This window comes from Cynocephalus volans, chromosome 3 (genome assembly GCF_027409185.1).
Source record: "Cynocephalus volans isolate mCynVol1 chromosome 3, mCynVol1.pri, whole genome shotgun sequence".
Lineage (NCBI taxonomy): Eukaryota > Metazoa > Chordata > Mammalia > Dermoptera > Cynocephalidae > Cynocephalus > Cynocephalus volans.
This window is the reverse complement of record NC_084462.1, coordinates 22,677,992-22,820,795: the sequence shown is the minus strand read 5'-3', so window position 1 is coordinate 22,820,795 and position 142,804 is coordinate 22,677,992. Positions and strand designations below refer to the sequence as shown.

Here is a 142,804-nt window from a genome sequence, read left to right as displayed (position 1 = left end):
ATTCACTCAGGGTAGGTAGCATTGTTTTGTACCCATTAGTCCATCCCTTTGCTTCTCTCTCTCCCTCTTCCCTCCTAGCCTCAGGTAACCATTATTCTACTCTCTATTGCTATGAAATTTAAAAAAATTTTTTTTAGATTCCACATGTGAGCCAGATCATGGAGTATTTGTCTTTCTGTGCTGATGATTTATTTCACTTAATGTGATGGTTTCCAATTCCATCTATGTTGCTGCAAATGATAGTATATCATTTCTTTTCATAGCTGAATTTCATTGTGTATCTATACCACAGTTTTTTTTTTGTCCATTCATCCATTGATGGACATTTCAGTTGATTCCATCTCTTAGCTACTGTGAATGGTGGTGTGATGAACATGGGAGTGCAATTGCCTTTTTGATATACTGATTTCATTTCCTTTAGGTATATACCCAGTAGTAGGATAGTTGGATCATAAGGTAGATCTATTTTAGTTTTCAGAGAAACCTCCATACTGTTTCCCACAATGGCTGTACCAATTTAGAAACTCACCAACAATGTAGGAGGATTCCCTTTTCTCCACATCCTCCCCAGCATTTATTTTTTTCTGTCTTGTTGATAGTAGCCATTCTTTTTTTTCTCTCTAAATATATATATTTAATTTTATTTTGTCAGTATACAATCTGGTTGATTATTGTGGCCCATTACCGAAATCTCCCTCCTCCTCCCTCTCCCCGCTCCCTCCTAACAACCTCATATCTGTTCACTTGTCATATCAACTTCAAGGAATTGTAATTGTTGTGTCTTCTTCCCCCCCCTCCAGTTTATTTATTAAGTATTTATATACTTTTAGCTCCCACGAATAAGTGAGAACATGTGATATTTCTCTTTCTGTGCCTTACTCGTTTCACTTAATATAATTCTCTCAAGGTCCATCCATGTTGTTGCAAATGGCAGTATTTCATTCTTTTTTATAGCAGAGTAGTGTTCCATTGTGTAGATATACCACATTTTCCGTATCCACTCATCTAATGATGGACATTTGGGATGGTTCCAACTCTTAGCTATTGTAAATAGTGCTGCAATGAACATTGGAGAACAGGTATACCTTTGACTTGATTTCCATTCCTCTGGGTAAATTCCCAACAGTGGAATAGCTGGGTCATATGGTAGATCTATCTGCAATTGTTTGAGGAACCTCCATACCATTTTCCATAGAGGCTGCACCATTTTGCAGTCCCACCAACAATGTATGAGAGTTCCTTTTTCTCTGCAACCTCACCAGCATTTATCATTTACAGTCTTTTGGATATTAGTCACCCAAACTGGGGTGAGATGGTATCTCAGTGTGGTTTTGATTTGCATTTCCTGAATGCTGAGGGATGTTGAGGGTTTTTTCATGTGTCTGTTGGCCATTTGTATATCTTCCTTTCAGAAATGCCTATTTAGCTCTTTTGCCCATTTTTTAATAGGGTTACCTGTTTTTTTGTTATAAAGTTGTTTCAGTTCCTTATATATTCTGGATGTTAATCCTTTGTCAGATGTATATTTTGCAAACATTTTCTCCCACTCTGTTGGTTGTCTTTTAACTCTGTTAATTGTTTCTTTGCTGTGCAGAAGCTTATTAGTTTGATATAATCCCATTTGTTTATTTTTCCTTGGGTTGCCTATGTTTTGGGGGTCGTATTCATGAAGTCTGTGCCCAGTCCTACTTCCTGAAGTATTTCTCCTACGTTTTCTTTAAGAAGTTTTATTGTTTCAGGGTGTATATTTAATTCTTTAATCCATTTTGAGTTGATTTTAGTATATGGTGAGAAGTATGGGTCTAGTTTCATTCTCCTGCATATGGATATCCATTTATTCCAGCACCGTTTGCTGAAGAGGTGGTCTCTTCCCCAGTGTATAGGCTTGGTGCTTTTGTCAATGATCAGATGGCTGTAGGTGTGTGGGTTGATTTCTGGATTCTCTATTCTATTCCATTGATCAATGTGTCTGTTTTTATGCCAGTACCATGCTGTTTTATTATAGCTTTGTATTATAGTTTAAAGTCAGGTAGCGTTACACCTCCAGCTTTAATTTTTCTGCTCAGAATTGCTTTGGCTATGCGTGGTCTTTTGTTATTCCATATAAATGTCTGGATAGTTTTTTCCATTTCTGAGAAAAATGTCATTGGAATTTTGATGGGGATTCCATTGAATTTGTATATCACTTTTGGTAGTATGGACATTTTTACAATGTTGATTCTTCCGACCCAAGAGCATGGGATATCATTCCATCTTCTTGTGTCCTCTTTAATTTCTCTCAGCAGTGGTTTGTAGTTCTCATTATAGAGATTTTTCACATCCTTGGTTAACTCAAATCCAAAGTTTTGTGGGTTTTTTTTTTTTTTTGGTGGCTATTGTAAATTGACAAGCTTTCTTGATTTCTCTTTCTGCATGTTCACTATTGGAGAATAGAAATGCTACTGATTTTTGTGTGTTGATTTTGTATCTTGCAACTTTGCTGAAATCATTTATCAACTTCAAGAGTTTTTTGGTAGAGGCTTTAGGCTGTTTGTTATATAGGATCATGTCATCTGCAAAGAGGGACTGTTTGACTTCATCTTTTCCAATCTGGATGCCCTTTATTTCCTTCTCTTCTCTGATTGCTCTGGCTAGTACTTCCAACACTATGTTGAAAAGGAGTGGTGAGAGTGGACATCCTTGTCTAGTTCCTGTTCTTAAAGGAAAAGCTTTCAGCTTTTCCCCATTCAGGATGATATTGGCAATGGGTTTATCATATATGGCTTTAATTATGTTGAGACACTTTCCATCTATACCTAACTGGCAGAGAGTCTTTATCATGAACGAGTGTTGAATTTTTATCAAATGCTTTTTCAGCATCTATGGAGATGATCATATGGTCTTTGTGTTTGATTTTATTGATATGGTCTATCACATTTATTGATTTATCCCACTTGATCATGGTGTATAATTCTGCACATGTGTTCCTGTATTCTGTTAGCTAGTATTTTATTGAGGATTTTTGCGCCTATATTCATCAAGGATATTGGCCTGTACTTTTCTTTTTTAGTTGTATCTTTACCTGGTTTTGGTATCAGGGTGATGTTTGCTTCATAGAATGAGTTTGGGAGAATGGCCTCTGTTTCAATCTTTTAAAATAGTTTCTAGAGAATTGGTGTCAATTCCTCTTTGAATGTTTGGTAGAATTCTGCTATGAATCCATCTGGTTCCAGGCTTTTCTTTGTTAGGAGCCTTCTGATAACAGCTTCAATCTCTTTTATTGTTATTGGTCTGTTCAGATTTTCTACATTGTCTTGGCTCAGTTTTGGTCGTTTGTGTGTGTCCAGAAATTTATCCATTTCCTCCAGATTTTCAAATTTGTTGGCATACAGTTGTTTATAGTAGTCTCGAATGATTTCTTGTATTTTAGAGGTATCAGCTATAATATCACCTTTTTCATTTCTAATTTTTGTTATTTGGGTCTTCTCTCTTTTTTTTAGTTAACTGTGCTTATGGTTTGTCAATTTTACTTATCTTTTCAAAAAGCCAAATTTTTGATTCATTTGTATCGTTTTTTGGGTTTCAATTTCATTAAGTTCTGCTCTGATCTTAATGATTTCTTTCCATCTGCTAACTTTGGGTTTGGATTGTTCTTGTTTTTCTAGTTCTTTAAGGTGAAGTATTAGTGTGTTTACTTGCCATCTTTCCATTGTTCTGAAGTAAGCATTTAATGTGATTAATTTCCCCTGTACTACTGCTTTTGCAGTATCCCACAGATTTTGGTATGATGTATCATTGTTTTCATTAGTTTCAGTAAATTTTTTGATTTCCTCTTTGATTTCTTCTTGGACCCATATGTCATTAAATAGAATGCTGTTTAATTTCCATGTGTTTGTATAGTTTCCAGAATTTCGTTTGTTATTGATTTCTAATTTTAATCCATTATGGTCTGAGAAAATACATGGGATAATTCCAATTTTTTTGAATTTGTTGAGACTTGATTTGTGACCTAACATGTGATCTATCCTGGAGAATGATCCATGTGCTGGTGAGGAGAATGAATATCTGAGGTTGTTGGATGGAATGTTCTGTAGACATCTGCCAAGTCCAATTGGTCTAGAGATTGTTTAGATCTTGTGTTTCTCTGCTGATTCTTTGCCTAGATGATCTGTCCAATATTGATAGTGGGGTGTTCAGGTGCCCTGCTATTATGGTATTAGTGTGTATTTCCTTCTTCAAGTCTAATAGAGTTTGCTTTATAAATCTGGCTGCTCCGAAATTGGGTGCATTTATATTTATGATATGTCTTCTTGATGGATCAATCCTTTTATCATTATGTAGTGGCCCTCATTATCTCTTCTTATGGTTTTTAGTTTAAAGTCTATTTTATCAGCTATAAGAATAGCTACTCCAGCTTGTTTTTCATTTCTGTTTGCATGGTAAATCTTTTTCCATCCTTTCATTCTTAGTCTATGTGAGTCTTTATAGGTGAGGTGGGTCTCTTGAAGGCAGCATATAGTTGGGCCCTCCTTTTTAATCCAGTTAGCCAGTCTGTGTCTTTTGATTGGGGAATTTAATCCTTTTACATTGAGTTGTTATTGAAAAAGTTGATTTACTCCTAGCATTTTATTGATTTTTATTTGGATGTCTTAAGTGTCTTTTGTTCCTTTCTTTCTGATTTATTGTTTGTCTTCTGTATTTGTTGGTTTCTTGGGTTGTGGATAAACTTTTTTTTCCTCTTCATTGTTGGCATTTTTATTTTCTAGTGGGTTTTGACTTTTCTTGAGTTTTTATGGCAGTGGTAGTTATTTTTCAGGTACCAAACCCAGTACTCCCTTGAGAATCTCTTGTAAGGGTGGTCGTGTGGTAGTGAACTCCCACAGTTTTTGTTTGTCTGAGAAATATACTATTTGCCCTTCATTTTGGAAGAATAGCCTTGCAGGGTAGAGTATTCTTGGCTGGCAATCTCTATCTTTTAGTATTTTGAATATACCATCCCATTCCTTTCTGGCTTTTAGGGTTTGTGATGAAAAGTCTGATGTTAGTCTGATTGGGGATCCTTTATAGGTGATTTGACTCTTTTCTCTTGAAGCTTTTAAGATTCTCTCTTTGTCTTTGAGTTTTGCCAACTTGACTATAACATGTCTTGGAGAAGGCCTTTTTGGGTTGAATACATTTGGGGATCTTTGAGCTTCCTGAATCTGAAGATCTGTGTCTTTTCCTATACCTGGGAAGTTTCTGCCACTATTTTGTTGAATATGTTTTCAATGCAATCTCCTTTTTCCTCCCCTTCTGGAATACCCAGGACTTTGATATTTGAGCGCTTAAGGTTGTCTGATATCTCTCTTAGATTTTCTTCAATGTTTTTAGTTCTTTTTTCTTTTTCTTTTTGTCTGCCTGTGTTATTTCAAACAGCCCATCTTAAAGGTCAGAAGTTCTCTCTTCTGCTTCTGCAAGCCTGCTGGTTAAACTCTCTGTTGTGTTTTTTATTTCATTGAATGAATTCTTCAGCTTGGCAAGCTCTGCTACATTCTTTTTCAGGGCATTGGTTTCCTTGTACATTTCTTCTTTCAGGTTCTGTATACTTTTCCTCATTTCATCGTGTTGTCTAGCTGAGTTTTCTTGTATCTCATTTAGTTTCCTTAGAATTATCACTCGAAATTCCTTGTCAGACATTTCAAGGGCTTCTTGTTCTATAGGATGTAGAGCTTGAGAGTTATTACCCTTTGGTGGTGTACTTTCTTGATTTTTCATATTTCTGGTATCTTTCCTTTGACGTTTAGTCATTGTGGCAAAGGATTTCATGGTCCACTGGTTTGACACTATTGTCTGGCTAGGATCCTGCTGGGGCTGCCAATTTGGCATGGCTGCCTCAGTGTCTGCTCGGTTGCCTGCTGGCGGCTTGGGTGCGTGGTCACCTTGGGTCTTGGGCCTCTTTGGGGAGGCACTTCTCTGGTCAGTGCGCACTGGGCCAGGCTGGGGATGGGGTCTGGCGGTGGCAAGGCCTTCCTCCTCTGTCATGTGCTGGCACTGCAGGGCCAATGGTAGCCATTCTAACTGGAGTGAGATGCTATTTCATTGTGACTTTAATTTGCATTTCTCTGATGATTAGTGATTTTGTCCATTTTTTCATGTGCTTGTTGGCCATTTGTATGTCTTCTATTGAGAAATGTCTGTTCAGGTCCTTCATCCATTTTTTAATTGGGTTATTTTGTTGTTACTGAGTTGGTTGAGTTCCTTATATATTCTGGATATTAGCCCTTTGTCTGATGTGTAGTTTGCTAGCATGTTCTCACATTCTGTAGGTTGTCTCTTCACTTTGTTGATAGTGTCCCTTGCTGTGCAGCTTTTTAGTTTGATGTAGTCCCATTTGTGTATTTTTCTTTTAATTGCCTGTGCCTTTGTGGTCTCACTCAAAAAAGTGCTGCCCACTCCCGTTTTGTGTAGCATTTCCCCTATGTTTCTTTCTAGCAGTTTCATACTTTTGGGTCTTAGATTTACATCTCTAATCCATATTGAGTTGATTTTTGTGTATGGTGAGGGGGCCTGGTTTCATCTTATGCATGTGGATATCCCGTTTTCTCAGCACCATGTGTTGAAGAGGCTGTCTTTCCCCCACTGTATATTCTTAGCACCTTTTGCAAAGATTGATTGGCTGTAAGTGTGTGGGTTTGTTTCTGGGTTCTCTATTCTGTTCCATTGGTCTCTTTGTCTATTTTTATGTGAGTACTGTGCTATAGCTTCATAGTATAGTTTGAAGTCAGGGAGTGTGATGCCTCCAACTTTGTTCTTTTTGTTCAAGATTGCTTTAGCTATACAGAGTCTTCTGTGGTTCCATACAAATTTTAAGATCACTTTTTATATTTCCGTAAAGAATGTCATTGGTATTTTGAAAGGGATTGCATTGAACATATAGATTGCTTTGGGTAAATAGGACGTTCTGATGGTGTTAATTCCTCCAACCCATGAACAGGAGATATCTTTCCATTTATTTGTGTCCTCTTCAATTTTTTTTTAAACCCATGTTTTATAGTTCTCATTGTAGAGGTCTTTCATCTCCTTGGCTAGACTTACACTTAGGTTTTTTTTTTTTTTTTTTTGGTAGCTATTGTAAATTGGATTACTTTCTTGATTTCTTCTAGGTTTTCCAGTTTGTTCACATATAGTTTTTCATAGTAGCCTCTTAGGATCTTTTGTATTTCTGTAGTGTCAGTTGTAATGTTTCTTTTTTTCATTTTGATTTTGAGTCTTCTCTCGTTTTCATTAGACTAGCTAAAGGTTTATTGATTTTATGTTTTTGAAAAACCAACTCTTTTTCCATCGATTTTTTTTTTTGTATTTAATTTCTAATTCATTTATTTCTGCTCTGGTCTTTATTTCCCTTCTACTAATTTTGGGTTTGGTTTGTTCTTGTTTTTCTAGTTCCTTGAGATGTAGTGTTAGATTATTTATTTGAAGTCTTTCTTCTTTTTTGATGTAGGCATTTATTGGTATACACTTCCCTCTTAGAACTGCTTTTGCTTTAGCTCATGGTATGCTGTATTTTCATTTCCATTTGTCTTTAGGAATTTTAAAATTTCCTTTTTGACTTCTTCTTTGACCCATTCATTGTTTAGGAGCATGTTATTTAATTTCTATATATTTGTACAGTTTCTAGTATCCCTTTTGTTGTCAAAGTCTAGTTTTCTTCCATTGTGGCCAGACAAGCTAGTGGATATGATTTCAACTTTTAAATTTTTTGAGGCTTGTTTTATGACCTAACATATGGTCTATTCTAGAGAATGTTCCATGTGCTGCTGAGAATAATGCATATTCTGCAGCCACTGGATAAAACATTATATATATATGTTCATTAGGTCCAATTGGAATAGAGATTAATTTTGATGTTTTCTGGTTAATTTTCTCTCTGGATGATCTGTCCTTTGGTAAAAGTGGAGTGTACAAGCCCCCAAATATTATTGTACTGGAGTCTATTTCTTCCATTAGGTCTAACAGTAATTGCTTTTTATAACTGGGTGCTCTGGAGTTGGGTGCAGATTTTATCCTCTTGTTGGATTGATTCCTTTATCATTATATAATGACCTTCCTTGTCTTTTTTTACTTTCCTTAATTGAGGTCTATTTTATACCATATAAGTATAGATATTCCTGCTCTTTTTTGGTTTCCATTTGCGTGCAATATCTTTTTCCATCCCTTCACTTTCAATCAGTGTGTGTCTTTATAGATGAAGTGAATTTCTTGTAGGCAACATATTCTTGGTTGTTGTTTTATAATCTATTTAGCCACTCTGTATCTTTTAATTAGAGCATTTAGTCCACTTATGTTTAAAGACATTATCGATATGCAGGGACTTGTTACTACCATTTTATTCCCTTTTCCTGGCTGTTTAGTTGATCCTTTTTTTTTTTTTTTTTTTCCTTTTTCTGATCTGTCTTCCTTTGTGATTGAGTGGCTTTCTCTAGCGGTGTATTTTGATTTCTCACTATTTATTTTTAGTATGTCTCATAAGTTTTTTTTTTTTTTTCTCAGAGGCTGGCTGGTATGGGAAACCAAACCATTAGACCTCAGTGTTACAAGGCCATGCTTTGACCAACCTAGCTAACCAGCCAGCCACTCTTATAAGTTTTTGTGTTCTGGTTACCATGAGGCGTACAAAACACATGTTATAGTTTAATGGGTGGCTGTGAAGCATCTGGGGTTAAACAGTCAGAGTGGTCCTCCCTTCTTTCTATCACTAAAACTTCTCCCACCTTCACAAATTCTGTGGGTCTCTCCTTCTCTTCCCCTGAGCTCCCATGGCCCAAGGTTGGCAGTCTTTGCTTTTTAATAGTTGTAAGTTGATTGGTTGTGGGACAGAATGATGCTGGGGACTGTTAATTCTGCCATCTTGATCTAATGATCCCATTTACATAGTTATAATGTAACTGTCTGGTAACAGATCTAGTAGTGCCTCTAGAATTAAACTTCCTTCTCTCTGGGTTCAGTGTTATGACTTTGGGATTGCTGGAAGGAGAATGTTCCCAGTCTCAAATTTAAATGTATTTCTTATGGTCCCCACTGGCTTAAATCATGTCATTTATATTTGGACCATGGCTTTCTTATATAACTTTGTTTTCATAATTTAAATGGACTTTGATACCACTTATACATACATGCTTTAAAATCTGCAGCTCTGTAAAATAGGAGAGCAATGCCTACCTTTTCCAGCCCCTGCTCCATGTTGCCCATCCCCAGAGGCCAGCACTTTCTACTCTTAGATCTATTTCTTCTAGAATATGCTTGTATACTTCTAAACAACATGCTCATGCTGCATTTAAAGATTTTTAAATTAACAGAAGAGATACCTGTTTTTATACCACCTCCCTGTTCTCCTATCATAGACAACTAATTTTTGTTAGCTTGATGTCAGGTGTTATCATGGTTATGTAAATTCTCTTCAGAACTGTGTTTTTCTTAGCATTAATTCACAGCTTCACTTGTATGCGTTGTTTTTCTTGGACTTACCTCATACCAAACTCTCTGCTACAAGTGTAAACCTCCTCTGGAATGTGCTTAAACACATCAGCAATCTATAAATGTTCTCATCATCCACATCCACTGTGGAGCCCTTGTCTTCCCGATCCAGCCTGGAGTAGTTGTCCCCTACCCCTGGCACACATCTGCCACCCTAGGATCTCTGTTTACCATTGTCCTGGAGGCTCCTCTCACTTCTCCTGGGTTGGCTTCCCTGTTTCCTGGATCCCATTCCTGCCTTGACTGGTTTTCTCTTTTTGGTAGTGTGTATGGGAGGTCAAGTTTCAGACACTGCTCATCTGAAAACATGTACTTTGCTTTGACTCTTGGTTGATAATCTAGCTGGATCTAGTTCTAGATTGGAAACTGTTACCTTCAGAAAGGTGTCTTCTAGTTGTCGGTGTTGGGCTCAAAGCATTCTTCTATTATCTATTTTGTATGTCTGACTCTCCTCCCTACACCAAACTCCACTGACAAAAGTTTGTAGAACTTGTCTCCAGTATTCTTTTTTTTTTTTTTTTTTTTGGCAGCTGGCTGGTACAGGGATCGAACCCTGTACTTTGGTGTTATCAGCACAACATTCTAACCAACTGAGCTAACTGGCCAGCCCTTGTCTCCAGTTTTTCTTACTGTGCTGTGGTGCACGTGTAGAAACCCATTTGCTATACATCCAAATACGGGCCTTGCAGCCTAGAATCATGTGCTTTGATACTTTTTTAAAAAGAGAGAATTTTCCCCTCCCCTCTCCCCTCCATTTCCTTTTCTGGAACTTCTGTTCAGTTTTTGGCCTTCCTGAAACTGATTCTTTAATTTTCTTGTTCCATTCTCTATTTTCTGTCTTTTACTTTCTATATATTCCACTTTACCTTATCTCTTTTTCCAGACTTTTCAATTTCTGCAGCCACTTAACTTGAGGAATTTTGTTTACACAGCCTTCTTTTTTAAAGCCTCCTTTTTCATTAATGCAAGATCCTATCTCTGAGGCTGTCCATTTTAGCTTTGTTCATGCATTGATTCTTTGAGGGGCAGTCTCTGCTTGTTTTTAGTTTAGTATGCCCATGGCAAAGGGCTCCATCAAATGTCTGGTGTCCTTGGCTCTCTGCTCATATTAGAAAAGTCCTCAGGCTGGTTGAAGGTGTGAATGGGGCTTGTCACTGGTGGCCATCTGTTGGGTGACCATGCAGGAACCCGGCCATTACAACAGGTGAACCCAACTATCAAATCTGCAGACCTTTTCTCATGGTTTTCCTGTGGAGGAATCCTTCAGCCTCTCATCTGTGAGATTTATACTTCCTTCCTTCCACCCTCTGAGCAGGGTACAGGAACAAAGTTGGGTTGTTCGTGTTCAGTAAGTAAAATATTCACTTACTCTTCATTTTCAGTGTTGTCCCTCAGTTGTGACTCTCACCAAGCCCAGAGAGACGATAGTCCACCCTTGCAGGGAACCTCTAAGCTTCCAGGCTGGAGGCTAAAAATTCAATAAAATTAAGTTTCAGATTACATTAACGGAGAGTTTGAGGATGGGAAGCAAACCGATGTCCAGTGCTAATTGTGCTTTAAAGTTCTTTAAAGTGGGTGATGGTATAAAACAAGTTCCAAAGGAGTGAAGATAAACACTGAGTAATGGCAGGGTCATGATTCGCCCCGCTAGTCTGACTGAAGCCCATGCCGTGCGTGCGTGCGTGTGTGTGTGTGTGTGGTGGTGGTGGTTGGGTCCACTCTGTGAGGGACACTAACACCCTATCACCATGTCCCTCAGTGCTGCCTGTGGCCACTTGCCTTTGAGAATTCCAGGAAAATGGCAAAAATGCAGAATTCTTGCACTTTAAATAAGACTCTATTGGACAGGACCTATCTATCAATATCTTTTTTCCTTTTTTTCTTTTTTTTTGTGTATCAATATTTTAAAAAAGATTCCCAGAGGTATTTGAGGTCTACATTTTGGAAGCAAATCTTAAAATAGATGAAGTTCCTACCATCAAGGGGTTTTATGAAGAAAAATAAAGCATGATAAGGGGAGAGGAAGTGATGGGCAGTTGTTTTATTTAGGTGCTAAGGGAGGGCCTGACATTGGAGCAGAGCCCTGAATGAAGTGAGGAAGGGTATCTTGCAGATATGGTGGGTTGGAAGGAGCGTTCCAGGAGAGCAAGGGCCAAAACCCCCAGGTAGGCAGGGTCTGGAGGTGTGTGAGAAGCAGCACGAGGCCTGAGAGGCTGCAGCAGAGTAAGGGGAGAGGCTGGGGGGTAGGGTAAGAGAGGGTGTCAGAGCAGGTGAGCTAAGGACTTTGAATTTCATTCTAAATATTGTGGGGAAACACTGAAGCATTCAAGGTCAGGGTGACATGTTCTGACAGTTTAGAAGAGTCTCTCTGCTGTGTGGAGGGTAGGCTGTGGGTGGCTGCACAGAGGCTGAGGGTGCAGTGAAGAGGCTCTTGCAGTCATCTAGGAGCGAGTGAGCACCTGAGGATCATGCTAGATGGAAGAGATGCAGGTGCTGCTCATGCACAAATATCCTGCAAAGAGTGTCTGGTTGTTTTCAGCTTCAAGGAGCCAGTTGCCATTGTCCTTGTCTTATCTCTTTCCTACAAGCCCCTGTCTAACCAAACTTCAAAGCAAAAGACTTCCTACATATCAGTGTCTTCTTACATATCAAATGGGTCCCTGACTTTTTTGACTTTAAGATAGTGAGTATAGTGGATTAAATTGTATCCCCCCAAAACTCCTTGGAGCTTGAATTGTGTCCCCCAAGTTATATGTATTAGAAACTTAGCTCCCACTGTGACTGTTAAGAGGGTGGGAAATCCTATTATGGTAATTGAAAGGTGGAGCCTTGAAGAGGTGATTGGATTGTAGGACGCTGCAGTAGTGAATGGATTAAAATAGTGGTCAGTGCGTGGTTCTGAGGGCTTTAAAAGAAGAGGAGAGTCTGTCTCTTGCTCTCTTTGCTCTCTCTGCTTCCGCCATCTTGCAAAGTGAGACCCTTGGGTCACAGTTAACACCACCAGATGGACTTTGGACTTCCTAGCCTCAGAAACTGTAAGCAATAAATTTCGTTTTTCTTTATAAATCACTCAGTCTCAGGTATTTTGTTATAAGCAACAAAATGGACTAATACAGTGAGAAAGTAATGCGCATTCAGTAGAACATCAATAAAGTACATGAGATATCCCACACTTTATAAAATAGGCTTTGTGTTAAATGACTTTGCCCAACTGTAGGCTAATGTGAATGTTATGAGCACATTTAAGGTATGCTAGGAGTTTGGTAGGTTAGGGGTATTAAAGGCATTTTTGACTTAATGGTATTTTCAGTTTACGATGTGTTTATCAGGATGTGACCCCATCATAAGTCGAGGAGCATCTGTACTGGAAGTGAAAGTCTTTGTGCCAGGATCATCGACAGCAACATTGCTCCAGGCTTGGTCAGACAAAGTGCTTTGCCCAGTATTTCCGTAATATATGTGACTTTGGTCCCCTTTCCTTTTTATTTGCACATAATGTTTATTAATGCAGAACATCTTCAGGACAAGCCACGTGGGTGGTGGTCAAAAGGAGAGTGGCTGGGCTGGAAAGAAACACGGTAGGTTCTAGGCATTGTGGTAATGGATATGGGATATGTTTAAAGAAGGATTGGATTTCATTTGTAGAATTTGAGTGTAGAGATTTGGTCAAGTTATATTTTGGCTTACTAGTGTCACACCAAAATATCATATCCAAAGTATGTCTTTGCTGGTCCTTGATAAGTGAGGAGGAAAGGAGTTTGTGTGTCCATCTAAAATACTGCTGGAAGACAGTTCACACTCTCTCAAACTTCTCATTTAGTGGTGAGAGCAAATCTGTGATTAGTGGACATTGGGCCCTTCAATCAGTATCTCCATCTCCTTCTGGGGTGATTCTCTGTCTGCTGAGGGCTGTGTTGGTGGGATCCTCCAGGGGTTCTGCCCTCCCATACAGAGATGGGGGATCCTGGGAGACTCCTTTCTTCTCCCTCTTTTGGTCATCAGCTCAGGACATCCTAGCTTGGCACATTTCTGGCCAAGCCAACTCTCATTCTCTGAGGTTAGAAGAAATAGTTGGCATGTGTTCACTTACTCCAATGGCAGAGCCTGGAGAGACGGTAGAGCTGGGCCCACTTGGACCTCCTCGGCTGCTGTCTGCTTCCTGCTTCTCCAAGCCTTCTTTTTGGTCCTATATGCTGTCCCACACTCTTCCAATAAATTCTTTTTGCTTAAGTAGCCAGAGTTAGTTCCTGTTATTTGTAACTGAAGAATCTTCTTTTCTTGTTTTTTGTCTTTTTTGGGGGGGGCAACTGGCTGGTGCGGGGAACCAAACCCTGAGACCTTGGTGTTATAAGGCTGCACTCTAACCACCTGAGCTAACTGGCCAGCCCCCTTACTGAAGAATCTTAACTGATAGCACATGAAGAGTGAAAAATTAAACCATAACTCTAATTATTATTTAAGTCCAAAAGTTCTATTAAATGCCATTCTGTCAAGATAGAAACATTATATAGAATCCTAGTTTTTAAATTAAAAATATAATGTAAAAATAATATAACATATAAAAAATATAATGTATATTAATATATGAGGTACTTCAAACAGTTCATGGAAGGATTTGCATTATCTTTTAATTCTATTTTTCCATGAACTGTTTGAAGTACCCTGGTATAGTATATATAGAAAATATGTATAATTAATGTATATAAATATATTAAAAATTAAAACAAAATTAATAGAAATGATCCTAATACTCCAATGCAATTATATTTATGTTTATCTTTCCCTTCTAGTTTGAGTCTATATACACATTGTATTAGTCCCTTTTGTGCTGCTTATAAAAAAAAATACTTGGAACTGATTTATAAAAAAAAAAAAAAATGACATTTATTGCTTACAGTTTCTGAGGCTAAGTCCAAAGTCCATCTGGTGGTGGTGACAGTGACCCAGGGGTCTCACATTACAAGATGATGGAAGCAGAGAGAGAGAAAAAAGACAGTATCTTCTCTTCTTTTAAAGCCCTCAGAACCACACCCCTGACTACCATTTTTAATCCATTCACTATGGCATGGTTCCACAATCTAATCACCTCTTCAAGGCTTCACCTTTCAATTACGATAATAGATTTCTCACCCTCTTAACAGTCACAGTGGGGGCTAAGTTTCTAATACATAAACTTGGGGGATACAATTCAGGCTTCAGGGAGTTTTGGTGGGACATAATTCAATCCACTACACACATATATTTTACATCTGATTGAGATCAGATTCTTTTTCAACATTTGAAAGCATCACTTTTTCCCCTATGTGTAGCCTGAAGTTAAGGGAAGGCAGAAGGTGAGGTGGTTTACAAAATACATCTTTGACAAAAAAAAAAAAGTTTGAAACCTGTTGAGCTTAGTTACTGTTGCCCAAGTGGCCTAACCTTGTTGGCTCAGCATATTTTAGCCTCTTTTTCCTCCTCTCTCAGTCAACTGTGCTTTACTAAAATTGCATAACAAAGGAGCATTTGTAGTTTGAAGATACGAATACCAACTTGTCTAGCAAGGTTTTAAAAAAAAAAAGTAATTTGCCTTTTATATGTGGTCTGGGTGCAAAGAGATGGTGTTAGTCACCTTCTGGTTGGGTGCCCACGTGCCTGGACTCAGTCTGTTGGGATGACTGGCAGAGCAACAAAGAGAGGAAGGAAGGAGTGACTGGGTGTAGGTCTGCTTACAGAGTGAAAGCTGAGCTGGAACAGCTCTGACCTTCTTGCATTTGCCCCAAAGTTGTCAAGTACAATAGAAGAAATGCAATTGTCTTGTTTAGCCATGTACAATACATAATTAATCTGCTGTCTGTTTTTCTGAAACATGGACTACGTTTAATGATAACAGCAAGCATTATAAGGCAGCATGTGATACATTAGGTGCAGTAGGGAAAATAATTGGACTTGGAGCCACAACCCCTGGGTCTTTATCTAGGTAGTTTAAGCCTGAACAAGTCATGGAATTCCTCTGCCCATTAAGAGACTCATCTTTCAACTCTCTTTCCTCCTTTGGGCTTCAGTTTTTTCATCTGTAAAAAAAGGGGGTCAAATTAGATAAACAAATAGTTGTGTACTGTTTTCACATATTTTATCTGATGTGAGACTCAGAACAAGCCTGAAAACTAGGTGAGGCAAAAATGGTTATCCTTAATTTCCAAGAAAAGAAATTGGAGCTCACAAGATTAGCCAACTTGCTCTGCATCTTTTAGTAAGTGGCAGAGCAGGGACTTGGGTGCAAAGCCCATGTATTAATTACCTGCTACATAATAAAATTTCCCCAAACTTAACAGCTTAAATAAAAATTATTGCACATGGTTTCTCTGGGCCAAGAACCTGGGGACAGCATCACAGGGGTGGTTCTGGCTCAAGGTCTTTGAAAAGCTGCACTCAAACTGTCAGCTGGAACTGAGTTCTCATCTGAAGGCTCAACTGGGAGAGAATCTGCTTATGTGGTAGTTAGTAGGCTTCAGTTCCTCACTGGCTGTTGTCTGGAGACTTCAGTTCCCTGCCACATGGTCCTCCCCACAAACCAATTGAATCTCTTGATGACAGGGCAGCTTGCTTCTCCCAAAGCAAGTGGTCTGAAAGAGAGGGCTCAAGACAGAAGCCGCAGTCCTTTATAACCTAATCTCAGAAGTGACATACTATCACTCTGTCTTAGGCTATTGGCTACATGGACTAACCCTGGTAGAATATGGGAGGGGCTACAGAAGGGTCTGAAGACCAGGAGACAGGGATCATTGGGAACCATCTCAGAGGCTGGCTACTGTACTCATCCACTCTACCATGTGTTCTCATTTGAAAAGACATCATGTAGGATCATTGAAATCTCAGTGAAGAAACAGAAGAGATAAAGAACAACCAAATGGAAATATTAGAACTGAAAAATACAATAACAAATTAAAATTTTACTGGATGGGTTCAACAGCACAATGGAAGAAACATTAAAGAATCAGTGAACTTGAAGACAGAATAACAGAAAAAAGCAATTAAACCTCTAGACCCAGCTACCAATTTATAGGAAATACAGAAGACAAAGAAAAATGCTAAACTACACTTCAGAGATGAAATCAGCAAAATCCAGAGTGAGAAACTCTGCAGCAAAAACAACCCAGTTTCTTAAAATTCCAACCAAAAAATTGCTTGTGGGGAAACCTGTAAGTTTGAAGAGACTTAAGACACATTGAGCAGCCAGAATGTGTAGACAGTATTTGTATTTGTATTCTAATTCCAAAAAACAAATGTAAAAAACACAGATGACATTTATGAGATGATTGGAAACTTGAACATTGAATGGAGGTTTGATATTAAAGAATTATTGGTTTTTGGTTTAATAATAGCATTGGGGTTATGGTAACTAAATATAAAGTTCTTATCCTTTAGAGATGTGTACTAAATGATTGTAGATGAAATGATGTTTGGAATTTGTTTCAAAGTAATATGGGATAAGAGAAGTGGAAAAGATGTGTGGGGTGGGATTGGCAATGTGATGATTGTTGGAGCTGGTAATGGGTCTATGGGGAGTTATTATACTATTCTGTTTCTGTGGATGTTTGAAGTTCTTCATTAAAAAAAAGAGAGAGGCAAGCTGGTTAGCTCACTTGGGAGAGTGTAGTGCTGGTAACATTAAGGTCAAAGGTTTGATCCCCATCCCAGCCAGCCACCAAAAAAAAACATGTTAAAGAGAAAAAATAAGCCATTATATCTTCCTACTCCACGAAGTCAATCAACTGTCCCTTCCCTGCCCTGGTAGTAAACTGGAAGTTTATTCTCTCAATTGGGTAAAGAAGGTCTCTGTACTAGAATACATTAGTCATGGCTGAAAACAGATGTATCATGCTGAATATAGGAGGATTAAGTAAATTATATAGGCAGTAGTGAGCCCCCCTCATCCCCACACTCCAGGCTGCTTCTCCCACTGGGTAAATGGAATGTGGCCAGCCAAGTGCATATCCTCGAGGCAGGAGACTGGAAGACCCTTCTCTGGGAAACCCAACTATCCTGAGAAGAAAGACCTAAGGACACTGACGTTGTGGGTTCCACAAGGAAACAACCTGTCTAGGTTACCCCAGGGTTTCAGGGCTTCTGATTAGCTTTTTAAGTACCTCTCTCTTAAATGAACACACCGAGAACCACCAGGAATCACCAGACATTTGAGGAAGGACTCTGACATAATAGGGACAAAAACAAATGGCAGGGGCAGGAGGACTAGATGAAAAGAAGCCTAGCAAGGAAAAGAAAATAAAACCTAATATCAGTAGCATACTCGAGAGATAAGAGAAAACAGTGCTTTCATGAAGCAAAAATAGAATGCTATTTTTTAAAAATTGCAAGAACAAAAAGGACTCCTAGAAATTAAAAACATGAAAGTAGAAGTTAAAAACTTAACAGTAAAGTTGGAGGATGATATTGAGATAATCTGATTAGAGGAGTTTTGTAAGAAGAGAATGAAAAAAAATAGAGGAAAGAAAATTATCAAAGAAATAATTCAAGAGCATGTCTCAAAACAGAAGAAAACTGACTTCCAAATTTAAAAGATCAAATGAGTGGCCAAGAAAAGTGGATGAAAGCTATGCTAAAGCACATCATGTGAAAGCTTATGCTAAAGCACATCATGTGAAAATTTAAAACTCTGATAAAAGATAAGATACTACAAATTTCCAGAGAGTAAAAACAGGTCAAGTACAAAAGATCAAGAATCAGAATGGCTTTTTTTTCTCACTTGCTAGTCAAGAAATCTTTTATCACATACATAAGGTGCCCAGTAAGCTAATTTATTCACGGAAGAGTCCTAATGGGAGCACATAGATGTGTGTATACGAGAAGAAATCTAAGTAAATTGTCAGAAAAATTAACCCAGGCTCTCATTCTTAAATATAAATGATCAGATGCAAAAAGAAAACAAGCATGATGAAAGAGAAAGTCCAAGGCAAATGAACAAAACAACTGTCCCCAGAAGAAACATCCATAATTCAGAGAAGCTAGGGAATTAAAACAAATAACCCTCTAATTTAAATTCTCACAGATTTGAGAAGATACTTCAGGCATAGAACAAGAAGATGTTATGAAAAAGGAACAATTTCAGAAGTTGAATGATTGCCAGAAAAAAAATTCAAGAGAAGGACTTGAAGGTAAAATAGTTGAGGTAATCTTTCAGAATATCAACCAGAAAGTTACAAAGTGATGAAAATATTGGGAGAAAAATAAGAATCAATGGGTCCCACCACTTGAGTAACTGGAGTTCCAGAAAAAGATAAAAGAGAAAATACAGGGAAAGACATTATCAAAGAAATCACAGAAGATGATTTATCAGAATTGAAGGAAATGAATGTCTAGGCTGAAAGGGCTCACTCAATACTAAGCAGAATAAATGAATAAAAAAAATCAATGCCTGGATTTAATGCTGTAGCATTTCAGAATACCAAGAATAAACAGAAGATCCTACAAATTTCCAGAGAAAAAAGTCACCTCCAAAAGAATGAGCACCAGACTGGCATCAGATTTCTCTTTGGGGACACTGAATGCTAGAAAATAATGGAACGATGCTTTCAAAGTTCTGAGGGAAATTTATTTAGAATCTAGAATTCTATAGCCACATAAGGAATAATAATCATATTTTCAGATATAACCTCAGAAAAACTACCTCTCACATAGGTTACTTGAGAATGTACCCCATCTAAAAGAGATGAAAACAATCTACCCCCTGCTATGGATTGAATTGTGTCCCCCAAAGTTTCATGTATTTGAAACAACCCCGACTGTGACAGTACTAAGGGGGTGGGAACTCCTATTATGGGAACTGAAAGGTGGGGCCTTGAAGAGATGATCAAATTGTGAGGATCATGACCTAGTGAATGGATTAATCCATTGATGGTTTAATGGTGGTAATGAGTGTGGTTCTCATAGCTTTAAAAGGAGAGCAACTGTGACTTCTGGTTGAGATGGCAGAATAGATGGTCCCTAGCATCACTCTCTCTCACAAATCAACTAATTTACAACTATTGAAAAGCAACAACAGCCAAACTGGGTCTGCTAGAGCTCAGGGGAAAAGGAGGAGAGACCTACAGAGTGCATGAAGGTGGGAGAAGCCACAATGAGAGAAAGAAAAAACCTCTCCAACTGTTTCAAGCCCTGGCCGCTTCCAGCTGGAGATGCTGAGTGTATGGAGCAGGAGCCAGCAAAAGCTGCAGCTGTACCCTTCAGATGAAGTTGCATGGAGGTGGCAGGGGAGAAGAGGGCCTTAGTGGCCTCCAGGTCAGCAAGACCACTAATAGGGTTTCCGTGGACCCACGCAGGAGCGAGGAGCCACAACAGCTGAAAAAAGGAGCCATTCAGAGGCTGGTGAGTCATCACAAGGGACTGGTACAGGGCCTGTCCCATAGGAAGTGTTTGGAGCACTGGTGGTGGGGGAGACGGGCCCACTGGGAGAACACTGGGACACAGGAAGGTCAGCCGATCCACCCCCCAATCAGCGCAGGACCACTCAGAGGAGACTGGTCAGGAATGCAGAATTGCATGGTATGTAGTTTGATGAAAAGACTCAGGCCCAGATCAGTTTCTACACAATCCAGGTGCACCAGGTCTCTGGAGAGCCAGAAGTACCTATAAGGTCAACCATTAAACCTGAGCTGCACAAAAAGCCTTCCTTAGGAAAACAGCAGCAAAGCAGCAATTTAGCTCAACCACACAGCTCGAGTACTGGTTCCCACAGAAAGTTCCCCCATTTTAGAAATAAGCAAAGTACAAAAAATCAGTTCCAGCCCAGGCACACCATCAGTACCTCGGGGTCCACCAGGGGACCTGAGGTATGGAGCCAGGGACTGGACCCCCCCCCCCCACAACCAGGCACACTGCCAGCACCATGGGGCCCGCCTATGGTCCTGAGGCATGGATCTGGAGACCAGACCCCCTGCCCACAACCAGGCACACTGCCATCGCCACCACCAACTAGGTAAGGAGCATGCCAAAAACATCACCTCTTTGTGAGTGGCCCACTACAGCCACCACAATAACTACAGCTACTGCGAAAGTGGCTAGATGCCATAACCACCATGCAGATAGTCCGTCAGCCACTGGAGTGCATAGACACAAGGAGAGTCACCAGCAGAGACCAAAGAAAAGAAGAGAATGTCTCTCTCCTCAGAGCCCATTCCAGGGTGACAAAAGAAGCATCTGCTCTACGGTAATATTGGGGGACCTGAACACACCTCTCAGCATTGGACAGATCATCTAGGCAACAAATCAACAGAGTAACCATTACTCTTTCACAAGGAGAGAAGAAATCTAAGGTAAGTAGAGCAGGGAGGGAGAGGGGGATGGGGAGAGATTGGACAAGGGGCATAAAGAATAAGTACAATTTGTAACAATATATATTAGTAATGATTGATCAACATATCTCAATGTTGAACCCCCAAATATGTATAATCAATTATGATTCAGTAAAAATTTTTAAAAAGCAACTGTGAAACTTAGCTCTTTTTTGCCAAGCCATCTGCTATGTGACACCCTGCATCACTGTACAGTCACCACCAAGAACAAGGCCCTCACCAGATGCATTCCCTGGACTTTGGACTTCCGGACCTCCTAACCTGTAAGGAATAAATTCTATTTCTTTCTAAAATACCCATTTTATTTTATGTATTATAAGCAACAGAAATGGACTAATATACCTTGCCCCCACCACCACCCAAAAAAGAGAAAGATATAAAATACAAGAAATGATGGAACCTACCCAGAAGTCCACTGAAAAGTAATCTCAGGGTAAGAGTTGTACAGCAAGCCTGGAAAGCTATTTATTCCATATTAGGGCAAATTGCAGGGAGCTCCAGGTAGAATGTCTTGAAGAAGAAGAATGAAATAGATTCCAAGTACTAAAAGACAGCATGGCTAAGAAGCTGGATGATATTAAAGATGTGATGAAGAAAGCATAAGTTTGCTTTTTCCATCAGCAAGAAGAAAGTAAGGCAATTAGGAACAAGAGGGCAAAAAATCTGTGTTAAGAAACTTGTGGTCCAAACATGAAGCAAACCGAAATGTAGTGTGATTTTGATCTTGATTCTAAAATAATCCACTCGGAATCAACAGACAAAACAGCAAGGTGAAGTAGGCATACAGAAGAGATGTGAATGTTGTCATCCATGACATTGTTGAAATTCAGCTAATAAAAGATGAAGGTGAGAGTGTAGAGAAGTGGAACAGAGTGTTGGGTACCAATGTCCTTATCTAACATGGAGAAGAAGATCACAAGTTACAAGCTGATAGAAAAAGAAACACAGGTTCAAAAAAAAAAAATCATTTAAAAGCACAAAATAAAAGAACTGAAAATAGTAACTACAAAAATGGAGGCAGGAGGAAGAAAGTGTGCCTAACTCCTCATCTCTCCTAATGGGAAGCCCACAGATAGTGTCATAAATTGGTGAATTAAGAAATAATAGTGTATACATATTTGTAAAAAAAAAAAATATGTATATATATATATATATATGTTATGTAGCATACATATAGAAAAATATTCTGGAAGACTGTTTACCGAACTGCTGCCTTCTAGCTGGGATGTAGAATTGAGAGAGGGACTCCATTTTGTCATCAGTAGTTTTTAAGTAATTAAAATTTTATTTAGATCTCAAATACATTAGAGTTACATAATCTCATAGTGTATTACATGAATATGAATTTAAGACCTAAATTCCTGAAGTGTAACTACACACAATGAAAATCTAAGTGCCATGGGAGTTATCTGTAATAAAAAGGCGTTTCAGCTTATGAGCTACTCTCCTTTAAAATAAACTCTTTCACTCACTTTGGGTGAATCATAAATGGGAAATATTTCACATCCCTGATTTGTTTTTGAGAAAAGTGATTATTTAGAAAATCTTTAAAGTATTCTTTGGGAGGAGGGAGACCATATCATTGAGCAATTATTAAAAATTATGGGAACTTTTATTATTTATAAAGTTCTGGTCACTATGCATTCAGTTGAGTAAATATTGAAGGAAACCAAAGCCTCTCTCTGGAAATTTGCAGGTTTAGGTACAAATACTCAGATCAAGAACTATCATTTTTGTGACACTTTTACAAAGTACTAGACCTCATCTTTTATACCAGTACTGCTTATAATAGCAATATGATGTTGGTGTTCTCTCTCTTTTATAAATGAGGAAATCAAAGCTCAGAGATGTAAGGGAATTGCCCAAGATGGCTGGCGAGTAGGAGATCATTTAAGCTCTTTATGTTGATGCCAAATCCATTCCAGATTATATCCCTAAAATAGAAAATGCCAGGGAATTAATTGCTCTGGGGTTTATGCTGGTTCTTTTAGTTCTCCATGCATTTTGAGGGAAGAAAATTCTGATGTTCGTTGGCTTTTCAGTGTGTGGTGTGCCTCTAGATTTACGGAAAAGTGGAGAAAGTAATGTTTGGTGATCAAGAAATCAGAATCAGAAGAAGGCACAAAAGCCAGATTTTTATGGGACTTCTCTCAAAGAATTTCTAAGGAATATACCCATCCTAATAATCCCGGTGTACTATAGAGATGGGCTTTCTCTTTCCCCCACGGCCATAAGTCTGGCTTCCTAACTACAGGCATATTCCTACTATAAAACTCTAGGAATCTTCTAATCTGAATTAGAAGGTAGCAACTTTTCTCTTGAACTTCCAGGCCAACTGTTCTTGAAACAATGTAGCGCTAACCAAGTATCATATTCTAGGCAACTGCTAGGTTCACAGCTTTCCTAAGTCATTCATCCTTGGTATCAATCTCCCACACCTCCTTTCTCCTCCAATTTACATAAAAATTACTCTGCAGGGAGCGGAAACTCCTCCAGGGGAAGGATGCATTAGCCCAAAAGGTTCCATGAAACATCCCTAATGGATACTCAGCCCCACACTCTTTCCAAGGTAAGCATTCTCCTAAGTCCAGCCCATAATTATTAAATATTCTGTTCAGCCTGGCCAATTAGCTCAGTGGATGAGACCATGGTGCTGATAACACCAAGATCCAGGATTCCATCCCTGTACTGGCCAGCCACCATGAAACAAAACAATCAATCAAAATATTCCCTTCAGATGCATGGTGGCTTGTAACCACAGTCAAGCCTTCTCTTAATTTTTGTCAATGAGAGAATCCAATCATAATCCATAAATTCAACTGTGGTAAACATAGTCTTTCCTCTTAGCAGGTAGCACTTAGTGAAAATAGAGCTGTTTTCCCATTTGATTCTGAGGACTCTCATTAAAGAGAAGCATGGCAGCCCTGGTCCTGTGCTCAGTTAAGACATTGCAGACCTTGCTCTCTGAGTAGATTGCAATGTCTAAAATGATTATACCTGTAAGTGACAACCTAAGATGAAAACTCATAGCAGGAATAGATGCGGTTTACAGAGACAGAGCCATTTGAGCCTTTTAGAAAGCAAAGGTGGGGTGCCACCCTACGAGAAATAGTTACCAAAGATACATCCCAAGTATATTTAAATTGGTAATGTTCCTGCATAAATCAATGCTAATTTTTGGACCTCTTTAGAAACTAAGATAAGTGGCAAAACTGCCCAGCAAGCAAGTCACCTTCCACATGCATCCTGGTGAAGTGACTGAACCCTTTCTTTTGTCCACAGAGAAAGAGAAAGCTTCAGTCTGGCTCTTCTGCCACATTTATACATTGTTTTAATGATTTGTTTATGTGATGGTCTCTATTACTAGATGTGAGCCACACAATACAGGGACCATACCTTATCTACATTTTAATATTCCTAGCATATTGCCCAGTACACCCACAGGAGTTTCTGAATAAATGTTTGCTTAATTTTCTACAGTATAACAAAGGGAAAATGAATTTCTATTTCTAATAGTTGCATACAAATGACAAAACTGTGTTTTCCAAAATATGGTTCCTTGAAGGAAAAAAATTGAAGTCTTAAAGCCAGGGCTGGCTGGTTAACTCAATTGGTTAGAGCATGGTGTTATATAACACCAAGGTCAACAGTTGTTCAGATACCTGCACCAGCCAGCCGCGAAAAAAAAAAAGTCTTCAAGTCAGGTCCCAGGCAGAGAGAGGATTGATGCAGGCTAGAGCGATGCACAGATCGACAACGTGGTGGCTTTCAGCACACTACAGTACTATGATAGGCACCAGAGAAAGGTGATGAAGCTGGAGTAGAAATATCTATCCTTGAAAGTCTTTATCATGTTCAGTAAGCAGGAATAGTAGCAGCCTTCCTCCCTCACACAAACCAGATGCTATTAAACCCCAAATTAACTTAATTTGTTTATATTAATGCCTTTACGTAATGAGGTACAGCTCCCACCCCTTTCTTGGTACTGGGGAATCTTTGTCACATTTATCTGTACTTCTTTCTATTTTTGCACAATCAGGGTAAGGTGAGAGCCTCACCAGATCTCAGCAGAAGGATGAATTTGATTTAAATACCATGCGAAATGCATAGAGCAATGATGTGGTTACCAGTTCAGCACATTTGTAGGACTGGGGAACTGGGTCACCTCCTTGCCAGCAGAAACTACGGTTAGTATTTGCCACAGTTGGGCAGTTACTAAAGCTCCTTTTGATAATTAGTGCAAGGGTGTCTGATTCATGAATTTTCCAGTTTGTTTAAAATCACAGACTTCCTTCAGTCTTTCCTTTCATTAGCTGCCTCCCTCTTCGTCTTAAAGTCAGTGTGTGCTTGGGGATTCAAAAACTGAACTGTAATATAAATGTTGGTATGAGTTTCATTAAACTACTGAAAATGTAAACCTGCTGCCCTCCTCCCCTCACCATGCAACTGAGGCAGACATTAACCATTTGGGGGCTGTTCAGTCCCCTTCCTATTTGGAAAAAACTCTACTGTGTGTATTTGTGGCAGGAGGTAGTGCCCCAGCTCCCACTATAAAAGTAAAAGGGGCCTCATTTTTCCTTCTCGCTGTCCCCAGGCAGCCTGAGCTGTTGGAGTGTATTGATCACTGTTTTTTAGCACAGAATCTAGCAAGGATTATATGACCCCCGTGATGTTCTTCTAACACATCCCATTTTTGCTTCAGTTACCTAGAGTTGTTTTTAACATTCTAACCAAAATACCTTTGTTTTGGATTTTGTACATTGCTGCTCTCTTTAGTTAGAACAATAGAAAAGTTACTGTATGCCTCTAAAAGTGGTTCTCAAAAGTAAGCCTGCATCAGAATCACCTGGAAGACTTGTTAAAACAGACTGCTGGGTCCCACCTCCTTAGTTTCTGATGCAGTTAAGTCTGGGGTGGGGCCTGAAAAGTTGCATTTCTAACAGTTCCCAGGTGATGCTGCTGATGCTACTACTCTGGTGACCACACTTTTAAGAACCACTGGCCTAAACATAGTAGGGCTTCCTTCAACCCTGTTCAAAAACTAGCAAAATCTTTAGCCAATAAACAATGATTCAGGATCTTACTTGGGATTTCCTTTGGTCTGCTGATTTCTCTGGTAATGGTTACTTATATACTACAGATGAGATACAATGAATTTAGAGAGCTTTCTATGTTATTTACTTGGACCAATAAAGATGATAAAATTTGGAAGGAGTGGTTGACCAAAAGTCTGGGCATCTCCTTTGTTTATTGACAATAAAATTGTCATGTCTGAATTTTAAAAATTGAGCTTATTATATTGTTGATAGTGCCTTAATTATTTTTATTATAACAATCAATCTAATTGTTTAAAACATTGCTCAACTACATGGAAGGCACTCTATAAACAGAATTACATTTTAAAATGAATAGCAGCATTTCACTAATTTTCTCATTTTCACTTATGACCTTAGCTGTTTCTTAGCAGAGACTGTGGGGTTCGTTTTGGGCCTTTAAAGAAAGACTTCAGAATTATTTTTTAGAATTGTCTCTAGTTACCTGGCTGCATATATTGGAAGAAATAATCTATATCTCAAATACTTCCACAGCCATAAAACACAACAATGACACACCTATCAGGATAGCTAATATAAAAAATAGTGACAATACTAAATGCTGGCAAAGATGATGAGAAATATTGCTGGTGGGAGAGTAAAATGCTACAGGCATTCTGGAAAACATTCCAGCAGTTTCTTATAAAACTGTTTAGTTTTATGCAATTTCCACATGACTCAACAATTGCACTCTTGGGTACTTATCTCAGACAAATGAAAACATGTTCACATAAAAACTTGTACACAAATGTTCATAACAGTTTATTTGTAATAGAACTGGAGCGTCAGCCCAGATGTCCTTCAAAGGGTGAATGGTTAAGCAAACTGTGATATATCCATGCCATGGAAAAACTACTCATTGATAAAAAGAACCAACTATTGATACATGCAATGATACATGTAATGGTACATGACAGTGACTTGGATGAATATCCAGGGAATTATGCTGAGTGAAAAAAAAAAATCCCAAAAGATAACTTCTGTATGATTCCATTTATATACCATTTTTGGAATGACAACATTTTAGAAATGGAGGACAGGTTAGTGGTTGCCAGGTGCTGGAGGGTGGGGTTATAGAAGGGCAATATGTAGGATCCCTGTGGCGTTGGAACTGTTCAGTATTTTGACTGTGGTGGTGAATACATGAACCTACACATGTGTTAAAACTGTATAAAACTTACACACATGGTACAAACGAAACTGGGAAAATCTAAATAAGATCATTGGATTGTATCCATGTCAGTATAATGGCTGTGATATTATACTATAGTTTTGCAAAATGTTGCCGGTGAGGAAAATTGGGCAGAGTATACAAGGGATCTCTCTGTATTACTTTGTACAACTGCATGTGAATCTACAATCACCTCAATGAAAATTTCAATTAAAAAAACAGTAAGCCTTACCAATGATAATATATCAAGGCATGTATATTGGAGATATTTAGTTTAGGTTTAATTTAGAGAAAGATTCCAAAGGCCTCTGGGCATAAAAGAATAAACATGCCAATAATCCCAATTTTGTGCATCCAATTGTTTTAAAAACTTGATCTTCATGTGAAAAGCAAAAGAAGCTTAGATCCTAGATGTAGAAAAGAACTTAAAGACTACTCTGATCTAGCCACTGGCCTCAGAGACACCATTTCAGGGACAGAAATGTGCCCTCAGAGGCATTTGTTACAATTGTTCACTCCCAGTGGGAATCCTCTGCACAATATCCCGAACAGATTTCCTCAGGATAATAGAACTACTAGATTTTGGGGCAAAGTCTACCACATATATTTTATAAGTACTTTACTGAAGGCCTGCTGTATTAGACTGCTAAATCTACAGACGTGTTTTAATTTAAGCCTCACCAATAACTCTCAGAGAAAGGCATTATTATCCCCACTTTGCAGGTGAGCAAAGTGAGCCTTGGAGAATCTCTGGCACCAGCTGGCGATGTGGTGGAGCCAAGGTAGGGTGTGGGTCTGTGTGGGTCACAGCTGCCTTCTTTTCTGCATATCCACCACCTTTGAAAAGGGCTATTGCTGTCCTTGCTCCTAAACACATACATATGGGATATTCCCCACATTTTTTGCTTGATCATTTCCTTTAGTATAAGAGTTCTTAATTTAGGGGCTATGGACTCTTACAGGATCAACAAATTGGTTTCAGGAGATCATAAACCCACTACAATCAGATGCAAAATTTTACATGTATGTACACATGAATATGGGGATGGGGGGGTGGCGAGAATAGGGTCCAGAGTTTCCATCAGCTTCTCAAAGAGGTTAAGAACTACTGCAATCAGATCCAAAGACATTTTTTTCACTGCAAAATGTTTCAGATGCCCAATAACACTGACACAGGGAAGTGATACATTTAGGGGGAATAAAACCAGCTGCTAAATATTACATAGCAAACAGGGTCAAAACTGCTCTTTGTAAAGTCATTGCAAAGAAGACACTTGAAGAGACAGAATTCCAGCTCTGTCTTAGCAGAATTGTTTGACATTTCATATTTATTTGTTCTAGATAGCTTTAGAAGATAGTATTTCTGATAAATTTGACGCATGATGATATCAAGGTACACCTTAAGTTCAATATAAAGGCAGGCCCACAGCCTTAGAACAAAATGGTGCCTGATGATGTTTAAGTGGACAAATACCTTTTGTCATCTTTATCAGCATTCAGTGGAGTAAGGTGTATCGACAGAAGTTCCAACAGTTATGTGACTGCACTTACAAAACTGTGCTGGAGAACATGTTCATTTTTATGCCTTTGCACAGGCTGTTCCCTCTGCCCTTCACCACCTCTTTGCCCAGGAAACTTGTGGAACATTGGCCTTCAAGCCCTAGATCAAGGTCTTTTGTGACTCTTTTGAGATGTCCTCATTTCTCTTTTTAGGTAGAATTGTTCTATAATCTCTGTTCTAGCCCTCTGTACATACCCCTAACATCGTATTGTCAGTTGTTCGTATCTGTTTCATCCAGTTAACTGAGCCTCCAAAATGCTGAAGCTGGGACTGATTTATTTTGTTCCTAGTCCCTAGCCACATAGTAGGTGGCCAATGTTTGCTGAATGAATAAACCATCAGCTTTCATTTAGGAAGGTCTTCCTTGTATAGGCTGTGGTGAAAGACACAGGTAAATCTAGTTAAATCACAACAGCAATTGCTTGTTAGTGATTAAACGAAATGCCTTTTGGTAACCTCCAGAAGCAGCCTCCTGACTCAGGGGTTGAGGAAACAATTAACCAATGGAAGGACCACACATCTCAGCAGGTAAGGAAACAATGAGGTTAAACAATAAATGTTTATATATCATCAACAGCTGGGGATCAGAACAGGGGCTGGCACTCAGGTAAAGAGAGAGAGATGTTTAGTTTGGTTTAGAGAGAAGAGACTTCTTGAATATGGGAATAAAGATAAGAGAGAAATACTGACTGGACTGACAGAAGAACCGGGATTACTTGGGGGTATTAGAGACTCTGAATGGATTTATTCAGATCCAGGGACTCTCAGAGACAATTGCCTACAAATGGAAACAGTTGGATTGTGGGTCTACAGTTCTGTTGCTTAAGCATAGCTCATATTCTCCTATTTCACTGAAAGTCTAAGCCACAGCGGCCACAGAAATGATCTAGGGCCATCCTTCCATTTGATGGATTGAGGATCCCAGATGTGACACCTTCAGTCAAGCCCAGGAGACTCTTTCACTGCGTTCAGCCTGAGGCAGGCAGGCTGGCATTTTGCTCTATCTAGACGGCTATGTTCTGAAGACTGTGACCTCAGTAAAGGCCCAAGGCTGTAGGGGATGGCAGCAACGACCCAGAGTCTGTTTTTTCGGGGACACAAACCAAATAAAGGCATTAAAAGAACTTGTATATTTAAGTAATTAGGTAGTGGGTCAAAAAATAAGTTTGATAAGCAAACCCAGCTTTTCCTCTCTAATATTATTTTCTCTCTATAACATGTTAGCAAAGAGAGGAGTTTGCTGGAGAAAGCATAATGAGCTTTTAGTTCTAAACTGCAACTCTGGGAGGAGGGGAAATTTAGTAGAAGGCAGGGAAACACAAGCCATACTGTTGCTTTTCTGTCTGGTCAAACTGTACACAAATTGGATAATAACAGACATCTACCTCTCAACTTTATCCCTCTCTCTCATCTTGTTTACCTTGTCCATATTTGGCACTTCCTGCGATTCTGGCAACTTCTTTTAGAACACACACCAGTTGCGCAGAGCACACCTAAGGGACTTGCTCTCTTCGAGAAGTCCCTTCCTGGAACTCTCACGATCTAAGAGCTCGTTACGAAAAAAATGGCATTGCATGCCTGTGTGCACGGTGCTTAGTGTAGGAACAAGCCAAGGTCTCAAGTAACCCTCATCCAATAGCTTATCAGAAGCCCGGAGCCTCGAGTCCGAGACCTGAAAAAGCGTCCGCATCTGCAAATCGGTTCGCCCAGAGAATGCTGCCAAGACCGAAGGCGACGGTGCGCGGGCGGGCCCGGCTCTGGGCCCCGGGACGCGTCGTGCACCTAACTCCAGTTCTCTCTTTCTGGGCTCCGGACCGGAGGAAGAGGGAAGCCCCCAGGACCACAGTCTCCAGGCCCGGCGTGACTGAAGCGGGCGGGAGACGTAGCGGCGCGCCCCGCCCCGCGCGCGCGCGCGCACGCACAGGGGCGCACAGTGCGGGAGCGCGCAGGGCCGGGCCGGCACCGCGGCGGGAGCGCGCGCGCGGCTCCGGGAGGCGGCGGCGGCGGAAGCAGCGAGGGCGGCGGGCGTCCGGCTCTGAGGTAGTGGAGGCGGCGGCGGCGGCGGCGGCGGCGGATCCGGACTGGGCTTGGCGAGGAGGAGCAAGGGTCGGGCGCGGGGTCGAGCGCCGATCTCCCGGCTCGACCATCCGCCCGCCGCCCAGACGCCTGTGCCGCGGAGTTTGTGTCCCGGCTCGGACCCCGGCGCCCAGCCCGGAGCCGTAACCTTGAGGCGGCGGCGGCGGGGCCGGGCCGGGCCGGGCCGGGGGGCGGCGGTGCTGGATCCGCGGCTGCCTGATCGTTGGCGGGAGATGTCGAACCCTGGGACGCGCAGGAACGGCTCCAGCATCAAGATCCGTCTGACAGGTACGGCCGGCCCGAGGCCCGCCCGCCCCTCGGGCGCCCCCTCGTACCCCGCACAGCCCCTCGCCAGCTCCAGAATTCCCCGCAGGGTTCTGTTAGAAGTGGCCCTCCCCCACGCCTGCCGTTGTCCCAGGACCTCGTCACCCCCCTCGGCGTGTGCCCCTCGCCGCTCCCTCCCGGCCCCGCCCCCTCGCCTCTGCCCGGCCCCGCCCCCTCGCCGGTCACCCCTTCTCCGTCCTCTCGCTTCCCTCCCTCTCCCCCACACCTGCCCCCTCGCGTCTCCCTCTTGGCCCCCCGCCTCATTTTCATCCCTTCCATCCCTCCCCTCGCTTCCCTTCCACCCCCCACCTGCCTCCTCACGTCCCTCCCGCTCCCCCCACCTGCCCCTTTGCTTTTCCCTCCTGGCCCCGCCTCTCGCTCTTGCCCGGTGCCGCCCCTTGCTTCTCACCACCTTCCCGTCCTCTTACTTGCTTCCCTATTTCTCCCCTCACACTTGCCCCCTCGCTTCTCTCTCCTGGTCCCCACCCACTTCTCCCCTCCATCTTCTGTTTTGCTTTCCTCTCCCCGCCCCACCCCGCCCACACTTGTCCCCTTGCTTCTCCCTCTCTGGTCCCCCACCCCCCCAACCCCCTCGCCTCCTTTCCTCTTCCTTCTGGCCCTGCCCCCTAGCTCTTTCCCCTCAACCCCGCCCCCTGCTTCTACCCCAGACCCGCCCCCTCACTTTCCCCCTTAAGCTCCGCCCCTCATTTTCTACCTAGTCCCACCCTCGTTTATCTTCCAGCCCCGCTCCCTGTCTTGTGTCTCCCGGCCTCCACCCTTTCTTTCCTTCAGCCTCGAATTCCTCCATCCCATCTTGTAGCTTCTCCCAGTCCTGTTCTCCTCACTTCCCCTCTGGTCCAGACCTCTTCGGTCTAGTCCACTGGCTTTCTCTCTTAGGGCAGGCCACTATCTACTCTTGACTCTGCTTCTTCAAGTCTTACCTTTTCTGCATTGCACTTCGCCATCATCCCCCGACTCGACATCCTCCAGTCCCTGTTAGGCGCTGATCCTCCTCCCACACACACTGGAGGCTTTGGCAGCTGCACAGATGCAAGCTCCTTGATTCACTCTCATTTAGTCTTCAATGAAATGCCCGTGTTTCCTAGGTGGCTCTGTAGTGCCACCTTCAAGGGTGAGCGCGAAGCTCTGCTGTGGGCCTGCGACGTGGTGGTTTGGATGTGTGTAAATGAGAACGTTTGCTGTAGGTGCCCCTCCCTAGCGGGCTCCAGAGGTTCTGGACCAATCTGCATCCTCATCTTCTCTTTCCCATTCTCCTCAGCACTACAGTGCTGCTGCCTCTTCTCCCAGTCCATTGTCCGGGACTTGCCAGTTTAAATTTCATCCCTAAGTCTGGATTGTAGTGTTGCAAATACGGTTCTGCTTTGGGACTTTCCAAACTCGAGTATTTCCTGCTCTGGAAAAGGAAATAAAAAGTTCAGACTAATCTCTGTCAGGGAGTTTCCCCTGGATTTTTCTGTTCAGTGGCCGTTCTCGTGAGGACTCCAAAGTCGGGGTCTAGTCAGGTCCTTTCAAAGGATGAACATTTTGAACACTTTATGGCAGATGCATAGCCATAAAGTCATTGGTAAAATCCATGAAAATAATAGGTAATTTTTTCAAGCTGAAATTAACTTTGAAAGTCCGTGGTTGTTGCATGATCCATTTTTTTGTTTTAAGAAAACTTTTTTTTTTTTTTTGTATAAAGTGACAAACCCAGACCCTGGTTTTGTAAAGTAACAGGTTCATCCCTAGGATCTTTGCTTCTAGAGAAAAATACTACTTTATACCAGGGCAGATAGGAAATCGTTCTCACTATGAATATACATTGTTATTGTGGTTACCTAAAAGTCAAATTTTTTGACATTGTAAGATTTGTAAAACTTTAATTTCTGACAACTTTAATTTGGTTTTCATGTCAGATTGGTTTCATTTTTCTTTTTAGAAGTAGAAGTAACTGATTTTGTAAGTTTTGGTAAAAATGTGACTAATGTTTGAAGGAGTAGGTTTTTATTGCAATGTTTGTATCACGTGTACACACACACACACACACACACACACACACACACACACACACACACGTTAATCAATCCTAGTTGGCAAGTCTGGGCCTCTTCCTCATCCTTTCACGGAAAGGGAGGACTTGGTTTGTCCTTCTACCAAATTAGTTTTGGATTCAGCAATTTAGATATTATAGATTCAGACATGATTTAAGGAGTTTTTGAATGGTGTTTGATATGGAAAGATCAGGTGGTGAATGTTCTTTCTGAAACACCTTTTGCCTTTCCTCCAAGTAGATGTTATTAATGATCTGAGAGGATCTGTGAACGTGATTGTCCTTACAATAGGACTGAGGCTTAGTGGTGACTGTGTACACACGTGATGCCAGTTGTCTGTTGAACATTAATTTATGTGGGAACATTGAAACTAGAAATTTTGTTGAAGATAGAATGGGTTTTGGCCTCATCTTTATGGTTAAGGGAGGTTTGTAATCTCACTTCTGGCATGTTGGGTGGCGATCTTCCAAAAGTCAAATGCTTTTGTTACTAGTTTCATAGTTTATTTCCATGTTTGATATTTGAAAAAATGACTTTTAAAATGAGGGATATTCTATCCAGTCAGTGTCTACCACACAGAGCATAATTCAGTGCAATGACAATGAAGACATTGGAGTTATAAATGAGCCTTTAGAACTTTTAAGTTCATAATTGTAATTGATGGTGAATAGAACGTTAAATTTAGAGTGAGAAGAATTGGATTCTGGTCAGATCTATCAGTAACTGCATGATATGTAACAAATTATTTAACCTTTCTGGGTCTCAGTTTCTTCATATATCAAATGAGATTTTAACTCCATATAATATTCTTTGATCCTCCTTCTCACAGAATATATCTATTTAACTACCTACTAATTTCAAATTACTGTTGGGTGCTTATGCTTTCTGTTGTTCTCAATCCTGATATTCAGAAATTGTGTTAAAGCACAGGACTTGTGTTCAATTTATGCTAAGTATTAATTTTGTGTACTTATTTATGATTTTTTTTCTTCCTGTGGGACACTTTTTGGTTTTGAAAACTATTGGGTAATATGATGAACTGCTTTGGAAACCTGGGCTAAACAGTAGAAGAATGTTTGAGTCTTTACATTTAAAGTAATAAAATTTTAATGAATGTCTTTGTGTATTTTAGTAGGAAAATAGTTTTTACATGGTTTCAGTAGGTTTGGGAGCATAATACGTGCAAAATCAAGTGATCTTTGTTAAAGAGCATTATCTTGCAGATGTTTTAGAGTTCACTGGGTAAATCAAACACTTTGGAAATATTTTGATTTAAAATTCAAGCAGGATTTGCAAAAACTTTGTTATTATGTAGTACACAAATGAATCTCAGATACGTTATTCAGGCCACTTTGGGTAAAAGAATGGAATTTTGAGCTCTAAGGGTTCCACAGTGCTCTTCAAGAAAATTAAATTTTATTTTAATGTTAACCAGTTAGTTGAAATACCAAATGACTAAACTTTTTGTGCTTTTATGCCTTGAAATACTCTCAGACCACCCTGTGTTTTTATATCTTTTGGAGCGTGACCGCATATTGTGAAGAGAGAAATTCTAATTCCAAGTAGAGAGGGGGAAAGAGCTTTTTTGATAGCATATGGAAATGTGAGTCTATTTTTAAAGTTGTAGCACATGGGATGTATGGCTGACTTGTGTTTTGGAATTCAGATGATGCAACATGGAGTGCAATATTTGTAGTAATAGCTGTTAATTTTAATTGATCAATAACAGGAGGCCTAATTGATTCAAAATAGTTGTTTCTCTTAAGATAAAACTGTTAAGAGTATTGACTTTGTCAATTTGTACCAGCAAAGAACCTTACTTATGTAGGGCAGGCAAAACTTTTGTTTCAACAACTGTAACACAGTTGCTGTGGTAGGATGGAATGAGTGATCAGTTTTCAGCCATCCTCTGCGTCTGAGTTTGCGTGACATTTTCCTTAGTGTCTGCCTTAAATTTAGGAAGGTGCAATCAAAGCAATTCTTTGAGCTGAATTATCTAAGGGTGAAGGATGGGTTAAATCTAATGCTGTTGCAAAACTTAAATTGCAATTATACTTTAAAAGGGATCACATTCTGCGCAATACATGTTCTGTCATTGACTTTGTGATTTGATCACGTTTGTGTTGTTTATATATTTTTTTAAAAAACCCATTTTTTAATATCCATTTCTTATTTTAATCTTATTAGCCTACCTAACTGACTTTAGACATGAAATCTTTCATATACTTTATTTCTATCTGTATTTTACAGTAGTTGAGATTTATCAAACTACAATTATTTTTACTCCAATCCTATTTATTTGTCAGAGTTCAAAACAATATTTATGACCGTGAAAATTGTTCCTGAACATCGGGTTTTTCCTTCTCTTCTACACATTCTCATTGTATTTGTTCAGTCACAATGTTAGGTTCTAGTGGAACACTGGGTGAAAGAGAGAAGGTTCTGGAGGCTGTTACTTATGAAGTATTTCCCCATGCATTGAAAGAAAAAGAAAGACCCCAAATATTTCAACATTAGCTCAATGATCCAGTTAACTAGAATGGCTGTTTTGTAACACATTTGTGGGCACTGGTAGGAAGTTAAAATAGCTGAATCATGCATTTTATTGGGTGGTTCAGAAAACCTCAAATGGATGAAATAATTTGATATCTTCACAATACTCTGATTTTCTGGTTGAGAAACCCTAACTTTTAGGATTCTTGTTTGGATCAAGTTTTTGTAATTTTAAAACCCTTTTTGGAAGTTAAATATTTTTAAACAAATGAGGAATAGAAATATCTTTTTTTTTTTTTTTTTAATCACTGAACAACTTACATTACTGGTTTGCATGTTGTTTTGTAAGTGAATTTTATGGAGAGAAAGCTCCCAACTGAATTTGGCTTGTCTACTCTCACTGTAACTGACTAAAGTCCTAAGGCCATTCTAGTTAAAACAGAGCTGTGGAGCTATGCTTAAAAAACAAAAGCACATAGCCATGTAGATCAGGCATATCTTCTTTTTAAAATGTTAGAATTACTGTTGTGTCTACAGATGCAATTTAATCCATTTAGATATTTAAACTAAGTGGAATGTTGTTTCCACATTTCTGGATTAAAAGGGGAAAACCCTTTTATTGTTTTAAAACAAGGCTTAAATAATGTACAATCAATGTGTCTGGTGATGCGCCCCACTCTGTAATTCCAGCTGTGTTCACCTCCATTGCAGCTGAAAGGAATTCTAATTGGCTGAGGAATGTCGGCAACATCATGTATCACTGAGCATGAACCTATTATGCTGGCTGCTGGGTGATGCATTTCAGATGTTTTAAGCTTCTGAGTCCAACTTGGAGGTTGCTTTCAGGAGGCTGGAAGAGAATGTTGTGAAGCTGTGGGTTGCAAATGGAAGCCTGCTTTATTTTTTGTATGTTGGGCATCCACTGAGTTCTCTAAAGGCCATGGTGCTTTCTTGTGGTTTAAACACTGGATCAGGAATCAGAAGGTCTGACTTTTATTTCTAACTGACAAAAATACTGCATTGAAGAAAGGGAGTGCAAAGAATTATAATTTTTTTATGACTTAGTTTTCCTGTTGGTAAGGTGAGATACCTGCCTTTTTATACCAAACAAGGACTTGATAAAGATGGATTAAATATTTTTATAATGGGCTGGCCGGTTAGCCCAGGTGGGTAGAGTGCGGTGTTATAATACCAGGGTCAAAGGTTTGCATCCCTGTACCGGCCAGCCACAAAAAAAAAAAAAAATTAATTAATGAGTAGTTATGAATTATTTATAGAGTAGAACAATGTAAATACAGAGTTATAGATTCCTGTTGTTTTTTACTTGTAATCATGTAAATGATAAAGCCAGTAGTATACTTTGACATTGAAGAAAATCTATAGAACTGATATTATATACATGGAAAAATAATACTCAAAAATGAATTAGGAAATTCTCTATGTATTCAGAAAGCTCCTTAGAGAAATAGTTTTATAAGCCAAAACCGGCATCATCTGTGATGGTGGAGAAGCTTGGAAGCATTCCCCTTAAAGCCTGGAGCAGTGCAGGGATGTACACTGTCACAGATGTTATTAACTAGAGAAAGACACTGGAAAGCAGGAAACAAAATTGCTATTATTTGTACATGATATGATTGTACATCTTTAAAAACCCAAAAGATCACCTGAAAAACAATTATAAACAATAAAAAATTTTAGTAAAGTAGCTAGATAGAAGATTTCTCCATAGTAAAAATAGGATAAAATCAATATGTAAAGACACAGTAGGAAAAACAATTTGTAATTGATATGAAAATGAAAGTCTGCTTTCCTTAATATATAAAGAGCTTTCAAAATGAATTAGAAAAGGTGAATAACCTAATCGGCAAAGAATATGAACAGTTCACAGAAAAGAAAATGAAAATGGATTTTAAACACGCGAAAAGACACTCAGCCCTATATTTTCCCAAATATCCATTTTCTTTCGAAAAAAATTTATTTTTTAACTGACAATCAGCCCTAATCATACTAAACAAAATACAAATTAAAATTAAGAGTGAGACAGTTTTTCATCTAGCAGATTGGCAGACCAAAGAGTTTGAAAATATTCTGTGATGGCAAGGATATGTAAAAGCAGGAGCTCTTTCACACTGTTGGTTGAGAATGCAAATTGATACAGTAGATATGAAGGAGAGTTTGGTAGTGTCTATCAGATATTAAATGTATACACCCTTTGATATAGCAATTCCGCCCCTAAGATTTTTTCTTACAGATATATTCACACATTTATGTGAAGTCTTATGTGCAAAAGTATCACAGCATTGTCTGAAATTACAAGACTGAAATTAATCTAAATGTACATTGATAGAGAACTAGTTAAAGAAATTATTGTGTATCCCCAAGGATGTGTAGCTGTTTAAAAGAATAAGATAGCACTTTATGTTCAGAAATGGAACATTCTCCAAGATATATTATTGACTGGGAAAAAAGTGTGATTCTGAAAAGGAGACAGTGTACATACTATTTGAATAATAAATAAGACCAAGAAAAAAAATAAAAGGGGAAATTTATAGATATATTTGTATAGAATATTATTAGAAGGATACCGTTGAAAATGTTGATTGTGATTTCTTCTGAGAACTCAGGGCCTGGCCTGGAGGAGGAGAATGTGGTTAGAGAGAGACTTCTTTTCATTGTATTCCTCTTGTATTGTTTAATCTTTTCCCTCCCCTCACCCTCTTCAGCATATATTGCTTTTCAGCAATTAAAAACAATAAAAACAAAAAAACCCCTATAGCTGTTAAGAAGAAAAGGATTTCTTAGAGCAACTAGTACGTTAACTGCCAGTAGTAATTGTTAAAAGGTAGGTATTCTGAAAAATCAAAATAATTGTGCCAAATGTACTTTAAAGGGCTAAGATAGCATCTTACAACATATACCCATGTTTATGGGTATTTCCTCACCAGGAAGGTTCCTGAGTTCTACAGAGTAAAATACTTTGCACACTTGTCTTGTAGTTCTGAACAAACTTATTTTTCCAGAGTATATTTTTCTGATACTGAGATGCCCCGCTCACCACAAGAAAGGCTTGTTTTAATGTATCGATGTAAGCCCAAATGATTCTTTTCACATTCAGAAATTTGGAGCTCCTTAGACATAGTTCATATAGTGAGTTTTTTGAAAAACTGGAGTCTTGATTCTGAATAATAGTGCTAGTTTTTATAATTTATTTGGAATGTCATTTGGAGTTATCTCTGACTTGTTTTTGTAAAATAATCTCCATCCCTGAAGTGGGGTTAAAATGCTAACTTTCATAGGTCAGTAATAATACTTTAGTATTTTCCCAAGTATTTATAATCAATATATTTGCTATGAAGTTCTTTAAGGGCTTTTCAAAAATTTTAGCCATGCCTAAAAAGGAAATATTTTTACCTGACTCTATAAAAGTAGAAAAAGTGGTAACCCCATGTAATATATTGCCTTTTCCCCCCTCTTAGAAAATCCAAAGTTTTACTCCATTCTATTTCTGTATATATTACCTCTAAATTATAGATTTGAGAATTACTTGATACCTGTTCATACATGCTAGTGATACTAATGCTTTAGATCTGTACAGTGTTTTATAGTTTCCAAAAGGTTCTCATTATATATAGTTCCTCACTTGAGCCAAGACATTAATCCAAGCTCAAAAAGGCTGTTTTGTGTGTGTGTTTTTATTTCTAGGTTAAAAAATTAGCATGCAATTTGTTTTATTCTCTAAAAACACATTGTACAGGAGAGAAGAGGATGGGTTATTTTGTCCTAAATGGATAACCATCTATCTCATCTGCAGATTCAAAAATACTCAGAGGCACACTTAATCCAACTGTAATAAATTCATATGATTTACAGTAATCAATAGTCATGTGTAGGCAATGGTCTAAATTTACTCATAGGACATTGATTTAACTCTTCTTAGGCTGTAGTGAAGATAATCCACACTCACAAAATTAAACAACCCTTTTTTTTTTTTTTTTTTTTTTGGTAAGGTTACCTTTTTTCTCCGTTGTTATGCAAGGTTGGAAACCTGACATACCTCTCTCTAGTAGATGTCTTAAGCTTAACAAGTCCAAAACAGTCTTTTTGAATCTCCTCTCCTCAGTCTTTCCCACTTCGTTAACTCTACTCAGTCGCTCAAACCAACAGTCAATATTCATTGTCATTCTTCATATCTAATTTATCCTCAAGTCCTTTTATTTCTGCTGCCAGAGTTTATCTGGAATTTGTCTTCTCTTCCTGGCCATTGCCCCTATCCAAGTTCAAGTGTGATTAGCTTTTCCTTGGACAGTTACTACTTGCTCTTTTTTATGTAGATGTTACTTGTGACCACCCAACTACAGCATTAGTTATTTTTCTGTTTCAAAGATGATAAAGGAGTGGTTATAAAAGTTCATGTTTGGGCTAATTCTAAAGTAGAGCTGGATAGGGATTTGCTGCCAACACTGCCTTTTCTCCTGGCTGGCACAGCTCCTTCACGCTTTGCTTCTGTGTTCCCTCCTCCAGCTGCAGCTCCAGGAGCACTGGTGAGGCTGGCCAGTCATCTTTGTTGGAGTAAGATGGAACTTCTCATGGTCTGATGACCTAGGGATGGCCAATGACAAGTTTAATCATGTCCAAGAAAGCGTCATATAATGGTGGAGAGACAGCAGGAAACCAAATTGAAGACTACTATTTGAAAGAGTTGAGAATGGGAAATATGTAGTCTTTTCTGGTCCAGAGCACCTGGTACATTCTCTTGTACAGAAACAGCATGTTGGTTGCCTCTGAATAAGTCACAATTTTATCACCCCCACATTTCTCCCCAAGATACTCTGACCCTAGTCTACCCATCTTACCAAATGACACCACCAGTCAGTTGCTCAGACCAAAACCTTTGGTGTCCTTCTTAATTCCTCTCTCTCATCCTCTGGAAGTTATCATCTCTACCTCATAAATCATATCCTGAATCTTTCTACCTTTTTCCATCTCTCCTGTCACCACCCCAGTACTAGGCATCGTCACCACTCACTTGGATGCCTGCAATAGTCTCCTAAGTGGTCTCTCTGCTTCTCTATGTTGACACATCACATACATACAGAAAAGGGCAGTGTATAGTTTGATATTTTGCAAACTGAACATACCTGTGTAACTAGCATCTGGATCAGTGGTTCTCAAGTGGGGGCAGTTATAACCCCCAAAGGACATTTGGCGATGTCTGGAGACATTTTTGATTGTCGTGGCTTTGTAGGTGCTACTGGCATGTAGCAGGTAGAAGCCAGGGATGCTGCTAAGTGTCTACCAGTGCAGACCCTCATAACAAAGAATGATCCAGTCCATGTCAATGATGATGGAGAAACCCTGATCTAGATCAAGTTTTAGAACATTGCTAGTACCTGGAATGCCCCCACAATCCTGTGAATACCTCCTTCCCAGTTTCTAACCGCCCCCCAAGATAAGCACTGTCCTGACTTGTAAAATCCTATATTATTGTATAGTAATATGAATTGATTAATATGAGTAAAACCATGCTGTATGGATTTTTTGTAACTGGCTTCTTTTGTTCAGCATTATGTTTGTGAGATTCATCCATATTGTGTGCAGTTGAGATTATTTATCCTTTTTGCTGTTCAGTATTCCGTTATGTGAATATATCATAATTTATCTCTTTACCTGTTGATAGGCACTTGGGTAGTTTCAGGTTTTGGCTTTTATGAATAGTGCTGCTAGGAACATTCATGTGTGTGTCTTTTAGGATATTTGTATGCATTTCTGTTGGGTATATACTTAGTAGTAGAATTGCTGGGTCATAAAGTAGGCATATGTTCAACTTTAACAAAACTTGCCAAACACTTTTCCAAAGTGGTTGTGACAATTTACACTCCCACCAGCTCTGTATGAGAGTTCCAGTTGCTCCGTTTCTTTGCCAACCTTGGTGTTTTCTTTTCCATTTTAACCCTTTCACTAGGTGTGGATTGGTATCCCATTTGATTCTGCTTCTACTTTAACTTCTCTTCAATCTGTACCTTAAATGGCAGCCTTAGAAATCTTTTATTTTTAACTTCATAATTTCGAAGTAATTATAGATTCACAGGAGGTTGGAGAGAAATGCACATGGAGGTCCTGTGTGCCCTTCACTCAGCCTCCCACATTTTTAATACTTTGTGTGATTCTGGTACAGTATCAAAACCAGGAAATTGACAGTTGACATTGGTACAATGCATAGAGCTTATTCAGATTTCACCAGTTATATGTGCACTCTGTGTGTGTAGCGTTCTGTGCAGCTTATCATATGTGCAGATTCACGTAACCACCACCACAATCAAGATACAGAACTGTACCACTGCCACAAAGCTCCTTTGTGCTATCTCTTTATAGCCACGCCCACCCCCTCTCCCTCATCCCTGGAACCCTGGCAACCACTAAACTGTTTGCCATCTCACAGTCTTTTAAGAACATCAATCAGATCGTGTCATTCCCTTCCTTAAAGCCGGCCTGTGGCTTCCTACTCAGAATAAAATCAAACTCCCTCTGTGATCCTGTTGTCTTCCTCTCTGGCCTTCTTTGTGCCACTCTCTGCCTTACTCTCTAGGTCACACCCTCGTCCTAAACATGGCAAGCTGGTTTCTACTTAAGGGTTTTTGCATTCATTTTCCTTCCTTCCTTCGAAATGTTCTAATGCTCCTCCTCTCAATTTTTCTATGGCTTCTTCTTGTCATTCAGATCTCAGCCTGTGTCACCACCTCTGGGAGACCTTTCCTGACCATCCCATCAAAGTCATTCCCTCACTCACCATCACACAGCCTATTCTACTGTCTTTACAGCACTCATCACTTCATGATATTTTTCTTTGGTTGTTCATCCATCATCCATTTAGCTGTCCAATCAATTTTATTTTCCTTCTCTTCTCCTGGTATGTGAGTTCCATGAAGCACTTTCTGTCTTGCTTACTTCTGTATCCCCACTGAATGCTGCTTGGCACATGGTGGTGTTTGTAAGCACTTGTTGAATGAAAGAATTAATGACCTCTTTATTGAGGGTTCCATGGCCTCATCTGAGTTGGGCATTGGAGGATTGGAGGCAGTATTGTGCTAGTAGGCCATTTCTTGTTGGTATGAGTTAGGGGGACTGGGGATTGGACAATCACAGGCTGTTGTCAGCCAGGCCTGGGGTTTCCTTGACTATGTGACACCCTAAAAACCTAGTCAACTTGCTCTTGGTCTTCTGGGCAATTCTAGGGGCATGAAAGAAACCCTGAAATTTTCTCAAGTCTAGAATTTGGGCCATCTTCATGGCCATTGGTTTCTTGGCCTTCTCCTTAGCCTCTCCCTCGGGACTGTTGGAAATAACTGGTTGGGGTGGAAGGACGTCATTATTTTGCCCCTTACCTATGCTTTTCAGTTGCATCTTGAACAATGTTTCCCATTTTCAGGCAGAGAATACCTAATAAGAGTGTTTGAGGTGGGTAGATAGGCGGAATTCTTTTGCCCACCCTACCCCACAGTCTTATTTCTTGCTAAATCTACCACTTCCCTCTCTCTCTTTGAATATCTTGGTTACCCTGGATTGCAATTTGTAGCAGAAGGGGCCTCTTTTAGCAAAGGTATATTTTCCTCCCTCTTGTTTCCCTATAGGGTCTTCTGAAGCACTGTGAGAAGTAGTCAGTGTATTAGTCCGTTCCTGTTGCTTAAAACAAAATACCTGGAATTGGGTAATTTATAAGAAAACAAAATTTGTTGCTTACAGGTTTTGGACGCTGGGAAGTCCAAAGTTCAGGGAACACATCTGGTGAAGGCCTTGTGGGTGGTGACAGTGACACAGGGGTCTCACGTGGCAGAATGGTGGAGCAGAGAGAGAAAGCTCCTTTGTGCTCTTCTTTTGAAGCCTTCAGAACCGTGCCCATGACCACCATTAAACAGTTTGCTATGGCAGGGTCCTCACAATCTAATCACCTCTTCAAGGCCCCATCTTTCATTTACCACAATAGGATTTCCCACCCTTAACAGTTACAGGGGAATTAAGCTTCAGTGACTTTGGGGGACCATTCAATCCACTGCAATTTCCTTATCCGAGTCTTTCCTATCAAGCCCCTTACTGTAGTCTTGGTGGCCACATCAGGCCACAATCTGAGTGTTTCTTTCTCAGATAATAGAGATTGTTAGAATCTCAGGCTGGGTTAGGAGGGTGTTCTTTGATTTTTACCCTGCCTCCTTAATTCAGCTAATTACACATTTTTAGTTCTGCTTTTTATTTAGAATACCACTCTTCCTGAAACCGGTTTTTTATTCTTTTTAAAAAGCAAGGTGCTTTCAGATGTAAGTAGCAGAAAACCAAGCTTAAATTAAGTAGGCTCAATAGAGAGATTTTTATTCACTTAATTAACTAGAAAATCCAAAAGTAGTTCCAATGGCACGGCAAGGACCTGGTTTCTCTGCATTTCTTGGTGCTGTGACCACAAAACTATTCTTGACTGTCTCTTCCCCTTGTGCCCGAAAGGTGGCTGCCCATGGCCATCTGCTTCTAGATTTAAATACAGCAAAAAAGTTAAAAGTCTGCTTCCCCAACAACTAGGTCCTGGAGTTGAATCCTCTTGTCCAATTAACCTAATTTGGGTTGAGGGTTCATTTATGAACCAAACTCTGTGACTAGGGCAAGGGAATGTGCTGACTGGACAATTAGGGTCCCTCTCTGAATCTAGTGATAGGGTTAGTCCTACGGAAAACGCAGGATTGGGACATTTGGGGTAACAGGAAAATGGATGCTGGGAAGACAAGCAACAGATAACTAGATGATATCAATTATTTTCTTCTAAAATTTATAATGTTAGCTTTGTGTATGCTGAAGATAAGTAAGCCTACCATTTAATGCACTTCTGAAGGTATACCTTCTTTGTAGTAGTATGAAGCAAAAGATGTATTTTTAAAGAATTGCCAAGAACTTTTGCCAAGGATCAGGAATGGTAACCTTATATTTGAACTTACCCCAATAAATTTTATTGTCAATTTGTATCATAGAATGTTCCTGGATTGTTATGTAATGTTGTTCAATTTGGGACTATTTTAATATTAAGATTTAAACAAAATTCAGGTACAGATTATAGGAGTACATTCTTAAATCATTTCTCAAGTGATTATAGAGCATTTTTTAGAAAAAAAACCCATGTTAATTGTAAATTGAGTTTAGAATGTATAGAAAGAGAAAAATAATTTAGTTTTTCTTCAAGAATGTGTTTTTATAAGATAAATGATTGCCAACACTTTCCTATAATAAATAATTTGAATTAATGTCTGTTCTTGATATTTGGAGCTCTGTATTTTCACACCTATACTTGTATTTCTTTAAAAAGTGCTTAAAAGATGCTTGGCTGAGGTTTGAACCTGTGCTCTGAGGAGTGGTTGGCTCTCTCAGACTCCCAAACTCTTCCCTCTGTGGAGTCAATGAGTTGGGGTAGTTAAGGGCTGGGTGACAGCCAGCCTGTTCCCTTAGGCAAGTGACCTAAGTTCTTAGTTTCCTCAGCTTAAAAAAAGGGGGGGGGGAATAATTGGAACCACTTCAAAGTGTTATTTTGGGTATTAAATGAAATAATCAACATGCACTGTCTGATAAATAGTAAGTGTTTAGTACCTGTTAGTTAACATTAACATTGTCTCATTTCAGTGAATCTAAGATAACTTTGCTTGAAAGTCACACCATTGTTTTATGGGCCACTAAAAAAGAAACACCAGTAATTACACTACAACATGTGATTCATTTTAAGAGTTCAGAGATGTTAAAATATGAAAAAATGTGTCTTTGAATCAATGATATATGGTGTTATGGCTGCCTCTGACTTGAAAGTCCTGGAAATTGTTTGCATACCCACACTTAATGACATCTGTCTTTGGTTTAAACATAACACAGTATGATCTAAAGTTTCTTTTCATTTTTGTTTTTGTCCTAAAACTTACATTGGATTTGGTCTCATGTGTTGCTGTATTGGAAATTTAATAATTTTTAAATGAATTTTACTAATTCATTCTGTAGGTTTAAATAATGGATTATACGAGACTCAAGATAGGCTTGGCAACTTTGGTTATTCACTTTTCTTCAGCAACTTAGAAAAAAATATGAGATTTGTTTTTGGAAATCATTACTATGGGTTGAATAAACCTATTTGGAAGCCAAAGGCAGGTTAAGTGGTAGTGCCTGTAACCTTTGAGAATAGCATGAGTTATTGGCAGAAAGCCTGCTTAGGAAAAAAAAAAAAAAAGCTTTTGATACACCCAAACACATTCAGCTTAGAAAGCATAATGTTGATATTTGAAAGCAATGGGTGGTAGTTGGTTTTCCACTAAAATTTAAATGGGGACAGTATATTGTAGAGCTTGAGTGATAGTCACAGGCTATTTAAGTACAAACTTGAAGTAGTGAAAAGTTGCTAGGTAATATGCTTAGCATAAATTTAGGAGTATAACCCATAAGGATTTCATATAGCCTTGACAGAGTGCTATTTCTCCTAGGAGCCTGGTATTTAGAGTGTTGTGAATGGGGTAGTGTAAGCCTGTCTGTTTATTTTTAAGACATGTTTTTTTTTTTACATTAATATTGAAATGATTTATTGACATCTTTTTGGGGACTTGACCTGTTTACTTATTGCATTATTTATGGCTTACCTCATCAGCTAAATGTCAGCAGGATTCTACTTTTGTTTAAGATAACCATGTGAGAGGAACAGATGTACTGTTGGGTTACCTTGTCATTAGCCCTACAGGCTGTCCCCTGCCACTTCTGGCACATGGAAGTATTTAAATATTATTTGAGGGCATTGATTATAAGTTTGTAAAAGACTATATCCCAATGCATTCTATATTTTAATGTATACTGAAACAGCAATGTTGTTTTCTTTTTGGAAACCTAGGAGGGTTTATTTACTGTATTTCATATAGGGTTCAGCTTAACAGTACAAAAAATACATTTTTATTTTAGTAAAGGAGTTTTGTTTTAGAAAATGGTACCTAAATTGAAATAAAAGGAAAATTATTACCAAATGGAGACAGTTTATCAATTTAAGTACTTCTCTCATCACCTGCAGAGTGGTGCTGTTTATATTTAGAATAGACAGAAGACAGTCTACGATCTCTCAGCAAGGCTTTACAAAAGGATATTATGCCAGTACTACTACAGGTGTTTAATTTCAAGCAGCATGAGTCAAAGATTTGCTGTTTCTTATACTAGGATAGTCTGGACTCTATTCAGAAAAGAAAAATTCATTAATTTGAAGTGTATATACATCATAGCCTATTTCAGTTAGTATTTTTAAATAGATAATGCATGCATATGATATATAAAGATATCCATTAAAAATAAGTCTCCCTTCCTCCCTGTCCCTTGTCAACCAGCTTGCCTTCAGAGAAGTAGCCCTTCTTACCACAGCATTACTAGTTTCTCCTGTATTCTTCAGGAGGTTTTCTGTGTTCCCTCCTTTCCTCACTCTCTTCCTGTCTGTCTGTCTCTTTTAACACAGATGATAGCATACTATGCGCACTGTTGTGTATCTTGCTCTTTTCACATGATATAGATCAGGGATTGCTCTGTCTTCCTATCTCCTGCATTGCCTCTGTGGCAGATGTACACTTCTCAGTGACTATCCATGTGCTCTTCAGCATTTCCTGGCTGCCTTGCAGTTAGATGGGACCATGTGATGAGTTTTGGCTAGTGAACTGTGAGAAGTGACTTGTCCCACTTCAGGGCTGAAGCATTAAGAGTCTCCAGCTCTGCTGTGACCCTGAATGATTGTGTGGAGCTGAGGATGCCCCTTCCCCACCCCCTCAACCTATACTGAACATATAGTTATAGCCAAGGATAAACCTCTTTTGTGTTCATTTGTTTCTACACTATACCAGCTTCTTCTGATTAATATAGCTTATTCCTTTTTAACAGCTGCGAAATGCATTAACACTTTGAATGAACCCAGTTTAGATGATCTGATTGTTAAAGAACAAAAGAACATCTAACCAAAGAATAGTGAGTTTAAATAAACAAATACCTGATAAATGCATTTTATCCAGGTGTTTTACTGCACGAATATGTGTGTGCATGTATACACACACACACTTACTTTTAAAAAAGGAATATATACTTATTAGAAAATATAAAGGAGAAATAAGTACTTTATTATTTTAATGAGGCTTGATTCTTTCACAGGAAATCTCATAGTTTTTGCATTAGAATTTGATATGAATTTTCCGGTCAAGTTATTTCTAAAGGAAGATTAACACCCAAGCCATATATACTATTTTTACTCATTATTGAGCATGATACTCAATTAATTAGTATCTCAGGATGACAGGAGATAACTTTTTTATTGAAAAAAGACAGTAGTCTGTACCCGGAGCTTAGTGCATAGGGAGACATTCGCTAGAAACAGTTAAATAACAATAAAAAATGCCAGATTGAAAGAGGAGCTCCTTGTGGGCCGGCAAAGTCTAGCTGCTGGGGAGGCCCAATCTGAACAGGCTCTGGAAAGCTTTGGGTGGGCAGAGGGACCAGGCTATGGTAACAGCACAAGCAGACAGAGCAGAGCACCAGTGTGGCCATTTTGAAGGTCCGACTGAAGTAAAAGGTGCCAGGTGGGTAGCGAGGACAGAGGGCACCGGGCTTCAGTGACAGACTGAGGGGTCTGGGCAGGAATCTGGTAGCAGTGGTGAGACTGGATAGAGACTGAGAGACTGGATCAGGAAGTGAGATGATGAATTTTAATTTTAGAGGCCTGTGGGATGGAAAGAAGGGGCTCGTTCTTGCCCAGAGGGTAGCACAGGATCTGGTGAATGGAGTGGTGGCTAAGGGCCGGAGCTGGAGGCGAGCGGCCTGGGTTCCAATCCTGGCTTTGCCACTGTCTGGCCGTGGAAAGTGCTAGGAAGGGTGCGCAGGGTCAGTGCTTAGAGAAGGCGAGTCATAGTGACAACGACTGCTGCTGCTCTTGGAAAGGAACTTGGTAACAGAGAGTGCTGTCTGATGAGGGAATGAATGAGGCCCCTTCACAAAGTAGTAGGTGTTGTGTTACTGTGTTTATGCAAATGCTGTAAGATCATCTTTCTAGGGTATTTTACAAGGACTCCTTTGTTGGGGCTAAGTTGAGACTAAATGGTTCACAAAGTTTCTTTAAAAAAAAAAATACATTTATTGGAAAGCTATTATGTGCTAGGTTGTCTGGCAGGTAGGTAGTATATTGGACATAATGAAGTAGATGGAGACCAGAAGAGGGACATACTTACTGTTTACCCATTCTACTCATTGTTACAAAGTTAACATCAGATTAGTATTTGGCCCTTGAAAAACCATTCCAACTAGGGGACATAAGTGTCTGTAAGCAACTTAAATGTTGTCAGTACTGAGTGATGTTGGACATCTTGATAAAATGCAGTGAACATTCAGAGCAAAGTTTAGTTGGCCCTTCCTCCGATGCATCCATGTTAGTGTGTTGCAGGTTTATTGTAACATGCTTTCTTAAAACCTTCTTAGTAGTACTAATTTGAGCCCAACCATGGCTCCTCCAGTTGGTGGTAAATTGGTATTTGTATAGTGAATTTTTTTTTTCTTTTTGACTCTGGGCTACTTCTGTTTACAATCAAGTACTGTTTAAAATCTTTCTTGTGGGCAAAGTAGGTCAAACCTAAAGTGCACAGGAGGGAACTGCTTAGGTGGCGAGTCAGATCCCACAGAAGCTACTGTCCTGTTTCCCTCCTCTTGGTTCTGCCCTGGATTACTTGTGCTGGACTGTGCAGCCTTAACAAAAAATATTCTAGAATGAGATTATGCCCAGTGCTAGCTTTAAAGCTTCCGTTTGGGGACATGGAGTGCCCTTTCTCGTTTTTGGCCCTTTTTATGGAAACTAGGTCAGGTTTGCAAACTGTACCGTAGTATTCTAAGGTGAATACTCTGGTTAAAGTATGGTTTTCAGAGTGCAGCTAATCTGGGTTTCCATTCCAGTTTTGCTGCTCAGTCGCTGTGTGACTTTGGGCAATAATAATAAATGTGTTAGTCAATTATTGAAGCTTTTGTTATTTGCCAGGCAGAAACTATGCTAAGCACTTCTCATGAGGTCTGTTTCTTCTTCTAAATAAACTCATGAGGTAGGTACTATTCTTGTCCCCATTTTGGAGAGAGTGGAGTGCCATGGAGTCAGCCTACCCAGTTCCACCACATACCAGTGGCCCTGGGCAAGTCACATATTTCATCTTTAAGTCTTAGACAATTCTTACCTCATCAGGTTGTTGCAAGGAATGAACGAAGTAACTTGGCACCCAGCTGTCACTGAGAGTAATTTGTAAGTGGACTAAAGTTTAACTGCTTTTTGAAGTTACTTGGCATTTTGCTTTATACGTTGGTATAAAGATTGTTTCTGAATCTAGTTCTTTTCTTTTTTTGTCTCCAAATTAAATTCTTACCATTATTCAGTTAGGAGCTCTCATGTTCAGTCGACCTTCCCAGAAAGTAATAGTTTAAGGGTTGTATGGAGGGGGGAATGGCTCTAGCTTTATTGTAACACAGATGAGTAACAAGCAGTATAAAAGGGAAAGAGAGTATTTGTTCTCCCCAAACTTCCACTCCCTCTTACCAACCTGATATTTATTTTTTATTGCCGTTTATAACTTGGCCTACACCCTATTGATTATTTACTAAAAACCAGACTAAACTTTGCCTTATTATTACTTATTGCATATATAGTTTTGAAATGTTCCTCTGTAATTACAGTTCCACTGAAAAAATAAAGTTTTGTTCACTTCCAAAAGTTTGGAAATTCTTGGTTTAGGGTTGCCCTCTGCGGTGTTTCTATTTGGCTTGATCTTCAGGCCTTGCCACCAACCTCTCTCTGTGAAAGAGCTTTGCTTTACATTGTATGGAGTTTCATGAAGCTGTTTGTCACTTTGAGATAGAGCATTTTGTGGTTCTGCTTAATCAGTCTTTGAACTCACAAACCAAGTTGGGAAGAGAATCTGCTGGTGTAGATAATTCTTGGATCTTAGAGACATTTTGAATAGTACCCAATGTAACACCAGTGGTTGTCCAAAAGACACAAGAGAAGTGATGTGAAATTATGGTGTTTTTTTTCCCTACTACCCTCTTAAATTATGATAATTAGAAAAAAATGCTTCATGGTGTGGTTGATGTCAGTGCAACTGAGTCAGCCTTTTAGTTGTGCAGTGTCAAGGACACTGACATTACAAAAATACAAAAAACAGGTCGTTCTAGTTCTTTTTGTTGTGTCCAACATCAAGTGTTGCTGACAGTGTCAAGAGCTACTGAGGTGGCACAGTGCAGGTAAGAGGCCCAGTGGCTGTGTCCCCCCACCACTCCCTGAGTCCTGCAGAAAGGCCTGTTGGAAGCTTGTTGGAACAATAATTGTCCCCTGGTTTGAGGAACTTGTCTTCGGGTGTGGTGCTGCCCTATATCATTTGTATAGTTTCCAGACTGCTGTGATTTTATCGCTCAGAAATGTTCCGGGAGGTTTTAGTGAAAATATAAAACCGCAAAACTGCCTATCAAACTGAGTTGGAAAAGAAACCTCTTGGGAAAGGACAAACTAAGTATTCTAAGTAGTCTACGATCCAAAGCATTTCCTGGGCTGAGTGTTTATCTAGGCTGAGCTTTACTTCCAAACTAAGCTTGAGCAGAATCTGGGAATGTTTCCCAGCTGGTTGGGGGTGGGGAGAAGAGGAAGATGAAAGTCTTAAAGAACAGAAAATATCACTCTCTTCTTATCTTTTACACAGTTATTTGCTGAAATCTGTCTAGAGATATGGCTTGCAAAGTAGAAGCCATTTCGGTGTAGAAGTAGGATAGGCCTAGTAAATGTTAATTAAAAAATTATGTATAATATTTTAATTTTATTTTGCAAATGGAACATCGGGTAAAAATCAACTGTTACATGGATCAGCCTTACCCTTCAAGGTTAAAAAATGCATAGAAAATAGTATTCTCTCTCCATTAATTGTCATTCATCTCAAATCACACCAGGTTTTTGCTTTGACTCTTATCATCTCAGAGTTCAAGGTCTAAATCAACACAATTGGGAAGAGAAAATGGTACTGGTTAGTAAGTAGATGGTTTTCCCCTCGCATCTGACTCAGTGTGAGAGAACTCTGTTGTAGACAATATGTTGGTTTCAATATCTTGATACCTGTTCATATCATTACAGACATCCTGGTACACAAAGTAGTTCATTGCTCTCTTAATAAAATCTTGTAAAGAAATTCCATCTTCCTTATTTCCCGGTTTCTTTCCCTAAAAGTTTTTCATAGGTCACAACCCCTTTAATGAGAATTAAGGTGTTGGTGATGCCAGAAGAGAATCTGTTTGGGCTCAATAGTGCCAGCTTTACTTCCCTCAACGATGACACATTTATATGTTTTTTAAAGTTGTTTTTTCTCCCCACTACACTGCTGTGCATGTGGGTTCCCTAGTTGAAGAAGTTGGCATTGATGGTGAAAGACTTTAATCTAAATTTAGATTCTCTTCAGTGGTTTCGTAGAATACTTCCTTAAATTAAGTTGCAGACTGCAAACGCTGCTGCTAAGTGAGGCTTCCAGGTTTGTTATTTTTTTCGGCTTTAGAAATAAAGAAGACAGGGCAAGAATGACTGGCCCCTCACTCCCAGCTTTTTTGGGAGGTTCTGTTGTTGTAGACAGCATCACTAGCAGATTATGTAGTGAGTTTAAAGATTAAGAGAGAGGATTTACTGGTAACCTGACAGAAGGGGAAAACAATCATGAGTCTGAGGGAGGGAGTGCAGGTATGCAAGTCACTCTGGGTTCTATTGTAGATTGTAGGTAGTAAGGGTAATGGTAGGACTTCTTTTTGTCTGACACCTGTAAGTGTTCCAGGAGACTTATAAGCCATGAGTTCAACCAGTACATTTACTTTTTAGGGACAGCAATACAGTTGGAAGATCTTCAGAGTCAATCGAAAGAATTGAAAAAGGGTGTTGGACTATAATCATGGGTATTTTCTACAATTTCTCTCCTTGAATCATAGAAATGGTGTTTTAAGGCTCCTGTCAATATGGAGAACTCCCTTTCCTGTCAGTGCCTGAAGGCCCCAGACTGGAGAGATCTGAAGTGGCAGGAGGTAGCTGCCCACGTTTCCTGCCCTCAGAGGGTCATGGGTCCTAGGACTGCTTGTTGGGTAGCATTATAATTGGGCTGGCCTGTTGTCACATACTCAAACAGCCTTCCAGTTTCTGTTATTTAAGCATCACACCATTTACATAATCTTATATTTAGGAAACACCTAATTTATATTCTTAAAATTATTTCAATATTTGTCTGTCAGTGTTAGATAAACACGTATAGAATCTCATTCCCAGTGTTTTCCCCCTAGCATGGGTCAGCAACCTTCCCGTGAGCATATTCCCATTATATAACTGCCCCTCTATTTAAGCATTTACTCTTTTAAAAAGGTTAATTTGTTTTTTGGGGGAAAGGTAATATGTGCATGGTGCAACATTTAAACTGGACAAGATGGCTTATTGGAAAAGGAAATCTCTTCACAGCCAGCCCTTGCCTTCAGGTTCACTTCCCCAGAGGCATTCCACTGGTAACAATTTCTTGTATATTTTTGCAAATATATATTAGATCAAAGTGCTTATATATTCTTCCTCTTACCTCCCACCCCTTTTAGGGGGGGCATTTTATACATAGTTCTGTACCTTGCTTTTTTCACTCAGTATATTTTGGAGATCTTCCCATATCGGTATAATAAAGAGCAGTCCCGTTTTTTAAAAAATTGAGGTAAAATCCATGTGGCATAAACTTCATTGTGTATAATTCAGTGGCTTTTAGTACATTTCCAATGTTGTACAGCCATCACCTCTATCTAAAATCTACAACATTTTCATTACCCCAAAAAAGAAACTGAATACCCATTAAACAGTCATTCACAATTCCCCCACCCTTAGCTCTGGCAACTACAAATCCGTTTTCCTTCTCTATGAATTTGCCTATTTGGGACATTTTATTAAGATGAATAACACAATATGTCGCCTTTTGTAACTAGCTTCTTTAACTTGGCATACGTGTTCGGGGTTCATCTATGTCGTAATATGTATCAATGCTTCATCCTTTTTATAGCTGAATAATATTTCATTGCATGGATATACCACTTTTGCTTATCTGTTCTTCTGTTGATGGACATTTGGGTTGTTTCCACTTTTTGGCTATTGTGAATAATGTTGCTATGAACATTCGTGGACCAGTTTTTGTGTGAACGTATGTTTTCAATGCTTTTGGGTATATACTTGAGAATGGAAATGCTGGATCGTGGAATTCTATATTTAAATTTTGAGGAACTGCCAAACTGCTTTCCACAGTGTCTGCATCATTTTAACATCCCATCAGCAGTGTACAGGTGTTTCAATTTCTCCACATCCTAGCTAACACTTGTTATTTTATGTTATTTTTTTGTTTTGCTTTGTTTTCTGTTTTTTAATTATAATTATAGCCATCCTAATAGGTATGAAGTGGTATCTTATTGTGGTTTTGATTTGCATTTCCCTAATGACAGGTGATGATGAGAATATTTTCATGTTATTGGCCATTTGTGTATCTTTTTTAGAGAAATGTTTATTAATTGAGATGTTTTGTCTTTTTGTTGTGTTATAAGAGTTCTTTATATATTCTTGATATTAGACCCTTATCAGATATATGATTTCCAAACATTTTCTCCCATTTGGTGTGTTATCTTTTTATTTTCTTAATAGTGTTCTTTGATGCACAAAAGTTTTTAATTTTGATGAAGTCCTTTATCTATTTTTAAATTTTGTTGTTTGTGCTTTTGGTATATTAAAGAAACTGTTTTCTAATCTAGGGTAATGAATAATTTACCCCTTTATTTTCTTCTAAGAGTCTTATTATTTTAGCTTGTACATTTCAGTCTTTGATCCATTTTGAATTAATTTTTGTATATGGTCTGACATGGGGGTCCAAATTCACCCTTCTGCTAGTGGATGTCCAGTTGTCCCAGCATCATTTGTTGAAAAGACTATTTGTTGAAAAAGACTTTCCCCCATTGAATGGTATGCCATAAATGTTTGCCTTTATTTCTGGACTCTAAATTTTATTCTGTTGATCTATTATGTCTTTCCCTATGCCAGTACCACACTGTTTTGATTACTACTGCCATGTATAAGTTTTGAAATAGAAAGGGTGAGTCTTCCAACTTTGTTCTTTTTCAGGATTGTTTTGGCTATTTGGGGTCCCTTGTAATTCCATATGGATTTTAGGATGAGCATGTTCATTTCTATAAAAAAGGCAGTTGGGGTTTTGATAAAGATTGCTTTGAATCTGTAAGTCAATTTGGAGAGTGTTGCCATCTTGATATTAAGTCTTACAATCTATAAACATGGGATGCCTTTCTATTTTTTAGGTCTTTAATTTCTTTCAACAATGTATTATAATTTTCACTGTACAAGTCTTGTACTTTTTGGTTAAATATATTTCTAAGTATTTTATTTTTTATGCTAATATAAATGGAATTGTCCTCTTAATTTCATTTTGGATCGTCTTTGCTAGTGTATATAGTAATATAATTGATTTTAGTATGTTGATCTCATGTTATGCAGTTTTTCAGAGCTAATTTATTAGTTCCAATGGCTTTTTGTGGATTCTTTAGAGTTTTCTATGTACAGGTCAAACATCCCTAATTGGAATATACAAAATGCTCGAAAATCTGAAACTTTTTGATCACTGACATGACACTCAAAGGAAATACTCATAGGAGCATTTCAGATTTAAAAGATTTTCAGATTAGGCATGCCCTGTCAGTATGTATTCTGTAAATATTCCAAAATTCAAAAAATCCACGATCTGAAACACTTCTGGTCTCTAGCATTTCGGACAAGGGATATTCAACCTATATAGATTACGTCATTTTTGAGTAGAAATAGTTTTCTTTCTTTCCAGTCTGGATGTCTTTTATTTGGCAAGAGAAGACATTCTCATCTTGTTCCTGTTATTAGGGGGGAAAACCATTCAGTTTTTTACCAGTAAGTGTGATGTTAGCTGTGGGTTTTTCACAGATGCTCTTTATCTAGTTCATGAAGTTCCCTTCTATTCCTAGGTTGTTGAGTGTTCTTATTATGAAATGGTGCTGGAATTTGTCAAATGCCTTTTCTGCATTAATTCGGATGATACTATGGGTTTTTAAAAAAAATTCTATTAATATGCTGTATTACATTGGTTGATTTTTGTGTTTCTAACCAACCTTGTATTCCTGGGATAAATCCCTTGGTCATCATGTGTAATCCTTTTAATATACCAGTGTATTCAATTTGCTAGTATTTCATTGAGGATTATTTGCATCTGTATTCATAAGGGATATTGACATATGTTGTCTTTTTCTGACTTTGGTATCAGAGTAATACTGGCCTCAGAATGAGTTAGGAAGTGTTTCTTCCTCTTCTATTTTTGAAAGAGTTTACAAAGGATTTTTTTAGTTTTTTTAGTTTTTTTAGTTTTTTTTTTTTTTTTTTTTTTAAATGCTTGGTAAAACTCAGCAGCGAAGACATCTTGGACTTTTCTGTCTTGGGAGATTTTTTTTTATTACTAAATCACTATTTTTATTTGTTATAAGTCTATTCAGATTTGCTATTTCTTCTTGAGTCAGTTTTGGTAGTGTGCATGTTTCTAGGAATTTGTCCATTTCATCTAGGTTACCTAATTTGTTGGCATACAATTGTTCATAGTATTCTCCTATATTCCTTATTATTATTGTAAAATTAATAGTAATGTTCCCCCTTTTATTCCTTATTTTAGTGATTTGAGTCTTCTCTCTTTTTTCTTTAGTCTGTCTAGCTAAAGGTTTATCAATTTTGTTGATCATTTCAAAGAATCAACTTTTGGTCTCGTTGACTATTGCTGTTTAATTCTCTATTGCACTTATCTCTGCTCTAATCTTTAATATTTCCTTCCTTCTGCTTCATTTGGGTTTAATTTTCTCTTCTTTTTTTAATTCCTTTAGATGGAAGGTTAAGTTGCTGAATTGAGATCCTCCTCCTTTTTCAGTGTAGGCTTTTACAGCTGTAAATTTCCTCTCTGCACTGCTTTTCCTATATCTCATATATTGGTATATTGTATTTTCATTTTCATTCTTCTTAAAGTATTTTCTAATTTCCCTTGTCATTTTTCTCGACCCATTTATTGTTTAGGAGTGTGTTGTTTAATTTTACATATTCATGAATTCTAGATTTTCTTCTCTTATTGATTTTTAATTTCATTCCCCTGAGGGTGGAGAAGATATTTTGTATGAAAGTTTCACTTTTTAAAATGTATTGAGACTTGTTTTGTGGCCTAATATATATATATATAAATCTTGGAGAATGTTCCACATGCACTTGAGAAGAATATGTTTTCTGCTATTGTTGAGTGAAGTGTTCTATATATGTCTGTTAGGTATAGTTAGTGTATAGTGTTGTTCAAGTCTCCTGTTTCCTTGTTGATCTAATGTCTAGTTGTTCTGTTCATTATTGAAAGTGGGCTATTGATGTCTTCAAGGATTATTGTAAAGTTGTCTATTTCTCCCTCAATTCTGTCAGTTTTTTCTTCATATATTGGGGCTCTGTTGTTGGGTACACACGTTTATAATTGTTATATCTTCTTGATGAATTGACTCTTTTATCATCATGTGAGGTCTTTCTTTGTCCCTTGTAAAAATTTTTATCTTAAAGTTCATTTTGTCTGGTATCAATATAGCCTCTCCGGCTGTTGATTGTTACTGCCTGTGTGGAGTATCTTTATTATTTTACAGTTGTCCGTTGGTCTATGCGGGGGATTGGTTTCAGGACCCCTGTATATTCCAGAATCTGTGGATACTCAAGTTCTGCAGTTGGCCTGGTGGAACTTGTGTATATGAAAAGATGACCCTCCATATATACAGGGTCCACATTCCACGAATACTGTATTTTCAATCCTCAGTTGATTGAAAAGATATCCATGTATAAATGGATGTGCAGTTCAAACCTGTGTTGTTTGAAAACGTCTACCGTACTGTTAGCCAAATTTGTGTATTTGGATCTAAAAGACTTTCTCGAACCATCAAGGGTTCAGGTCCCCATACTGGCCAGCCACCAAAAAAAAAAAAAAAGAATCTCTTGTAGATAGCTTATAGTTGACTAATGTTTTGTTATCCATTCTCTTAATTTCTGCCTTTTAATTGAAGAGTTTAACCTATTTACATTATGTAATTGCTGATAAGAAAAGATTCTACCCTCTCGTTATTTTTTTATGTTTTATATCTTTTTTTATTACTCTATTCCTCCATTACTACTTTATTTGTGATAAGTGGATATTTTCTAGCATACTATTTTGATTCCTTTTTTATTTCTTTTATTAGAAATTTTAAAATTATTTTCTTAGTGGTTGCCCTGTGCACTATAATTAACATCTTTATTTATAACAGTCTAGTTTGACTTAATACCAACTTAGTTTCAATAGTATATAAAAACTTTGCTCCTATATAGTTCTGTCCACTCCTTTATCTTGTTGTCACAGTCTTCATCTTTATACATTGTGTGCTCATGAACATAGATTTATAATAATTTTTTATGCAGTTGTCTGTTAAATCATATTTTAAAAAGAGGAGTTACAAATCAAAAGAACATTAATACTGATTTTTACATTTACCTATTATTTTCCTTTATTGCTGTTGTTTATTTCTTGATAGATCAAGTTACTGTCTAGTGTTCTTTCATTTCAGCCTGAAAGACTCTCATCAGCACTTCTGGTAGGGCAGGTCAACTATCTACAAACTCTCTCAGTTTTTATCTTGTAATGTCTTAATTTCACCTTCATTTTTGAGGGATAGTTTTGCTGCATATAGAATTTTTGGTTGACAGTGTTTTTCTTGACTATACCATCTCACTGCATCTAGCCTGTATGGTTTCTGATGAGATGTTGAAGTGAATCTCATTGAGGATCCCTTCTGGGTGATTAGTTGTTTCTCTCTTGCTGTTTTCAAGATTCTTTCTGTGTCTTTGTCATATGACAGTTTGATTATAATATGTCCCTGTGTGAATATCTTTGAGTTTATCCTACTTGAAGTATGTTGAGCTTCTTAAATGTGTAGATTCATGTTTTTCATCAAGTTTAGGAAGTTTTCAGTCATTATTTCTTTAAATATTCTTTCTGCCTCTTTCTGCCCTCTCTTTCTGGGATTCTCATTATGCTAACTATGTTGGTATGTTTGATGGTATCCCACAGGGCTCTTAGGCTCTACTCATGTTTTTTTCACTTTTTTCTTTCTGTTTATCAAGTTGGATAATCTCAATTGACCTATTCTCAGGTTTGCTGATTCTTTTCTGCCTGTTCAGATCTGTTGTTGAACCTCTCTAGTGAATTTTAAATTTCAGTTATTGTACTTTTCAACTTCAGAATTTCTATTTTATTACTTTTTATAATTTCTGTCTCTTTATTGATATTCTCTATTTGGTGAGACATTGTTTTCATAGTTTGCTTTAGTTCTTTAGACTTGGTTTTTGTTTTTGTTTTCAGCTCTTTAAGCATATTTATTGACTTAAAGTCTTTGTCTAGTAATTCCAGTGTCTGTGCTTCCTCAGGGACAGTTTCTGTTAATTTCTTTCTTTATTTTCTTTTTTGTACAAGCCATACTTTCTTGTTTCTTTATGTCTCATAATTTTTTTGTTGTTATTAATCAAAACTGGACTTTTTAATATTATAATGTAGTAACTCTGGAAATCAGATATTCCCCCAGCCCCAGGGACTGTTGCTTGTTTTAGCTGTTTTTTTCTTTGTTTACTGACTTTTCTGAACTAAATCTGTAGTCTGCATTATTTGCCACATGTTGCCACTGAAGTCTTTTTTCCACTAGCTTAGTGGTCAGCTAGTGAATTATCAGAGATTTATTTAAATATCTGGAATGACAACAGCAACAGAAACCTCCTAGTGTTTGCAGATGGGCCATTTGTGTTGAGGCATGCCATCAACACTCAGCCAGGCAGTTTACAACTCTGCCTTATGTCTTCATTTCCTGCTTGCAAAGAGCCTGAAGGTCAGCCAGAGGTGAGAGCTTAGGACCTTCTTAGGTCTTTTCTGAGCATGCACCCAATCCCAGTATGCATGTGGTCTTCTTGATTCATAGGGATGTACAGGAACTCTTCAAAGCCCATATTCCCTAAAATATCTCATTCCTCAGCCTTTCTTCCCAAGCTTCTGCAGACCCCAACTCCCTGGGTATCTACCTCTGCCATTGGCGAGTTCTGTGTTAGGCAAAAGTAAGGCAGGTCACTGAGCCAGTCCTTCAGAGAGCTGCCAGACAGGTCAAAACCATCAATCACAATCCTTTGAGAATAAGGTCTGTTCTACTCCCTCCAGTATTAGGTGTCTGTATTGCTGCTGAGCTAGGGGGGGTGGGATGGGATCAGGGTAAATTAAAATGCCACAAAGCTCTCACTGAAATTCAGCTGTGTATTCTTGATTAGATGTTCCCTTGCTTGCAGTAAGCTTTTGATTATTTTTCAGAGTTCTGAAAAAATTAACTCTGACAGTTTTTGCCAGTTATTCATTGTTTTTAATGGAGTGACAGGGTTTTGGAGTTTCCTACTCTGGCATTTTCACTTTCATTCTTTTTTAGTAACTGCCTTGTATTTCATTGCATGGGTGTACATTAAATCAACTGGTCCTCTTTCGTGGACACGTGTGGTGTCTCCAGTCTTATGCTTTTATTTACAACACAGCAGTGAATATCCTTGGTTATATGTAATTTTACATGTATACGAGCGTTTCTTTGGCTAAATTTCTACAACTGGAATTTCTGGGTCAAAAGTTTTGTATGTTTTTAATTTTAATTTCAATAAATTTGATAAAATTAAATTTGCTAAATTGCTCTTCGCAGAGATTATATTAATTTACACTCCTAAGAGCAGTGTCTGAGATTGCCAACTGTTTTTCTATACCCTCCTCAGCACTTTGTGGTATCAAACTTCTTGATCTTTGCAATTTGATAGATAAGAAATGCTCTCTTTTTGGTTTAACTGGCCTTTCTCTTATGGTTGTGGATAAAGGTCTTTTCATGTATCAGTCATATTTATTTTTCCTGTGAACTGGCTTTTTGCGTCATTGACCTTTATTCCATTAAGTTGTTGCCCTTTTAAACTTATTATTATTTTATTATGTTATTACCTCTTGACTAGGTAATGCATTTATCTTGTTTTGAAATCAAAGTGATATAAAAAGGAGTACTTGATAAGTCTCGTACCTGCCTTTGTCTCATTCTTCCTTTCCCCTCTCTCCCTACAGATAATTATGGGAGCTCTTTTATTAGTTTCTTGTTTATCCTTCCAATGTTTTTCAAAATGCAAATGCAAGCAAATACTAATACAGTTATTTCCTCCCTTCTCATACAAAGATGGCCCCTACGTATACTGTTTTGCATCTTCCTTTTGTCCCTGTTTCCCTGGAGATCTCTCTCATCCTTTTTTAGGACCACACAGTATTCTGTGGATGTACCAGAATTTACTTATCCAGTCCTGTGTTGCTGGACCATGTGGGCTGTTTCCGGGCCTTTGTTTCTCAGTGATGTGCTGAGTAACCCCATGCATATATCATATCTATACACATGCCTGTTTGTCTATGGACTACATTCTCAAAGTAAGATTGCTGAGTTAAAAGAATATATGTTTTTAAAAATATGATAGATAATGGCTGGATTTCCCTATATAGGTGCTATACCATTTTACATTTGTTCCAGTCTGTTTCTTCAGTCTTTTCCATAGGTTGTTTGTCAAACTTGGATTTTTGCCAATATGGCAGGTGAGAAATGGCATCTTAGTATAGCTTTAATCTGCATCTCTCTTGAGTGAGGTTGAGCATCTTTTTATATATGCAAGGGCCATTTGTACTTATTTTCTGTGTGTTATCTGTTGCTATCTTGTTTCCTGTATCTTCCCACCAAAAAAATCCCATAGATATTTTAGTGGATTATGTTAAATTTCTAGATTAATTTGGAAAGAGCTGATATTTATGATGTTGAATCTTTTTATCCCAGAACTTATATACAAAGCTTTCTTCATATAGTTTTCTTTATTTCTTAAGTTTATTTCTAAGAATTTTATCTTTTTTTAATCCTTGTTTTTTTATCCTTGTTTGCTTTTGACTTTGATGGAGGTGTTTCGAGTTTTTCCCCATGAAGCCTGATGTTAGCTTGATGTATATGTATTTTGAGTTAAAATATATATATTTTATCATGTTGAGAAAACATACCTTTTTCCTGTATTAGGTTTTTAAAAATCGTGAATGGGTGTTTTCTTGGCATCTTTGGTGATTCAGTCAGAAAAACAAACTACTCCAGGTATTTCAGAGAGAGGAGATTGAATACAAGGATTGGTTTACACAGGTGTTCAAAGGCTGACAAAACACAAAGGGGATGTTGCACTGGGATGGAGATTGATAAATGCTGCAGTCACTGCCACTTCCAAACTGGGGAAAAATAAGAAGTGATGTTTCCACAGCTGAGAGCCTGGCACAGGGCTCCTGTGGGGCTCATGCCTAGGCCTCTGAGGAAGGCTATACACAACTAGTATCCAGATATTTGACAGTGTGGGTGCAGCTCAGTGAGTGCTTGGACCCCCGAAGAGGGCTTGTGACCTGGTGGATGCCACATCACCAAGGGGGTCCCATCTGGTCAGTGTTTGGAGAGTCAGTAGGGGAGGGAATAAACACAGTGCAGTGTGAAGACAACCTAGGGCTAAGACCCTCCACTTGTTGGCATCTTTGAGGGCGTGTGGCAAGGCTGGTGCTAAGAGTGGCAAAAGAATGTGGAGGCTAGAGCCAGCCATCTGCTGCTGCTGGAGGGATGCTTACAGAAATAGGAAAACAGGAAGGAAGCCCCTTTTTCTCTCCTCTCATCTTTCAGCTTCTCTCTAAGACTTCCCCTTGGCAGAAGTTAACAGGGAGCCACTCAGCGTGGGGTCTGGCACACGTAGTCTCTCGAGCAGTAGCCCCAGCATCACAGGGTATACTGAGTGGGCTTGGAGAGGAGGGAAATGGGTCAATAACTGTACATAAGGAATCATGCTATTCCCTGATCGTGTTATTTCTAGATGAACAGAATGATTTTCAACATGGTAAATTAATTTCTTAATATCATATTAGGAAAAATCGATCTCTTCTAAATTACAGGTCACAACACATATTCGTTAATCTTGTAGATACTTAATCCTACTCGTGGCTCTTACTGACCTTTTCCTTTGATTTAAGATGTGCGTATTACTTTAGTCTTACTGTTGTCTCTAGTGACTGAATTGAAAAACGGCTCTGAAAAGTACAGTACATCTAATGGGCATTGCTATTGTGTCCTTTTCAAATCTTGAAAGAGCAAGATGTTATTAGTTCCTGCATTAGGTCATTGGGGGAGCAACGTATTTCAAGTCTTGTCCATATTTTACCTTCTTTTCTTCCCTAGTTCCTGTTACACTGACACTATCAAACAGCATGCCTAATAGGAGGTGAATTATTGCATGTTTTGGCATCTATAGAACAGTGGAAATACCTCTGGGAACTGGAAAAAAATTTTATCTGGTGGGCATATTTTAGGGTAACCTTATTTTCTACCTGGAACAATTCTGTTTTAAACCTGTTGTCCTGGCAGGATTAGTAATAGCATCCTTTTTTTTTCCTAAAAAGTACCATGATTTGGTTGATATGTCGACCAAATCAACTTTACATAAAACCTATCTGATTGATGTTCACACCGTCTTGCCTGGCATGATTCTATTCTTAGAAATTGTAAAAGTTAACCTCTCTGATGTTTAGCTGTGTTTCCTCATAGGTCACCATGTAAGGAAGCCATACAGAGAGAAGCTAAAGTCTGGGGTTGGGGTTTGTCCAAGGGCCTGCAATAACAGATCACATACGTGATTTTGCCGGATGTATACTCAGACATCCAAACAGATGCACATCCTTTTTTTTTTCCCTAAGTGTTAAGAATTTTTTCTATCTTAAGTGTTGTTTTTCTTTTTTCTTTTTATATATTCACTTAAGTATTATTTTTCTTTAATAAAGAAATGATTCTTTTCAAGATGAGAGATCCTATTAATCTTTTTTAAACTGCAAGTCTTGAGTGCAAAGGGGTATGTAGCAGGGTATGCCTGGTATGGACCAGTTGTTAAAGCTGCACATAGCAACAATGGCTAAGTGTTCTTTCGGTTGTGAGTAGGTTGTCAGTTTCATTATGGTTTGATTAGGTTTGCTCTGTTAGTGGTTTTCACATACTTTCAAGGGGGTTCCTTAAACTTTTGAGTTTGGAAGATGTCTGTTATGAGTTTTTAAGAATGACTTTTGAAAGTGTTCTTAAGCAAATTAGATAAACAACCTCACTTTTCATCCTTTTCACACTTTTGGGATATTTGTCACATTTTCTGGGACAGGTGTGTGTACATGCAAATAGGTTTGCTGTTAAGGTGAACAATAAAATGTCTCAATACCCTGGTGGTGTACTAATACTCAAAAGAACAAGTGTGAGATTTCATTAAGGGTAACCTCTTTTCTCTGGGATTGCCATATGATGCCATTTTGAAACTGATTTCAGGAAGGCTGGGAAGAGCTTAAATAGTTCTTGCTTCCTGTAACTGTACACTATTTGGTACTGGGTAGCCCTGCAAAAAGGACAGGAAGGTTGTTTCCAGTGGAAACTGTTGGAGGTTGATGCCCAACTTTCTCTGTGTCTAAGGATAGTTGTTTCCTCACTTGTTAATTGTGTTAGATCCAAGGGATTTCCAGGCATTTCTAATGAATCTGGATCATAAGGAATCAACTAAGCCCGATCAGAAAGATCTTGACTGGTTTTATATTTTTTAAAGGGAAGGTCTAGTTTTCCTAAAAGAATGCTTCCTTGAGATGCTCCCCACTGACAGGGTTCTTAATGGTGGAAGGGGAGTTAATGTGTCAGGCCATCAGGGTAGATCCCGTTTCCACCCCTTCCTACAAATCGTGTGGGTGATCTCTTTCCATGTCTAGTCTACAGGTGGTGTGAACAGTGAGTCATCTTTGTTAAATCTTGTTTCTTCTGGTGACACAGGAATGTACCTTTACCAAGAACATATTACAGAATCTACAGAGTGTTATTTCCATTTGGTTAATAATTATAACCACATTTGGATCTCTTCCTACCATCTTTTCACATTTACTTGGGGAAAACGCAAAGGCATATTTCACCTTGACTACAGTAGTGCTAGGGATAAATGCAATTATGAGCAGATAACTAAAAAGCAAAGAGCTTCTTAGCTTTTATGTAATCCTTAAATCACTTGTGGAAAAGCAACTGAAGAGAAAAAAAAGAAGTTGCAGAAGGCGGTGGAATTCCCAAAGTGAGAGGCTGGCCACCTGTCTTATTTGCCTGCAGTTACTCCCCTCACTGCTTGCTATAGTGGCAGCCAGAATTTAGGCCCTTTTCTCTGTGGTTCGTGTGACCTTGTGTTCCCAGTATTTATGAAATATTTTAAATAGTTTTCCAAAAAATTCCTTCTTTATTTCTCACAGTGTGCACATTCAGACCATAAAAGGACTTATTGAAATAAATGTTAAAATTCCACAAATCACAATGTATCTTAATGATAGGTTTTTTAGATTTAGATTTACAGGGGGCTTATAGTAGTTTAATGATAGGCTGAATTTTTCTAAATCTTTGATATTTTCCAGTTTTCCTCCATGGGATTGCATCTTAATGAGAAGTCTTCAACACTCTGATTTCCTTAACTTCACTAGACATTAATTGAGCAACTACTTCTTGCAATAACCTTTTTTCTATACAGTGGAGGATCTCAAGTAAAAAAGAATTGACCAAGTAAAAAAAAAAAAAAAGCAGTGCCTGCTTTCTAGAATTTTACATTGGGAAGGAAGAGATGAGGAGGAAAAATAGCTCTACTGGAGATAAACAGAATCACAGCAGTATAGGGGAGAGGCAGATTCATTCCAGCTGGAGGGGTTTGAGGAAGATTTGTGGAGGATGTTGCATTTGAACTTGGCCTTGTGTGAGTGGTTGGAAATAGGCAGATGGGTGATGGGTTGGGAGGAGGGCATTTTAAAGAATGGAAATAGTTTGAGTGTAAAGCAAGGCAAATCATAACTAAAGCCAAAATGTTTCGTTATTTTAGTTATACTAAGTTTCCATTTATATTGTCAGAGCTAGGGCTCAGACCCTTCAAACCCATTGTACAGACTGGGTCCCCAGACCTCTCACATGCAGGTTCATGCTAGGTAATTAGGAAGGAGTCCGGGAGCTGTTGTCATATGACACGAGCTCAGTCCTCAGCGGCACCAGTTTACAGGTCCGGTGGTGGTGGTGGCCTTGCGAAGGGTCCTGGGGGCACTAGCAGCAGCAGCCTCCAGCAGCAGTAGTGGGCCCCCCACCCCCCATGGAGCAGAGCCACTCATCCTTTATACTTAAGTCGATAACCCAGAACACCGGGGTACACACGCACACTTACACTAGAAGATAATCAAGGAACACCTGAGCCCACTTGCCTATTTACATCAAATGCTCGGCAAGATTCTGAACATCTGAGGACCCCGACCATTTCCCTATATTTTCCCAACCTTGAGCAAAGGCTTAGAAATAGAATAGCACTTGGCATTCACTGGAGGAAGAGTAAGTCATTCTGTGGACTGGAATCACAGTCCTAGTGGGAGAAGCTGTAGTAGAAGATGAGGTATTTATCAGAGTCCAACTGTGGATTCTGGTAATAAATATCCTGTTGCCATTTAGGCCCCATCTGTGACACACAATGATAAAATTTTAACCTATAATTAGAAATCAAAAATATGTTGTTATAAGACAAAAATCAAGAAGCAGGATTTCAGTTCATATTTTTAACAGCTGTGTGATCTTCCTCAGTCTCTTCACATGTAAGGGGGCTAATAATAGTGCCTATTACAGGTTAATTGTAAGAATTAGATGGTTAATATGAAGTGTTTACAGCTGTGCCTGGCATATAGTAGAGTAGTATATAAGTAATTAGTAGTAGTTGTTTTAGGTTTACTATTAGTATTTGGGTATAATGTGCAATTTGATTTTTTTTCCTCTGAGAAAGACTAGATTAATCTTTCTATAGTTTATATGTTCTATATAATTTTGCATTAGTGAAATTATAGCATCCCAAATGCTTGAAGCCTCAAAGCAGAATTTTCATTGGGATTAAAAACGTCTTTCTTTCTGAGAGCCTTTGTGCTTTGTATTGCAGCTGTCTAGTTTTACTGGCTGCTTCCTGGGACATGACAGATTGTGAAGGTTGGTTGATTGTATAGGTTATTGTTGAAGTGTGTGTGTGTGTGTGTGTGTGTGTGTGTGTGTCTGTGTGTGTGTGTGTGTGTGTATACATGCATTCACACCTGGGCACATATCACAGGTTTTCAGTGAATCAATTATGAAATGAATGATGGAAGAGAATGATATCTTGTCTATCAATAGGTTGTTTTGGTTACAAGGAACAAAAACTGCCTTTGGCTAACTTAAGCATAAGAGAATTTATTGGAAGGCTGTTGGGAGCTCCTATAATGGCTAGAAGGCTGGACAACAATCTTGAGAAAAGGCAAGAACCAAAGTAGCTCGGGTGACCAGGAGCACAGTAGCTACATCATAGGCAAATAGCCTGATCTGTGTATAGCCCTTGTTGCTCTTGTCACTGCAGTTTAAGATCTCCACCTTCCAACCATTCCTACTCTTCTTGTTTAATTCCCCTTATATCCTGGTAAGACATTGGAAGCAGTTTCAATGTGTAGCAATAGGGATTTGAATGTATTGTGGAATAGCCATGTAGTGGAATACACTGCAGCCCTTAAACATTTTATATAAGAATATCCAATGATGTGGCAACTGTTCACACATTCTATTAAGGGAAAATGGCAGGGATCAAAACTATGGGCAGGATAATTACATTAAAAAATTCGATTAAGTATGTGCTATTACTGTTCCTACTATGAGGCATAGAGATATTGACTATTTTGTCCAAGGTCACCATGGCAAGTGGAGAAGGGAGAGGAGTTTAAACCTGGGAGTTAGGTTCTGTACTCTCTCTGACAAATACAGAAACAAAGGCTGTATGTGAAAAAGCAATAGAAGTGGTTATAGCTAGGTGGTGAGATTATGGATGCTTTTATTATTATTTATTTATTCTAATTTCTTTTTTTAAATTATTTTTTTCTTTTTATTGAAACATAATTGATTGTACATATATATGGGGTACAGCGTTAAATATCAATACCCGTGTGCAATATGTGATGCTCAAATCAGGATAATTACTATATTTGTCATTATACAGTATATTCATTTTTGTATTCTAATTTCTGTGATGAACATGTTACCTCTATAGTGACCAAACTGATTTTTAAGTTATTGTAAAAATATAAAGTTTTGCAATACTTTTCTTCCAGTTGAAAAGTTATGTGTCCAGAGATGTCCATCACAAATTTCTTTTCATATGTAACAAGAAATCCCAATAATTACCTCCATTGAGTTATCTCCATATGGATTTTCTCTTTGAACTTGTGTGTCATACAGTGTGTGTTTATCATTGATGGGTCAATCAGTTACCATCACCAAAACCAGAAAATGTCATTGGAATTTGAAATTCAATGTTGCTGCATGTTCAGGATTACATAAAAGTGTTGATAAAATAGTTTGTGCTTTAAATGGAAGACTTAAATCTGTAAAGCTTTTTAAGACTTGTGTTTGTCATGTCTTGGCACGAGTGTCTTGTTTGTAAAGTCTGGTTATGAAAAGACTTCGGTTTCCATATGTATACTTAAAATACTCTGAGTCATGGATTCAAATGAGTAATTGATATAATATCTATATCAGGTTTCTGCTTCATCATACCTTAGCATTCTGAAGGCAGTGCATTTATTTTACTAATTGCAATAGTAATCAATACATTTTAATGAAAAATAAATAACTCTAACTCTTAAAAAAAAATAGCAGGTAGTCAAGCATAATGTCTACTTTTTGAGTGAAAATAAAAGCAAAACATTTGGCGTTTACTGTAATAATAATAATAAAGCTAACATCCAGAGAGGAAAAAAAAAATAATTGCAATAGCAAACACATTTAATTGGCAAAATGGTATTCATTTTAAATACTCTTCCCCAATGTCTTTTATAACTTTCCAGAAATTACTTTTTTGGAATGAAAACTTGTGTTTGATTTCACAGGATGCTCAGGAAAAGGGCCCACGTGTATGCACACAGGCATACGTTTATGGTGCTGTGGGTGGTATGTGCATAGGTATTAGAAAATTCAAAGCTCTATGTCTCCATTTCTTCACCCTTTTTACTAAGTCTCAACTCAAATCTAAAAACATATTGATTGTAATGTGCAATTACATGCACCACTAAAAGAGAAAAAATGCTGTGAATTAAACACTGACGATGCTTTCTAATTATCTATAATTTTTATTTATACTATTGAAAAAGTCACTTATTTAAGTATAGATTCTAATCTTGTATTATTCTCATACATACATAATTTAAAAGTATAAGAAAAGTAGATTAAAGAATTCCTAAAATGTCCTTACATTCAGTGTCAATCTCTTCTGAATCAACTGTGTTTGTGTTTCTACACAACATGGCATCAAGAGTATTGCTGATGCAACTTCTTCAGAAAAGGGCTCTGCAATTTTTTTAAAACAGTTTTATTAAGATATAATTCACATACCATACAGTTCACCCATTTAAAGTGTAAAAGTCAATGGTTTTTGGTATATTACACTATTCATTTTTAAAAACTATAAAATACATATAACAAAATTTGCCATTTTATCCATTTTAAGTGCAGTCGTGCTGCATAATGACGTTTTAGTCAACAGCAGACCACACAATGGTGGATGTACAATGGTGGTCCCATAAGATTAAAATATAGCTGGAAAAGTTCCTATTGCCTAGTGACATTGTAGCCAATGGTAACATTGTAGTGCAATTACTTAATTTTTTTATAAATTTAGTGTAGCCTAAGCATACAGTGTTTATAAAGTGAACAGTGGTATAATGTCCTAGGCCCTCACATTCACTCACCACTCACTCACTGACTCACCCACAGCAACCTCCAGTCCTGCATGCTCCATGCATGGTAATCTTTTAAAATCTTTTACACTGTATTTTTACTGTACCATTTCTATGTTTAGATATGTTTAGATATACAGATATTTACCATTGTGTTACAATTGCTTACAATATTCAGTACAATAATGTGCTGTGCAGGTCATATAGCCTAGGTGTGCAGTAGACTATGTCATATACATCTAGGTTTGTGTGAGTACACTCTATGATGTTCACACACTGATGAGATTGCCTAAGGATGCATTTCTCAGAACATATTCCTGTCATTAAGCGACACGTGACTGTATGTTGTGCAGCCATCACTACTCTCTACTTCCAAAACTTCTTTTAATCACCCCAGACACTCTGTAACCATTAAGTGATAACTCTCCATTTGAAAAGTATCACATCTGCAGAGTAGACCAGGGTGTAGTCCCTACTCCATTATTGAATTTCTACAAAACTTTGTTCTCCCTATCCCTTGGTTTCTATAACCAGCAAATCTAGGAACAATTACACACACACACACATACACCACCACCATATAGCATGCCTTTGTCATAATATTGATATGACTATTGAAAGGATAAACTTTCAGAACTCTTTAGAGACAGATGTGTAGGATGTTATTAATATATACAAAGAACAAAAATACTGAGATGATTTCATCAAAATGTTAGTGAGATTTTAGGATGTATAAAAATATTAAAATTCTAGGTTCCTGTTTATAGGTTCATACTTTGGCTATCTTTTGTATAGAGTACAGATTTAAGTGGAATCAAAATTCATAATCCTAGTATGCCCCTTTTTAGGATGTTGTCAACTTATGATGTCTTGTCTTTTTTTATTTAAAATGCTCAGTATAATATCACATAAAAAGTCTTTGAACTTGACTAGAGATGGAAATGCAAAATAAGAAAAAGAAAATTATTGTGTATTTTTGTATATATTATTTTTTCCCCTTCAGGGTGAATTGAAATGTCTAGATCTTCAGATGTGGAATTCCTACCTCCCTTTACAGATATTGATTGCACAAAAAATTAAATATATTTATTGTGTTTCACTTTGGAGTTTAGTTGTATATGTCTCTTATGTATTTTTTGCTGTTTAAACCTCTGCTGTAAATACGAGCTAGGAATACTGGATCTCAATGCTTAAATTAGTGGAAACTGCATGCTATACTGATGGGACATTCTTACCAATACCCCCTTCTCCCCAGATTTATTCAGAACTTAATAATAGCATTGTTCCTTATCAAGAATCAAGCTCATTGGTAACTTTTCCGAAAATTGGCCTGAGTTCTAAAATGAAAAGACATGGCTGAATAATTTATTGAGTGCAGTTAAAAATTGGTCACCTTTTCCTCTATTTTAAAAAAAGTCTCAAAATCACTTTACTATGTATAGAGTTCTTGTCACTGCCCTGTTTATATCTGGGCCATTCTTTATTGGATTCAAATTTAAAATCCAATAAGAATTATTTTATATCTCTCTTTGGCTCTGAATACTCTTGTTGCTTCACAGGATGTGTGTGTCTAAATTTTATCTCTTCTTCACTCTGCATCCTGAAATCTTACTTCTCTAGTCTTCTATTTCAAGCCTCAATTTGCTTATGGATAGAATATATCTAGTATTAATTTACAAACTATGACTATGAGTTAATGGTTGTTGTTCTAACTAAGACATGAAACTTAAATAAATCTTTACAGTAGTCACCTGGGAAAGCTGGGTGTATATTTCTGTAATGGTGGGTTCAGAACATGGAACTGCATTTTTAAGTTGAGGTCAAGTGCTAGTCGCTCTCTTACTTTCTTACTAGGTAACATGCAACATCTTTCCTGTATTAAATTCATATATTTTCTCCCATTTGGCCTGTTGTTAACCTCACTGTATGTAAATGAATGTCTGAGTATTTATTATAAGCCTCAGTTATAATAATGATTCTGGACCAATTGCTTAAAAGGTAGTCTCTTTTAGTTTCAAGCTTAATTTGCTCCATATCCTCAGAGCACAGGAAATAAATGCCTGTACTTCTATTCTATCCAAATAGATTATCAAATTGAAAAGATGAACTTGACAGTTTTAAAATACATTGTATATATTTAGGAAGACAAGAATATAACATGTCAGCATTATTTAAGGTTAAAAATCTTTCATAGAGTCATATCTCCATGCTGTGGTTCATTATACCTTTGTAATGATTTTCTAGTTTATCATTTTTCCAAATAATTTTTAAACTGATTATTTATAGAAGAAAAAATAACCTATCAACACAGGCTCCAACTTAGTTGATAAATAATAGGTGGGTACCATCTTTTAAAATGTATACATAACAGATTTATTGAGATATAATTCACATACCATAAAATTAACATTTTTAAAGTATACAATTAAGTGGCTTTTAGTATATTCATGGATTTGTACAACCATCACCAATATCTTATTTCAGAACATTTTAATTGCTCTGAAAAGAAACCCCATAACCGTTAGCAGTCATTCCTCATATCTTCTCTTCCAGCCCCTGACAATCACTTATCTACTTTCTGTCTCTGTGGATTTGATTATTCTGGATATTTTATATCAGTGGAATCATACAATATGTGGTCTTTTCTTTCACTTAGCATGTTTTCAAGGTTCATCCATGTTATAGCATGTATCCGTACTTCATTCCTTTTAATTGTTGAATAACAGAATAATATTACATTGCATGGATATGCCATATTTTATTTATCCATTTTTCAGTTGATGGATGTTTGAGTTGTTTCCGTTTGTAAGCAATTATGAATAATGCTGCTAATGAACATTCTTGTACAAATTTTTATGTATACGTATGTTTTCAGTTCTTCTGAGTATCTACCCAGGAGCGGAATTGCTGGGCTATATGGCAACTCTATGTTCAACATTTCGATGAACTGCCAAACTATTTTCCAAAGCAGGTGAACCATTTTACAATCCTACCACCAATGTATAAGGGTTTTAGTTTCTCCACATCCTCATCAGTACTTGTTATTGTCATTTTTATTTTAGCCATCCTGGAGGGTATGAAGTAGTATCTAACTGTGGTTTTGACTTGCATTTTCTGATGACTAATGATGTTGAACATCTTTTTATGTGCTTATTATCATTTGTATATATTTTGAGAAATGTCTCTTCAGAACCATTGCCCATTTTAAAATTGGGTTGTCTTTATATTGTTGATATGTAAGTGTTCTTTATATATTCTGCATACAAATCCCTTATCTAGATACATGATATCAGATATTTTCTCCCATTGTGTGGATTGTCTTTTAACTTGATAGTGTTCTCTGAAAGTTTTTAATTTTGCTGAAGTAAAATTTGTCTACTATTTCTTTTGTCACTTACACTTTTGGTGTCATATCTTTTTTTTTTTTTTGTGACCGGCTGCACCGTGCTCAGCCAGTGAGCACACCGGCCATCCCTATATAGGATCCAAACCCGCGGCGAGAGCGCTGCTGCGCTCCCAGCGCCGCACTCTCCCGAGTGCGCCACGGGGTCGGCCCTGGTGTCATATCTAAGTAACTATTGCTTAATCCAAGGTCATGAAGACTCATTTCTGTTTCATAGATTTAGCTCTTACATTTAGGTATATGATCCATTTTGAGTTAATTTTTGTGTATGGTGTGAGATAGGACTTCAACTTCATGCTTTTGTATATGGATACTCCCTATTGAATTGTCTTGGCACTCTTGTCAAGAATCAATTGATCACAAATGTAAGGATTTATTTGTAGACTCTCAATTCTGTTTTACTGATCTATATTTTTATCCTTCATGCCAGTACCACACTGTCTTGTTTGCCATAGCTTAGTAGTAAGTTTTGAAATTGGTAACTGTGAGTCTCCAACTTTGTTCTTTTTTTCAAGATTGTTTTGGCTTTGGGGTCCATATGAATTTTAGGATCATCTTGTGCATTTCTGCAAAAAAACAGTTGAAATTTTGATGGGGATTGCATTAGGTGGGTGCCATCTTATTTTAAGTAGTCTGCCAAATCCCTACTGTTAATTGCTTTCAACTTTTGGAATAGGTCTCAGTTATTGGGAGTATGTATACATAGAAGCCCTTCATCTCTCTGGATAAATCAGTGCAGATTTAAAGCTAGATTATTTGAAGTAACATTGGACTGGAACTATCTATATACTGAACATTTGCTTAGTTTACATTATTAAAAATATATATTTGTCATCCTGTGGTCAGGGAATTTGCTTTGCAGTTTTTTACTTTTACCACTAAGTTTTTAAGATCAGTGGAAATGTGATAAAATGATGACCAAGAAAATCTGTGAGAACCAGGGTTCTCCAGGGACTTAGCTGTGTATGCTTCGCTGAATGCACTATGCCTCTAAAACATGTCTTTACACATGTTTCTTCTGTAGAATGACCCCCACTCCCAAGTCAGTCTTCTTGTCTTTCCATTGCAGTGTCTTTATAATCCTATTCATATTATTTATTTCCGTATCTTTGCTGCTTCTAGAGGTGAGAGGAGGGATCTCAATCATCTCTATCTTTCCAGTGACACAAAGCAGTTATTAAATATTATTTGAAATGAATGAGGCAGAGTACCTGCTTAAAGGATCTTATAATCTAATGAGGAGGGAAGATGATCAAAGAGCCGAATATCACTAAAATATGGCTAAATGGAAAACAGTGTATCATTCAGTTAAATTCTGCAGTTTCTCTTGAGTAGATATGGTACAAATATAAATCTGTCCAGTTTCAGTCATCCTCATAGCTTAGTGTTCTGTACATTTCACAGCACACCGTGGTGGTATTTTCTGTATTGCTGACTATGTCAGTAAAGCTCTAGTCAGAGTGCTGTGGATAGAGGGCTTGTGCATGGTGAAATAGGGCACAAATATGAGTCAATTAGTGACGAAAATGAGAAAATGCCCTGCTCTGTATTATAGGCACAATTTTATCATGTTAAAAATATTCCCTCTACATTGTGAGACCACCTGGCATTCTGCATTTTGTTATTATCTAGGTGCTTCTCTCTCTTTGATTCGAATCATTCCCCCCACCCCCTGTAAGCCAGTTAGCATGTTCTAACTCAGTTGCATTTTGTAATATCTATAAGGAAGATGTTCATTTTGGGATTAAAATCTTATAGTCTGCTCCTGCTCCCACCTCAGTTTCTTTACCTTACAAGAAAATTAGATAATTATCTGTTATATTTAAAATTTGAAGGTCAGATTTAACTCCCAAATATAAGGAAAAGAATGTAGATTATTTTGTTTATTTTTCCAGTAAATTTAGCTCTATTGTATAATTTCTTTATAAAATTTCACTGATTGGGAATTTTTTATTTTGTTCTTTGTTTTATGTGTGTTTTAAATAAAAGCAGCTCTTGATGGTGACAATGAAAATTTCACCGGTGGCTAACTCAAGATTTGTTTGTCTGAAAAGATTAATTTCATCTCGATTTTATTGATTGATTGATTGATTGGCGGCTGGTTCATATAGGGATCTAACCTTGGACCTTGTTGTTAACAGCACCACGCTCTAATCAATCATGTTCTAATCAGCCGGCCCTCATCAAAAGCTATATTTGCTGGGTAGAGAATTCTAGGTTTTACCATTATGTAATGTCCCTCTTCATCCCTCATAATTTTCTTTGCTCTAGGTTAGCAGTTATTTGCTTGAAGATATGCCAGTCTTCTGATTTACATTGTTGATTTTGAGAAATTAGTCATCAGTATTTACGAAGTAGTCTTTCCTTTTTCCGAGGCTGCTTTTAAGATTTTCTCTTTGCCTTTTATTTTCTGTAGTTTCACTTCGGTGTCAGGTATATATTCCTTTTTGTTTATTCTGCTTGGGCTTTTGGAATTTATGGATTGAGGTTTTTCATTACTTCTTGAAAATTCCCAGCCCTGATTTCTTTCACTATTTATTGCCTTTGCCTTCTTTCTCTCTCCTCTCTTCGGACTCCATTTAAATTCAAATTAGAGTTTCTCACTGTAACAGTTTATTTTGCTTTCCTTTTTAAATTTCTTAAGGTATAAGCTTAGACTTTTGGTTTGCAACTTTTCTTCCTTTCTAATAAAAACGTTTAATATTATAAATTTTCTTCTTGATACTGCTTTAGCTGAATCTCACAAATTTTGATATGTTAATTTTTTCACTTTCTTTCAGTTCAAAATATTCTCCAACTTCCCTTGAGACCTTCGCCTTTACCCATGGATTATTTAGAAGTGTAATGTTTAATATCCAAGTGTTTGAAGATTTTCCTGTTATCTTTTTGTACAGTTCTGCACCGCTTAATGATATTTTGGTCAATGACAGACCACATATACAATGGTGGTCCCGTAAGGTTATAATGGCTACACCATATAGCCTAGGTGTGTAGAAGGCTATACCATCTATATTTGTGTGAGTGCATTCTATGATTTTCGCATGACAAAATCGCCTAATGACGCATTTCTCAGAATGTATTCCTGTCATTAAGCGACCCATGACTGTATTGCTTTCTAGTTTAATTTCATTATGGTCAGAGAACATGCATTGCATGATTTCAGTTGTTTTCAGTTTGCTAAGATTTGTTTTATGAATTTCCATGTTGCACTTGAAAAGAATATGTGTACACTGTTGTGGTTGAATGGAGTGTTCTACAAATATCACTTTGATTCAATTAGTTGATGGTGTTCAGTTCTTCTGTATCCTTGCTGACTCTGTCTACTAGTTCTGTTGATTACTGATTGGAGTTTTGAAGTCTCCAGCTATAATTCTGGGTTTGTCTATTTCTCCTTCAGTTCTGTCAGTTTTTGCTTTATGTACTTTGATTCTCTGTTGTTATGTGCATACACATACAGGATTATTATATCTTCTTGGTGAATTGATCCTTTTATCATTATGTGATGTCTCTCTTCATCTTCCATAATTTTCTTTGCTCTGAAGTCTACTTTGTCTAATAATATAGCCATTTTAGCTTTCTTATGATTAGTGTTTGCGTGGTATATCTTTTTCTCTCCACGAGGGTGATTTCCGTGGTTCTTCATATACTGAGTAATTTTGCATTATATCCTGGGCCTTTTGAATATTAGATTATGAGACTCTGTGTCTTGTTTAATGTATTTGTTTTAGAAGGCATTCACCTATTTGGGTTCAGGGCATGTGTTCTAACCAGCCTTTTAGATTTTGGTTTCAATGTCAATTCTGTTTTCAAGAGCTTTGCAGTGCAATTTGTACCTAACCCATCTGTGTGCTGCCAAGTGGCGACCTGGAGCCTGGTCAGTCATTTACCTCATAGTTTACATGTGCTGGTCATTTGTATTTGAAAATTATTAACAGTAGTTCAGAACCAAGGTTTGAGATTTTCTTAAAACAAAGCTGTCATACTGTCTGAAATTTTACCCCCAATTCACCAGGACTCCATCCTTGGCAGTTAAAGGACTCCAGCCCTCGTCTTCCAAGCCCAGAAAGGACACTTTTCAGCAAATGACCCCAGGGCAAAAGCAGCTGAGCTTCTGGGTTCTCTCTAGGCTCAGGTACTGACTTGGATCATCCTTACTACCTTGTTAGCTATTTGGTGCTTTTAGGAAGATGCCTTTTGTATTTCTTTTAGCTTTTGCTGTCTTTAGCAGAATGACTTGTCTCATCTGACATTACCAGGAGCTGGGAATAATGATTTTTTAAAAAATATTTTCCAGTTTGTGAATTAGACATTGTTACGGGTATGACTCTCTGAAATTCGTATGTTGAAGTCCTAACCCACAGTATCTCAGAATGTGATCTCTTTTGGAAATCGGGTCATTGCAGATGTTGTTAGTTAAAATGAGGTAATACTGACATAGAATGGGCCCCTAATCCAATATGACTGGTATTGGAATGTTGGGCACAGACACATGCACAGGGGAATGCATTGTCAACATGAAGGTAGAGATTGGGGTGATGCATCAATAAACCAAAGAACTCCAAACATTGCAAGCAAACCACCAGAAGCTAGGAGGAAGGCATGGAGCCAGATTCTCCCTCACACCCCTCAGAAGGAACCAACACTGCCAATACCTTGATCTTGAACTTCTTGCCTCCAGAACTGTGAGACAATACATTTCTGTTGCGTAAGCCACTCAGCAGATGGTATTTTGTTATGGCAGCCCTGGCAAACTAGTGCAAAGTGCTCATTTCTCTATTCATCTTCTCCCATTGCTAGGTTGAGATCTTTAAGAAAACATACTATTTTAGGTCTTTAAGTCTGACTTTAAGTACCTAGCCCATTGCCTGTACATAGTATGTAGGCACTTGATAAATATTTTAGGTGTTTCTGCAATAATGGAATATTTATGTTCCTGGAAATCTTTGCATTCTGCATAATCATGCACTAAATAAGTATCTTATGAGGAAAGTAAGATTGTGGCATATCACTCAAAATCAATGCAACTTGGTAACTACTAGCAAGAACAATAATTGGTACCTCTGGAGATTACCTGGACTGAGGCAGGCATCCCAGTGTGGCTGGACATTGCTAAAATAGATTCTTACAATATACAAAAACGACAAAGTGAAAATTCTGGCAGTGCTTGAATTAGTACCTGGGTGGTGGGTGCTGAGACAATGCAAAGAGAAGTGATGCTCTGAGCCAGTGATGTGCTGCTGTTACAGTGGCTGTTTGCGGGAGCCAGTGCCACCAGCCAAGCTAAGTGGCCCTCTGCCTAGGTGTGGCGGTGCCCATCTGGGGAGTGAGACCCAGCTACAGGTTCTTTTACAGCATTCTTAAAACACAGCTTCTTGCTAAAGCCAAATTAGGTGAGGGCTTTTTCCTTTCTTGCCTAGGATTTTCATTCCACTCTCTCTATTTCTGTGCTTAGGAAACTCACAAATGAATCAGTGGGACTTACATGCTCTAATGATGTCATTACCACTTACCAATCAAACATGAGCTCACCTATGTTACACAAACACATAGCAGAACAGATCGTATTTGAGTTGAATTCCCTTTTGTACTCCTCAGATTCACGCGTTAGTCTCCAGTGCAGCTGCTTGTTTTAAATTCAAGTGACTTCAAGTTCATCGAATTAGCCAGAGCTGTATTTTTAAAATTACCTGTGGAGTTATTTAAAAATTAGGTTGATATACATTGCCCTAAACTTGTTCAGTTTTAACAATGTCTTCAACTGAGGGGAGATATTCTCTTTAGATATAAAGCTTATTCATTGCTCCTGTTGATTTCCTTTCTTAAAAAAGGGGATATTTATGAATTTTTAGATTGATTGTAATTATATTTCGAACATTTTTAGTTTGCTTCCCTGAAATATTTAAGGTTACTTTTGGGTAACAATTATTGGATTTTAATCTTGAGATTTTACACACACACACACACACACACACACACACACACACACACAGTCGGCCCTCCACATCTGTATGTTCCACATACATGGATATTTTCTAAACAATACAGTATAACAACTATTTACATAGCATCTGCAGTGTATTATATATTATAGGTAATCTAGAGATGATTTAAAATATACAGGAGGATATGCATAGGTTGTATACAAACACTAGGCCTTTTATGTCAGAGACTTGAGCATCCATGGATTTTGGTATCCATGGGAGTTCCTGGAATCAGTCCCCTGTGGATACTGAGGGATGATATATATATACACACACACATATATATGGTTTCAAATAACTTTTATCTTTTAATTTCTTTCAGTTTTGTTAATATTGTGCATAAATATCAATTGCTCTACTAATGAAACTCACAATTTGACTTTATTATCAGTTATTTTTGAGAATTCAAATTAATATATTGTAACATAGAAAATCTATAAAATCCTTAATATTTAGACTAGAAAGCCTTTTATTTTAGCAAATTTACTTATAATTAATTCATAATTGAAGAACTGGCTTCTTATCTCAATTCTGGGGTATATAGTTTTTTTTTTATTGGAATGGACAACCATGAAAGGTACATATATAAGAGCATATACTTTGTAGTAGATTAATTTTTCTATAATAGGAAAATCTTTTAAAGATCATCCCTATATATGAGGAGAAAAGAAGTCATAAACTGTACTTAGCTTGGTGTAAAATGTTTCGCATAAAAATTTTAGGCATGAAACTGCAAAATTGCTTAGGATTTGGGTGCTATTTCTATAGGACTTTGGCAATTTGGCATTAATTTAACATCTGGTAGGTTGTTGCTTTGTTGCATTCTATTGAATTTTTGGCAGTAAATTCTAGGAGAATCTTTTCCAGGACAAAACTCAGTATATCTATGTGGTGATAATACCTTCCATATTCTTACCTAATTTCTGTAGCTGGAGCTGAAAACAGAGTTGGAACATGGCTTTGAAATGAGAGTAAAGAAAATTTGGCAATTATCAAGAATACAAGACTGAAGGCAGCTTCTAATTTGATTAAGTAATTTGTAATTCATTTTTGGGAAACATTTCCTAAAAATAATGATTTCAGAGAACACCAAAGCTTCTTATAATTCTGGAATTGAGAAGGAGGAGAGAGTAGCGGTATGTGTTTTTAGTGTTAGTTTGCATTCGTTCTCTCCTCCCATCTTTTTGAACAATTTAAGATTGTCGGAGCGCTGCATTTACTAACTCTCTTCTTCATTTTACTCTTATTCCTTCCTATGGCAATGCTCCGCTCCACACCCCACCCCACCCCCGTCAATGTGTTTCATGGGTGGTGTGGTATAGGCTAGCAGAGCGAAAACTTCTAGTGAGTCTGTGCATGGTACCTGAGGTGTGGATCACGCCAGCTCTGACAGTCAGTGGAAACAGAACTGTACAGTTGGTTTCCGTTATTTGCAGTAGTTAGGTCCCATAACGTCTCCGTAAACACTGAATTAGTGAATACTGAACCACTGCTCCTAGAGAATGCAGGGTTAGCTTCCCATGAGCCTCTAGTCACAACATTTTTATCAACTGATTACTACATAACCTTGTTTTATGTGTGCTTTTGTTTAAAGACACCCTATTTACTATATATTGTTGAGTCATTAATATTGAACTCATAGTCAACAGCACTATAAGTCATGCCTGAACACAATTTATCTAACACATGTCCTTTCTCTCTAATGCACGTCATAGCCTTCTTGTACTTAGGAACCACGTTAAACAGCAAAATCATCAACACAAAGCACAAACGCAAAAAATGTGGTACTAAGTAGACCGTGAAAAGGCCACTTGTTTACAGTGTCAGAGCTGAAACAAGAAAACAGAGTGTTGCCTTGTTTGACCTCAGCGGGGGATGTGCACATCAAAAAATGACTCAATTTTTTTGCCACTCTGCACACATCTGTGAATGTCCAGGGAAGTGCTATAAATACTGATTTTGGGGTTACAAATACATTTTAGCAAGTAGGTAAGTTCACTAATACAGAATCCATGTGTAATGAGGATCTACTGTACTCAAAAAGCTAGAATCAGAGTCTTGACTCTACCACTTCATAGGTGTATTCTCTTAAGGAAATTTCTTAACCTGCCTCTGTCTCAGTTTCCATATTTATAATATGGGGATAAATATTATGTGCATCAGAAGTCTGTGACTATTAATAGTAAAGGTGAAATTGCCAGACATTTGTAAGTCCTTGATAAGTTGAATTCGTGTTAGTAGTAATTATTAAGACAAGTTAAAAATAACGATAGCAGCTGCCTTTTTGAGTACCTATTCTGATGTTCACAATAACCTTGAAAAGTGTGGCACAGGTGAGAAAATTAAAGCTTAGAGAGGTCAAGCTTTAATTTGTCCCATGTCACCCATCTGGTAAATAGCTGAATGGAATTTGAACCCAGGACTTGATGATTTCAAAATCCATGCATTTCTTTTGGCCTGGTATAGTGAAGAAAGATTATCATGGCTTCAGGTCCCAATAATCAAGTTGGGACCTGCACATCCTGGTGAGGGCAGGAGGTTAGGGAAAAAGGAGTGCGTTGTGGGGGAGGGTGGTTATTCTTGCTGCCCTGAGTTGGAGAAATTAGGGAACAGGTAGAGTCCAGAGTGATCCAAGTAACCAGTCTTGTGATGCAAAGACACAGAAAAATCATAACTTAGACTGGGCTAGGAGCCAAGGGGCTAGAAAGAGAATAGAGGCTTTAGCTGGGGACTGGCTGGAAAGAGGACCTGGGCAAGGAACATTTTGTATTTGAGGGAAGGTAATGAATTTGAGGATCCTTGGTATCAGATACTTTTGTCAGTCATCTCCCTAGCTGTCCAAAACTGGGCTTTGTAAAGAATAGTACTTATAATTGCCTTCCTATGTGTGTTTTGGCCTTTATAAGTCCTCACATCTGTAAGAAAGTTAGCACTTTGTGAAAGCTCTTTGTTTCTCAAATACTCCAAATGACTGGCAATAGAGTGTTCTTTTCATCAAAGTCTTATTCCAGAGATGGTTCCTTGCTTTGGGTGGTTCTGGAGAAGGGCTTCTTGTACTCACACTGTTAGTGTTTGCAGGTGAAGCGAATTGGGAACCACTCCATTTCTCATGTAGCCCTAGGCCTGGCCCTTTGGTAAATAAAGTTCTCTTCAAGGCACTTCCCCTTGCCTCTCTCAACAGTTGCGTGGAGATTTTTCTGAGCCAAGGCTGAGCATACTGTTGTGAATGCCCAAACTCTCAGAGAGACTTGTGAAAGCTTTCTATTATTTCCTACTTGTTATTCTGTAAATATTTTTCAGTTGACTACAACATAGCAATTTGAGAGTAATACTTTATGGTGTTCTTGTGGAATGATTATTTCTTGCATCTGGTTCAAATTTGGTAGGTATGCATTACGTGAATTTCACCAAATTGTGTGTGTGCTTCAAATCCATGTAAATAAATGAATAAGTAGTCAAATGCCAGTGTAGTATTTAGGGAATATGTTTTTCTTACTTTCATGGATCCCTAAAAGTTTGTCCACCAAGGTTATGTATATACAGTCACTACTACTGTACATTTGGAGCAGGGGCTGGCAAACTTCTGAAAGGCCCATATAGTAAATGTTGTATACTTTGTGGGCCATACCATCTCTGCACCAACTACTCAACACTGCCGCTGTAGCTGGAGATACTAAGTAAACTGATGAGCGTGGCTGTGTTTAGAAAGAACTTTACTTACAAAAACAAGCAGTAGTTTGCCAACCCCTGATCTGGATCATGGCTGTTACTTTAAGACCTGCATAACTTCTTTGCGGTATTAAACCCTTACAGAATTCTGTGTGTGCAGCATTTTAAAGTTTGCACTATAACCTTGTGGGTAGGGCAGTGGAAGTAATGTTGTATAGAAAGTTATCTCCTATGAATTTTCCTTTAAGGAAAATATTCTTGATGGATTTTGGACGTGACCGGCGGCTATTTTGTGCTTATTGTGTGCACAATGGTGCTGGTCACGTCCAAAATCCATCACGTCTTGGCTCACTTTCTTTCAATTCTAATACCAAAGTGTAAAGTTTGTTGAACATTTCTTTTATTGTGGTAGGAAAGGAAAATTGAAATTAAATACAGGAACTCCAACAGCTTGCTCACATCATTTGTTGGAGTTCCTGTGCTGGGAGGGGGAGGAATAGACAAGGGAGTCCTGACAGCAAGATGCCACCTTCTCTGACCCTGCTATCCCTGTAAGCTGTAGGGAAAGGAAAGGGCAGGTTTACAGCTCTTAACCCATAATCATCTTGTCTGACTCTATGCTTGTTTGATCATGATCAATTTGTAGAGGATCCATTTCTGAAGAGCTTTGTTTTAATGCCCCCTTCTACAAAAGCCTTAGATTTCACCCACTACCTCATGCCACCTGCTTTAGGCCACAGAAGACAACGCTAGTCACAATATTTGTGTGCAGATTCTGCTGGAGAAAAATAGTGCATGTGAGAAGCATTAGAAATTATCCACCTGTTTCTCACTATCCCTTTCCAAGCTGTTTCTTACTAATTCATGTCCGTGAAAGTGTGTTTTTCTGTAGTTATCAGTCTTCATGAATTCATGGCTTTTTTTTTTTTTTCCAGGAAGTAAGTTATGTTCTTTTAAATGCTATCATATGAAGGCTACATGTGCTTTAAGCATTTGTGATATTGTTATCAGTATGAAGAATGAGCCCCTTCTACCGCACACTCACTATCTAATTGGAGGTTTAAGTTAAGTGAGCAGGAAATAGTAGTATGATAAAAGATTTATGTAGATGGGTTTGCAGAAAAGTTAACCTAAGCTCCTATTACAGGTGAGTAATAGCCTGAAAACTTAGACTTTGGACTGCCAGTGCAAACCTCGAGTTAAGTAGATCAATGCTAGTTTACTTTCCAACATTATTTTGAGGAATAGTGTAGCATTTTGAAAGACTTTTGAGGACAAAACAACTAATCCATTGTATTTTAAAGATTCAGTTTGTATCTGTGTCTAAATCCACCCTATGTCATGCAAGTGATTGACACACAGATCCTGGGCTGTGCCATGCTCCCCCACCTGTCTGTTTGATTTCTGACAATACCTCCTCCCCATATATCCAAAACCTACCTGCCCTTTGAAACCCACCTACCTGTCTCACCTCCACAAAAACAAAAGACCAATACCAAAATGGAAAAAACTTCCTAATCATTCCCACAATAATATTCTATTTCTCTGAATTCTTATAATCTACCTGTACAGCTCATTTTGAAATCTGATTCCTTATTTCAGTGTTTATTGTCTTAGATTTACCCCCATCATGGATCCTACCTTGAATGAGTTTAAAGTCTTTGTGGAGAGTTATATAAGTAACTAATAAAAAAAGTAAGTTACTTTACAGGGCAATAAAGGACAGATGACAGATGATCAAAGAAGGGAGACTTGAACTAGGTCTGCAAGCAGGGATCTGGGTGGGTGGAAAGAAGGTGGAGGGTCAGGGGAGGGCCCTGAGCTAAGGAGGACATAAAATGTGTGAGGGAGACCTGGAAGGGGGGAGTTCAGTAGTCTGGCTGGAGGGCAAGGGCTTTAGAGGGATGATGGGCCATTAGACATGAAAGCAAGTGAGATAGGGTTATGAAAGTTTTAAGGGCTGAATTCTAGGAGTTTATCCTCTTTTTAAAAAAATACTCATTTTTATTTAGGAATTTATATTTTATTTTATAAGTGGTGTTAAGCTCAGAGATTTATGTGTAGGGGAGTTATATAATGAGTGTTTTATTCGTTTATCCAACAAATAATTATTTCATGATTAAAATGAATTAGAGAAAAGAGATGCCAGAGCCTATTGTAATAATCCAGACGTGAGATAAGAGTTGCCTGGAGCTGAGCAATAGCAGTGGGACTAGAGAGAATAGACTTAGGAAATATTACAAAAGATGAATTGATATGACTTGATGAGTAATTGAATGTGCTTAGCAAAGTGATCTGCTTTATACTGTTGTTTGGTTTTCTTGTTGAAGCATTTTTGTCTGTCTAGCTAAACTGTAAACTCTGAGTCAGACACTACATTTTATATTCCTTCTATAACAGGTGCCCATTGTCTTTTTATTCCTGTTTAAAAAATTTATTAAACACCGGTTTTTCCACACAGCATGGCGTTTTAAACACTGACTTATAACTCCCTAATAAGATGAAGCTAAGACTGAAGGGTTCGTCTTATAAGAAGCAGATACTAGGCCGACCCGTGGCTCACTCGGTAGAGTGCGGTGCTGATAACACCAAGGCCACGGGTTCGGATCCTTATATAGGGATGGCCGGTTAGCTCACTGGCTGAGCATGGTGCTGACAACACCAAGCCAAGGGTTGAGATCCCCTTACCGGTCATCTTTTAAAAAGAAAAAAAAGAAACAGATACTGCTTATATTAGTCCTCACATCATGATTGCATTTAATTTTTTGTTGAGATATAATGATCATACTGTAGACTTCCCTCTTTAAAATGTACAATTCAGTATTTTTAGTATATTCACAGAGTTGTACACCATCACTGTCTAATTTCAGAATATTTTCATCACTCCAGAAAGAAACCCCACATACTTTAGCAGTCACTCCATATTCTCCTAATTCTCATCTTCTGGCAACCTCTAATCTTCTCTCTATAGAGATAGGTTTGCCTATTCTGGACAGTATGAAATCATGCAATATGTGGTCCTTTGTATCTGACTTCTTTCACTTAGCACAGTATGTTCAAGGTGCATCCAAGTTGTAGTATATATCAGCACTTCATTCTTTCTTATGGCTGAATAATATTCCATTGCATGGATTTACATTTGGCTTATCCATTCATCAGATGATGGACATTTGGGTTGTTTCTACATTTTTGTTATTATGAGTGATGCTCCTGTGAACAGTCATGTACAGGATTTTGTGTGGCCATACATTTTCAGTTCTCTTGGATATTCTACATAGAGGCAAAATTGCTAGGGCATATGGTAACTATATGCTCAACATTTTGAGGAACTGCTGAACTGTTTTGTAAAGTGGCTGCACCATTTTACATTCCCATCATCAATGTATGAGTGTTCCACTTTCTCCATCCTTGCCTTTACATTTGTCCATCTTTTTTATTTTAGCCATCCTGAGTATGAAGTTGTATTTCATCATAGTTTCGATTTGCCTCTTCCTGATGGCTGATGATGCTGAACATCATCATCATTGTTGGCCTTGTATATGTCTTCTTTGGAGAAATATCTGTTCAGATTCTTTGCCTATCTATCTATCTATCTATCTATCTATCTATCTATCTATCTATCTATCTATTTTTTTCTTGTCTATTCCTAAGAATTCTAAGTGAAAGAAGTCAATCTGAAAAGACTACATACTGTATGACTCCAACTATATGACATTCTGGAAAAGGCAAAACTATAGAAACAGTAAAAAGATCAGTGGTTACCATGGGTTTCTGGGGTATAGGGGAATGACTAGGCATAGCACAAAGGACAGTTAGGGAAGTGAAGCTATTCTGTATGACACTATAAGAGTAGCTACATGCCATTATACATTTGTCAAAACCCATAGAATGAGCAACACCAGGAGTGAATTCTAATGTAAACTATAGAATTTACATGCTAATGATGCGTCAATGTAGGTTCATGGATTGTAACAAATGTACCACTCTGGAGAGGCATGTTGATGGTAGGGGAGGCTGTAGGTGTGTGGGGCAGGGAGTATATGGGAACTCTCTGCAATGTTTGCTTAATTTTGTTGGCAACCTAAAAGTGCTCTAAAAATGGAATCTACTTAAAAAAATAATTCAAGGTAGTATAGATTTATGTGTCAAACGCAGGAAGTGTTTTATCACTTTATAGAAAGGAGAAATCATTGTTGGCCCTAGAGATCAGAGAAGAAATAGGATTTGAGCTGTAACCCAAAGAATGAGCAGGATTTAAGTCACTGGACCGTGGTTCAGTGTGTACAGCTTTGGACAAGTAACCTCTCAGACCCTTAGTTTCTTCATTGGATTTGTGGAGGGAGTACAGGAGATATAATGTAGGTGAAGTGCTTAGCACAGCGTCTAGATTAAAATAACAAGAAAAGCTCTTCAACAAATATTGATTGATTGCCTACTTTGTGCTGTATACTGTTGTTGAGCCCCTGTCCTAGCTCTAGAAATAGGGGTTAGATGTCACAGAAAGGGGACAACATGTAACACAAAGAAAGGTCCAGAGGTAAAAATTGCTGTGTTGTGGTCTGTGAACTGTTAAGTAAACCATATTTGGATGATAAGGTTGATAGAGTAAATCAAGAGAAATTGGGTTTTTGTATTTTGAACTCCAAAGAAAGCAGTTTGTAGGCAGTGGAGACCCTTGAAAAATCAAGAAGGATTTTGATAATATTTTAAAAATAATTTGGATTTGATTCGATATTGAAAGTAGGGATTTTATTTGAAAGACTATTTCACCAACTTTGAAATCATTGCCCAAGACTTTAGTTGGTTTGTTTAATGGGCAGGTTATTTATTTTTCAATCCAAAATGTACTTGATCAGCCTTCCATTTAATCATTTACAAAAGTAAACAGCAGAGGTGGGTTTTTTTTCTTTCCTTAGTTTAATATTATGACAGTCATATCAAACTTTGTTTCAGACTAATTTAACAGGAATTAATGTTTCCAGGTAAATCACCAGTGTTTTAACAGTGTCTTTTTGACACTGACCTGAGAAAGTAGAGCCTCATCCCTACTGAGGTAAATGAAACAGAGTACAAAGTGCTAAGAGTTTGTTTCGTGTACTCAGTGGGGTTTTCTCTCCCTCTCTTTTTGGGTAACATTTTTTTTTTTTTTTTTTTAAAGATGACGGGTAAGGGGATCTTAACCCTTGACTTGGTGTTGTCAGCACCACACTCTGCCAGTGAGCTAACCGGCCATCGCTATATAGGGATCCGAACCCATGGCCTTGGTGTTATCAGCACCACACTCTCCCAAGTGAGCCACAGGCCGGCCCCTTGGGTAATATTTTTAATGAGATATAATTCACGTACCATAAAGTTTCACTCTTTAACAATGTACCATTCAGTGGTTTTTAGTATGTTTAGAGTTGCGCACTCATCATCACAGTCGATTATAGAACATTTTCATCACCCCCAAAAGAAACTGTATCCCTTAGCTGTCACCCCCAAGTTCCCTCATCCCCCATCCTGCTCCCCACTGTCCTGTGCATTCAGTAATCTACTGAATATGAAAAAATTTTTAAATCCATTTAAAATAGCATAAAAAAATATTGAGGAATAAATTTAACAAAAGGAGTGTAAGACTTGTATACCGAAAACCATAAAACTTTGTTGAAAGAAATTAAAGAAGACCTAAGTAAATGGAAAGATAGCCTGTGCTCATGGATTGAAAGACTTATTGTTAAGCTAAGATAGCAGTACTCCCCAAACTGATCTACAGATGCAGCACAGTTCCTATCAAAATCCCAGGAGGTTTTGTTTTGTTATGTTTTTACAGAATTTTACAAGCTGATCTTAAAATTCATATGGAAATGCAAAGGATCCAGAACAGCCAAAACAGTCTTGAAAAAAACAGAAACAAAGTTGGAGACTTGTGTTTTCCAGTTTCAAAACTTACTACAAAGCTGAAGTCATCAAGACAGAGCGGTGTTGGGATAACTGGAAATCCACATGCAAAAGAATGAAACTAGACTTCTACCTCAAACTATATCCAAAATTAACTCTAAATTGATCATAGGCCTATATTATATAAGAGTTAAGACTGTAAAACTCTTAGGAGAAAGCATAGGTATAAATCTTTACGTCCTTGGATGAGGCATAGAATCTTAGATACAACAACAAAAGTACAAGCAACAAAAGAAAAAATTGATAAATTTTATCAAAATTAAAAACATTTGTACTTCAAAGGACACTTCAAAAAAGTGAAAAGACAACCCACAGAATGGGAGAAAATCACGTATCTGATAAGGGACTTGTATCCAAAATATGTAAAGATCTTATAACTCCACGATGAAAAAATGAACAACTCAAATTAAAACATAGACAAAGGATCTGAAATAGACATTTCTCTGAACAAGGTATACCAATGGCCAATAAGCACATGAAAAGATGCTCGACATCAGAGTCATCAGAGACATGCAGATCAAAACCGTGAAGTACCACTTAAAATAAAAAAGACAAATAATAATAAGTAGTGGCCAGGATGTGGAGAAATTGGAACCTTTATGTATTGCCAATGGGAATGTAAAATTGTGCAACCACTTTGGAAAACAATTTGACAGTTCCTCAAAATATTGAACATAGTGTTACCGTGTGACCTAGCAATTCTACCTCTAGGCAGAATACCCAAGAGAATTAAACATATTTCTACAAAAACCTTGTTACATGAATGTTCATTAGCAGCATCACTCACAGTAGCCAAAATGTAGTAACAGCTGAAATGCCCTTCATCTGATGAATGGATAGACAAAACGTGGTTTTTTCTATAAAAATATAATGGAATATTATTTGGCAACAAAAGGAATAAATGCTACAATGTGAATGAACCTTGAAAACGTTATGCTAAATGAAAGAAGCCATTCATAAATAGTCACATATTGTATGATTCCATTTGCATGAAATGTCCAGAATAGGCAATTGCACTGAGACAAAGTTAAGTAGTGGTTGCCAGGGGCTGAGGGAGGGGGTCGTGGAGAGTGGCTGCTAGTGTGCATGGGGCTTTTGGGGGGGATTATGAAAATGTTGTAAAATTAGATGGCTGTGATAGTTGTACAACTCCGTGAGTATACCGAAAATCATTGAATTGTACACTTTAAAAATAGGAATTTTATGGTTTGTAAGTTATATTTTAATAAACTGCTATATTTTAAAATATATATTTAATGAGATACTACTGCTTTACAATTTTTTTTTTCATTCTATAGTTAGTGGCAGGACCTAGCAGAGTTCCCTTTTTATTTTTCAAGTCACATTTGTTTGCTTTTTTAAAAAGTATGTTTTTCTAGGGCATTCTGTCTTCCTTATGTTGCATGTTAATTTGTCACCACAATTATACCTTCTTGCAAACACACTATGTGGTGCAGAGTAAAGCTTGGGCTCCTGAGCCAGACAGACCAAGGTTTTCCTCTTACAAGTTGTGTGGTCTTGGGCAAATAATTTAATTTCACCTAACCTTGGTTTCCTTATCTGTTATATTAGACAAGATAGAGTCTGTAAAGTGCTATTAATAGTTCTTGGTACATAGTAAGCTCTCAATAAATATTAGCAATTATTATTGTTAGTTTTATAGTTGATAATTATTAAATCTCCCTCTGGGTGTATCTGTCCATACCAGGGACATTGCTTCCTACAAAACCAAACCTATGAACTTGTTGAAAAATAAATCTATCATGTTTTTTTTTTTCCTAGTTTAAGAAGAAGATAAATGGGGAAAATGCATCAGTAAATAGTTTGGATAATCTCATATCTTTTAAGAGGGTCATTTAAAGAGCTCTTCCAATCTAAGATTTCACAAATACTGTGAGATTCTTCTCCAGATGTTAATTTTAAAATGAATTTCTTCCCTCTTTCTCTCCTCTTTAACCTTCTTCTTCTCTCTCCTCTGTCCATTCTTTTTTTCTTCCCTCTTTCTCTCCTCCTTAAACTTCTTCCCTCTCCTCTGTCCATTCTTTTTCTTTTTTCTTCTCTTGGACCAACAAGATTTATTTTAAAATTAAAAAGCGATGTATAAATGCATTCTCCTTGTGGAAAGACAAAGCATTGCGAGAAGACAAAAATGTTAGGCTAAAGTCCCCCTGTCCACCAATTCCAAACCTGGTGTTCTGCCTGCACCATCCCTTTCTACCCCCACTGTCCTCCCTGCATTAGTCTCAGCTAACCATTCTTTAATTTTTGCACATGTTCGTTGTGAATCATTGGGGCTGATGTTTTTTTACATGTAGTCATTCAGATATCAAGGCTGATAGGGATTCTGCTTTCCCACCATCTCCAGCGGTGGCCTCAGACTTCGCAGAGGCATGGAGATCTCTTACCTGCTGTTCTGTACTATGGCTCAGAAGTGATACACACGTCTTCTACTAGAAGCACTATAGTCACATGGTCCCAGCTAACTGCAAGGGAGCTAGGACGTATAATCTATCATTTGCCTGGAAGGAGAGGAGAACTAGATATTGGGAGCACTAGGGGTATCTACCACAGCTCACAATTTTACTTTTTTGTCGTAGTTCCCTGGTTTTGATGTCCGTCTCCTCAACTCAGTTGGGGTGGCTTCTTTTCTTTCTTTCTTTCTTTCTTTATTTTATGAGCTGGGAAGTTTTTATAAAGTGGGAATTATCTGTACCTTGAAATTTTGATAGAATTTTCCTGTAACACTATCTGAGTTTGATGCCTTGTTTCTATGGGTAGATTTTCAATTAGTGTTTCAGTCTCTATGGTTATTGGTCAGGGTTTTACTACTTGGGCCGTTTTGGGCAATTTATATGTTCCTAGAAGATTTTTCATTCTAGCCGTTAGCTTAAAGTTGTGCATGTGTGGTACACTCTTCTGATTTGTAAAATTTTTCATGTGGTTTTATTTCCTTCTTTTGTCTTCATGTGGGTTATTTGTGCCTTCTTTCTTTTGAGCTTACTTACAAAGGTTTGCTCTTTTCTTTAAAAAAAAATCTTTTAAAAGATTAACTGCAGACAGTTGCCACACAGGTGGTAAACCACAGCTACCGCCACAGACACTTCTGCCACAAGCATAGCTTGCCACCACAGCATCAGCCACTACCACTGTGCAGGAGGCCCAAGGCCACTTAACTGCACTGACAAAGGAGAGTCACCAGTGGAGCCCAGGGATACAGGTGAGCAAGTGCAGACCTGTGACCCAGTAGCCCAGCCCTCAAGGAGAATTATGCTGTTGCATGCTGTAGCACACCTGGTGGGAATTACATGTGCAGCCCACACGACTGCCTTGATCTGGGGAGAGACACACATGGAACCAGAACTTCAGAAACCAGGATACCCAAATAGAATAATGAAGAAAATTCCAAATCACCACCAACCCATCCCCCAACCAGGGGAAGCAAGGACCCAGATGGAGTCTTTGCCCGTAGGAAAGAGGAAAGAGAAATCCCACCTAGGGTCACCCATTCAAATTTAGGAGCTTTAAATATATTACTGTATCCCACTGCACACATCAGGATCATGAAAGAAAAAATTTCAAAAAATAAAAAGAACTGGCTTTTGGTTTCATTGACAACTCTTCTATTTTCTTTTTCATTAATATGCTATTATCTTTATTAATTCCTTCTTTCTGCTTTATTTGGATTTATTTTATTTATTTATCCTTCTTGAGTAGGAAGCTTAAGGTCATCTATTTTCAGTCTTTCTGGGTGTTTTTTTTTCCCAAAAATGTCAGTGTTTATTTATATATTGCATATCTCAAAAAGCCTGAAAAAAATAAAGTTTCAACAGGAAGCCAGCAAATGCTCATAGACCTGCCTGCCTGTATCACTTAGGGGAAAGTGAGTCTGGAGTCCTTAGACGTTGGAATCTTAATGGCAGAACTTCAAATGTTCTGATCACTTGCCAAGGAAGTGCCACACTTGGTCTTCTTTGTTATTTTCTTTATTCAATGAAGATGACACTGATTCAACTAATGATCTTGCTTCCTCTTGAGTGTAATGGAATGAGCTATCACATACCTGCACGTTTGTGCAATTTATAGCCCCTCCATCACACTTCTTTATAAGCAATGCTTTCTAACATTCATGAGTAGATTTAATAACTTCAAGAGCAAAAGCCTTGTTCTTGAATTCTCTGTTAAAAGCAAACTGGTTTTCTGGTTTTCTTCTGGCACTTTATAAAATCTAAACCAATTGAGAGTAGCTTCCAAGTAACCTGGTTTAAACATCTTAACTCACCAGTAACATGAAATTTTGAGGCTTCAGGATCATTCACATGGATAGCAATTAATTTCCAATCTATTTCACCCTGATCAATAAGAGCCAAACTTCCAAGTATCTTCACATGAATAACCTCTCCACAAGAAAGAAACTTTGAGCCTATTTCACAAACATCAGTAGGATAATTATCTCCACAGCAGTTTGTGCTCCTAATTTTTCCATGGGATCTTCCCAAATCTGAGGGAGGGCATCAAAATTCCATATATAACCCTTGTGAGGGAAGATATTTGCCACATAGCATACCTTGCCATCCTTTACATCTTGTTTAACGGGATTCAGTGGCTCCTTGGTGGCAGTCTCCATTTTAGCATTTGTCCACCAAGGTACTTCTATTACCACATTAAACAAATTCTCATATTCATCATTTCATGCTTTCTTTGTGGGAATGCCATTTTCCTCTTTAGAGTCTACCTTCAGAGGAATATCATGAAAGAGGGAAATGTAGTGACCAGCTACATTCTTGAAGAAGAGGTGGTCGTCCTGCGAGTGCAACTTGCTGCGCTCCTTGGTGCGGTACAGGGCCATGGCAAGGCACGGCCGGTCCCTGCACTCGTTCCCTGCGGCAGGGGGTTGGCGGCTAGGGCCTCCCCGGGCCCCCAGCCCGGGCCCCCAGCCTGTGTGCAGTAGCGGCCTCTTTCTGGGTTTTTAAGGAACGAATTTAAGTCCATGCATTTTCATATAGAGTATTTTTTGTTTTCATATGATTCTAAATAGTTTCTCATTTCCACTTTGACTTTCTCTTTAATCCAAGAGTTATTTAAAACTCTTTTAAAATTGCCAGATGTGTGGATTTATTTAGGATATATATTTGGTGCTGATTTTTAAAATTACATTTAATGAATGAAGGCAGATTTATCAATTTGGGAAGTTTGTTAAAGGTTCCTTTGTATGTAGTCAGCTTTTCTAAATTCCATGTGTTTGAAAAGGAAAACACTTTTATTGAGGTGATTTTTCTCTTTCATGATGTCACTTCCTATAAATGTTTGGTGATTCTTAGTTTTGTGTTCATTCTGGCATCTGAGATCTCCTATGTTTTAGTCAAGGTGCAAAGGGATGAGGGGAGGAGGTAGAGACGTGCTGCGGGAGAAGCTGTTATTCTGTGCACTGGACACACTCTGTTCTTCAGTCATCTGTTACCTGCCAGAATGCTGCCCTGTGTCCGAGAGCCAAGCTTCTATACTCAGGGTTGCAGCTGGAGGCAGAGCCTGGTTCCTGGGTTGCTGGCCCCTTGGGGGTGGGGGGTGGCATGCCCAAGCACCGAGGAGCCTGAGTGCACCTGCTACGGTAGCTCACGTGCCCCAAATCATCACTCTAGGGGCCTCTCAGCAGTCTAGTGGCTTCCCTGGGCTTCAGCTTCCCCACTTCTCACTTGGGAATGCCATGAGTATTGGTCCCACCTTCTCAGTAGCAGTTGCCTGTGTGTGGTGGTGTCATTTGTCTACAGCTAAGGTTTCCCTCTCTTTGTTTGTTTTCCATCTTTTAGGGATTCCTTTTAATCTGTGAGCAGAGTTGTGTACATATTTATCTTAAATATCTATTCTCTAGTTCCTATTGGTATTGTGAGGAAGGTAGCATATGATCAGTCTGTCAGTCTTGAAACCTAATAATCTGTCAATTTTATTCACATTGGAAATATGAAATGAGGCTATCAGTTTGGTGCTACTGTTTTGAAAGAGATGAAAAGTCACAAGATTTCAGGTAGCAAAGCAATGAGCAGAGTAGTAGAATGAATAGTTTCAGGGCTCTGTGAAAACTATTCTGTTTGTGAATTAATTTTTAAAAAATTTTATCTTCAGGACAGTTTTCAAAGCTTTGTGTTTTTATGCTCTTATTGACTTTAGTGACATTTCTTTTTCATTTGCTTCTGTCTCCCTTAACATTTTTATGTATTAACCTGAAAAAATGCCATATCTGGCCCTTTTGAGTTGCATGATGATAAAAATCATAAATGGAATATTAATAATCTGAACAAAGAACAGAAAGTGGAAACAGATATAGTATCAGTGACTGTGTTGAGAAGTGGACTAAAAATTCTTGCCACTGTCATCACAGTCTTTTTCACAGAGTCACTAATAAATTGATAAGTAAGATTTTATTTTTCCTCATAAATACTATTCATATAGTCATAGTTTGCAGAAGACGTAAAAATTATGAATAAGCAAAAAGAAGAAAATAAATTATACCATATTAGTTTATATCATTCCGGACTTTTAAATACACGTTACACACACACACACACACACACACACACACACACAGTTTTACCAAAAAACTGGTCACACTCTACACACTGTTTTGTAACCATTTTTTGTTTTGATCTTTTTATTAATAGACTTTATTTTTTAGAACAGTTTTAGATTTACAGAATTATTGCAAAGATAGTACAGAGAGTTGCTATATTACCCCCCTCCCCCCACACACCTGCACAGTTTCCCCAATTATTAACATCTAATGTTAGTGTGGTACATTTATTACAATTAAAAAACCAATAATAGGGCCGGCCCGTGGCTCACTTGGGAGAGTGCGGTGCTGATAACACCACGGCCATGGGTTCAGATCCTATATAGGGATGGCCGGTTCACTCACTGGCTGAGCGCGGTGCTGAACGCCAAGCCAAGGGTTAAGATCCCCTTACCGGTCATCTTAAAACAAACAAACAAACAAAAAAACCCCAATAATAACATATTATTATTTATTGAAGTCCATACTTTATTCAGATTTCCTTAGTTTTTACCTAATGATTTTTTCTGTTCTAGAGTCCCATCCGGGATATGACATTACACTTAGTTGTCATGTATCCTTAGACTCTTCTTGGTTGTGACAGCTTCTCAGACTTTCCTTATTTTTGATGAAATACTGGTTTTGAGAAATACTGGTCAGGTGTTTTGTAGAATGTTCCTCAATTGGAATTTTTCTGATGTTTTATTCATGATTAGACTGGGCTTATACTTTTTTTTTGAGAACGATTACAGAGGCAATGTGCCATTCTCATTACATAATATTAAAAGTGCAGACTATTGCCATGACTTGTCACTGTTGATGTTGACCTTGACCAGCTGGTTGGGGGTAGTGTTTGTCAGGTTTCTTCTCCACTGTAAAGTTACTTGTTTTCCCTCTTTCCATATTGGGCTCTTGGAAGAAAGTCACTATGCACAGCTCACACTTAAGGAGTGGGGAATTATGCTACCCTTCCTGTGGGGTGGAGTACCTACATAATTTATTTGGAGTTCTTCTGCACGTTACATTTGTCTCTTCTCTCCCATCATTAGTTTACTTAATGTCAGCATGGACTCATGGATATTGCTTTTTTAGTTTGGGTCATGTAAATCTGCATGACCACACCAGTTGTCCAGACTGGGTCACAAACCCCTTACACGCCAGGCTGGATCATCAGACCCCTCACACATAGGTCTATGAGCTAGGTAACCGGCAGACAGGTCCTTGGAAGCCATAGGTTGGAAAGGCATGGCCGCTCCTGTGGCGGTGGCCGCCCAAAGCAGTAAACTTCAGCCAAGGTGGCGGCCCCACGCAGGCACACTAACTCCACCCACACACAACCTATTCACAGCAAATGCTCGGCAAGATTCTGAACATCTGAGGGGCCCTGACCATTTTCCTGTATTTTCCCAACAGGTTATAACCCAGTACTATTTTGTTTTATTGCTCAAAATGTTCCAGCTTTGGCCATTGGGAGCCCTATTAGTTGGCTCCTGTGCCCCTTTGACATACACCTACCAATATAGTGGCATTTTTTTTTTTTAGCACTTCATTACTGTCTATAATGAAGATGCTTATCTACAAGATGCTCATCTTGTATATCACCTGTCCCTGTGTCAGAATCAGCCACTTCCTCATAGAGCCCTTTTTCTTTATAATGGAGAATGGTATTAGAAATGTAACCTTTTTTCAAACTGAATGTACAGATTATTGTCCCATGTCATTATATATTTTTGTTCAGCACTACAGTTTTGTTTTGTTTTGTTTTTATTTTTTAAATCAACTTTATTGAAGTATAGTTTACCTGTAATAAAATGCACTCATTGTAAGTGTGTAATTCAATGAGTTTTGACAAAAGTATGACATTTACATCACCACCACCATGTCAAGATTTGGACATTTCCATCATTGCAGAAAGTCCCTCATGACCTTTCACAGTCAGTCTTGCCATACTACCCCTGGACCCATCAACCAAGGATTTGCTTTTTATGACTATTGATTAGTTTTGCCTATTCTAAAATTTCATATACATGTGATCATGTAGTATGTATTCTTAAGTATTTCTTAATGTTCCTGAGATTTATCCGTGTTGCTGCATGTATCAATAATTCATTCTTTTTGATTGCTGTGTTATTCATTGTGTGAATATACTACTCTGAACTGTTTTTAAAAATGTGTAGTTTTTCTCACATCAGCAACCAGTTCTGATACTGACTGGGTATCCCACAATTCAATTCAATTCTGACACTAACTGGAGTTAGCACAGACCCCACAGGTTAAGGGTTCAGTCCTACAAGACTACTCTTGCTTTATACGCCAGTTGCAAGTCAAAGGTTGTCACCTGTACTTCCAACCGATAATAAAATCAAGGGTTTCCACAACCCCCTCCACAGGTTCAGTGATTTGTTAGAATGGCTCACAGGACTCAGGAAAACTCTACTTCCTGTTACCAGTTTATTATAAAACATACAACTCAGGAATAGAAAAATGGAAGAGATGCATAGGGCAAGGTATGGGGAAAGGGGAGCAGAGCTTCCATGCCCTCTCTGAGCACGTCACCCTCCCAACACCTCAATGCCATCACCAACAGGGTTGCTTAGGAGTTTTTATGGAGGTTTCACTTTAGGTGTGATTGATTAAATCATTGGCCATCAGTGATTGAACTCAACTTCCAGTCCCTCTTCATTCCCCAGAGCTCAGTGGGTGGGGCTGAAAGTTCCAACCTTCTAAACATGCCTTGGTCTTTCTGGTGACCAGCTCCTCTCCTGAAGCTGTCTAGGGCTCCCAGCTACCATTCATCTCAATAGCATACAAAACACTCATCACCATATGTTTATCCATTCACTTGCTGATGGATGTTGGGTTATAGTTTTTGGCTATGGTAAATAAAGCTTCTGTGAACTCTCATGTACAAGTATTTTTGTGGATATATGTTTTCATTTCTTTGTAAAAACATAGTAGAATTACTAGGTCATAAGGTAGATGTTTCCAAAACAGTTCTCCAAAGTGGCTGTCCCATTCTGTGCTTCCATAGGCAATGTGTAAGAGTGCCTCCACATCCTCACCAACACTTAGCAGTGTCAGCCTCTTTATTTTAGCAACCCTGGTGGGTATGTAGTGGTACCTTACTATGGTTTTCATTTGCATTTTACTGATGATTAGTGATGTTGAGCATGTTATCATGTCTTCACCAGCCATTTGATGTCTTCTTTGGTAAAGTGTCTATTTTTTAATTGGGTTGTTTTTGAAAAAGACAAGTCGACACCAGTTGACACCAGAGAGAGCTCGTTTTATTAGGCAGCACACACACATATATATAGGGTTTTAAGGGAAAGCTGATTGGTTTAAAATACAATCCCTATTTAGCATACCACATGGGGCTTGGAGGGGAGCTGATTGGCGTGCGATTTGCGCCGGCGGGAAGGAGAATGCGGAAGAGAAGGGCAACCAGCGCCATGATGGGGTGCGGCCGAGAAGGGTTTATGTGATCAGGGTGTGATCCCTTGGGGCATTTGGGTTCTTATAGTTTTTCTTTTGATTATTAAGTTGTAAGAGTTCTTTACTCTGGATATGTCTTTTGTCAGTTATATATATTGTGAATATTTTTTTCCCAGTTTGCCTCTTTTCATTTTCTTGGTATCTAGTTTTTACGTCATAGAATTTAGTTTTTATGTTTAAGTCTATGATCCATTTCAAGTCTATTTTTGTATATGATGTGAGGTAAGGGTTGAGGTTTGTTTGTTTGTTTGTTTTTCCATAAGGATGTCCTATTTATTCTAGCTGGATATTCCATTTTGCAGTTTGGAAAAGACTATCTCCCCCCACCCCACTCCCATTGAATTATTTTGGTAACTGATAAAAATCAATTGGTTGACCTATGGGTCTATATTTGGACTTTGTATTCCATTCCATTGATGTTTATGATTGATTTAGAAATATTTAAGTGTACAGCTCACTGAAGTCTCACAAACGGAACACACATGTACAGTCAGCACCTAGATCAAAAAATAGAGGATGGCCAGTTCCTGAGATGCCATCTTCATGATTACTTCCAGACATGATATGTCCTGCTAAAGGATAATCACTAACCTGATTTCAACAGCGTATATTAGTTCTGCCTGTTTTTGTACTTTATATAAAATGGAATCATACAATATGTATTGTGTCTTTCTTTGAATGTTATGTTTGTGAGATTCATTCGTAAATGTATATGTAGTTATAGTTTGTCATTCTCATTGGTGTAAATTATTCCATTTTGGGAATACCACAACATCTTTATTAGTTGTACTGTTGATGGATATCTCAGTGTTTCTTAGTCTTTGGCTATTATGAACTCTGCTGCTATGACCCTTCTACTATATGATGAACATCTCTGTGTGCATTTCTGTAGAGAACACATGTAGGGGTGGAATTCCTGGGTCGTAGTGGATTTTTCTTTTTAAGTTTTAAATGATCTCAGAGTCCACTACTGGCTACATTGATTTGCAATTTTTAAGGTTGTGACAAATTGTTTCATTCTTAATGTTCACTTGTCTCGATGAAGTAGCATAATTCAGTGAACTGTGTGGCTTTCATTCATGAGATGGATCAGTTCTTATCTCCATTACCAACTTTGCCAGGTTACCTTGAGCAGTTGCTTAATCTCTCTGAGCTTCTATTTTCTCCACTAATTGGGCATACATTTCCATAAAACAAAGACAAAGTTTCTAAACCATCCACTGTGATTCCATTTATAGGTTTCATTGAGTGTTTCTGGCAGTTGTATTGGTCAGGTGGTTGCCTGGGAGACAGTCTGCTTTCCAGGGTGGTGTTGGAAGCTCAAGTTGCAAACTGCTCATTAGTTCCTGGATGTAAAATTACCATGAGCTTTTCAGGAGATGAGATACTAGACATGGAGGATGAAGCGTTGGAATTAATAAACATTGTCATTATTTTATGGCATTTGAATAAAGGACATTTGAAAGGAAAAATAAACAGGTTTAGAGAGATAGCATTAAAAACTGATCTAGGAACTGATTACTTTTGGATTATAACTTCAAGTGTTTAGACAAAATTTTCTCTAATGAAAACCTGAATTTCCCATGGTCAAAGGCAAGGAAATATGTTTCTGCATGTAAAGTTACCCTGACTCCTGATGCCCTTAATCTACTCTAACATGGTTGGAAAATAGTCCACTGGGTTTGTTTAAGATAGAAACATGATCTGAAGACTGAAATTGTCCGTTAGAGAGACTTTAAATGAGACACTTGTCTTATCTTCCAAGGCAAAAGGTGTCTAGCCTGTAATACTTGGGAAGAAACCAAACAAAAGAAAACAGCTTTGGAAGTTGCTTCCTGTGATACCTGTCTTCTTTCTTCACCCCAGAAGAAGTCACCATGCTTCAGGACCTACAGATTCTGTGTGGCAAATCCATGGTGTTAGGAAAAGCAACATTTTAAAGTAAAAATGTAAAAATTAAGTATGTGCCTCAGTTATAGATTTTCTTGGAATGTGCTAGCCTAACAAATCCTTGGAGACCATCCTTTAAAATGTAAAAATGACTTTGTTCATTAATGAGAGCTGTGTTCAAATTAAAAGTTCCAAATACCCTCTGGACTTTATTATTTCTTTTTGACGTGTACTTTATTTCTCCCTTATTGTAATATTACCTCTGGTTTGAAACTATAGTATGTGTTTTTTCTTAGTGCCATCCACATGTCACTAATTATCTTAAGAAATGGCATAAATGAGGGCCGACCCATGGCTCACTTGGGAGAGTGCGGTGCTGATAACACCAAGGCCACGGGTTTGGATCCCTATATAGGGATGGCCGGTTAGCTCACTTGGGAGAGTGTGGTGCTGACAACACCAAGTCAAGGGTTAAGATCCCCTTAGCAGTCATCTTTTTTAAAAAAAAAGAAAGAAATGGCATAAATGTGTTCTGAAGAACAAGATCTGTCCAGTGGTAGTGTGCAAAGCCACCAGGCTCTGGACTCACACCACAGTGGAGGTTCTTGCAAATTATTGCATTCATTCATTCATTCATCCAACCAAGCAATTATTCCTTTATTTCAACAAACATTTATTGAGCACTGATTTATGCCGGGCCCTGTGCTCCATAGTGGGAATGTAATGGTTCAGAAGATAGTCTCTGCCTTCTTGGTGCTCATATTCTCGTGGGCAGTTGGGCAGTTTTTTAAAAAAGTAAGGTCATTACCTAATTCATTTATTCAGCTAATATTTTTAAAGTAACCTCTGTGTGCCAGACACTGTTTCGGGCTCTGGGGATACAGTGGTGACTGAGAAAGACACATTCCTCATTACAGTGGAGCTAGACATTGAACAGTGTATAGAGAAATAGAGGATTCAATTTTAAATTCTGCTAAGAGCTATGATGGAGTTGTGACAGTGTAGAGTGGGAGGGGGTGGAAGTGGAGGTGCCTCCTGAATCTTTCCGAGTCTTGTCGCTTTCACCCATACAGTGGAAAAAAGGACACCTGCCCTGCATGCCCACTTGCCTTATCCTGTGAGAATAAGTAGAGAATAATGTTGTTAAAATGTGTTTTCTTAACTTAGTTTTCCCTGAAGAAATCACTTTATCATCTAATGTTCTCTAAGTAGTGGAAACATGTATGTGTGTTGTGTGCATAAACTTATTGAGAGAGATTGGAAAAAAGTGTTTCCATAAGCAAATAATGCAATGGAGTTCAGTTCTACTGTATGGGCTTAAAGATTTTGGCACTTCGAGTCTGCTGATGTAACTGAAATGTGATTTTTTTTTTCTCTTAAATGCAAACTTGAGGGTTTCCTAAACTCATGTCAGAACTGACAGATCAGTGGCTCTGGTACAGTTGCTTTGAAAGTGGCATGGGAGTGAAATACACTAGCCAGAAGACCTTACTCATTGCCTTTATCAGGGATTCTGATTTTCCCCTTTTTTGTAGCTTAAAGGATTTTTTCCCAGGGAAAATTTTAGAAGGTGAGTTTTAAACTTAAAAGTTAGATGAAGTAGACCTCTAACATGTGTTGGCAGCTATCCTAGGTGGTAAGTTGTATTTTCTAATAAACGAAAATTTTAGTTAGATGTTTTAAACTGTTGAAATGATAGCTTAATTTTTTGTGTTTTTATCACTGTTATTCTCCTTGGTTTACTTTTTGTTTCTTGTTCATCACAAGGTCCATGTTGCATGCCCATTGAGTGGCCAATATCACATGAAAACATGTCTACAAGGGTGAAAGACAGGGTTCCTCCTTAAGAGAGCTTAACTTAGCTGGGGGACAAAGCCACCTGTATGGAAAGTAATTGGTTCTTCAAGTAAATAGGGTTAGAAAGAGAGAGTAAATTGTGGATGGTTAGAATAGTAATTCCCATATCTATCAAGACATTACATGAATGTGAGTATCAACACAACATTGCCAACTTTTAATTTTGTCAAGTCACTGTTAAAACTATCACCATTTTTTTTTATTTCACTTCATTAAAGAAAGAACATTTTAACATGAAAAGAAGTAGGAAAGACAACATCAGAACAAAGAACAGCTGTTTAAATTTTTTAAGTTAATTAGTTCAATTTTATGAAAACCCCACTACATTGTTCTTATTTTTGATTTTGGCATTAGTGAAAATGTTTTCTCAGAGGGATGCTTGGGAAATGAATAAGGCTTCCCTGAGAAAGTGCCTGTCTGGACTGGGAAGACAGAGCACAGGAAAGAGAGGGATTGTCAGGCAGTTGAGAGGCAAGGATAACTGCAGGTAGTCATGGTCGGGGTGGGAAGGAGGGGTCAGAACTGAACCATACTTTAAGGAATAGTGGGAAATAGAAGGGATATTAGGGAATTGGGAAACTTTAAAACCCAGAGAGAAGTTTAGATTTGTGGTAAAATATAATAAGAAGCCATTAGAATTTTTTGAGCCTAAGAACACAAAAATGGTATTTCAAAAGATTGATCTGGTGGCCAAATGTCTTGTGGATTAGGGAGGCCTCAGTTACAGAGGGCGCTGTTCTGAGTAGGTGAATCCAAGAGTAGGAGAGTGGGTATAAAAATAGGGGAATGGACAAATTCAAGAGACATTTGGTGACACAGATGTATGTAAGAGGAAGAGGGAGGAGTAAAAAAATTACAGTGAAAGTTTCTAGCTTCAGAGGATAGGAAAATAGCAGAAGTACTGACACAAATTGGAGAATTTTTTGAGAGAGAATAACGTACTAATTTGTATTATTGTAGCACATCCTGGGAATGGGTGAAACCAGAAATAGTATTTTCGTGACCCTATCTTTTGTAAGGGACCTGCAAAGAAGCTTGTCTTACTAATGGAATGTCATGTTAGCAAAATATTTCCCTTCCATATTTTCAGATGCTTAGTGAACATTATGTAAGTTGCTCTTACCATATCCCCAACATTAGGAAAATTATGGTATGTGATCAGAAAATTATGGGATGTAAGAGACATGATTTGGCCAAGGTAGTGGTGAAGCCGAGTTAGAATTGAAGCAACCATGCCCTGGTCTATACTGAATAATAAGCTTAGTTTTCTGTAAGAGTAAATGTCTCTTATCATTGTTTATCCCCAGAATCTCATTTATAATTGGTGCATAAACTTATTCGTTTAAAAATGAGTGGTAGATCTAGATGGAGTGGGATTTTATGCTGTGTAGTAAATTACCTTTTATTATTGTATCTCTTGGAGTGGACAAAGAGAATTCTACCCCAAGATCACAAAATTATTTTCGTGGAAGAAATCATATGCCATCAACTTAACTAGGTTCAGAATGACTCTAAATGATCTTTACACAAAATTGTGGCAAAATTATTTTTGTGCTAACACTACTGAGACCTTTTTTACTTTATGATGTAACCAAATTCCACTGGAATGAGCCTTAAATTTAAATTGCTATCTTTATAAATATGAACAAGGATTAATATTTTTGAGGTATGTGACCAGAATTATTCTATTCAGAAGCAATCTAGCACTAGCACTTCAGAAAACCAGGGCCCAGAATTGGTGGATAATATTTGGGGCTGGAAAGGTGAGGTAGGTAGGGGTCAGAGCATCACAGGTCTGGAGTTTTACAGTGCAAAGCCACTGGAAATTTTTAAAAAGGAGAGACACATGAGGAGGAGGTTTAAGTCTTGAAAAGATCATTGTTCATAGCTGATGTTGGGAGCTTGGCCAAGAGTGGAGATGCTGAGAAGTCGACACATTTGAGAAGACTGAGGCAAAAGGACAGCACGCAGTGTTCTGGCTTGTGCAGTTGAGGGGTATGCTAATGTTCTCTGAAATAATGTCCTGGGAGAGGACAAGATTTTTAGTCAGAGCGGCAAGACCTCAACTTCAGTTCTGACCACTTTGAGTCTTATAAAACATTGAGACTTTCAAAGCTTTGGGAAAGAAAAAAGAAGTTGAAGGCAACAAAACATTATAGCTCAATTTGAAGAGAGTTCAGAACGATGGTCGATTTAAAGTTAATATAAGAAAATTAATAGCTCTCCTATATCTAAATGACAATTAGAAGAAGCAACAAAAGGAATGATCCCATTCATAACAGTAGCAAAATACTTGAGTAAACCCAATACAAATGTGCAAGACTTTTATGAAATACTTTATAATCTCAAAGGCATTAAAGAGGAACTTAAGAAGTGGATAAATGTTCTACATTCAAGAATGAGAATAGTCAGTACGGTAAAGAGGTAAAATTCTCTCTCATTTATTTATGAAGTGGTTTTTAAAAATCTTGCTCAGAATGATTCTGAAGCTCAATGGGAAAAATAAGCATGGGAGACCAGCCAGGCAAATGCTGAACAAAGAGTAATGCTGAGGTTTTAGAGGCATGCATTTTCTATTTAAACATTTCTGTATTTTTAAATACATATTACTTCTGTGTCAGAGAAACAAGAAGTAAAACACTAGCAGGACTGTAATAAATTATGATCTATCCACAAAAAAGACAGGTAGAAAGGAAGGGTATAAAGATGACACTAAAGAAGAAATGCTACCAACTGCACAGAAATAAAAAGGATTATCAGTAAATACTATGAACAACTGTATGCCAACAAACTGATAGGTGAAATCAACAAAATTCTAGAAAGACATGAACTACCAAAGCTGATTAAAGACGAGAAGGGGGCCAAACCCGTGGTGCTTGGGAGAGTGTGGCGCTGGGAGCACAGGGACGCTCCCGCCGCAGGTTCGGATCCTATGTAGGAATGGCCGGTGCGCTCACTGGCTGAGTGCCGGTCACGAAAAAGACAAAAAAAAAAAAAAAGAGAGAGAAGGAAAAAAATCAGAATAGGCCTATAAAAACTTAAAGAGATTGGATGAGTAGTTTAGAACACTTCCCACAAAGAAAAGCCCAGGCCTAGATGGCTTCACTCGTGAATTCTACCAAATGTTAAAGAAGAATTAATACCAATTCTTCACAGACTCTTAAAAAAAGAAAGAAAAAGGACGTAACATTTCTCAACTTATTTTATAAGACCAATATCATTCTGATACCAAAACTAGACAAAAACAACAAAGGAAAGCAAAACTACAGACCAATATCCCTTATGAATATAGACATAAAGTCCCTCAGCAAAATACTGGCAAATTGATTACTGCAGCATATTAAAAAGATTATGCACTATGACCAAGTGGAATGTATCTTAGAATGCAGGGTTGTTTTAACATTGGAACATCAATTAATATGCAGTACACCGTATCAATAAATAAAAGACAAATACCAAATGAGCATCTCAATAGATGCAGAAAAAGTATTTGACAAAATCTAATACCACTTCATCATAAAAACACTTAAAACTAGAAAGAAGGAAGCTTCCTCAACCTAATAAAGGGCATCTGTGAAAAACCCACAGCTGATATCATACTCAAGGTTGAAAGACTGAATGCTTTCCTTCTTAGATCAGGAACAAGACAAGGATTACTACCACTTGTATTCAATATTGTACTGAAGGTACTGGACAATTAGGCAAGAAAAGGGAATAAAAGGCATCAAGATTGGTAAGGAAGAAGGAGAACTATTTGCAGATGACATGATCTTATATGTAGAAAATTCAAAGGAATGCACAAAAAAAGTATCAAAGCTAATAAATGAGTTCAGCAAGGTTGCAAGATATAGGATGAATATACAAAAATCAGTTATATTTCTGTACATTATCAATGAGCAATCTGAAAACTAAATCTAAAAAACAATTCCATTTGCAATAGCATCAAAAAAATAAAATAGGTATACATTTCATAGGAGTGCAAAACTTATCTTCTGAAAACTACAAAACGAAGTTAATTAATTAATTTAATTTTTTTAAATTTATTTTTTTGAAAGTCTACAGATGTTTTCTTCAGTATTCAGGCATAAATTAATGACATACTTTGACATAAAATTTGAGCTCATATCCCCCTACTGCCTCAGTGGCAATTCTTCATATACTCCAGATGATCACAGGAGATTAATCTACACGATAGAGGGGATTTGTTAAGTCAGTCCATGATTTTCTCTTGTTCCATGAGATGCACCAGAGAAATGCTAGATTAATTTGCAGGTGGAGCAATGGCCTGGAACTTCACTGCTCATCTTAGTTCTTTTTGTACATATTCTGCCCAGTTCAAGTTTAGCAATTGAATTTTCCTTTTTTAACATTACACATTTTTTGCTCTTATTCTCACTGTAGTGCAGTATTACTGAATAAATATTTTAATGCAGAATATGTGGTTGTGTACATATTGGAGAGTAAGGAAATCGCTTGTGGTGAAGGAATTAAGATGCATTATCTGTATACAGTAGGCAGTAGGAATGAGAAAACTTAGTTATGCCATATTATATTCTTTGTAGATAACCTCAGGCACTCTGAACGTCTCTGGAGAGCTAAAGTGAAATCATAATAATCACATATATACATTCATTCTTGCCTGTCATGATAAAAAGCAAAAGATAAAATTTTAATTAAATTCGTTATGTCTTACTTTGAAATTTTATATTTCCAAAGAAAATGAGTAATTCATCATCAGAAACTATAGATAATTTAGTCAATACTAATTTGGGCGTGAAATGTATCATCATAAGGAATTCAATCAGCTCTGTGAATTAATAACTTCTGATGATGTCTGTATTAGAAATGCCCTGAGGATATAATCAAAACTTTAGTTTTAGTTTTGCTCAAGCACATGGTATTTAACTAGTTTTGGTAAATGTGTGTGCCTGTATTCATAAGCATTTTGTATGAAAGAATTTAAAGAAGATCTAAATAAGTGGAAGAACATCTCACGTCCACGGATTAGAAGATTCCATATTGTTAAGATGGCAGTGCTCCCCAAATTCACCTATAGATTAATGCAATCCTTATCAAATTCAGTCTGTCTTTTGCTGCAAAATTGACAGCTGTTTCTAAAATTCATATGGAAATTCAACAGATCCATAATAGCCAAAAACTCTTGGGAAAAAAAACGTTGGAAGATTCATGCTTCCTGATTTCAAAACTTAGTGCAAAGCTATGGTAATCAGATAGTGTAGTCATAGCATAAGAAGAGACATATAGATAAGTGGGATAAAATTGAAAGACCCCAGATAAGCTCTCACATTTACAGTGAATTGATTTTAACAAGGGTGCCAAGACAAGTCAATGGGAAAGAATAGACTTTTCAACAAATGGTACTAAGACAATCAGATATCCACCTGCAAAGGAACCTCTTCACAACATTTTTATATATACATATATAGAGAGAAAATAAATATGTGTGTGTGTGTGTGTGTGTATAAATTAACTCAAAATGAATTAGAGACCAAAATATATATTTAAAAACTAAAAATATAAAACTTTTAGAAGAAAATATGGCAGTAAATCTTCAAAACATTGGGTTAGGTAAAGCCTTTTAGCTATCATACCCAAAGCACAAGCAACCAAAGAAAATAGATAAATTGGACTTCATTAGAATTAAAAACTTTGGGGCTTCAAGGGATACTATCAAGAACGTAAAAAGGCAACCCACAGAATGGGAGAAAATATTTAGAAATCATACGAGTATACCTCAAAAAGTTCATGGAAAGATTTGTATTATCTTTCAATTTGATTTTTCCATGAACTTTTTGAAGTACCTCATATGTCTGATAACGGTATTTAGAATATTTGAAGAATTCTCACAACTCAATAATAAAAAGACAAATAATCCAATTTAAAAATGGAGAAAAGATCGGAAAAGAAATTTTCCAAAATAGCTAATAAGTGCACGAAAAAAATGCTCAGTCGTTAATCATCAGAGAAATATGCAAATCAAAACCACAGAGATACAAAAACACAGGGACAGACAGTAAGAAGAGTTAATAAGGACGAGGAGAACCTGGAAGCCTCATATGCTGCTGTTGAAAATAAAAAATGCTGCAGATGCTATGGAAAACAGTCTGGCAGTTCCTCAAAATGTTACATATAAACTTACCTTGACACCCAGCAATTATACTCATAGGTTTATAACGAAGAGGAATAAAGCATATGCCTACTTAACAACCTGTACATGATTATTCATAACAGCCAAAAAGTGGAAACAACCCAAATGTCCATCAACCCATAAACAGAAAAAGAAAATGTCGTCTATCCACACAGTGGAAGATTACTCAGTTATAAAAAAGAATGAAGTACTAATTCATGCTACAACCTGGGTGAACCTTGAGAACATTATGCTAAGTGAAAGAAGCCGGTCATAAGAGACCACATTTTACATGGTACCATTTATATAAAATGTCCAGAATAGGCAAATCCTCAGAGACAGAAACTAGATTAGTGGTTGCCTAGAACTGGGGAGTTTGAGGGTAAATGAGAAGTGATTGCTAATGGGTGTAGTGTGTCTTTTGGGGTGATGAAAATGTTCTGAAATTGATTGTGGTGATAGTTGTCCAACCTGTGAATATACTAAGTCACTGAGTTATACATTTCAAGTGGGTGAATTGTGTGGTATGTGAATTAAATCTTGATAATGCTGTTATGTAAAAAAAAAAAAAAAAAATACTAAGTGAAAAGTTTGCAGAGCAGTATATATTATATGAACATATTTTTTGTAAAATAATATATTTATAAGTCCTTAATAAAACATTACATTCTTAAAAATTAGTAAAATCTGTGAAGCACTCAAAAGAGCAAAGTACTAATAGTGCATTCTTGTTGTGTAGCACTTTCAATGTGTAGCAGGTCTGCTGACAACATTTCTTAACAGTAATTGATACCACCTCAATATTAAAATAATAACGACAATAGCATTAATTGCATTCTTTCTATATGCCAACACTGTGCCAAATTCCTAACATGCACTTTGTCATTTGTTTTTCACAACACCCTGATAATGGCCTTGTATTTTCTACTACCGTCCCCTTGCTTTCTATTCTCCAACATACCAAAGTTTACAGTTACAAAATTGTATTATTTATCTGAATATCAAAAATGCATAGCTCCTTTGGTTGTTGTTAGCAGTAGATATAAAGGTAAATACTTCAGGTCTTTATTTGAATTGGTCTTTATGTGATCCTATGAAGTGTAAGAGTATATCAGTAAATCTATCTGTATGTTCCAAGCAAGATTTTAAGTGTAAACAAAAGGATTTTGTATTTGTTGTAGTTGATCCCCAATTTGAGGAGATAATGCTTTTTAGATAGTTGTTGGTTTTTTGTTTAATGTGATACTAAATTTGAAAGATAACTTCTCAGCGAAGGTAATTTTTAGAACCGTTTTTTTTTTTTTCATTGCAAATAGAGTCTAACTATGGTGGAAATCTTGTACATGAATGCTAACCCTCATCATTTTTGTGTATTTGTTTTTAGTATTATGTGCCAAGAACCTTGCCAAAAAAGACTTCTTCAGTAAGTAAACACCCAGTTTTGCTCTCTTGTAGTATTAATATTATTCATGAATTTCCGAAATTTTAAACTTTTAAAAAAACACTAGGCATATTCTCCTGAAAGTCTTGCCCTTTACTAAAAAGAAACCATGGTTTGACAAACTTCATTTGGAGCTCTCTCATTCCCCATTCCAGCCACACCCTGCTTTCTCTGCCTCCCCACCCATTAGTGTATTGCTTTCCACTGGCTGACGTGCTCTCAGCTTAAATACAAATAGGATATTTTTCTATAAAATAGCTGGGTTTGAGTAAAATTGATAATCAAATTTCATAAATTAAATCACACTTTAAAAGCCTTGTAATGAAAGCAAGTATAAAAATAAATAATCTTTTTCTAAAGGAAGGAGTCACTTATTAACGTAAGAAATTCACTTACTATAAAGTAGGTGCCTTCAGCATTCAGTTCTTCACACACTTTCTGATCCTCACAAGAATGCTGCTCAGTTCTTAAGTGGTATTATTCACACTTTAAAAATTAAGAAACTTAGGCTCAAAGGCACTATACAAGTGGCTAGGAAACTCCAGAGTGATGGCTCGCCTGCAGCTCTGTCTCCAAAACCTCTTACCTTGACATTTGTCTGATCTAATGAACCTCTCAGATTCATACTCTAGCATGCAGCGATTTACTGAATTAAGACTTGGTGAACTCTCGCTTCCATAAATAACATTGGCTAAGATCGGTAAACAAGATTTCTGGACATTTCTTGGAAAGTATAAATGCAGTTTATTTCAGATACCTTTTCCTCCATTTAATTAGTCCCACTTAGTGCTCATCAGGAATGGAAATTTGAATTTAAGCCTATTTGGAGGCATACTGGGTTGTCTCTCTTAAAAAGCTAAATCGAATAAACTTATTTTGCCATTGAAACTAACCTTACATTAGAGCATAAAATGTACAATGATAATTTTCTTTCCCAAATTAGATGATCTTGAAGTACCCTTTAGCCTGAAAAGACTGTGTTCTGTATCACGATGATAGATCTGTAATCTCATCTAGGTGTGGCTGTCCTTTCTCCTCTAGGACTCCCTGACCCCTTTGCAAAGATTGTTGTGGATGGGTCTGGGCAGTGCCACTCAACCGACACTGTGAAAAACACGCTGGACCCAAAGTGGAACCAACACTATGATCTGTAAGTTGAACATTCTATAAGCCATTTGGGGAGTGGCAGGAAGGTAGATATCTAGCTTTTAAGGGGAGCATTTAAGTTAAAAAAAAAAAAAAAAAGGATTACTAACTTTTTATTGATAACAAAAGTGATTAGCCAAATGAATCTATATTGCCTAATTTTAGAATTCATGTACTTGGAAGGTCTTGCATTTGGCATTTTCATAGCTTTTTATGGTTTGGTTCATAAGCATGCTCCTCAAACTTGTCAATCTCCTGGTCATCTTAGCAGAAAAAGGCCATAATCCATGTACCCTACATGCTACTGTTTCTCAGGAAAACCCTAAACCTAGTTGAAGTTTTTACTTTAAAAATTCATTATTATGTGTATATATTACTGTTTATTTTTTTAAATTTTGCTTTTTAGTACAAATATATTTTCTGCAAGAGAAAATATAGTTTTGCATGATTGAATGTATAGCAGATAATTTCTTATATTCATTCAAAAAATGGATTGTACTTTAAAGATCACTATTTTATATGCACCCATGTTTCCATGTCCCTGCTAAGAAATTTTAATCAAAGTAATACTAAATGACTATTTTTTTATTAATACAAGTTATACTATATTTGGGTGGGGCTTTTAGTAATTATATTCTTAGACTCAGTTTCAATTATACTGTGGTTCCATAAGTGGCTTGGAAAGTGTTTATCAATTCTTGTCCTAAAAGTTACTTTCTATGTTTGACTTGCACTGAGAGTAAGTGGGGGTTTAATGTCTTGGTTAGTATCCTTTTGTGTACTTTGAATGGATCTATGAGCTTATAAGTAGTCCCTTTTTGCAAAGTAATATTCTATATTAATCCAAATTGATGGGAATTTATTAATCATGTCATTGTCCTAAAATATCCGTTATAAAATCCGTTATAAGATTATTATTGTCATGTGCTTCTTACATAACTCATTGTAGTCCTTTTTCTCAGCCCATTGAAGTTAGCAGATGTGTATTTATTGAATGCCTGTTATATGTGAAATGTAGAGCCAATATTATTTTAAAAGGCTCCTTAAGTCAATCAGATAAAATCTGAATGAGATATCGTAATTCAGAAATACAGTTAAGAATGATTTTGCATGTTCTTTTTAGATATGTTGGGAAAACTGATTCTATAACCATCAGCGTGTGGAACCACAAGAAAATTCACAAGAAACAGGGAGCTGGCTTCCTGGGCTGTGTGCGGCTGCTCTCCAATGCCATCAGCAGATTAAAAGATACTGGATGTAAGAACCAAGTGCTTTTCTGCTTCTTAATGCAACTGAAGGAAGATTATGAGGCATCTTTTTTTTTTTTTCTTTTGAATGCTGAATACAGAATTCCTGCCTTCCTCTCTAGTTAACATTCCTTGGGTTAAGTTTTGAATTGTTTGTTTGCAGACCAGCGTTTGGATCTATGCAAACTAAATCCCTCAGATACTGATGCAGTTCGTGGCCAAATAGTGGGTAAGAACTTTCTCGTCTGTATAAAGAGATGCTTTTACAGAACGTAACATTCAACTCTTCATCACTGAGAAATCCATGTAGGCACTGATGATGGTAACATACTTCAAAGGACAAACCACATACATGGGTCATCTCTTCAGTACTAGAAAGTTTTGTCCTGTGTGGTTTTTATTATTTTATCTAATTCCCTTCATCCTGACATTTAAAGTTGAGTTATAACCCAGGTACAGAAAGATTTAGGGTTATAATTTTAAATGTAATTTTAATCATCATATTAATGGACAATTAATTTGTCATTATGTAGATGATAAGATTGGTGGCCACATATGCAAGAATTGGGAAATCACTTTTTCTGGAAGACCCATTGTTTGTAAAAAGCAAAGATGATTTGTGAAGAATTCCATGTAATATGATTTATAGAGTCTAAGGTTTGCATTATTTAGAATGAAAAATGAAAATGTCCTAATTACAAAGTGTTGACTACAGGCATTCTGTTGGAAATGACTTATCTTTAAGTTGCTCATCCTGTTAACCACCCCATTTTTATTAGTATTTTAGGTTAACTCAAATGTTGACTGTATGCATGGCAAGGAATCAAAGACAATGGTATTTCAGCAGACAGCAGAGTAATTTTATGACCCCAAATCTTTTTAGGTATTGTCTTATGAAGGCTTGACCTGAGACAAACAGTGGGTATACATCCTGAAAGCTCTCACAAAATGCTTTCTGTTTGCATTTTCTTCTTTTCCTTGTGCCAGGGGAAGAACAACTGAGAACAACTTTTTAAGTGTCTTTGTTGTTCATAGTGGAGATAGAGAGTAAACACTTAGATTAATCTAGACTTTGCAGATACTGAAAGCGCTCTCTGTGTCCTTACTAAACATAAATCAAAATCTTCTTAAATAAGGTAACTTAGATGAACTGAATATTGCATCTTGTTATTTTTATGGAGACCATGAGAAACAGATCCCCCTTTTCTGCCCCATGTTTACAAGAAATATTCCAAGTGGTATGTGGTGGTTTTCAGCTATTGGAGTAAAGTGCTTCATATTTGAAAGCATAGAGATATATGTGCGTATGTATGTACGTATGCCTCACTTTTTTATGATATTGTACATAAATCATAAATTTGCAGTGGCTCACTATGTTACAATTGTATAAAATACTACTGGATTTTAATGCAAGCTATTCTTTTCTGTTTTAGTCAGTTTACAGACACGAGACAGAATAGGCACTGGAGGGTCTGTGGTAGACTGCAGAGGACTGTTAGAAAATGAAGGGTACGTATAACTGTGGTGATACGTGCTGAGGTCTCTGCTGCCTTAGGCTCTCAGCCTATGTGAAACTGTCCTTCTGCCTACGTCACTGTGCTGAATGCTTGAGGTGCATGCAAGGACTTTGAGATAGAACTGATCTAGTTTACTTGTCTCTAAAGGAAGCTGTAAAGAATATTGGGGTTGTACCCAAAAGACTCAGGATCCAACTTAAAGAGACTCCCACTGGCCAAAGACGGGGCAGTTTGAGCATCAGTAAGAATTATAACTGCAATGAATCAAAGCACATCAAATCTGTTAAAAATACATGAATATTTAATGACACTTGGGGGAAAAAAAACCCCCCAAACTAAAACAAATTAACAAACAAAAAACCTAAAAAATCATTGGTCATTATCACAATCTGACAAACCCCCATGAATTAATGGACCTAAGCAACAATCACTAATAGTTGCTGACAACATCACAAGAGAGAGATGATCTATATTAACATACCTCTTGGAAATACAGGGAATGAGGAATGTGTCACACAGCCCCAAGGGAATGCAGTAAGCAATATCCAGAATGGGGCACTCTATAGGACAGACAACCCAGTGTTTTCAACAAGTACCCTGCAAGAAAAATAAATGAATAAAAAGGAAGAAAGGAGAACCTACAAGTTAATAATAAAAGAGACTAAAGAGGGCCGGCCCGTGGCTCACTCGGGAGAGTGTGGTGCTGATAACACCAAGGCCACGGGTTCGGATCCCATATAGGGATGGCTGGTTAGCTCACTGGGTGAGCGTGGTGCTGACAACACCAAGTCAAGGGTTAAGATCCCCTTACTGGTCATCTTTAAAAAAAATAATAATAATAAAATAAAATAAAAGAGACTAAAGAGACTTAAGAGACATAGCTACTAAATGCAGTGTGTGGACTTTGTTTGGATCCTGATTTATGAAACAATTGGAGAAATATGAACATTGACTAGTGTTTGATGGTTTTTTAAAAAAATCAATGTACATTTTCTTAGCTGTGATAATGGGGAAAAATCCTTATCTTTTAGAGCTAAAAGATATGCTGAAATATTTAAGGATGAGATGATAAAATGTTGGGATTGGTTTCAAAATAACGCAGTAGAGGGGAGGAATTGGAAGAGCAGCCACAGGATGGTCATTGTTGTAGCTGGGTGATGGGTACAGGGGGGTCTCTTGTACTAGTCTTTCGATTTGTGTATGTATTTGAAATTTTTCAATATAAGTAGTTTTGGGGGGTTTTGTTTGTTTCGGGTTTTTTTGGTGGCTGGCAGGTACAGGGATTGAACTTTATATAAGTAGTTTTTAAAATGTACTTGTTTATAGAGAAAATAGCCTGTTAAGGTAAATTGTCTTCAAAATTGCTTAGGAAGTGAAGATTTATGTTTAAAAAGTACCTAAAGTCATTGTGGTATTTTATGTGACAAGGAAAATCAAGTATTTGGATTTGACTTTAAATTTAAAAAAAAAAAAAAAAAAAAAAAAGAATGTCATTTCACGAGCTCCTTATTGTGCAAGGTTAGTTTTTTCCAATCGTTCAGCTGTACCCTAGCATGAAACTGTACGGTAGCCTTGGTGACACTTTAGATATGTCTCCGTTTGGCCACCTGTTCCTCTCAAGTCTGTTTGTCTTTCTATTTAAATGGGATATGATGAATTTTATAAAACTAAGCACCTGGAACACTAAATTGTTAAAGGAAAGCAGAATGAGCACATGTGACAGCATCGCCTGGAGTTTTCAGGTGCTAGTCTCATGGCTCTACCATGGGGTTCCAATGCCTGCTTGCTCTTCTCCTCTCCAGAACGGTGTATGAAGACTCGGGGCCTGGAAGGCCCCTCAGCTGCTTCATGGAGGAACCCGCCCCTTACACAGATAGTACTGGTGCTGCTGCTGGTGGAGGCAACTGCAGGTTTGTGGAATCCCCAAGTCAGGATCAAAGAATTCAGGCGCAGCGACTTCGAAATCCTGAGGTCCGCGGTTCACTACAGACGCCTCAGAACCGACCCCATGGCCACCAGTCGCCGGAGCTGCCTGAAGGCTATGGTGAGAGAGTTCACCCTGCCATCGAAACTGTTATATGCAGCGTTTCAGAGAGCTTTATTTTTTAAACCTCTTTAGTAACTTCTACATGCCTTAATGGCTGATGTTTACATGGCTGTGCCATTTGATGGTTTTGGCGGTGTAAAGACAAGTAACGGGAAAAAGATGGTGATAAGTCTTGCTAATCATGAATTGTCAGCAGTTGCTTCAATCTTTCTTTTTAAAAATCATATGAAAACTTTAGGCACATTAATACCAAAGAGAACCAAGATGACGTATAGGCTAGATGAGGGTATTTGTAGCGCTCTGTGATTGAGCATGGAAGGAGCAGCATGGGGTAAGGGTGAGAAGAAGGGATCATTCGACAACAAATGAGAACAACAGGGGGAAGACCCAGAAGAAGAGGAAATATAATTCACATGTGGCAGATAGTACCAGAAGTAAGAGCATATGGAGATAACAGAGGTGAAAGTAAGGTCAGTCCTGAGAAGACACACGTACATCAAGGTGTCCCATCTAGCGCATGGCTCAGTAAGTGAGCACTCCTCTGTAGGAGTCACAAAAGAAAGTAAGATATGCCCAGACGTTCCTACAGGGCTGTGACTTGGAGTCAGGCAGAAGCTAACCATGGCCCTTTAACACCTTTTCTCTGTGATTTTAAAGAACGTCGGGAAAAAAAGCTTATAATCTGTGTGAAGATAACTAGAGGATTGGTTGAAAACTCTCCTCGGAATTGAATTTATATAACTGTATCCCCTAATTTCTTGTGCAGAACAAAGAACAACAGTACAGGGGCAAGTTTACTTTTTGCACACACAGACGGGAGTTAGCACGTGGCATGACCCCAGGATACCAAGGTAGGTTTTCTAAAACGCACACCATCCAAATGTTTTTCCAGCAGTTTACTTGGAAAGCCAGTACACTTCATAATGTGTTGTTCTCATTTTAAACTTAAGATATTGATGAATGAAATGATATGATGTCTGGGATTTGCTTCAAACAAATTGGGGTTGGGGAGTGAATAGGGGCACATTTGAAACAAGGTTGACCATGAGTCAATAATTGTTGAAGCTGGTTATGTAGTAGTTTATCATGGTCTCTCTCTACTTTTTTATATGCTTAAAATTTTCCATAATAAAAAGTTAAAAAGGAAATATAAAGACTCTGTTACCCTTTCTCTCTTCTACTTTACTGTCCCTATTGCCTCAGTCCCTTGGGGACCATTCCTGGGGGAGATGAAGCTTTTCTATACGAATTCCTTCTACAAGGCCATACATCTGAGCCCAGGTCAGAGAGACCCCCACCCCACCCTGTAACGGAGTTAAGTTTCTTTTTTTCTTTGCTTTGCCATTTTTTTCTTTTCTTTTTTTAAGAATAGCATTACTTCCTAATAAAATTTTTAGTAATGCTCATTTTCTTTTTATTCATAATTTGTTTCATCTGAGAATAAGCTTCCTGTCTTTGATTTTCCAAGTCTATGTTGAATTTGCAATTCAGTATCTACAATTAGAATGGAAATATTACCTGCAAATGAATGAGGTGTCTCTTTAGTACCCACTGTAAGAAATGACAGCCTTTTGTGTTAATTAGAAAAGCATCTTGGTCAGTAATGCTGTGCTCCCACTTGACTGAATTGTATTGAAATAATTAATCAAGAGCTTAGAATTAAAAACACTTGCTTAACTAAAAGCCAACTTGAAAATGAGAATGCCTCGTCCTTGTGCAGCTGCTCAGTATCGCAATTTTTTGAATGCATGTTAATATATCTCCCTCAGCCTTGAAAAACTTGGTGCTCTCTGGGAGCTTTCCAATGAAGACACCTTCCTGACCTTGAGCATTTAATTTAACCTGTGAATTCAGATAGTTTTCTGACAGCATTCAGAAACTTCTTCTTATTTTGTCCCTCTTTCATATAAGAAATGAGATTCCCTGGGTAGACCCTGTTCCTTATCATGGTTGTAAGCTCTGAAAGTTCCATTTTTATCTGTTGGATGTTGCTGCTTTTTGCAGCAAAGAGGCCTGGACTCATTGGGAGTTTGGCGTAAGTAGCACCATGACTGTACATCTTAGCAGAACCGGGACACAGACACCTTGATAAGGAACCTCTGTGGCTCCTGTCGCTGAAGCTTTGGTCTTCTTCCTACATACCCAGTTGGACAAACCTCTCTGTATCTTCCATTTTGGTAGAGACCTTAACAGTGTGAATTGTGATGAACTTGGACCACTGCCACCAGGTTGGGAAGTCAGAAGTACAGTTTCTGGGAGAATATATTTTGTAGATCATAATAACCGAACAACCCAGTTTACAGACCCAAGGTTACACCACATCATGAAGTAAGACTTTTTAAAACCTCTTTGTTGACCTCTTCCATTTATACTTTAATGTATTGTTTGTACTAATATTTTTCTCAATTTATGTACTGCATTGTTTGTTGGACAATAATAAGCATAAGCAAAATATGACAAATATTTGGAGGAAAACTCCATACCTTAATATCTGAAATTAGCCGTGAACAGTTCTGAAGCCATATGTTGTGGCTGCCCTTTTCTTGCAGCCTAAATAAAATGCACGGAGATGATAGCATCAGGGAGCTTCACTGATGAAGCGTTGGCATGCAGCACTGATGGCCCCTCGAGTGAGAAGCAGGGAAGTGAGGCTTTTCCCTCGTGCCTGCGCAGCCCGCTCAGGAAGGGCCAGGCTTTTTCCTGTGCCCATCATTCCTAAATAACTTAGAACTGGGAATGATCTTGGATACCACAGCCAGTGTTCCGGGTTTTTTGTGTTCTCAGAACAAAATATCCCACAAAGCTCTTCTGACAGCTGACACTACTGGCAAAACTTGAACAAAGACAAATGCCACTTTGTTCATCCTAGTCCTTTTATTTTACCCAAAGTTTGTTCTTAATGAGTGGGCTTAGAAATCTCTTGGTGATAAATATGAGGAATGGTTACCGCTAGATTTCACTCCAGTTATTTGCTCTTGTGCATATTACCTCCCTTCACTGTTATCTCCTTTTAAAAATATTTTCCATCCACTCATTTCATTCTGACTGCCAAGGCACATCAAGTAGTGCATCGGTCATTGTCATATGTATGTAACAGGTGTGTGATAAATGACTGCAATTTCTGTTTTTATGTGTAGTTATAATGTACGAGATAAGTGGTTGCTTAGAACTGGGGTGTCTCTTTTCTTGTGCCCTAGACCTATATTTAGGTTAATGGTGGCCATCAGCAATTTTTACACATCTAGGTACATAGTGATGTCATCAGAGAGAAACATTGCCCCTGAAGTGGTGGGTATTGACCTCTCCTCTCAGGGTGTGGGGTGTGGCTCATGGTAGCCTTACTGTGGCTCCTAGAGTAACTGCGCCACTTCTTTTCCCCTCAAGTCACCAGTGCCAACTAAAGGAACCCAGCCAGCCGCTGCCGGTGCCCAGCGAAGCCTCTGTGGAAGACGAGGAGCTTCCTGCCCAGAGATATGAACGAGATTTAGTCCAGAAACTAAAAGTGCTCAGACACGAACTGTCACTTCAGCAACCCCAAGCTGGTCATTGCCGCATCGAAGTATCCAGAGAAGAAATATTTGAGGTATAGTAGTCAGTGCAACCGGCAGTCAGGCGGCGACTATTCAGCCCTGTTCAGAAACAAATAAGGCAGATCAGCCAAAGAAATCACCTGCCGTTTGTTTTAAAGGGGGCTGTTTTAAATGAACTGCTCTGGGGGCAATTTCTGCATTTCTGTGAGCTCTTCTTTCTGTCTGGTATTTCAGGTATTGATTTTATTACTAAACGAAATGCAAGGTTTATCAGGAACAAGGCCTGTGTAGAGAGAGGGAACTGTATGTATGTAGTTCCTTCCATGGTAAAAGTTTAAAAAATAGAGATTTTATTTCACCTAGTTAAAAACCAGGTGAAAACCTAGAGATTTGTACAGAAACTAATACTAAATAATACTGGAAATCCCCTATCTGAATTATGCAGATTATCTATTCCTTAGTCTGTGCATTTGCCTCAGAATCAGTCATCCCCTCTGCTGACTCTTTGCATGGCATTGCATCTAATGGCACTTTCTTCTTAGAGAAGCTTAGTGGCCATGTGGCCACCCTGTTGTTTTCTCTGGAAATAGGAAGAGCAGATGGTTCCTGGGAAGGGTTCTATCCCTCATGCACCTCCCCTGCAGGATCAGGGTCCCTAAACAGGCAGGGATATTTTCTCAAGAAAGATGACTATAAGGTAGTTTCCACTGTGTTTGGACCATGTCCTGCTCTCCTTTGTGGAGACATTGTCAGAAACTATCTAAAGAGACCAGCAGAGAACTAGAGCCTCTCCACAGTGAAGGGCGCTGAGAAGTGCCCGGGGCTGTACCTGATGCTAGGCACAGCAGCGCTGGAGGTGCATGTTGGCTTAAGTGCCCAATTTTGCCCACAGAGCAGTCTTTAATGGCTGCCAGGTATAGTAAGAGCTGAATTATTTACATTTTGCTTCCAGATCATTTCCACTCAATATCCCCTTTCCTCTTGGGATGGTAGAGTTTTGAACAGCATTAAATTTAAAGCATGAAAAGATTCTTAAGTGCCTTATCACTGAAGATATCTACAAGCATTTAGCCACTTCCACTTAAAATGATAAATCCGAGGGAATATTGGCTGACCACGTTTTCTATGCTTTGAGTAAGCTACTTTATGTCTTACTTAAACCCTTTTTTGTTTTTTGATCCAGTGGGAAATCATGTGTGATTTTTCACTTTAGATATAAAAACAGGTTCAGAATTCTTTTAACATTCAGACTCTCTAATGACTTCTTCATTTTGGTTAAAACACATAAGTTGTTTATAGGGTACACTGAAATTAATTTATATAGAGAAAATCAACTCTAGTGAGGACATTTGTCCTTAAATCCTTAGGGATTGTGCTGCAAACAGATAAACGTGTTTCCTCTAGGTTTGGAGTTACCTGGCATTGTGTTTTTGTTGTCTCTGAGGGTGAAAAGATGATGGAATATACGAGATGCCAAATAAACATTCTGGAATGTAGTAGATGCCAAGTAAACTTACATTTGAATGAATGTTTTTTTTTTTAATCAGGTTCCATTATCAATAATCTTTCATCTTTTTATAACTTTAACAATAAGAAATGTTCTTTCTGAAACTAATTTTGCTATATAGGAGTCTTATCGCCAGATAATGAAGATGCGACCTAAAGACTTGAAAAAACGACTAATGGTGAAATTCCGTGGAGAGGAGGGTTTGGATTATGGTGGCGTGGCGAGGTGAGGCACCGGCTTATCCACCCTTTTCTACTGCGTGGGTTTCAGCATAACCGTAACTGTTTTCCGGCAGAAGTTGTTTGCCCCTTTCTTCTTAAATGCCTCATCACTGAGCACACCTGGACAGTTCTGGTGCTGATGTCACCTTGGAGCAGTCAGGACATCAAGTGCTGGCTTCAGCCAGCTTTCTCAGAATAAGAATTCCTGAGCACATGTACGATAGCACCTTGTCATACCTCATCAGAACATTCGCCATTTTGTGATCAACGCCGTTAATTCACTTGTTGATTAACGGTGATCAATCGCCGTTAATTCACTTGTTGTAAAGCTAGAGTTAAACTTCTAAACTTATCTCCTCCTTCATCTAGTGTGTCAGAACCTGAAACATGAAGGACCTGCTCCTGAAACTAATATGGGAGGTGGCCTTGCTCTTCTCATTAGAGAATTTCCTGAAGGAAAAGTTGGGGGGGGGGGTGTACATGTAAATTACATTTGTATCAAAGGAATTTTGTAAAATGAAATTTGGAAATTTTGGTCAAAATAACTGAAGCAAGTGATTTAAAAAGCTACTGTTTCCTATGCCACCTCTATTGGCTTTGGAGACAGCTGCTTCTTTACTTGCAGCCATTTCTTGTAATAGGTGTCTTTATATCACTCAGTTGAGTAAGTTCAGGTTTTTATCTCCTGATTTAATGATCTGTGCTCATAGACACAAGGTAGACTGGATAATCATGGTGGTGAGGATTTAACTTAATGCTCTCACCTCCCAGTTTAGTGATATCAGTATTTTTAGTTCTTCTATCATTCGTCTTTGTAACTTTGTATAATGTGCTTGTCTTCTAGTGCTTCGAATTGTTTTTGGTCTTGTTTTTTAAATCACCATAAAGTAGTCATTTATTTTTTGATTCATCACCTGAGACATTATCTCCTGACCTCTCATTTTCATAAGAAACGGAAGATTTACATTGTGTTCCATAACCAAAATTAAGTCAGTCTCCTGTGCTTGTCTATCTGTTATTTGTAAGGGTTGACCATCATCCATTGTTTATATTATTATGACAATGTAAATATTATTCAGTAAGGCCTTAAATAGTATTCTATAATTTATCTTTTTGAACAAATTTAAATTTTTCCAAGAATTTCTTCTTTTTTTTAACCAGGTTTTGTCTATCTTCGTTGCCTCTTATACTTCAAAATCCTCCAGGACAGTGGTACATGTGACATTTTTTGACATCCTGCCATAGGTCCCCTTTCCTCAGACAGGCGTGCATTCCATGTTCCGACTGCATGGAGCTGTTTTCCCCAAGATCGTCACGTAGCTTGTCCTGTCAGTTCACTTGGGCCTCTACCCACACGTCACCCCTTCAGAGAGGCTTCCCCGACCACTCTCTGAGTTAGCAGCCCTTGTCACCACCTCACGGGTCGTGTTGTATGGTCTTTCTTGGTCTTGTCTGCATCTCCCAACAGATACAAACCATACTCGTTGAGGAACTCTGTCTTGTTCATGGCTGAGTCCTGATTCCTAGAATAGCACCTAACACATAGCAAGCACTTGTGTCGATAACATCTACCAAATGAATGTATTTTACTTCAATAATTTCCTCTCCTCCATTTCCTTTCTTTGGTCATTATGAAATGCCTGTTACTCAGATATTGGATCCCTGGATTGATAGTTTCTGTCTCTCTCATCGTTTTTCTTTTTTCCTCTTTGCCGTTTTTCTTTTTTTCTACTTTCTAGATTTCCTCAACTTGTCTTCCAGTGCTTCGAATTTTTTGGTCTTTGTATTAGTCCGTTTCCATGGCTTATAACAAAATACTTGGAACTGGGTAATTTATAAAGACGATGAAATTTATGCTTACAGTTTCTGAGGCTGATAAGTCCAAAGTCCAGCTGGTGATGGCGACAGTGACCCAGGGGTCTCATATTGCAAGATGGTGGAAGCAGAGAGAACAGAAAGACAGACTCTCTCTTCTTTTAAAGCCCTCAGAACTGTGCCCCTGACCACCATTTTTAATCCATTCACTACTACATGGTCCTATAATCCAATCACCTCTTCAGGGCTCCCCCTTTCAATTACCATAATAGGATTTCCCACCCTCTTAACAGTCACAGTGGGGGCCAAGTTTCTAATACATGAAACTTGGGGGGCACAATTCAAGCTTCAGTGAGTTTTGGTGGACATAACTCAATCCATTACATTCTTGTTTTTTAAATCACCATAACATACTCATTTATTGAATTCTATTGTAATAAAATATAAAATGAAATAATTAAATTAACGTGTCTATCACATGATCAAATCTTTTCATGAGACCACCCCTATAATTTATATGCCCCGTAAGAATTGTATTTATTCATTAACCACTAGATATTGAGACTCTACCATGTAGTAGGTACCAAGATACAACAGTGAGCAAAACAACATGTTCTCTGCCTCAAGCAAAGGTGCTCTCAATCTGATGAGGTCCAGGCATTACTCAAAGAATTATGCAAGTAAATACAAAACCACAATTCTTGTAGGTGCCACAAGGGAGGACCCGTGTCCCTATGAGGACGTGTAATAGTGGCCCCACCATCGCGACAGGGGGCCTCACACCTTTACCATTCACAAATTCTTATCTCAAGTTTCTCCCTTGATCTCTTTAATCTTAATTCTAGAAACCGTCTTCCTTTTGGCAAAATATAACTTCTTTTTGCCCTTAATAACACTAATTCCATTTCCTGGCAAGAGGTTTAGGCTTTCTGTCCCTGCTTTTTTTAGATGAGAATCTTCCTACTTAGTTATTCATGTCTGTCCTAACAATTGAAATCAAACTACTTCCCTGTTCTTATCTATGATTTTTCTTTCATAGGCTCAAGATGTCTCCAGAGTTCAATGTTTCAAACTATTTCAATTTACCATGATTCTTTTGCATGGCTGGTGTTATGTATTCCTAGGCACGCATGTGAATAGCATGGTTTGGTCTGGTAGGAGTTACATTCCTTCTGCCTTTTCCATAGTTATCTGATCTTCCACGTGAAGGTAAGTCTTTGTAGCTGCCTTGATTAAGATGATGCCACAGTGGGAAGAGCTTGACTCCTAGCTCCACCACCTCTGGTGTGGTCCTGCATTGTTATTTCACCCCTTGGAGTCTTCCCTTTGTCTAAATGGGATTATACTGATCTCAGAGAACTGTAGAGAGATTTAAATTACACATGTATTTCACTTGTGTGTGCGTGCATGTCTTGGTTATCTGGTCCGTGAGAATCAGTCTACACTGACCTTCCCAGTGTTTGGTCCTGAAGCCATTTCTGTCCTCTCTCTTGTGCCTGATTCAGTAGCTCTACCCTTACCACTTCCAGAACATACCTAAATACATCTTTACGTTGTCCATGGCTCATCAGAATGTTTACTTGTGTTCTAATCACTTCCTGTCTGGACGGTTGCAGGTCCTCGGCTTTTTTGGAAAAGGTTCTTCTGAAATCAAACGCCAAAACTTGGAGAGGAATTAAAGTACAGTAGCTGAGCAATTTTGTCTTTCTAGTAAGGAGACTTTATAAGAACCAGAGTCTCATCTCCTCAGGCAGCTCCTTTCTGTTCTTTTGAGTGCCATACCTATCTGTTCTGGTCTGATCATTTTTTGTGTATTCTCACAATTTTCTTGTACATATAATTTGCATTTGTGCTTATCCTTCCCTATTCTGTCTCATTTCTGTGTCTTTTTTGTTTGAAAGATTAAGACATTTCAGAATAAAATTTAGGGCTGTTATCTTAATGAGATTCATCCATTTGAAAGGAGTTTTGAATAGAAAGAATAAAAGGCTATTTGTAGAACTGCCACAGGTGTTTGTGGAAGAGTCCCTCCATACCTGGACTTATCACACCTGACCAGAGCACCTGAATCATGCAGTTTCTACTTAAAGGGCTTTTTTTGTTTGACTGTTTTTGATTTTAGAGTTTTTCTAAATAATAAAAGTGATTCAAACATTAAAGGAATTCAGAAAATATAACTAATACTTATGTACCTTATGGAGATTTTATAACTCTTAGAATTAATATTTTTAAGATTTCAAGTAGTTTCTTAAGTTATGAAAGTGAAAATGTCTATGGCAAAAAATAAGAATTCAGCAGAAACTTACAAAGGGCATAAAGTTGTTTTTAAACAATCCCCTTGCTGCTTCCCTAGACGTTGAAATATTTTCTCCTCATTTGAAACATTTTACTGTAGAAAATTTAAAAATTAGAAATAAGCAATTGAAAAAATGGAAATGACCCAGAATTCTTTTTTGGGTGTGGGGGGGGAAGTGAACAGCTGGCCAGTCCGGGGATCCAAACCTGTGACCTCAACTGAGCCAACTGGCCAGCCCTGTCCCAGACTTCTAATACTCAAGTTAATTACTATTAAAATGGGATGATACTGCTTTTTATTGAACTTTTGTGAGTTAATGCCACATCATTAACATCATCACTTGTGATTTTGATCTTTGCAAAGTATCAGAAAATCTTAGCTGAGGTGCAGGAAAGCCGGCAAGTAAACTGCTGCGAACACTGGACTTTTACGATGACACTGATTCTAGTCAGCCTTTTTCAGCTGCAGATTTATTGTTGTTTTGGTCATCTTGTGGTGAGGAATAATTCGGTATTCATGAGTTGCTTCTGGGTGCTCTTCTGGGTGTTGGGAGTTCTGTTCAGCTTGTTTGCCCAATCTGTACAAATCGCTTCCTCTCTGAGCCAGGCGCCCTTACCAGTGGCTCATTTTGGCCTTCTAGGGCCTAGTGAATCAGTCCTTTTGTTAAGATCTAAAACTAGAAATGTGAGCACATATAAAATATTTTCCTCTTGTTCCTAGGGAGTGGCTTTATTTATTGTGCCATGAAATGCTGAATCCATATTATGGACTATTCCAGTATTCTACGGATAATATTTACATGTTACAAATCAACCCAGATTCTTCAATTAACCCTGTAAGTATTAATGAATAAAGAGGTTGGAAATTTAGTTAGACAATTTTTAGGATGGATTTTCACTTTTAGTCTCAATTCTTGGTTTATTCATTGTAGACTTAATCGAAGACTATGGCACATAAAACATGGAAAGGTTGAATGAGGATTGGATTAAGATGGATGACTTCAATCCTGTACTTTTAGTGCTTGGGAGCATTGGATATGTTGTTTTCAAGGAGAATGAGAGTGAAATTGAGCTACTTGTACACGCGGACATTTAATTGCCATTTGAGAGGACTCTGATACGATGACCGTGTTTGTCAAGGTGTTATTCTGAGAAGCGGGTTACAAAGTCCATCCTCCTTCCAATCAAAATTGGAATATTTCCATAGTTGGCTTCTTTGGCCACTAATGCGGACACTTTTAGTGCGCTTGCTTTAGAGATGAGGAAAAACGTGCAGTGCTTGAGTGACCGGTACAAGGTTGGCAGCAGGCCAGTGGAGGACTGTCCCTGTGGGGCTACATCCGTCATCAGTGCTGTGCACAAGGCCACTGAGGCAAAGTCAGGGACAAACCATACTTGACAATTCAAATGTGGAAAAGTCTTACCAACATGGAAACAAAGTTTTGACTACTTTTCTGAGATGATTATCATTCAAACCTGAAAGTAGAAACTTGAGGTTCCCTACAGATAAAAACAGAACTGCTCTGGTTTTAGAATGATTCTTTTACGTGGCTCATTCATACTCATTTTTCTCTGTGTTCCTTTATTCTTTCCTGGGGGACTGGGAAAGGGCAGCAGCAGCAGAAGGGGGCAGCCCTGTCTCGTTTCTTTTGCGCTCAGTGGAAGGAAAGCGGGCTTGCTTCCTGGGTGTGCAGTCTGCACAGTGCACAAGGCCCTGCGCTGAAAGGCCCGTGCTTGGTTTCATTCTCTGCTGTCACCATATTGACATTCTCAATATTTTTTGAAGAAGGGGCTCCACGTGTTTATTTTGCACTGGGCTACTGCAAGTTGTGTCGCAGTTTTGAGATGTTGGACCCATGAGCGTACAAAATGTTGTCCAACTAATCTATACAAAAGATATGCTGTAAATTTTGACCACCCAAGCAGCCTTATTTCATCTGGTTGTGAGTGTAACCCTTGAGTAACTGAGTCAGTGTTTGGTTGCCTGTGGGACAGTTCTCACAAGAAGCTTGCAGAAAGCACCGGATATCCACCTTGGTTGGTCATTTTCCTATTGAATTCATGTTCTCTGGTGCCCCCTACAGGACCATTTGTCTTATTTCCACTTCGTGGGTCGGATCATGGGCCTGGCTGTGTTCCACGGACACTACATAAATGGGGGGTTCACAGTCCCCTTCTATAAGCAGCTGCTGGGGAAACCCATCCAGCTCTCCGATTTGGAATCAGTGGACCCAGAACTACATAAGAGCTTAGTGTGGATTCTGTAAGTACTGACTCACGTTCAGTTAATTGGAAATTCATATATAGTCACCTGCCTTAGTGCGTGCCACTACACTTGTTCTGTGTGTTCGTGTGTATTTAGGGGATGGATGTGAAATTAGAGAAGAGAAATAAAACAATTGTATTACAAGCGGAAACAAAAAAGCAGATTTAACAAACAATACTTAATTGCCATCCTCAAGATATTTGGCCAGTTTTTCTTCATGGACTAGGTTTTTTTGTTGTTTCCTTGAATTATGTGGTATAATCACAAATCTTGATAGGCTAATCCCCAGGCCTCGGGGAGGCATGTGTGTGTGTGTGCGCACACATGTGTGCACAACACCCTACTGTCTCCAGTTAATCTATAGAGGGGCCAAGAAAGTATCAAAGCAAAATTAATATTTAGTTTCCTTTGTTTTCGAACTATGCTAAGCACTCTTAAGAGCAGTAGGCAGACAAGAAGAACTGTAGGTATCTTGTGAAAGAGCCAAGTTCACAGGAATGAAAGATCCAGGCTCTGACAAGGGCAGGGGAAGCTGATCTGAGTGGGAGATGGGCCTCTCGATTGTGTCCTGTGTTTCACGTGTTCCATCCTCAGGTGGGGAATCTGGGGGAGTTAGGGCCTTAGTCCTGTAGAAAATCTTCCACTCTATGTTTTTAAGAAATATGATGAATTAAAGAGGCAGTTTTAACTTTCAAGTGCTTTTTTGTTCGAACTGAAGCACTTGAAAAGGCTGCGCAAAGAGGGGAAGAAGCATTTCCTTGGTGCGCCTGTCTCCAGGTTGGCCTCCCTTCCTCTCAATGACCTCCTCATGATTCCCTCCTCTCTGTTCCCCGACTCAGCTTACAGCGCAGTTAGGTTGCATGTCTCATAAATGCAGAGAATGGTAGAGCGACCCATCACCTTCCCTCTATGGCTGAGAAAGCCAGGAGTCAGGGGCATCTGGAACTAGAGCTGTGGGCGCCCAGCTCTTTCCAATACCAACGCCCCCTCTGCCTACGCACAGGTTCCGTGTCCCCCTGCAGCTGTCCTCTTCTCTCTCCTGCAGCTCTGGGTGTGATTGTCAGTAAAGGCTGTCTCTCTTTCTGCTGATTTCCCCATGTAATGTTCTGTTCATTGCCACATGGTGGCAAAGGTCTAACTGACATCGTCTTGTGCCCTACCTCGACAGAGAGAACGACATCACCCCCGTGCTGGACCACACTTTTTGCGTTGAGCACAATGCTTTCGGGCGGATTCTTCAGCACGAACTGAAACCCAATGGCAGAAATGTGCCTGTCACAGAGGAGAACAAGAAAGAATATGTGCGGTAAAATCCAGGGGAGCCTCAGTGGTCACCTGTGGGGAATAGCCACCTGCCCGGGGCTGTCCTGCACATGGCAGGGTTTAGATTGTTATAGCTCCTTCACTGGGTGAGGCTTATCTGTCCCTGGTGGCACCTGTGACCAGAGTCACTTTAACTGAGGCATCAGGCTCAGCAGCAGCAGTGAGGTCTCTGCTTGGAGGGGCCCTGATGTGGCCAGGGCCAGCCTGTCAAAGGGACAGAGCCCAAGCGGGAGAAGGACTTTGAAGTGACATCCTGACTCTGGATGCAGGGGTGGTGAGCACAGGAGAGACGAGCAGCCTGGAGGGTTCCTTGTGATCAGTCTCAAGGAAGTCACCTCTGTCCTGGTCTGTTTTCCACCCCTCACTGGAGGTAAATCAACGTAAGGGACTAGTCACTTGCACTGGAAGTTCAGAAGCACGTGGGCGCGTCTATGCTCAGACACATGCATAGTTCTCACACTGCCCTGCATTTTACTTTCAAATGTACTTTAAATTATGGCAGTTGCTGTAACAGGTCATATTTAAATCCTACTGATGTTTTTAGTAAAGAAATAGAATGTATAAGGGCCTATGCTGACTCATTTTTAACTTGATACTAAGGCCAAGTACTTCCAGCTGGTGGGGTTTTTGATTTAGTGGGGAGGGCTGGAGGGGCTGGGCCCTCTCAGGGTCTGCCTGCACTGCGTTCACATGTTTGCTGGACTGTGACATCAGAACTTGCTAATGGAGGAAAAGAGGTTTTTTTCATCATCCATTTGGTATGGCTTCCAACTTGAGAGTTTTTCTTACAGGTTGTATGTAAATTGGAGGTTTATGAGAGGAATTGAAGCCCAGTTCTTAGCTCTTCAGAAAGGGTTCAATGAACTCATTCCTCAACACTTACTGAAGCCTTTTGACCAGAAGGAACTGGAGGTATGTGCTCGACGTGCTTAGTCCACTCAGGGCCTTTGCGGGTTCAGATGCAGCAGGTGTTTGTCTGGTTAAACCCTTGCTGGAGAGTGAGGCTTGCACTCTGCCAACAGGCCCAGGAGTCTGTCAGCTTCCCAGAAGGACACGAGTCAGGGCTGGAGCCAGCAGGGGAGTCGCGGGTTTTGTGCCAGTGTGTAACAGGCGAGGAGTCCACTGGGCGGCAGTGAATTTGGATGATTCTCAGGAAGTTGTTCAAGGCATTAGTGCCTTCTCCCATTTTCAGGATCTCTAACAGTGGAGGTTCCATAGCCCTCTCCTGGGTAGTCATCTCAGATCAAAGAAATTATCTCATATGTAACCCAGTTCTCCCATGAGAATTTTGAATTTTTCATTTTTTTTTCAATTTTTTTGCTTTTTATCTTGGCTATTATTAGACTAAGAACAAAGTGTTATTTGTCTTCTGTAATCATACTTCATGTATTTGAATACAGTGATCCATTCATCCCTTAGCCATCTCTGTTTGGTGCCAGATCGCTCAAGCCTTTCAAGTTGTTCTCGTAGTCTCTCTGCCTGGAGTGAGATGCCGAGAGCTTGTGAGCCAAGAGGCACTCCCTTGGGTGGAGCACTATTTCTGGAGCAAACTCTTAAAGAAGTTTTGGAAATATGCTCCATTTGCCCTAACTCCACGTAACTCTTGCTGAGTTCTCTTTGGACGTTAAATTCCATACATCCTTGAATGTCCTGGAGAGACCACTGTGATGTGGCTTTAACTCACGTTTAGCTCTGTTCAGTCTTGGTGGACTCACACCTCACCAATGCAGAGCAAAAACACAAACTTGGCTTATAAGCTAACATCACATCAGTAGCGTGCACTGTAGTCCTTGGGGTCAAAAACCATCCTGGAGGTAGCAGAAAGATTGAAGCATGGTGCTTCGGGCCTGCTGTTTCTGAACAGCTTTCTCCCTGTCTAAATATCTGTCTTGTTTATTTGGAAACAGCTGTGTCTTTGCTTTGGAAACCCAGTTTTTAACTCCATTCGTATACTGGAAACCTAGGAGGCACATCATGACGTTGGTTTATACGTTTTGGAAATAACTTGCCTTTATAAACACCTTCACAGCTGATAATAGGTGGCCTGGATAAAATAGACTTGAATGACTGGAAGTCAAATACTCGGCTGAAACACTGTGTGGCCGACAGCAACATCGTCAGGTGGTTCTGGCAAGCAGTAGAGACCTTTGATGAAGAAAGGAGGGCCAGGCTGCTGCAGTTTGTGACTGGATCAACTCGAGTTCCTCTCCAAGGCTTCAAGGCTTTGCAAGGTGACTGACGTGGAGGCAGGGTTATTCCATTACGCATCTGTGCTGGGTGTGTTCCATAGCAGGCCAGGGCAGGAAGAGCTGGAATTGGTTGGGCTGTTTTTCTGAAACACCTGCTACACACCAATGTAATAAACATTCTCTTGTAACAAATGCTCAGCACTGTGGAGGTGCTTACTTGGCAGGTGCCATCTGTAGGCAGGTGTGGTGTCCTTGCCAAGCACAGACCATGGAACCACTCCAGGGCACATGGGTTCCACCTCCTCACTGCTTCCAGAAACCTCATAAAGGTTGACCAGCCTTCAAGGTATTTGGTGTGGACCATCATTTTCCATCTCTGAGAGGCCAGCTTACCCAAGACCGGTAGAGAGTAGTGGCCCCACAACTAGAAGTTGCAGATGAAGCCCTATTTAGCCATAAGACCCACTGAAGGAAGAGGATGTCACACTCACTCTCTTTAAGCCACTGATGTCATCGCTCAAGGGACGGAGTTCCTTAGGAACGGTCCCAAAGTGACTGTAGGGCTGGCAGCCTGGTATGTCATCTCTTACACTTAGGATTTGGAGGGACTGTTGCTGATAGCTGGGAGGAGGAAGGTGAGGGATAAACTGAAATTTAGCTAATCGAACTTTAAATATTAATAGATGTACAGATATATTACAAGTACAGAACATTCACTCTGACTTTCAAGAACCTCTTTGAGTGAACAGAGGTTTATTCTGTCTCACTAGGCTTTGCTCATAAGGGTACTTGTGCCTTTTCCATAGTGACCTCTGCCTGTAGAATCACTGCAGGGGGTTTCTGCCTGAATAAAAAAGGGGTTCTAGGCTGAGCCCCCCTTGTATATGGGAGCCTCCATCTGCTTGACCAGCTTAATAATTATGACTACTAGTGCTTGTTGGTGCTTGGTAACTTACAAAGCCCTTTCTCATTCAGTTCTCCTAACAACCTAGAGAGCCTAACTGAGCAGGTATTATTTTCTCCACCACACATATGAGGAAACTGACATTCATTGAGGTCGTAGGATTTATTTTTTCCCCAAGAGAAAATTAGTAGGGTGGTGAGTGGTAAGCCAGGGCAGGAGTCCAGATTTTGTGACTCCAAATCTTTCTTTTCTCATTACGTAGCTGTCTTCTTTTCCACAGGAAGTCTCCTTACTGTTTAGGAAAAGTCCCTGTTGTTAAAAGGATCTTATTGATATCCTCCATAATCAGATGGACTTCAGCTAAATGCCTGTGTAGTATCTAGCAGGCAGGTCAGCCCAGACAAGAGAGCAGATGTGACGAGGGGCCACCTGACAGGGTCACCGTCCAGTACAGGGAGTGCCCGTGCTGTGGGAGGGAGTGTGAACGCTGCTTGCTTGCAGAGCAGGGCGGGAGGCAGATGCCTCCATTCCAAGGAATCCAACCACAGGGACACAGGCCAGGCACCAAGTGGCCAGGGCCCAGCAGGAGGTCTCCCCAGAAGCACCCCAGGCACAGCCTGCCCCAACTCCCCAGGAGATGGGGCTAGGAGGGAGTGGCCTGGAGACAAAGGAGCCAGCTTCTTCTTGCCCCAGGTGCCAGTGACAGTGGGTGCTGCACTCATCTCCCAGTGGCCATAGCGAGAGACCTTCTTCCCTCTATGAAAGATGGTGGTCTCTTGCCTGCTGTCATCTCTTCTGGCCTCCAGGGCTGCCTCTAAAGGCATTGCTGGCCGTTGCCCAGGTTGAAAGGCATGTCTGTGAATATGTAGGAGTGAACAGCAGCAACACAAGGCTCAGCAGCCTCTGCAACCACCCTTCCCAGTGTCCTGCAGCCCTCATCAATCAGCAGGGGGGACGCTGCCTGGGTTGGTCCCCATCTCTACAGCGGCAGTGGCGGGTGCTGGCCAGTGTGGTGCCCATTCAGGGTGGGGTTTGGAAAGACCTGAGCAAGGAAGGGCCCAGTGGAGCCCAGTGCCTGTCCCCCCACCCCCACCCCAGAATTGCTTGACGAGTCTTCTATCCAAAGGGCGCGACAAACAGATTTAACCTACAGATATCAGCTCTGGAGCAGGCTCATGGTCAGGGTGTATTTCAGAGCATGTTCACCAGTCTTTCCGCTGCTGCCTGTGATGGTCTAAATTGTCTGATGTTTGTCACTTGATGGCCATCCCGGCAGAGGCTTGTGTTGCTACGTGAATCCATGCCCCTGTAGCAGAACAGCCTGCCTGGTGTTGGGGCTGAGAGTGTGGTCTGGGAGCTGTGTGGCTGGGAAGCGCCGGGGCTTCATCCCTGAAGTGCATTAACTAGAATGTTGTCTTGTAAGGTTCTACAGGCGCAGCAGGGCCCCGGCTCTTCACCATCCACCTAATAGATGCCAACACAGACAACCTGCCAAAGGCCCATACGTGGTAAGGACTGTTGTTGTGGAGTCACTGTGTCCGGGGAGCATGTCTCCAGAAGATGTGGGCATTCACGTTATTTTTTTAAGCTATTTTCTTACTTGTAGGTCTCTGCCTTTCATTTATGCAAAGTCACTTATATAGTAGCACTTGTGTGCAAGGGGACAAGTAGTTTGCAGTGTGCCACATGTGAGGGTGATCAGAAGTCTCTTTTGGGAAACCAAGTTTGTTGTGAGATACGTCATTAATTACTGCCAATGTTTCAGCAACAACATGGGGCTACCACTCCAACAGGCCTCATCTTGTCTTCAGTGGGTCCTGATGCATATATGTGTGTGGGTGTGCACCCATCAGTAGGGTAAACTGTCCAGTTTTTAGTTGGGACTGACATTTCTGGGTCCCCATTTTCCTTCACAGAGTTTTGCCTATGACAGAGGCACCTTGTCTATTGAAAAATGTTTTCTCCCTAAATTTTAACTTAAAAATTAATATCCACAGTGGAGTATTTCTTTAGGGTTTAAAAACCTGATCATTTACATAAACTTTGTCTCTGAACCACTTATGGAGCAGAGCAACCACCTCTACTTCAGGAGAACCAGTTCCAGATGTTGCTGAAATGCAACATGACATGTGGGAAAGTTTCTGGTTTGGATCCCAAGGATGTGGGTTCAAATGCTGGCTGGGACACCCTCTAACGATGTGATTTGGGGCAAGTTACTTATGTAACTTCACATCTGTGAAATACAGCTATTCCTAGAACTGTCATGGATATGAAGGCCCTGCCCTGAGTGTGGCTTGTGGTATCTGTTACGGGAACATGCCATGTTGACGCTCAGCAGCTGCTCTCTATTCATAAGGCTTTTGTCCCTTAATAGCTTAGTGCTTGGAATAAAACAGATACTAAAAATATCCTCTGACAGTAAAGCTCTAGAAAAAAAGAGTGGCACACCATTTAACCTTACTCTTGATAAAAAACATCCTTAATTGCTTAACCCCTATAAATTCAATATGTCCTCTGGGTCACAATTTTGTATTTTTTGATTTTTTACATCCTTCATGAAGGATGTCTTTTTCTTTGCACAAATACTAGAAGCAAATTTCCCCATGGAAATTCTGAGCCAAAAGTTTAATATTCATTTCATCTTTCAGGGATTTGACATTTTATTAATTTTGAGGTATAGTTTGCTTTTGCAGGGAATTTTCCAGATGGCCCCATTTTGGTCCCAGATCAAGTCCCAGAAGAGTAGAGAGACATGCAGTAAATAATTAGTGATGACTTGACTGACAGCCAGTCTGGATGACAGGGGTCTGCAAGGGGGGTATTTCTGGTACAGAGAAATAATTTCTGCCAAACAACAAACAATTTGAGAGCTTTGTCCTAATATAAGCAGTAAGTAGTAATTTGGTTATATTTTGGTTTTGTATGCCTTAAGATTTATTTTTCTGTATGCCCCACCATCCCCACCCCTCCTTCCCACCCCCACACTGCAAACGCTCCACTCCTGCCTGTCCTTGACCTTGAAGTGGGTCCTAAGGCTGCATTGCCCCAGCAGTGACTCTTGCTGTTTTGTCCTTTTCCAGCTTTAATCGGATCGACATTCCACCTTATGAGTCCTACGAGAAGCTCTACGAGAAGCTGCTGACAGCAGTAGAGGAGACTTGTGGGTTTGCTGTGGAGTGAAGAGCAACCAAAGGCAACCGATTCTAGCTCACGACCACCAGACCAAAAGCATATAGCTTCTGTGCGCCTCCCGCAGAACTGCCTGAGGCCCTGGGGTTCCAGATAACCTGAGGGAAAAGGGTTGTCTCCCTCCCTTTCATGGAGGCAGGGAGGGGGGCAGGGACCTTTGTTGGTGGCTCCCACCCATAAATCCCTCCTTTATCATAGTACTCCCATCCCCTTCCATCACCCATCCAATCAGATGCAGCCAGGTTTAGGCCTTGGCCTCGGTCACACAGGATACCCTGCTGTGGTGGCAGCATACTTGGAGATAAGGCTCACTGCCCTGTGCTCTCGATAGGAGCAGCAGCCACAGTTCAGGACTGAGCTCGGCTCACTGAGGGGCTGGAACTGGTAGCTGTACCAGCTGTTCCCTCTCAAAACAGCCTGGAGGCTCCTTTTCAAGTTCAGAAGCTGCCGGATATCTCACCAGAGCTCAAACCCCAAATTTTACATCCTAGCAGCCTGTTCTAGGTAGCAGATTAATTTCTAACTGAAAAATAACTGTATACTATTTTTTTTGGAATTCTGCCACCACAGGAAGCTTGAGTCAAAATGTGTTTCCCCTTTGAAAGGTAAAGGAATTGAAGTAGCTTTTGCTGGAGGCCCGGGGTATTTCTTTTCAGGGTATCCTGGCTGAAAAATTTGTTTTGCACAGAAAAAAAATGGTCTTTCCTTTTAGGAGTCCCTTTTGCTGCATTATCTATCCCGTTTGGATTTTTTTTTCCAGTGAAAATACCACCTTAGGGAGCTCATAAAAGAACAGACCAAAATCAGCCTCAGATCCAACCAGTCAGTCCCAAAGCTGTGACTCCTGTGCCACTGTTGTATGTAGAAGAGCACTGATTGTGTCACTTGGAATATTAACAAAGTATTACGTGGTAACTGCTAAGAGCTAATCTAACAAAACAAAATTCTGTTATCGTAGCTGCTGGCTTGGTATAAACTAGCTTACAAGGGAGAGGGGGAACAGATAACCCTGATGACCTAAGTCCACCTGAAGTTATTGTTTTGCAAAAAGTAGGATGTGAATTTAAACCCGTGACAGCAGAGAGGGGGTGACTCCACACTGACCCATGTGGCCCTTTTCTCCAGTAGCAGATGGTGACACTAACAATTGCTACTCAATTCACTTGCCCAAATGTCTTCGTATGATGATCAAGGCCAAAGTAAAGCCTACACTCTTTTAAGTTTCTAACACCATTTCCAATTTGCACAAAAGTACAAACTGTATGTTATTTTAGCAAAAGTGGCTTGATTCCAGATATTTAAACTCCAGCGAAAAACAGCAGCAGCAACACATTTTTCTGTCTGGTTTTGTTGTCGTTGTTGTTTGGGAGTGGGGCGAGTACAGGGTAATTCATTAGCATGATATTTCACTGCTGTGGAAGTTTCTGAATTAAGTACTGGGATCCAGCTGAGGGTGTGAGATGGATTAGGGGGACCTTTTGGATGACTTTTACCCGTTCTTTTTGTTGCTGTTACCTTTAGACTGGCGGGTTTGGAGGAATACTTACCCTTCTGCATCCTGCAGTGGGTCTTTTGGTTGCCCCAAAAGCAGTGTGTGATTTGATGTGGGGAGCGCTCAAATTTCTTGTCATAGACCCTCCCCTTGAACAAGAGATTTGCCCAGTTTGGTGGGTGCCAGTGCCGAGAGCTGTGAGACAACCATACTTCTGGGCTACTGAGGTTCTGGGATGGAAAAGGATGCCAACTGGGATTTGCTGCAGAAGGAGAGTTATAATCCATTCAGAAAGTTAAGGCCAGATTGTAGGCTTAGTCTCTTTCAAAAGTTCTTCCCCATTTGGGCTTATCCTGTATCTCATTCACCATGATGCTTTCTAAGAAGCATTCTAGAAACTGGCTCCCCAATGACTCTGTCCAGTCTTCCCTTGTAATCTTCTCATGAACAGTGAGGAAGTGAGAACTCCAGACCTCCCCCGGAGAGATCTGCTCTCTCTCTGACATGAGCCTAAACTGTGGGAGGTGGAAAGACATCCCTCAGAGAACTGAAGTGACCTCCCAAATGAGGTCAGAAGCACCCCTGATTTTCCGGGTGGTGTCATCGAGAATCTTCAGTGATTAGGAAGGCAACCAGGGTCTTGTGGTTTAAAAGACTTTGAAGCAGGAATGTTACATTTGACATCTTTAAAACTACCTTCTTCTTGTTGGGAGGAGTGGGGAACGATCCTTAGAAGCCGCATCGCCAGCCCTGTGCCTCTCGTGTGTCAGGTGTCACTTCCACCAAGATCCAGAGGGCTGCATCCTGGCTCCTCCACGGGCTAGCCCAGCAGACACACGAGCTACATCTCATAAAGGCCTGTCTCTGCTTCTCTTCTTGCACTTGCACACGGGTTTGCCAGCCCCTATCGGGCACCATCATCAGCTGTGTGAGTGTCGCAGACCTTTCCAGAGCTCCAGTGTGCTCTTTCCAAACAGGCATCTGTGTCAGTGGCATTGCACTTCTAGAACCTTAAATGATACAATGGTTCAGTCCTTTTGAGCCACCCCAAAGAATACAGTGTGGCAAGCAAATGGTTAAAGTTCCTGATGGCTCCACTTTGGGTCCCAGTGACGCCCATTCATGTGCGATCTCATTTGTCGCGCCTCTTGGTGGTCCTGACGACCCACCCGTTCCCCCTCACCTCTTTGCCCAGATGCTTCAGGGGCCCAACTTTTCAGGCTCGCCCTCACCAGCGGTTGTAAGCTGACACTCAGGGATGTAGCAAACCACACTCTGCCAGTGCTTTCAGTAGGAGAAGCCCGGAGGCTGCTTGGGAAGCTTGGGGTGACAGTCACCTGTTGACTTCTGAAAGGAAATCTGCCGCTAGATCGAATTTTGACCCTAAGCTTGCTCAGCCACATGGTCCAAATTCAGGTTAGGTGGTCCTCAGATCTGAGATGTCAGGAACGGCCTTCTGCAGAGAACAGGCCCCGCCCCCGCCCAGTCTGCAGCCAGGTGTGTGCCGCATGGCAGCCTCCCCGAAACATAGTATGAATTTTAAAAATTTGTTTATTTTTGTTTCTCAACCACTTTATAATGTATTTTTTAATTTATTTTGTAATGTCTTGTTTTTAAGTATTGCTGCTATCCTTGTTATTCTTCCCACTGTTTTTATTGCTGATTTATTTTGTGGAAGTTGTACACTAATGTTCTGTTTTATGTCAAAATCAAAGGTATTTAAAGATATACTAGTTCTATTTAATGTGGTTATGGAACCAGCTGGAAACACAAAACAGTGATTGTACAGCAGGCTGGACCCGGGAGGTCAGGTTCATTTTGTTACATATGCAATAAACTCATGACTTTACATTTTTTGGCGTCTGTTATTTTGGTTTGGAAATGAGATTCCAATTTTCTTTACGATCCCACAAGGAAGAAGTCAATGATCAGAAATACTGGCAAGGGGGCCGGCAGGTCAGCTCACTTGGGAGAGCGTGGTGCCGACAACACCAAGTCAAGGGTTAAGATCCCTTTATCGGTCATCTGTTAAAAGAAAAAAAAAAAAAAAAAAAAGAAATACTGGCAAGGACCTTGTAAGGAAAAAGGGCAAACTTAAAGGATACAATTGTAGGAGAAACTAATGAAAATATGACAGTCAGTTGAAAGTGCTCGATCAAGCAAAATTTGTGGGATTGAGAAAGTTTAGAATCTGTTGATTTCCTCTCACATTGGTCATTATTTGTTAGTTTGGGTTTTTTGGAGTTTTTTTTTTCCTTTTTTACATTTTTTTTGTCATGGTAAAATATACATAATACTTATCAATTTAATCATTGGTAAGTGTACAATTCAGGGGCATTAAATACATTCACAATGTTGTATATAAACATCACCACTGTCTGTAGCAAAACTTTTTCATAATCTCCCACATAAACTCTGGTCTATTAGCAATACCTCCGCATTTCCACTACCCCCAGCCCTTCATACTCTCTAGTCTACTTTTTTTTTTTTTTTTTTTTTAGCAGCTGGCGAGTATGGGAATCCAAACCCTTGACCTTGATGTTACCAAAATCAACTGAGCTAACTGGCCAGCCCACCTATTCTACTTTCTGCCTCTATGAATTTGCCTATTCTAGGTACCTCATATAAAAGGAATCGTACAATATTTGCCCATCTGTGTCTGGCTTGTTTCACTTAGCATAAGGTTCATCCTTGTTGGAGCATGTATCAAAATTTCATTCCTTTTTATGGCTAAATAATATTTCATTGTAGAAAAACCATCATTGGTGTGATGGTTAAATTTATGTGTCTACTTGACCAGGCCATGATACCCAGTTTTTGTCCGAAAACTTTGGTCTAGATGTTGCTGTGAAGGTATTCTTTAGATTTGATTAACATTTAAATCAGCAGAATTGAGTAAAGCAGATTACCCTCCATAATTTGGGTGTGCCTCATCCAATTAGAAGGCCTTAAGAGAAAGGACAGGTCTCCTGAGGAAGAAGGAAATCTGCCTATAGAGTGCCTCTGGACTCCAACACACACACACACACACACACACACACACACACACACACACACACACACACACACACACACACACACACACACACACACACACACACACACACACACACACACACACACACACACACACACACACACACACACACACACACACACACACACACACACACACACACACACACACACACACACACACACACACACACACACACACACACACACACACACACACACCACCCCCACCCCAATCTTCCCTGACACACACACACACACACACCACACACACACACACACCCCACACACACACACACACACCACACCACCCCCACCCCCATTGGTTCTGTTTCTCTGGAGAATGCTAATATACTTTGGCTGGTTCTACCTTTTGGCTATTGTGAATAATGCTGCTATGAACACGGGTGTACAAATACTGAAGCACCCTCATGTCTGTTCGAGTCCCTGCTGTCAGTTCTTTTGGATATATACCTGGGAATAGAATTGCAGGATCATATGGTAACTGTTTAACTTTTCAAGGAACTGCCAAACTGTATTCAATAGCAGCTGCACCATTTTTATTCTTACCAGCAATACACAAGGGTTCTAATTTCTCCAAAGTTCCAAAATAGTCACCTCAGACAGATTCTGCCATTTCAATTTCTATCTAGGTGGAAAGAGAGATTTCTGGTACTTCCTACTCCACCATCTTCATTAATGTCACTCTGGTCATATTTGCTTTTATTTTCCACCTTGGCAGTTGCTAGGACACAGAATGTGTCTGTAGGCTCCGTGCTTTGCTGTCTGGGGGGGGATGTCACACTGCAGGTCAGGGAACGTGTGTCTAGCTTGTCAGGGTTGCTTCTGTCAAATCATGATATTTTCAGGTTTTGATCTCAGTATTATCACTAGATATTCGGGGCCTTAAGTCAGTTATACCTATCTGTGTCCCAATAACTCCCCTGTCTACTATTTTGATAACGTTTTTATAAGCATGCTCTTTTGACACTTTCTAGTTTGTTCCTTTATCCTTCCTTCCACCAACATAAGCTCAGGTAACTACATTAATAGCTCCCTTCTGTATTTTACCTGATCATATACAGATATATGTGTACATATTTTGTGTGTACAGATTTTTTTCCATGTCTGTGCTCTAAGAGGCAAGATGACATTTTTGAAAGCTAAGACCTGGGATCAAGTCTTGGTTTTGTAACTTGACCTTGGACACATCACCTAACCCATACATCAGTTTACTGATTTGTAAAATGAGGATAGCAGCACTTACCTCTCAGGGTCATTGTATAATTTAAATGTGTTCAGAGGATCCAATCAAGATGGCAGAATAGATGGACCACAGCATCACTCTCTCCCACAAATCAACCAAATTCACAACTTTAAAAATGCAACATCAGCCAAGCTGGGGCCTCTGGAGCTCAGGGGAAGAGGAGGAGAGACCTACAGAGTTCATGAAGCCCGGAGAAACTACGAGAGAAAGAAAAAGCTGCTCTGAGCATTTCGGGCCGTGGCTGCTTTAAGGCTCGAGCTGCTGAGCACATGGAGCAGGAGCCGGCAGAAGCCACAGCTGTGCCCTTCAGATGGAGTTACTTGGAGGTGGCAGGAGAGAAGAGGGCCTTGGCGGACCCCAGGACAGCAAGACCACTATTAGGGTTCCCATGGTCCCACGCAGGAGCGAGGAGCCAGAACAACTGAAAAAATGGAGCCACTCAGAGGCTGGTGAGTCATCACAATGGACCAGCGCAGGGCCCGTCCCATGGGAAGTGTTTGCAGCATGGGCGGTGGGGGAGACGTGCCCACCAGGAGAACACTGGGACTCAGCAAGGACAGCTGATCTGCACCCCAGTCAGCACAGGACCACTCAGAGGAGACTGGTCAGGAATGCAGAATTGCACATGGTGCAGTTTGATGAAAAACTCAGGCCCAGATCAGAGATTCTACAGAACACAGATCCACCAGGTCTCCGGAGAGCCGTAAGTACCTATAAGGTCAACCATTAAACCCTGAGCTGCACAAAAAGCCTTCCCTAGGGAAACAGCAGCAAAGTAGCAATTTAAACAACCACACAGCTCAAGTACTGGTTCCCACAGGAAGTTCCCCCGTGTTAGAAGCAAAGGACAAAAACTTAGTTCTGGCCCAGGCACACCCACCAGCACCTTGGGGCCTGCCTGGGAACTGGAGGCTTGGATCTGGGGACCGGACCCCACTCCCACTTCCAGGCAAACTGCACCAGTGCCTCAGGGCCAGCCTGGGGACCTAAAGCATGGAGAAGGGGACTGGATCCCCCTCCCAGAACCAGGCACACTATGCCAGCACCTTGGGGCCTGCCCAGGGACCCGAGGCAAGGAGAAGGGGACCGGACCTCTCTCCCACAACCAGGCACACCGAGTCAGCACCTTGGGGCTCACCCAGGGACCCAGGGTATGGAGTTGTGGACCAGACCATCCTCCCACAACCAGGCACAACATGCCAGCACTTCAGAGCCCACCCAGAGACCTGGGGCAAGGAGAAGGGGAATGGTCCTCTCTCCCACAACCAGGCACACTGCGCCAGAGCTTCAGGGCCTGCACAGGGACCCAAGGCATGGAGAAGGGGACTGGACCTCTCTCCCACAACCAGGCACAACATGCCAGCAACTCGGGCCCATCCAGGGACCTGGGGCAAGGAGAAGGGGACTGCTGAACCTCTCTCCCACAACCAGGGACACCGTGCCAGCACCTCGGGGCCCGCCTGGCTCAGAGGCATGTGGAAGGGGACTGGACCCTCTTCCCACACAGGCATAAAATGCCAGCACCTCGGGGCCCACCTGGGTACCCGAAGTGTGGAGAAGGGGACCAGATCCTCCTCCCACAACCAGGCAAATGGCGCCAGCACCTTGGGGCCTGCCCAGGGACCAGAGGCATGGAGAAGGAGACCAAACACACCCCACAACCAGGCACACCGCCAGTGCCAAGGAGCATGCCAAAAACAGCACCTCCACATGGGTGGCCCACCACAGCCACCACAATAACCATGGCTGCTGCAAAAGCGGCTAGACGACACAGCTACTATGCAGATGGTCTGCCAACCACTGGAGTTTATTCACACAAGAAG

General features: G+C 39.0%; 1 protein-coding gene and 1 pseudogene across 2 annotated transcripts; one reads left to right on the top strand and one right to left on the bottom strand.

Annotated features, from left to right (window-relative positions):
- The first annotated feature begins 30,816 nt into the window (after positions 1–30,816).
- SMURF1 (SMAD specific E3 ubiquitin protein ligase 1) lies at positions 30,817–135,755 on the top strand. Of its 2 annotated transcripts, none has more exons than XM_063088898.1 (18): positions 30,817–31,032; positions 109,955–109,993; positions 111,053–111,161; positions 112,281–112,414; positions 112,568–112,633; positions 113,838–113,913; positions 115,724–115,965; positions 116,735–116,819; positions 118,150–118,296; positions 119,353–119,551; positions 121,127–121,230; positions 126,058–126,172; positions 127,421–127,599; positions 128,771–128,908; positions 129,717–129,837; positions 130,955–131,156; positions 133,451–133,526; positions 135,099–135,755. In XM_063088898.1, the coding sequence occupies exons 1-18, from the start codon at positions 30,978–30,980 to the stop codon at positions 135,196–135,198; spliced, it is 2,187 nt and encodes a 728-aa protein (XP_062944968.1). In that variant the 5' UTR covers positions 30,817–30,977; the 3' UTR covers positions 135,199–135,755. The 2 variants fall into 2 exon arrangements, with proteins under 2 accessions (XP_062944968.1, XP_062944967.1); XM_063088897.1 differs by having other exon boundaries at positions 133,442–133,526.
- LOC134371677 (inorganic pyrophosphatase 2, mitochondrial-like) lies at positions 92,577–93,628 on the bottom strand (annotated as a pseudogene).
- Positions 135,756–142,804: the final 7,049 nt, after the last annotated feature.

What these genes read in the sequence shown, in the direction of transcription:
- SMURF1 (XM_063088897.1), top strand. Translation starts at nt 30,978, where the DNA reads ATGTCGAACCCTGGGACGCGCAGGAACGGCTCCAGCATCAAGATCCGT. An exon ending in CAGATTCTTCAATTAACCCT is followed by an intron (nt 126,173 to 127,420) that starts GTAAGTATTAAT and finishes TGCCCCCTACAG; the next exon opens with GACCATTTGTCTTATTTCCA. An exon ending in CTGCCAAAGGCCCATACGTG is followed by an intron (nt 133,527 to 135,098) that starts GTAAGGACTGTT and finishes GTCCTTTTCCAG; the next exon opens with CTTTAATCGGATCGACATTC.